This window comes from Phocoena phocoena, chromosome 5, assembly GCF_963924675.1.
Source record: "Phocoena phocoena chromosome 5, mPhoPho1.1, whole genome shotgun sequence".
NCBI lineage: Eukaryota > Metazoa > Chordata > Mammalia > Artiodactyla > Phocoenidae > Phocoena > Phocoena phocoena.
This window is the reverse complement of record NC_089223.1, coordinates 338,263-474,394: the sequence shown is the minus strand read 5'-3', so window position 1 is coordinate 474,394 and position 136,132 is coordinate 338,263. Positions and strand designations below refer to the sequence as shown.

Genomic DNA, 136,132 nt, shown 5'->3' with positions numbered 1-136,132 from the left:
CAAAGTCACAGATCTAACCTCATGTCTGTTGAAAGTGTGTGTTCTTGGCTCCAGTGTAACTGCTCACAGTTGTTTCAAGGCAGGTCTTTCTGAGTGTTGTTTGCTGATGGTGACGGGGCCGAGTGATGCCTCCATCCTACCAGCACCACCGTCTGTCCCTACGATTGTGAAAACCTTTCCCAGCACAGCAGAGGATAACATCGAGGCTGTGCCGGGTGTGAACAGGCAGACACCTCCCCAGCTCACCTGTATTCTCGTCTCACCTGCCCAGGACAGAAGTACGGGGTGCGGGTGATGACATGAATATAAACACAAGTGCACACATCCCCACATCACAGGCGACATGGAACCAGAGCCTTCGTCTGCCTGCATAGAAAGCACCTTCAAGGCTGGGGGGTGGGCAGACTCCTCACGAGCCCCACCTGTTGCAGTGGAACGTTCTTGCCACGAGCATGTGCGCTGCAGTCAGCTGACATTCTGAAAGTAAATACAGCAAGTCCCCTACATACGAACCTTCCAGCTGTGAACTTTCAAAGATGCAAACGTGCGTTTGCACGTCCAGTCACGTAAGTTAGTTCACGTGTCTGGCGTACACTGTCACGTGCGTGCAGCTTTTGTGTACTTTACTGTACAGGACTGTATAGGGCACAGTAATACAGTGTCTTTATTTCAAGCCCAGGATGTCTGGAAGCAAGCATAAAAACAGTGGCACACAGCCGATTGTGTTAGTTGGGTACGTAGGCTAACCTTGTTGGACTTACGGACGAATTGGACTTACGAACACGCTCTCGGAATGGAAATTGTTCATATGTAGGGGAGTTACTGTAATGCAAAACTATTGCAGTTTCCCTGTTGGTGGGAATGTGAACTGATGCAGCCACTGTGGAGAACAGTACGGAGGTGCCTTAAACTAAACACAGAACTACCATATGACCCAGCAATCCCACTACTGGGCATAGACCCTGAGAAAACTGTAATTCAAAAAGAGTCATGTTCCAAAATGTTCATTGCAGCCCTATTTACAGTAGCCAGGACCTGGAAGCAACCTAAGTGTCCATCGGCAGAGGAATGGATAAAGAAGATGTGGCACATGTATACAATGGAATATCACTCAGCCATAAAAAGAAATGAAATTGAGTTATTTGTAGTGAGGTGGATGGACCTAGAGTCTGTCATACAGAGTGAGGTTAAGTCAGAAAGAGAAAAACAAATACCGTATGCTAACACATACATATGGAATCTTTAAAAAAAGGTTCTCAAGAACCTAGGGGCAGGACAGGAATAAAGATGAAGACGTAGAGAAGGGACTTGAGGACACGGGGAGGGGGAAGGGTAAGCTGGGACGAAGTGAGGGAGTGGCATGGACATATATACACTACCAAACGTAAAATAGACAGCTAGTGGGAAGCAGCCGCATAGCACGGGGAGATCAGCTCAGTGCTCTGTGACCACCTAGAGGGGTGGGATAGGGAGGGTGGGAGCGAGACCCAAGAGGGAGGAGATATGGGGATATATGTACACGTATAACTGATTCACTTTGTTATACAGAAGCAACTAACACAACAACATAAATCAATTATACTCCAGGGAAGATGTTAAAAAGAAAAGGACTATAGGCTACACATGACTTTGAAGATGGAAACAGCTGTAATATCTTTCTATCTAAACATTGGGAGCATCTGCTTTTAACCATAATTGTTGTGATTCTTCTAACAAAAAAAATAACTTGTACGAGTCATCCCTACTTGACAATGTGGGCTAATCTATAACAGTCATTGCTAGCAAGTATTGAGCTCACCATGGAGCAGACACATTACCTCATTTAATTCACGGACAGCTTTATGAGAAGCCATTGTACTTGATCCGAAGGAGAATCCGAGGGACATTTTCTGGCTACACAGCCAGTCAACGGCACAGCCAGGCCATTGCAAACACTGTGCGCGTTCTACTCTGCTAGGCTGCCTTCTCTCAATAAACTTACTTTGTCTCCTAGAAGAGATTATTTTCTTGATATTTGCTCAAACTGACTGACAAAGTATAACCCACTTGATGAACCGTAATAACTGCAAGTAGGAGAACCACAAAATGTAAGAGAAAGAAATTCTGTTAAAACAAACAGAAAAATAAGGGCAACTTTGCATATGATCCACTCCTGGGCATATACCTGGACAAAGCTATAATTCAAAAAAGATACGTGCACCCCCCTATGTTCATAGCAGCACTGTTCACAATAGCCAAGACATGGAAACACCCTAAATGTCCATCAACAGACGAATAGATAAAAAAGATGTGGTACATATATACAGTGGAATACTACTCGGCCATAAAAAAGAACAAAATAATGCCGTTGGCAGCCACATGGATGCAGCTAGAGATTATCATACTAAGCGAAATCAGTCAGAAAGAGAAAGACAAATACCATAGGATACCTACCGCTTATGTGTGGAATCTAAAATATGACACAAATGAACTTATCTACGAAACAGAAACAGACTCACAGACATAGAGGACAGACTTGTGGCTGCCAAGGGGGCGGGGGGGAGGGAGGGGTGGATTGGGAGTTTGGGATTAACAGATGCAGACTATTGTATATAGGATGGATAAATAACAAGTTCCTACAGACTATTGTACATAGGAAAGATAAATAACAAGTTCCTACTGTAGAGCACAGGGAACTATATTCAATATCCTGTAATCAACCATCATGGAAAAGAAAAAAATATATCATTTATCTTGATAAAAAAGAAAAATAATGGCAACTTTAAACTTTTTTTAAACTCAAATTATCATTTAGACTTGAGCGAGTCGTGGCTTATTTTAAGCAAAAGTTTTCAGTCACCTCAAGCTAAAAAGGCCATTGTAAAAGAGCCATGGGCCTGCACACCATAGCTGCTGGCACCAGCCAAGGGCAGACCTCACGTCACAGAAGGGAAAGAACCACTGCTGTCTCCTCAACTGACAGATCAATTCGGCACATAACAGCAACTCTGCAAACACGCTTTTGCACCCACAGACTCCAGCTGTCTTTATTTTTATTTTCTTTTAATATTTATTTATTTGGTTGCACCGGGTCTTAGTTGCTGCAGGTGGGCTCCTTAGTTGCAGCTCGCCAGCTCTTTAGTTGTGGCATGCAAACTCTGAGTTGCGGCATGCATGTGGGATCTAGTTCCCTGACCAGGGATCAAACCCCTGCATTGGGAGCGTGGACCCCCACTGCCCCACCAGGTAAGTCCCCCCAGCTGTCTTTAGCCACCTGCTTTGGTAAGTCGTCTGAGAAGCACGTTTGTCCCGGTGAAAGCTGGTTTCAGCTTGTGTGCAGTGAATGCTCAGAATTGTTACGGAAGGGGAGCAAAGAGTGTTCCTCGACCCTTTGAGGGTCCCTGGCTGTGTCTGAAAATCAAACTGCCGTATTCACAGGAGAAAAGTATACGAATGCTGCTGAACTTGTACATGTACACGGGAGCCTTCATAAGGGAACGAAGCTCTGAAAGGACCAGAGCAGGAAGCTTTTATATTTTTTAGACCAAGGAACAATAAGTTTGTGAAGAATTGACAAGACAAAGGGGTTTGAGGTAGTAAATAGTGAAGAAGTAACTTGGGATATAAGGGCGAGTGGAGTAGGTTTTGTTTGCAGATTTTTCCGGTGACTTCTCTGGGCTTCTAAGAGTGAAAGGAGGATTTATTTCCTGCCTTTAGGCAGAAAGTGGGGAACTTCTCCTGCATTTATTGCTTCTTAATTGCCTTCACCTCCATATCACTTTTATGTCAAGGAAGCATATTTGGGGTGATATATTCTGGCGTTTCTTTCATTACTGGTCACTTTGGTTGTCCTTTGTATCTATTATTTAACTTGGTATCACACAAACACACACACACACACACACACACACCAATCTCATTCACTTAACAATTCTTTTGAAAATCCCATGTTTTCTTCAGGAGAGAGGTTATATCGAATTAAAGGACCTCCAGGAAAGAATAGGTATTTGGATTTTTCTTTATTCAGACAAAAATGTACACATTGTAAGACAATATTGATACAAAAAGAGCACCGCGTCAAAAATGAAAGTCACCAGGTTCCACCTCCCAGAAATGACTGATCATTAACTAGAGTCAAATACTCCCCGAATTTTCCCATGTCTAGAAAAACAATTATTTTAAATATTATAAACTTTGTCCAATCTTTCTTTACCTATGTTGAAAAATGTAAGTATGTTACACAAGTTTTCAACCCCAGCAAAGACCCTCTCACCTCCTGAGAGCCGTAAGCAAACCAGTGTCTGTTGATTAACAGGTTGACTTCACTTTCCTGATAAAACGTCCCCTAAAGACATTCATCCCCAAAGAAGCCCTCTCCAACATGGCTGCTTCTTCTCTCCACAACCCCCCAGGCCTTGTACCATGGGGAGCGATAGAAACTCTACTCCCTTTTTTTAAATTTAATTTTTATTTTATATTGGGATATCGTTGATTTACAATGTTGTGTTAGTTTCAGGTGTACAGCAAAGTGATTCAGTTATACATATATCCACTCTCTTTTAGGTTCTTTTCCCATATAGGTCATTACAGAGTACTAAATAGAGTTCCCTGTGCTCTACAGCAGGTCCGTGTTGGTTATCTATTTTAAATATAGAAGTGTGCATACGTCCATCCCAATCTCCCAGTGTATCCCCCTCAACCTTTCCCCTTTGGTAGCCGCAGTTTTGTTTTCTATGTCCGTGAATCTGTTTCAGTTTCGTAAATAAGTTCATTTGTATCATTTTTTTAGATTCTACATTCAAGTGACATCAGATTATATTTGTCTTCCTCTGTCTGACTTACTTTGCTTAGTATGACACTCTCTAGGTCCACCTATGTTGCTGCAAATGGCAGAAGTTCGCTCTTTTTTATGGCTGTGTACTCACTTCTTATTCTTGTTTTCAGGCTCTTCTTTCTTTCTTTCTCTCTAAAAACTGCATCACTCCTCACGGTTGCTGGGATGGACAGAATCCTGCCTTGTCCTCTCACGTGTCCAAGAGATTCTACCTACCTGCTTATTGGTTTTTTCTTCAGAGGTTCTCCTTTGTTTATTCTTGGAACTTTCAGTACACGTCTAGACGGTCCTATGAGCAGCCTGGACTTTCAGTTCCGCCAGTCACTTCCGCCGTCACCACCTGCATCGGCACCACCAACGCTGCAGCCATTAAACACACATTATTGACGCTTGGAATGTGCTTGGTCCAAATAGAGATGTGAGTGTAAAATACACGCCAGATTTTGAAGACCAAGCGCTAAAAGCAGAATGGGGACATGTCTCCTTAATAATTCTTATATTGATTACAAGTCCAAGTAATATTTTTAAATTATTTTGTTACAAAAGAGCCATGATTAAAATTAATTTCACCTGTTTCTCCTTTTTTACGTCTACAGGAAAATTTGAAATTACAAATGTGTCTTGTCCTAGCGCCATGCTACTGGGTTCACTTTAGAGTCATAACCATGAACCTCAGGTGGGCTCTTCACATTATTTTCATCTTCTCCTCTCTCTCCTACCCCTAGAACACAAAGGATAAAGCAGAAGGAGCAGATCCAGTATGGAGTCAGAGTTGTTCTTCCCTGTTACACAGTGACTTCCCCATTTGTCACCTTCATCGCAGTGTTTCCGCAGACTGAGGACCCTTGATTTCTCCTGCCAGGTTTTACTTCTTTTATGCCCCTAGCACACTTCCTTGTCTAACGCGTTAGGTAACTTACTCACTGATTAGGTTTACTGTCACTTGCTGCTAAACTAGCAGCTCTACAAGATTAGTCATCTCAAAAAAAAAAAAAAAAAAAAAAGATTAGTCATCTCTGTTCTGCTCATGGATGCATCCCACAGAGCTGGGAGCAGAACCTGGGCCACATCAGGTGTCCTGTCTTTGTTGAATGAAAACAACTATCCCTGGGAATTTAACGCAAAGCCCAAGCACAGTGTAAAAATACTTCTCATTGTTCTTGACGGACTGAAAGCATTACAGAGATTCTGGCCTTTTGCTGTGACATAGATGTCATGAGGTATTTCTCTCCATCTTCTACGTCTTTCCTGGCATTCATCTGGATTGTCACATTTGTTTGGCTATAGAGCCGCAGAAGAGTTTCATATCGTGTATAAACTCACTGTTCACTTTTGAAAACTAGGCTTTATCGTCCGGCTTAGTTGCCAGGGAACCTCACAACTTTTTTACAAATCCTCAGTTAAAATCCGTCTGATTTCTCTTCAGTGTGTGGGGGGGGTTTAGGACTTCGAGAACAAGTTACCACGGGTGTGGTGGCTTAAAACAACAGAAACTTATTCTCTCACAGTTTTACCAAAATTCTAAGCCAAGGTGCTGCCAGGGCCAGGCTCCCACCAAGGCTCCAAGGAGGAATTCTTCCTGCCTCTTCCAGCTTCTGGGGGCTCCTGGAGACCCTTGGCTGATGGCAGCCATACTCCAATCGCTCCCTCTGTCTTCACACAGCCTCCTCCCTGTGTGTCCCTAGGTCCCAAACCCAGATGGTTTCGTCCTGAGAGTCTTAACAGATCACATCTATCCATACAAAGATTCTACCTCCAAATAAGGTCACATTGATGTTCCGGGTGGACGTGCATTTTTTTTTTAACCCCACTGTAGTGTGTGAAATTCACATGAGAAAAAACTAAATCGTTTCTATTATATCATGCCCGATGCTCTACACCTCGTGAATGTTCAGTTTTTAAAATTTGCCGTCTTTTGTTTTGCTCTCTTTTTGGAAGATGCACTAAGCGCACAGCTTATAACCCTTCTTTAGAATAGTTCCCAAAGGTATGAAGATTATGGGAAATCAATATTTTTGTTCTCAGTCGTTGGAAGGTAGGTACGTTTCTCCCAAATGTTCTACTGCGCAAAGAGATAAGAGATCAGAGTTGAGAAAAGAGACAGGAACATGAATTGCCAGTACAATGTTTGGATAATTTGACGCTCTCCGGGTAACCTTGACCCAAGTGACACGTGATTTTGCAACCTCCTGGACCTGCAGGTTAAGCATTAGTGGAGCCCGTCCCTACCTTGACCAATTTCAGGAACAGTTGCAATGCCGGGAAGAAAGCCCCAGAGGTGCTTATACAGAGGCTGTTTCCCTGGTGGCGTCGCAGCAGCTGAGTGACAAACAAACCTCCCACAGACTGGGCCAATGGCAGGTGTGGCAGAGCTGAAGGGAGAAACTCACCAGCAGTCCCCCCAGCCTTTCATTTTCAGAAGGTTGAACACACCAGCCAGGGATGGGCTTTTTGAACATATAAATAATTAGGATATATCCGAGGTGCATTTAATATGTGATTGTTGATGATGGTATTACGGATCTGTAACATTTTCCTGTGTGCATTACTCCTATGTGCATTACAAAACAGTTGCTTCCTATTTTTAAAAATCGAAGGATGGGCATTTCATTTAATCAGTGCACAAAAATGCAAATCAGAAGAATTCTGTTTGGATAACAAGTTCAACATCTTATTAAATATCATAAAATAGGGGCTTCCCTGGTGACGCAGTGGTTGGGAGTCCGCCTGCCGATGCAGGGGGCGCAGGTTCGTGCCCGGGTCCGGGAGGATCCCACATGCCGTGGAGCGGCTGGGCCCGTGAGCTATGGCCGCTGAGCCTGCGCGTCCAGAGCCTGTGCTCCGTGGTGGGAGAGGCCGAAACGGTGAGAGGCCCGCGTACCGCAAAAAAAAAAAAAAAAATAGAATGAAGAAACAGAGAGTCTGTGACTTGATTTTGTGTTGATCCAAGAAGTTTTGTTTCTAGTATATCTGCTAGAAAAGAATAAAATAAATATAGCAGAGGAAACTGAGTTATTTAAAAGGAACACCCAAAAGTTAGCATGTCTATATGTCGCCTTACCACTCTCTTTATAACCACCCAAGTAACCGAGAGCCAAAACATCATGAACTCTATCTCCTTTCTACAGCTAAGTATTTTGGTGCTTTAAATTGATTGATCTGAGTACAAAACATCACAAGTTTGTATTCTTAAATTAACGATGTTTTTCGTCTAAAATATATTTTTGAGTTACTAATTTTAATAGATAACTATTGAAAATGAGACAGTAGTAAATACAGTAAATTTATTTCCATTAGTTCTTCCGGAAAAGGTGCCATTTTAAACAATTTTTTAAAAATAGCAACTATGGAAATAGGTTTTAATGTACAGAATAATAAAGCAATTCTTTAATTTTTTTAAAAATAAGGGAGATCAGAAGTTAAAGCTCTACTTTAGAGAAGAATGCCAACAAAATATAGAAACATAGAAAGAGAATATCATCATTTTGTAAACACCATAGCAATAATTAATTAAGACGAGACTCACTGATTCATACTAAAATCACTAGGTGAAAGACCGGGGTCGAGATAGGCTAATCTCCCACAGATTACTTATTAATTACAAAGGGAAAAGGTACGTTTACAAAGGAGAAATCTGACTGACACACCTTAGCCGAGAGATCAAGCTTATTGTCACCAATAGGAGGAGAGACTGAGGTCATGTGCTCTTCGATGCGATGATTTGTGAAGGACACTCATCTCCGTGTGGTTCCAATGACCCTAAATACCAGACCTGAGCCTAATGATGAAGAAGAAACTGTACAACCCCAAACTGAGAGGCATTCTGCAAAACATCTGACATGGATTCTTCAAAATTAGCAACGTAATGAGAAGACAGAAGAAAAACCCAGGAAGCAAAAAATAAATTAATGGGTAGGGAACTGTTCCGGATTAAAAGTGAATAAACAGAAATGACAAGGAAATAAAACCCATAATCCTTGATGGGATGTTGAATTGGGAAATTAAACATTATAACGTTTGATTGGGGAAGAATTTAGAAATGCTCAGTATGAGATGTGTACTAAATAAGAGTGCTGGATCAAAGTGAAGTTTCCTGAATGTGATTTTTGTATCTTATTTACACAGGAGGATGTCCCTTTTCTTAAGCAAGAAGAGGAAGTTTCACTTAACGAGGAAGATAAAGCAAATGTGGGAAAATGTTTAAAATTAATGAATTACAGTAAAGAGTACATAGGTATTCACTGCACAGTTTTTGCAACTTTGCTGGAAGTTTGCATTTTTCAAAATAAAAGGTTGGAAAACTTGCAGTCGTTTTCTCATATCACGATGGCATGTGTGTAACGAAAGCAGTGCAAAGCTAGGGCAAACTTTTTATTTATTCAACATATTTCCCGACGGCTTCCTACCTACCAGATGGGTAGATCCACAGCACATACAATGGAGCAGCCAAAGAGCCCGGATCTTGTGGGATTTACACTCTTCCTCTTCGGGTCTGAGCTTTCTCCACTGTTGAATGAGTGAGGGTGGCAGTGACTTAGAGGGTTGGCCTTGGTGGCAACATAGGGTCCCTTTCTGCACGAAACGCTATCGTTTTAGGTCTGTGAATTTATTTGCTTTGAATAGATATGATAGAGTGGCTAATTTCTTCCATTTAGTATTTTATAGAAAATATTGTAATGAATAGAAAAACACTAACCCACAATGCTTACATACAGGGCATAAAGAAAATAGCGGTTCTGGTTTTTGTCTTAATACAAACCCACAGCAAGGCAGCATTAAAGCATTTATTAAGAACATGCTAAGCTGTGAGTTTGCTTTGTTTTTCCCTTCCAAGATTATTAAGAAAAATATCTACTTCCAATACAAGAAAAGGTATTCTTTACACTGTCTTCCTTTGCAGACCCTGTAGTCTTATCAAAGCTGTCTAAATCCAAAAGAGAAATTGCATCACTATTAATGGTTATGCGTTGCCCCAAAGAGATAGTAAAATACAAGTTTTAATTCAAAGCTAAATTTAAAAGTAGTAGCTAAAGATAACTTTTATGTACCTTTAGCTGTATGCCTATTCAATCGGATCAAAAATTTTATTAAAAACACATAAGATTTTTTGAAAAACACCATAAAAATGTGTCTGTATAACTGGTGGTGGGCCAGAACATACTTCTCTAGACACTGCATGAAATTCTTTTTTTTTTTTTGCGGTACGCAGGCCTCTCACTGTTGTGGCCTCTCCCGTTGCGGAGCACAGGCTCCGGACGCGCAGGCTCAGCGGCCATGGCTCACGGGCCCAGCAGCTCCGCGGCATGTGGGATCTTCCCGGACCGGGGCACGAACCCACGTCCCCTGCATCGGCAGGCGGACTCTCAACCACTGCGCCACCAGGGAAGCGCTTATTTCACGTTTCGCAGTCTTCCGTGGTGATGAGTGGTTATCTGCTGCTGATGCTACTTGTGCAAGCGTGGTAGATAACACTAATTCAGAACCTCTAGATTCTCCCTGGGTTTGGCTTTGTCATTGAATTCCCCATTCTTTTGTTTGTGAGCATGGTGATGGGAGAAAGCTGAGGATGGATCTTTGGCCAAAGGCATCGGCTCTGCAAACCAAGGGCATGAGCGGGGGAAGCAGGAGGAAGGAAAGTGGGAGGGTCTGTGTTTTTATTGAGCTACTTAGAGAGTTAATAACAAAGAAGCAAGCAGAGGTCGCTGCGGGGGAAGGATGCTGGGCTTTGGTTTCAGACAGGGGCGATGCAGGCAAACGCTGGGGTAGGGGCGGCATTTCCTTGCCAGGCAAAGAGGGAGTTCAAATTTACTACAAGTCGCCACAGGAGAGGGAGGTGACGGTGAAATACTTTTTAAACGAGCGGAGAGGAAGAAAAGGCAACAATGTTCACCCTAAAGTCGAAGAGACATCGATGAGGCGGTGTCAGAGCCCTGCAAGCGAGCGCAACCAAAATTACCTATTTTATTTTTACTTTTACTGTTCAAAACCATTCTATTAAAGTATAGTTGGTTTACAGTGTTGTGGGAAATCATCATTTTTAAATGTCACAGAAGAGAGGAACACGTGAGCAAATAAAAATAAGAGGCTTTTTAAAATTGTATTCTTTATCAAGTAAAGGATAGGCAGGACGGGAGAGACCTTGCTGGCCTTCTTTCCTTTCTGTGTTTCACTCTCTTTTTTCCCTTTGCCCTGAGGCCCTATGCGGAAGCAACTAAAGGTTGTGAGCTAGAAAGAAGAGGAAGTGAAACTGAAAGGAACGTCAAGAAAATTTCTGGTTGTGCCTGAGCCTTGGTTAAATCACGGTGCAGGTAAAATATGGCTTTGTAGGGCCTCTTTCTCTCTCTCGAGTTTCCTTCCAGCGCTTTCCCCCCAGGGCACCCATGTCCCCCTGCCCAGGTGCATTATTGGCCCCCCGCAGGCAGTCTGTTCCCAAACTGAAATCAGTCAAAGACTCTGCGCCTGGAAGTCCAGTGACTGACTGACAGGACACTGACATGTAACCTCCAGGAATGCTGTGGAAAGATGCTAAGAAGAAGAAAGGAAGGGCGGCTGGCAAGAGCAGTAAGGGCGATGAGGTAAGTCAGGAGCGCCTGGATTTTAACAGACTGAACCTGAAGCTGTGATTAACCCCAGGGAGATCTCTCAAAGGGAGAAATGCATACGTCGTCGTAAGATTGACCCTCTCCCTGAAATCTTTAATTGGCTGCTTGGGGAAGTCTCCCTAGGACTTTCGTTTACATCTCTTGAAATTTCTTAGTTTGTTTCCATATAAGACTAGTTTCAACTTAGAGTCCTGAGTTTCCAAGAAAATACTTGTGACTCGTGCATGTTAATGGTTAGAGGTTATATACTTGTAAAATGTTACCGTGGCGCTCCTAAAAGGCTCTGAGATACACGCAATTCCTCAGTTCTGTCAGGAGATGGTGCCATTTATACGCAACAATGCATATTCTCCAGTTTATGATTTAATATAATCAGTTCTAATAATTTCTCAAAAGTGTTCATATGAACCAATAATTAGGCTTCGTGCTTTACTGAATTTGAATGCTTTCAGCAATCATTTCTTCTCGAGGAAATATTCTCTGTTGCTTCATTTTATCATTTTCTTTGATCACTATTTCTGTTTAAAACAGTTTCATCTGTGATTTAGAAAGAAACTTCAACAAGGAAGAGACGTCTTTGTCCCCACAGATTTCACTCCAGCTGCATTTGGATTCAAAGTGAGGTGAAGAGAGGTAGAGTTAAAAACTAAGGAGACGATCTCCGGTGACTCTTGAGATTCAATTAGCCTGGTCAATTAGAGGTGATTCTAAAACCACAAGTATTCGTAGAGGTTGTCCCTCTAATTCTGAGAAAATGGTTGCCTTAATTATGTTTTCTGGCTTCACTCTACCATAGCTTCTCCCAAGTCCATAAATGCCCATAGCTGGTTCCGCCGGCGTTTTTGGTTTGCAGATTATGTGCTTTATGGGGCAAAACATAGCGACACAAACATTGAAACTGCCGCACGTTTCACAGCCTCGACTGCTGTATTTTATACCAAGGCCACAACATGAGTGGCTGTTGGTGAAAATTGGTTAGACCTCAAGGACTCCTGCTTGCTGACATTGGGGATGGAGCAGACTGAGAAAGCAGAAACCCAGGCTGAGAAAGGTGTAAAATCCTCAGAACAGTTACAATTTTCATCTCTAAAAGCGAGAAATTAGCAAAGGACACGGGGGTTATATTTTTCATTGGGGAAATTTGACCTCCAATATTCCTTGGATGTAAGTCATACAGCTTCTGCTACTTAGGAAAAAGTCATTCATATGAGGAAGTCGAATATATGTAGCTTCAAAATATTCCTATATGCTAGAACCTGTTTTTTGTTTTATTTTGTTCGGTTTGGTTTGGTCTGATTCCTATTTATCACGTGCCCACAATTTTTATTTTAAAATACAGCAAGACTTGTTCGATGTTCCTCAGAATGCTTCTGTAAAGATCAGTATTCAATGCAAGGGCCACTTGTAATAATTCCATAAGAAGTATTATTGGGAAAGTAAGAAGTTTCCTGCTTTGTAGGCTGCTAGGCTCTTTATTAAACCAGTTCTAATCTTCCTCACAGTAATACATCCCCTTGTTTCTTCACCATTCATCTAAAACAAGACTTTTGAAAACTCATTTGAAACCCTAGCAAAAGATAGAGAACACTCCAGGAAAGCCAACACAGTTGTCAAAGGGTAGATTTGTATTAAACGAACTGATTTTTGTGTGTTTGTTTTTTTGCGGTACGCGGGCCTCTCACTGTCGTGGTCTCTCCCGTTGCGGAGCACAGGCTCCGGACGCGCAGGCTCAGCGGCCATGGCTCACGGGCCCAGCCGCTCCGCGGCATGTGGGATCTTCCCGGACCGGGGCACGAACCCGTGTCCCCTGCATCGGCAGGCGGACTCTCAACCACTGCGCCACCAGGAAAGCCCAAGAATTTCTTATTTCTAACAAAGATCTGGATCCAGTGACTCCATGAATTCAAGGGTAACGCCTTTGTTTTATATTGTCTCCTCTGATGTATTTATACTAAAATGTAAATGAAATATAAATACCACTTGTTAAGGGGGCAGTGATTGAACTTGTTAACCACTGTTTTAAACATTGAAAGTGAAATGATAAAATTTTAAAAAGCTCTGTCCTCCCCACCGTGAAGTAACCCTCTTGTCTGCGTATCCTGTGCTAATCTTCATTTCAGACCACACTGAAGTTAGGGGATTATGTACGATGGGAACACATAATTCCAGCTGCCCTGTTCCCTGTGAAGAAACAGAATACCCTGCTGCCATTTCCCATTCTGCTTTTCCGAGTCAAAAAGCTTTGAAACATCTTTCCAAGAAGTTGAATCAAAGCCAGCAATATATCAGGTAATCGTTTTAGTCTTGTAAATTATTTGCAATTAGCATACATATTTTCTTTACTTTCAGAGGCTCAGGAAATGAAATTCTGATCAGTCACAGGAAGCCACAGCTTACAGCAATGAATGGTCAGCGAAAGCTTAGAATTTGAAACACAGAAAAGATCGTGTCTTTCAATCCTTTAATTTAATTTAGTGAAAAGTAAAATGAGGTCTGTCTGAGTAATTTGCTTATGACCTTGCATTTTTGGCCCAACTGGGGAACAATGCTGACTAATATCACTTAGTGTGAAAGCGTGAAGTTCCTTACCTGTATATTGTACAGTCTGAGTCTTCTAATAGCTGTATTAGGGGGAATACAAATTAGTCTCATTTTACAGATGAGGGAACTGAAGTTACGGCATTTCAAGTAACTGTCCTGTGAAGGTCCTTAGTGGTGCACAAAGCATTTATGCCCCAAACCTATGCCTCTGGTCTCCATATATTTCCACAGAGACATATCACTACAGTTTTGATGGACTGGAGATTATACTAGGTCTCTTTCTGCTACATCACACTACCCGTCGGGACTTACAAATCAAACTTCGTAAAAAGCTCTTTTTTAAAAAATCAGGGAGCAAATGTAGCATTTCTCTTTGTATCTTATTTATACTTTTAAGCTGAGGGCCTGAAATAACAACATAGTACATTTGGTGTTTGTACTTATACGTATTATAATAAAGTAAATTCACTAAATAAAAGCTGATTTACTTCTGGACAGCCAAGTATCTAACTTTGAAAGAATGTTTTGATTCCAGTTTTAAACTGGTGTTTATTTTAATGAAACAAACAAACAAAAAACATGCTCCCTGTGTAAATGCCTAGACAATAAAGCGATCTTTCAAATCAGGAAGAAAACGTCTTTTCTTTAAGACAGGGTGGATAGGATAGCACTTCAAACGCTTGGCAGATAAACGATGGAAAGCTGGAAGATTTGCAGCTATATCTCTGTGAGCACTTCTGTCTCCAATCTAGATGTCTCTGTATTTCATTTTAATATGGGAAACTGATGTACTTATAGTGTTATTCCTATTATACTTAAATGTGCCTGAGAAGAGCACTTCGTGTGACATTTTGGCTGGAAGGGATCTTCTAGGTTTCCTATTTGGCCTGCAGAGAATGTAGGCACCATTTTGGAGACATACCGGTGAACCAGAAAAGAAACCCCTTGTTATACGAGGCAACCTTAGCGAACACGGCTGGGTTTTTTCTCCTAAACCTTGTATTATTGTAAGTAGGTATGCGATCAACCTTATCGTGTAACTGACACATAGGGACCTTGCACGCTTGTGACCAGCAGAGGCCAGTATCAGGAAGGTTAAGGCAAGGGCCTGAACAAGTACAGCTGGACTCAGGGGCGCCCAAATCCTAGACAGAGCCGGGGTTAGGATCACACATATAATTAAAAAACCGGTTTGTGCACAGGGACCAGAAATCAGAGTAGTAAATCAGAAAACGCACATATAGTTTGTCAGGAAAGCAGATACAGGATCTCAGCATCAGTAGGATTGAAAACACCCCTAATTTAATTACAAAGCCTGTATGTTTCTTCTTGGGGCACAAACCAGCCCCAGACTATGAGCAGTACAGAGCCCCACGTGGCAATTGCCGGACTCTATTACGAAGCTGGTAAGAAGCTTAGCCTGACTGAAGCAGGCGATGGGGAAGTGAATCGTGGCTGCGTTTAGTCCAATTTCATTAGCAAAACAAGATTTTCTGTTTTAATTGAACAAATTTTCAAGTAAAACGTGTATAAAGTGGTTTGCTTTATGCAAAACAAATCTATTCCCCTTAATCCAGCACTCAGACCCAAGCACGTGAAAGCATCTTTTCAGTGTTTAGTAAATGCAATAAACACTCTGTTTTTTCTTTGATCTTCTTAGCCTCATTAAAATCCAGATTTTATTTCATAATTGCGCCTCTCCTGACATAAACAAATATTCCTGGGCTTAAGTCCTGAATGATGTCGCCATCACCGTGAGGTGTAGATTCAACGAGACCCAAATTAGTGGGCAAGTCACACACCGCAGAGAAGCTGAGTAAACCTCGGGACATTTTTGTAGGGGACGAATTTATCTTCTCGCAAAAACACAAATGGATAATGCTGGGAATGGCTATGAGTTTTGTGCTTGGGAAATTACACAGTGTTATCGGTTTACATGCAAATTACGAGCACAGTGGAGCACAGAAAGATTGCAATATTACTAAAATTTCTGGACTTCCAAAATAACTTTATTACTTCCTTCACTTTGGCAACCGGTTCATTGTTTGCAAATATTACAATACCCCCCTGATTAGCTATTTAAACACAGTACATTCTCCTGTTACCCAGGGTTAAACCAATGGAAATTAATTAAACATATTAATGATATATTTTGAATTAATTATATTTGGGAATCTTGATTTCTAAACAGTAAACCATAAAGAGAGTGATTTACAGCCATGCTTCTTAGATATACTAAAGATATCACATGATTCCGGGAAACATTGCTAATGGGATCTATTTATTTTTTAACTTTTTATTCTATATTGGACTATATAGTTGATTTACAATGCTGTGTTAGTTCCACGTGTACAGCAAAGTGATTCAATTATACATATATCTATTCTTTTTCAAATTCTTTTCCCATTTAGTTATTACACAATAGGATATATTCTTAATGAAATTATTGCTGTGTCTCAAAACCATCAAGTTTCCACCTCAGCTTATAAAACAGGTTAATGTGCACTTATCTATTCATTCCTGGCTTTCAGTTTTGACTTGTTCCCTTACTTGTCCGTTTCACAAATAGGTCATGAGTGCCTAGTGTGTGTCAGGATTCCAGGGTGCCCTAAAAACTAGAGATACCTCCGTGCACAAAAGACAGAAGCCTGCCTTGCTGCACTCACTCCCCGTGGAGTGAAGATGGACAGTAAATCCGTGAGGGCGTGTCAGTTGTGCTGAGTGCCGGAGAGGAAAGGGGCAGAAAAAGAGGCTGGAGGAGCCAGGTAGGGTCAGAGGGAGGGTTGCTCTCAGCCTGAAGGTTTGTGATCAAGTAAGATCTTCCTGTGAAGGTGACAGCTGAGCAGACCCAAGCCAGTGGGTCTCAGACTTTTCAGTGTGGAGGTCCCTTTGCATTCTCATAAATCACTGAGGGGTCCAACGAGCTTTTCTTCATGTGGGTTTTAAGTAACAATATTTGCCATATTACAAAAGTAAGGTGTGAATTTTTTATTTTTTGATTCATTTAAAACAATAATGAACGTGCTATACGGTGAGGTAAAGAAAAGTTTTTTTAATAAACAGTGACTATTTTCCAAAAAAAAAAAATTTAGGAAGAGGAGTGGTGTTATTTTAGGATGTTGTAGGTTTCTTTGGTGTCTGGCTTAAGAGAGGAGAGCTGGACTCTCATTTTTGCATTTAGTCTGTTGGTTTATGTCATTTGGTTGGAGAACACAAAGAAAACCTTGCGTCGAACAGAAGCACTGCCCGAAAAGAGGCATATTTTAATAGTCTTTATGGGTAATTGTGACACTTTTCTTTGATTACACATCAAAACTCAACAAGAGTAGCTTCTCGCGTGTTAACTGTACTACATGTCTGTGGTTGCCCCACAGGACTGGGGTCAACTCTCCACTGAACATTTGGTGAGGCTGCTGGGGTTTACACTGCCACACGTGCATCAAGAGGGTATGAAAAATGTACTTACTGCTCACGTAATGACACTTTCTGGGAAGAGTAGTGCAAGCTCCCAGGCAGAACCTCTCCTGGTTGGAGAGAACGAGGAAAGGCAGCTGGCTTTACCTGTCCTTGTGGTTTTGAGGTAGGACGTGCACGAGCGATCCCAGATGAGGGTCAGAGTCTGTGTGCTTGAACTTTCCCAGGTGCCGAAGCAGGAAGCGCATGGCCTTCTCATCAGCTGAGCTCTCTGGGGACAAGAAAAGGGCAGGCTGACATTTGGAAGCTGTGAGCACTGAAATGTCAAAACGTCTCAGTGAACTTTTCGTACTCAATTGTGTTGATATTCATTGATATCGCACTTTGGATCTCTTTCTCATGCATGATTTGGACATGAGAAGAATTCTCTGGGCTATGCAGATTTTCCAAATATTGATCCACTCTATTATATAATGCACATTTCAATTTAATACCGTTACTTATCCTGCCACAAATGTCTTTAAAAGTTGAGCTGTCAAGCTCATCATAGCAGACATAAATTTTCCAAGGTTCTCACTTTAGCGTAAAAGTTAAGCTTGAAATTTATGTTGACTGCCAGTCTCATCTGTTATTTTTTTGGTGCAACAGCTCGTTTTGTTCATTATGAACAAACGTCCATTTTGTTCATCATGAAAATGTCCCCCAAATTTCATAGTCTGAAGGACCGTAGCTCGTCAGTCGCTCCTTCAAGTGAAAACGATGTACCGCTTCGAAAGTGGCTACTGCAGCTTTCTGGAAATACAATCGTAGTGGAAATGTCAAATAACACGTTAGTACTTTATGAAAATAATTTTGACTCTGTGAACCTCCCTAAAAGATAACGGGGACCCCTAGGGGTCTGCAACCACACTTTGAAAACTGCTGACCTAAAGGCAATGTAAGAGTTGGCCTCGATATTCATGGGGAAAGGACGTTTCAGGAGGGAAAACCACACGCAGAGGAAGGGCCTAGGCCAACAGCACGCCTCGTGTGTGGGTAGAATAGCTTGGAACTGGATGTGTCAACAGGCAGAGTAGGTGATGGCCAAGGATGGCCCGGGCGTGGGTCGCTGGCAGACAGAAATCTCTCAGGGCCACAGAGGGTTTTCCTTGGCGTATTCTGGGACGTCTCTGGGGAGTTTGGAGCAGGGGAGTGATTGATCTGCAAGTTGCACAAGTATTATGTTGGTTCTTGTGTGAAGAGCAAAGAGTGAGTATCTATTGAGATGGAGTACGCCAAAGTCAGAAGCAGAAGGACCAACCAGAAAGCGACTGGAAAAATCCAGGTGAGTGATGATGACAGCTTAGGCACAGGTGGTAGCAGTGAGTGGGTGAGAGGTTGGAATCTGGGCATATTTGAAGATAAAACAAATATTTATTGATGAACTGGCTGTGCAGTGTTATTGCATTAAAATGGGGAAATATCAAGAGTTTGGCTTGGAATATTTGAAATACCTATCGAACAGCCAAGCAGAAATACCAAGAGGTAATTCAATGTACTAATGAAGTTCAAGGTGGAATCTGAGCTGGAGATGGTGAGGGTTCACAAGTTATTTAAAAATATTGTTTAGCTACTCTGGTCACATATAACGACTTGCAGAATATATATTAAGAAAGCAGAGTCTCTGCCCTAATATATTAAGAATGTCAGGTAAATGACTACCATTCATTAAACACCCAGTATATGCAGGGTCTGTGCCAGTTCTGTCCATACGTAGTTTAATTGCTTCTTGCCAGTCTAAAAGCCCAGCCACAGACGGAGCGCCGAGACTCAGGAAAACGGTGCGCCTCCTCCGGGACCCCGTAGGTCACACGGGACGGGACCAAGACTTGAAGTAAAATTAGACTCACACTCAATGTTTGTAAATAATATACTCAGTGGAGATTTACATCTAATGTCTTTTTCCAGTTTCTCAGCAATAGAGCATAGAAAAAGTACTGGGTCACGGGGAAAATTCTTTTCCCTAAATAGCAACAAGATGAGAATGCCTTCCAAGCAAAGCCATTGTGATTAGTACTGAAAACAGTGGCGTGTCTAATTCAACACTAAACAGCATCTGAACCAAAAATACATATTACCTTTGTCAACTAGGAATTAAACGCAGGCCTGAGGATCTTCAGCTCAATTCACTCTGTTGGGATTCCCAGGGACAATCTTGTGAACATTGAAATAAACCGCAGTGACTTAAACTATAAAATAACCCAGCAGCAAAAAGCAGTGAGTGTGTCTGAGTTACTTGGTAAGTGTTTTTTCGTGTTCCTCAATTTAGAAAAAATTACGTCAGTGTTTCTTTCCTTTCGCATTTAAGGTTTAGCCTATCAGTGGAGGAAAGGGATCCACAGGGCTTGTCATTCGCCTGCCGCGTAAATCTGACATCTTTCCAGCCCCGTGAGTCGCCTGCAGCAGACTCACAGGGGTGCTCACGAGTAAAGGCCGGGGCTCATCATGTCCTAGTCACACTCAGCATCTCCTTCCCCTCAGACGTGCCCCAACCCACGTCGGGGCCGAATGTCAGCGACGAAGACGTCTGCACAGAACTCCAGGCAGATTGGGCTGCAAAGAGCCCGAACAAACCTGAACTTATTGGTAAGTGCTGAGCACCCTACGTTCCTTCCGTCCTTGGCTGATGTAATTGCTGACTTCCTGGATCTCACCGCCTACTCGAGGAGGTCGTGGAGGAGACAGAAGAGGGCATCGGGGTCAGGCAGAGTGAGCGCAGTCAGGCCCTGGCAGCTGAGCCCCTGAACGGGGAGGAAACACACAAATTCCTCAGCGCTCACAAAACAGCATCGTCCTAGGCACGGCCCAGGCAAGGAGCAAAAGATTAATAACGCACCTATTTAAGAAGGCAGTGCTACAGCAGTGAAATCCATAAAGACAAACGAAGGTGGTGGGTACACGGGGCTGGGGGAGGGGCGAAGAGCTAGTGCTTCACGGGGACGGAGTTTCCGCTGGGGAAGATGAGAAGGTTCTGGAGACAATGGTGGCGACGGTTTTACAACAATGGCTCTGTGCTTCATGCCTCAGAGCTGTACACTTAAGACTGGTCCACATGGCAACTTTTATGTTATACCCATGTTACCACAAAAAAGCACGAACAATAAGGACACATAGATGTTTAGAATTTCTTAAAAAGAAGGCAGTACTGCGTTAATATATTGTCGTATAACGAAATACTGCAAAAAGAAATCGTTTGGACACTTGAGGTCACAATGGCTTGGAAATTTGTTTCTGGAAAGTATCATTATCCAGTAATGCCGCCCTAATGTCCAATTTCTGTTCTCCATTCAGCACTCAGAACTGAAGTTGTACTCGTCTAGGCGGTTTCATGAATTTGCTGAGATTTAACATCCTCCAAAGTCTTCGAGTTATATTTCTGGAAATGGATTTTATGTTTGCCTTTTCTCTCTTTCTTCTGAGAGAATATTACGACATATTAGTTGCTGTTGCATTACTTATACCAAACAATATGATACCATTAACTCTTATTCATATATCAGTTACTATTAACTAATTAGCTTCAAATAATTTAAAAATTAGTAACGTTTAACTTGCTTTTCATGAAAGAACATGATTTATTCACTTTCTTTATTGGTTTTATACCAGCAGATCTTGGACGTCTGCTGGGCCTATTTTGTGGGCCAGCGTGATTACGATTACAGAAATCACTGAGTATCTATTCGCCAGTTTCTACTGGGTATGCATTTTGTTCTTGCTGGAGATCCCTGAAATGAGCCGGGGGGCTGCTGCACCTCAGATTCATCTAGGGAACAAAACCAGCGCACAGGAATGCTGATGTCCACTTAGGACAAAATCTTCTGCTGTTCTTTTCATGATACCTTCAGATTGACTCGGGACTAACTCACTGCTTTGTGACTTTATGTTATAGTTCTGGGGGTTCTGTAAAATCCATTGTAGATGCTATCTCTTTATACATATCTTCATCTCTGTCTGTGTCTGTATTCAAGTATATATATTAATTTATATATAAAAAAAGAAACAGGCACTGCCTTGTTTTTGGGGGGTTTCTTTTCCACCGTGGAATTCCCTGCACCTAGAACAGTAGCGATTACGTAGAAAGCATTTTGGAAATATTTTTTAATGAATGAAAGCTTGAGTAATGGAAAAAGACATACTTTAGGGCTAACTGTATAAATCAGACCTGATAAATAAACTATATTTGAGGAAAGAAGATACTTGTTTATTCAGGAAATAATACATATAATCTGTTCTTTATAAAATTCTGAATTTTTTCATTTTCAGGAAAATTCAACATGATTTATTCTCTTTTATCCGGAGAGTTCAATTTTATAACTAACTTTTGGAGGGGTAGGATCTCTATTTCCTACACAGGTGGAGACTTACAATAAATCTGTTTGAAAGTAAAGTTAGATTTGTAGTATGTTGGGAGAACACAGTGTTTACCATTTCCTCCAATACCTCCACATACTTCTTTAATCTAAGGAGGAAATTCAAGACTTGCAGTGTTCTCATTGCCCCTCGGGTGATCAGTCTACTTCCAGCCTTCTTCTCTTGTGAGCCTGTTACTAAATGTGCCATCGAAGCAGCACGTGGTAACAGGCAGGCCAGGAGAGAGAGCGACCACGTGGCTGAAAAGTGCCATCGCCTGCCTGTGAATCTTGCTTTCTTCTTTTCTTTGAGTAAAAGATCAAGCGCAGATAATGGGAGGGTAAACACCACGGGATGGAGAAGACTCTTCCGGACGAGCGTTCATCTTCAGTTGGTTGCCATGTTCAGCATTCACACAGTTCCCCAGAGTTTCAGATGTATGGGTGCTACTTCTTTTAGGATTGACAAAGGTAGGAACACAGAGAGTCCGTGCTTTAAAAGTCAAAATTGCAGCTCTGTCACCTGCAGAAAAATGGACTAGTCCTCCCGAAGCATTTGATATACTGTAGGGACAAGCAAGCCTAGGTTGGCAACATGACAGCCAGTGATGGGTCACCCTGGAGTGATACAACGCGGAAGCAAGGGATGGTGGTTGCCGATGAAGGCTTGGGCCCCTGATACAGACCTCCTCTTGAGGAGGGATGAGGCCACATAGGAACCTGAAGCTGTGGCAGGCGGTATCCTAAAGCCGAAAGGACAAGGCTGCCGCCGTGGACGCGCTAGAATGAAACTGCGGATCGGGGAGAAAGAAGGAAACAGACATCTCGTGATGCATTTATGATACGAGATAGAGGGCGGGCCATTATTGGCTTATGGCTTAAATAAGTCGGTTTCACCTTTGACTCCACTTTCATTTGAAAACCTCTAGAACTGCCCAGTTTCCACCCACAGTGACTATTTTCATTTAACTAAAGCGTACGTCGTTTTGGAAGTATCGTCAAATGGATGTAGGCAGACTAGAGTCTCTGGCAGAGACCTAATACTGCATCTCGGCATAAAATACTGGAAATTTAGGACCGTCTCTCACCAGATGCAGCAACCAGCTAGAACTCTTTCAGGAGTCAATGGTTTGTGTGTCACCAGCCTTTGGTGAAGACAGATCCTGAAACTGAGATATCACATCACTCTAAGCCCCCCAGTGACTGCATGGTCACGGGGACTTTTCAACAACGAGTAGCTCAGCAGCAATCACTGGTGCAGTGGAAACGGTGCTCGTGGGAGCACATTTGACGGCGGCTCTGGAGGGGTTGGAGGAGAAGAACATTGTGCCCTAGAGCAGGTTGTAGCTGTCCGTTTAAAGCCAGTGACAAAATCCCCCAGCGGCCAGCCCCTACTAAATAGCCTACACGTCAGGATCCCCTCTCTGCTGCAGGAAAGGGGCTGCCTGAGGCACTGGTGGAAGACCCCTGACTGAAAGGTGTAGGTCAGTCTGGAAACCAGCCACCCTTCCCCCTTAGATGTAAAGCTGGTTGCAGAAGGGCAAGGGTAAGTCCACACAATAGGCAAAAGAGAACTCACCCAGAGAGTGAGGCTTCGGATTCCCACCCCCGGACTAATGCTTGGATACTTACAGACTAACGTATGGCCAATCAAACGGGCCCCCAGTAACTGAACGATTAGGAATATCTCTCCACGGGGAAGGCAATTTTAGAAATCTGTGTTGGAACTCTGAAGGAGAATCAGAGTGGGTTACCGGATGCCCTCCTGAAGACCCTGCCGCTGACTCAAAGGAACCTGGAATGCGAAGGCTGAGGCGCGCTGATTCTGGCCCCAGAGCTGGCTACTCGGTAGATGAGTGTAAGTGAGCACAGAGGTGTCCACGCCTCGTAATGATGGGTGGAGAGATGGCGTGTTGCTTTCCCATGCGGTCAGGCACAGCTGTGAATGCTGAGAGAAAAAGGACTGCCTTACAAGGCTCTGGGTAAGGTGCTTAAGAACAAGGGTTGGCAGGTAGGTTGTTAGAACCCTTGCCAGTAACCCCAGTGGCTTCAAAGTGGTTCTGACTGGAATAGGCATGATTTCTACCCTGGGCTTGATTACCCTTTGGCTGAATCCAGTCCCTTTAAGGGCTTGAAGCAACAGATTGTGTTTCTTTGATTCTACCAACTACATTTCATGGACCAAGGTGACAGGTCACTGCTGTCAATGTACCAGAATGGGGAGCAGTTCAATGTTGTCTGGTCTTAGTATGTCTCCTACCACCTTCGAGCTGGACTCAAAAGGCTTTTCCTAAAAGATGGAGGGACTGTGGTCGAGTCATGAAGAGTTGATCTGACTCTATGAGGAATGGTAGAGGAGGAACATCTTTGAAAAGGGTCCTTTCCAAAGAAAGGGGATGGGGATGAGAGGGAGGCTGGAGGACGCTGCAATCACGCAATAACTTCCTCATCCCTAAACCACGTTTCTTGTTTTCCTGGATCTAGTTGTCCCAGGTCGAGCGTTACACCTGTGTGTCCCGAAGAAGGAGAGAATCACCATGTGAACGGTTGACACCACGATGTCAATTCGTCTGAAAGTGTAAATATTCCTAGGGGAACAGATGTGCTGACTGAGGTTGCACATGACGTGGCTGACCTAGGACTGCCCGGAAGAGCTGGCCTCCGCCCATGGCCACGATGGTCCCGGAGCCTTTGCCTTTGGAAGGTGCTTCCTCTCGGGAATGGATGATAGGGGACATGCCAGGAAGGTGATTTCTGCTGCTTGTCTGTTAGTGGGTAGGACGGCTGAATCTGAAAGGCCAAGTCTGAGTTGAGACCGGCGAACAGTGGACAGGGAGAGGCTGGGGAAGGTGGGAAGGAGCACATGTTACAGGTAACTTCGGGAGAGGATGCGGTCGTGCTTTTCCTGAGAGAGGGCTTCGCCATGAGAGATTTCATCCTCTCAACTCTCTCAGGGGTGGCTGCAGCTCATGACCCGTGCCGAGAAGACCCCTGGATTTGCTTTTCCTCCAAGATGGAAACGGGACCTGAAGCCAAACTACAAAGTTAACCCAAATAACTGCTTGAGGTCATTGCAGAAAAGGTATCAATCAGCATCCCTTGATGACCTGCCTGAACGAGGAGCAGGTTGAAACCATCGCTGGGTTTTGTTTCTCAAGCGATGCCCATCATATTCATACTTTTGTATGCCCATATGTTACTGAGGAGTCCCCCAAAGAATCTTCAGAAAGAGGCACACCCCAAAGCTGAATATTTGAACTCATGACCTCTGGGGGACACTATTCATGAACGTGCATAAAATATGACAAGTACACAGTGGCTACCGCACTTAGGCTTAAGTAGTATTGGTCTCAACGTCCTGAGAGAGTCGGTACCTGGGAAACGGGACTTGGGGCATTGAACCAAGTGGTCCTGGCATTGTTGGAGGCTGCCCGGAAGGGTAATGTGTAGACACGATGAACTATTGTATTTGCAAACTGATGGGGCATCAGACTCGCCAACCATTCCAGAAAAGCGTTTATATCTTCCATCAGGGCGGATTTACTAATATCTTGATTGTAATAAAATCTATTGTGTTAAAAGTGCAATGGCATAAAAAGAAAGGAGCTATCAAGCCATGAAGAAGACATGGCAGGACCTTAAATGCATGCCGCTAAGGGAAAGAAGGCAGTCTGAAAAGACAGCGTATTGTATGATTCTAACTATGTGGGATTCTGGAAAAAGGCCAAACTACAGAAACAGAAGGAAGAAAAATCAATGGTTTACAGGACTCAGGGAAGGGAGGGATAAGCAGGTAATGCACAGGAGATTTGGGGGGCAGTGAAGGTTTTCTGCATGACGCTGTAGTGGTGGACACATGCTATTAGACATTTGTCAAAATCCATAGAGTGTATGAAACAGAGAGTGAGCCCTAATGTAAACTATGGACTTTAGCTAATTATAATATATCAATACTGGGACATCAGTTGTAACACGTGCGTATTAACACAAAACATCAATAATAGGGGAATCTAGGGGGTGGTGGGGTAAGGGGTATATGGGAATTCTGTAGTTTCCACTCAGTTTTTCTGTCAACCTAAAACTGCTCGAAAAACTAAAGTGTATTAATTCTTCTTGTTTAAAGGGCAGTGGTGAGGGCCGATGAAGCCTCAGAACAGAGGGATGCATTTGTAGGAACACTATATACAGGCGGAAATGTGACAATGTGTTTCTGGTGAATAAGAACACTTATGTATCATTCCTCTTTTCTGGCCAGAGCGCCACGAATTAACAAAGAACTTTCCCCACGGGACAGTGAATGGGTCGGGAGGTAGAATGTCGGTGCTTCAAAATAATCCCTGGAATCCCGTGTCACTGCAAATTTGTTTCTTAAAGGTGAGGGTATGGGATGCTGGGCCTGAAGTTTAGTGACCACTGGCCTCCGGTGAGTCCTGTGCTAACCGGCAGTGCATTTCAGATAGAAAGAGATCTTTGGGGGAAAGTTTGAGAAGTAATATTAACTGACATGTGTTATGTAAAGCGTATTTTTAAGCTCTCCACAGCAGCTGTATGTCATAATAAAAGATTCACAGTTTTACTTATAAACCTAAATGTAAATGAAACTTGAGTAAACGATAATCTCAGGATAAAGGTATGTTTTCAGGGGTTAGCCTAAAACTCCCCAGTGATGTCATAACTCATGAGATTGATTGGCCAGAGGAAAAAGTAAATTTAAGTTTGGAAAAGTAACATATGGAGTTGAATTCCTCCATCAAACTCTACTAAAAGGTGCGAAAAAGAATGGATCAAGGAGGGAATTGAGTCATCCCAGTGGTTAAGGATTATCAGAAAACCTGTGAGACTTGTCATCGTCAGCATGTTTCGGAGAGGAAATTCCCGCCCTTCGCTGGAAGCTACAAGTCCTGATTGCCGTCGGTGTTTCAGTGGGTCTGTCTCTATGGGTCAAATATTGTAGAAATTGCTGCAGTGAGAACTAGAGGCGGTACCTGGGGAGACGGGGCTGAGGATGAACTCTTGCTTCTGTGGCCTCTCCTCCAACCGCAAGGAGGAATGACCTTGAAACTCAGGGAGTCTATGGAAGTAAACCTGGCTCAGATCCAAGATAACTGAGCATTCGGCCGAGGACTGTGGGTCATGGGAAGCACCTGCGGCTGCATTTGGGGTTCATTGAGCTGTGCGGGACCCAAGCGCTGCCACACACCCTGAGAAACCCTCACGACCGGTGACGAGTAGAAGCTGGAGGAGCCGCAGGGCTGAGGGCGCAGCGCCGGCTTGCACGACGGTGCGTGCCGAGTGCACAGTGTCGGGGGCACACTGCAGACTCTTCCTGCCGTCACGAGACCTCTTCAATGCTGTGAGCATGAGCTCGGTTAAAATTCATTGCACCAGGGCTTCCCTGGTGGTGCAGTGGTTGGGGGTCCGCCTGCCGATGCAGGGGACGCGGGTTCGTGCCCCGGTCCGGGAAGATCCCACATGCCGCGGAGCGGCTGGGCCCGTGAGCCATGGCCGCTGGGCCTGCGCGTCTGGAACCTGTGCTCCGCAACGGGAGAGGCCACAACAGTGAGAGGCCTGCGCACCGCGATGAAGAGGGGCCCCCGCTCACTGCAACTAGAGAAAGCCCATGCACAGAAACGAAGACCCAACACAGCCAAAGAGAAAGAAAGAAAGAAACCTCTAAGTTTAAAAAAAAAAAATTCAATACATCTTGAGCCTCCCTCCCACCCTCCCTATCCCACCCCTCCAGGAGGTCACAAAGCACCGAGCTGAGCTCCCTGTGGCTGCTTCCCACTAGCTGTTTTACATTTAGTGGTGCATATATGAGGAGATATGGGGACATATGTATATGCAGAGTTGATTCACTTTCTTATACAGCAGAAACTAACACACCATTGTAAAGCAATTATACTCCAATAAAGATGTTTAAAAAAAAATCAATACAAAATGGAAACCAAGCTTGAGGATTCCCAGAGCAGACAAAACCGCTGAAGCCACTGAGAAGCTCCCGGTTCTCGAGCTGTTTTGTGCCCACTAAACTCTTACTAAGTACTGTTTATTGAGCTGGTGGTGTTAATTTTGCTGTTTCTGGATTGTTGACCATGCTCGGTTCCTGCAGAGCGTGTGTTCCACCTCCAATCACAAAATCCTGTCCTTTCTCCTTGGACACGTTCTCTCCTTTCTCATTTTCTCTCATGCTCCATGCCTTAAGGCAGGCTTTCATTCCTGAAACTGGACAATAACTAGTCTCCCAGAATTCAATACCTCCTGTCAACAATATAGTACATGAGAATGTGTCTTAGGTATTATGTTTCTCTTATCGTGGCATTCTCTCATCCCAAATGATTTTACAGTTTCCAATTTCCCATCGCCCCTTGCAAGCTGTCCATCTTACGTAGTCAGCATCGTTTTTGACTTCCTTCTGGTCACGCTAATCCAGGGCAGCTCTTTCTCTGTCCCACAAAGTCACCAGGATGATTTGTTCCTCAGTAACTCTCCTCATCTTCTCCTCTTTTTCAGCAATATCCTTCCTTTTCATGGAAGTTCTGAAATCTTCCGCACTCTTCAAGGTTCTTCCTTCTCTGTTTACGTTCTCCCAGATTCTTCAATCTCTACTTAGTTCCTTTTTGTCTCAATACTGTATGACATTTAATCAGCACTCATTTTAAATTACTTAAAGGTTATAATAAATCGGTAGTTAAATAAGATAGTTGAACACTTTATATAGAAATTAACAGAAAATGAGATATATGCAATTGACACTTTTATGATTATTAAATATAATGAAAAATTTAAGAAAATAATAAAATAAACAGCCATATGCCTACCCTTCATATGTAACTAACATTATAGTTTGCCCTGTGTCCCTCAGATTTTACATGGATTGAGTCAGTGCTATATATGTCAGTCTAAAACCTAGTTTTTTTATTTTACACGTTTACCGTGTATTCACGTTAACACATGAAGATCTAGTTTATTTGTTGCACAAAATTACATCAATAAATAGACCATGATTTATTTACTGACTTTTCCCCAACTAATTCATATTTACGTAATTTCAGTATTTTACTATAGCAAAGATCTTGCAATGGAACTGAACATTTCCTTTGGGTTATGTTATTAGAAGCGAAATCGCTGGGATTTTCTGGAACGTGCTTTTCCACCTTGACTGTCTACTGCCATGTCAGTCTCTGACTTTGCTGTCTTAAATCACACAGACTGTGTTTCCCATCAGATTACAATGTGAGCCTTTGAAGTGTCTTTTTTGTCCAATCTGATATGTATGCATCTTATTTTTGCTGTAAATATTCAGTAGACATTAAGAGGCAGGATGGAAGTTGAGATTCTCTAGAGAACAAGAAATTACCGAAAAGTAAGGAGCTACTGCAGCAGAACCATGACCAGGATACCTATGGAATAGGTTACCTCCAGGTACCTATTAATTAATTGGATTTCATTTTAGATCTGTTACTCAGACTCTCCAGATTTTTCCCTTTTATCCCCAAGTAGCTGATTCATTTGTAATTATCTCTATTGGAATTACTCCATAAGGAAGAGTTGTCCTATCTCCCTCTTTTATTTATTTTTTTCAGTCACTTATTTAAATCAGCATGGATTCAGAAAGTTTTTTTTTTAAATACTTTGGTTACAATCCAATATTATCATTATTTATTTTATTGCTCAAATAAGATTGATAATAAGAAACATTGAAGAAGTCAGGTCCCTCCTCCTTTTCTTGGAAACTGATATAACACCAGAAAAATGAATAAAGAGTTTATATTTCACTGTCACAGAGATATCTGTTTTTAGTCATCAACATTAGAACAAATAGAAGAATGGAAATGGCTTACATCCAGGTACAACAGAAGATGGGAAATAAAGGAAATGTCTTGTATATTTCTGAGAGACCTTGTTTGAAGCCTTAGAAAAGAAAGTCAAAAACGTTCCCTTGGTCACAGCAGCCCTCACAGATAAACAGAAAATGCTAGTGATGGGGCAGGTGCAGGACGGTGAGGTTGCCACCCTCTGGAGGACTTCCGCTACATCCAAGGAGCCAGCAGTCTGCACTCTGAGCAGGTGCCTTCATGGAAGGACTCAGCCAATGATGTTCTTCTTCTACTCCCCCTCCAGCCCAGCAGAGCCCCCTCTCGAATTAGTCGGTCTCACAGCCTGAAAACTCTATGGCCAATCTGGTCTTCAGACACAATGGGGCCAGTTACTAACAGGACATCTCTCCTAGTGCACACCATATGGGTTCTCTTGTTGTATCCTGTGATTGCTGCCTTGTGTCCCTCTCTAGACCTGCATTGGTCCCTTGCCTGTGCCTCAGGCCTCCAAATCCTATTCTTAGTGTTAGTCATCAGATGCGGGACCAAAACCACCTGTCATACCTCCTTCACGCTCTTTGTCCACCTGTCCAACTAGAACTTTATTACCTGACCAACCATCTTCTGAGGTTTAGACACACACTGGAAGTTCATCACTTGCCGCTGCTCTGCTCAGCTGTACCGAGAGACCTCAGAGAACACTGGATGGAAGCACGGGCTCTGGATCTGGTTACCGTGTATAATTACTGGTTCTTCACTCACTCTTGTCTGACCTTAGGTGAGGAACCCAAACTTTCTGTGCCCCAGTTTCCTTCTAAGTAAAATGGAGGTGATAATAAGGATATTGACTCAATGGCTTGCTACAAGGATTCAACACACACAAGATGTTCCAAACAATGTTGGGGACAAGGGCATTCTGTAGTGACTGTAGTATTGCCCCCTGATTGCCACCTGGTGGTGTAGGCTTTGTCCTAAGCTTCAGGGACAGCAGGGGATCTGATCACCCCTTAGCTTGTTCTTGTCTTCGAAGTTCAATTAGTAGTTTCAATACAGACAACACTTAAAGAAATGCACATTTTAAAAAGGAGTTTGTAACTTTTATTACAGTGTTAACACTATTTTTACAAGAACTCTTTTTAAAAGGGATTTACCTGTTGAGGAATGCAAAGAGCTGTATTTAAAGAGTTATGAATCTCAAAAATACATATATCAGGAGCAACTTTTTGGTAAAATCACATAGAAGAGACTGTGGTCAGTGTGGTAGGGACATTTGCTCCCACTAAAGTCTGAAGAGTCCCTAAAGTTCTGGGACATTTTGTTGAGCACAAGCAAAGTAAAAACTGTTTGTGCATATACATGTGCAAAACTTCTAGCAGCTGCCTTTTGCATGATTAATTTTTAGTTAATACCTGGGTAATATTCCTGTCAAGTGCAAAAATAGCAGGTTGGGTCGACAGGGAAAGAACAATCTTTAATAGGAATACAAATGAACAAGACAATGGAGTGTGGGTGGTACCTGAGTGATGAACTAAATCTTTATAAAGAGTCTTAGCTTTGTCAAAAGATAACAGTGCTTCATAATTGCTTCTTATGCAAAAACATTGCAAAAGAATCGTCACGTGAAAATGGAAGGTCCTTTATCATCTGAAAACGCTAAGTTGCTAAATGTCAGCAACTTATAAAAAGGTCCAATTTCTTTTTCCTTAAATATTTTTCTAAAAATCTCAGATAGAACTCATTTTTCTTTATTACACTTATCACCATTTCTACTGCATCATAGTACCTAGAGTGTTTACGTTCAAAAGAAATGCTCTATTCAAAACTGCATATGATAAATGAAAAAGTACAAACATGCATATACTTTTTTCTTTACTTAATGACCACTTTCAACTATTCATCTACTTTTCTTGTTTTGTTTTTATAAATAACAAGGTATGACTCAGTGGACTGACAAGGAGCAAACAATCAAGTATCTAAAAGGACTATTTGCTTTTCATAGAAGATCTGAGCACATGCAATAACACCCTGTGCATCTGAGCTGAGCTGTTCAGTGATGACCACCAGCTTCACATGATCTGTGAGCACTTGAATAGTGGCTGGGTTAAATTAATTAACAGGAGGCTGTTAGACAGAGGTGGCTCTAACGCCCTGGCGGCGGACATGAACAATCCAAAACCCGAGCCGGTAAGTGTAACAAGGTTATAAAATTGAAACCTAAGAGCAACTAGTCAGTCAGTCAACAAAGCTTTAAACTATAGCAAATCAGGAATTCCATTACTCTGCTCCTGCCTTTTCTCCATGAAAGTGAAACCAAGAAGGACCCTGCAAGGCCCTCCAAGGTATAGGCCCTTTCCATGTTCCCTGTTTCCTGTTTGTTGGAAATAGGGTTTCTAAGCCTCCTGGACCTTCCCTGAGTACCAAACAGTTGCTAATCAGGGAAGTGAGGGAATGCAGAAACAAGGGAGGAGCAGTTAAGAAACAATGGTGCATTCATAGCAGCACTATTTACAATGGCCAAGACATGGAAACAACCTAACTGTCCATTGACAGGTGAATGGGTAAAGAAGATGTGGTACATATATACAATGGAATACTACTCAGCCATAAACAAGAATGAAATAATACCATTTGCAGCAACACAGATGGACCTAGAGATTATCATACTAAGTGAAGTAAGTCAGACAGAGAAAGACAAATATCACATGATATCACTTATATGTGGAATCTAAAAAAATGTTACAAATGAACCCATCTATGAAACAAAATCAAGGACATAGAGAATAGACTGGTGGTTGCCAAGGGGGAGGAAGATGGGGGAGGGATGGATTGGGAGTTTGGGATTAGCAGATGCAGACTAGTATATATAGAATGGATAAACAACAAGGCCCTACTACATAGCACAGGGAACTATTTTATTGTAATCATGGGTATATAAAAATTATGCGGAAGGGGCTTCCCTGGTGGTGCAGTGGTTGAGAATCCGCCTGCCAATGCAGGGGACATGGGTTCGATCCCTGGTCCGGGAAGATCCCACATGCCGTGGAGCAGCTAAGCCCGTGCGCCACAACTACTGAGCCCGCGTGCCACAACTACTGAAGCCCGCGCGCCTAGAGCCTGTGCTCTGCAACAAGGGAAGCCACTGTAATGAGAAGCCCACACACTGCAACGGAGAGCAGCCCCTGCTCACTGCAGCTAAAGAAAGCCCGTGCGCAGCAACGAAGACCCAACACGGCCAAAAATAAATAAATTAAATAAATAATTAAAAAAAAAAATTATGCGGAAGTGTATTCATGTCATGCAGAAAGCCACAAAAAGGAAAGTATTTATGGATTTTTATTTATTTATTTTTTGCAGTACGCGGGCCTCTCACTGTTGTGGCCTCTCCCGTTGCAGAGCACAGGCTCCGGACGCGCAGGCTCAGCGGCCATGGCTCACGGGCCCAGTCGCTCCGCGGCATGTGGGATCTTCCCGGACCGGGGCACGAACCCACGTCCCCTGCATCGGCAGGTGGACTCTCAACCACTGCACCACCAGGGAAGCCCCTAAATTTATTTTTTAAGTTGGTAAAACCATTTTTTCTCAGCTTTACTGAGGTATCAATGACATAAAAACTGCATATGTTTAAGGTGTACCTTGTGATGTTTTGATATTTGTATACATTGTGAAATGATCACCACGATCAAGCTAATTAACATAATACATAGTCACCGTGTGTGTGTGTGTGTGTGTGTGTGTGTGTATGTGTGGTGAGAACACTTCAGATCTACCCTCTTAGCAAATTTCTCGTGTACAAATGATAGGAATCAAATAGAGTTACACAGGGAGTTTTAGAAATCCCACCAGGGGATTATAGAGAGGGAAATTTGGGAGACCACTGTGAGCCCATGACCGTTCAGGAAAGCTATCAGAACATTGTGGAAGGAAGCAGGCTTGCTTAACTATAAATTCATAAATAAAAGCACGAGATATGCCCCCGGCCACTGAGCGAAAAAATGAGGCCTGCATCCTGCTGGTCGAGTCCAGCAAGATAATGATCCTTAGGACCAAGGATAGGAATATAAGGGAAAGGTGACATTCCGAAGTAGGAGACCCTCATTAGACGAAACCTGAGATGACTTGACATGTTTCAGTCTCTGTCACCACCCTTCTGCTGGTTTGAATGAGCACTATGTCTGTCCTAGTTTGACCTCATAGGGTCAACCAGTCTCCCGCCCAATACGAAGGAGGATCTAGTGATGGCAACTCCAGGAACAAGAAAGAAGACGGTCTTTTCCCCTCCCCACTTCCCTTTGGTTATAAGAATGTAGCCCGCTTGATTCTCAGGGCAGAGCCCCCTCGCCTGCCCGCTTGTATCCCTCACAAGCATCCTCTTGCCTATCTCTTTGCCTCTCGCTGAATTCCTCCTGCACTGAGACACAAAGAACCCGAGGCTCAGGAAGTCCTGACACCAGGAGAGTGATCCTCATTAAAAGCCCGTGGGTTCGAGTCCCAACCTGGGGCGCACGGTGTCACAATGCGTCACGAGCCAGAGGCACCCTGCTGTCCACTAGGTCTCCAGAGCTTAGTCATCTCGAAACTGAAAGCTTGTACACATGGACCAACAATCCCCACTTCTTCCAACTCCCATCCCCTGGAACCACCCTTCTAGTCTGCTTCTATGAGTTCGCCCTTCTTAGATTCCACACATAAGCGAGATCATGCCGTATTTCTCTTTCTGTGTCTGGCTTGATCTCACTTAACATAATGTCCTCAAGGTTCATCCATGTTGTTGCAAACGGCAGGATTTCCTTCTTTTTAAAAACTGGACAATATTCTACCGTATATATGGACCACATTTTCTTTATCCATGTACCCACTGATGGATATTTAAGTGGTTTCCATCTCTGTGCTACAGATTTCTTTTTTCAACAGGAAATATTTTGCAAGTTAATACAAAATGGGCAATACATTTTACTGGTAATAAGTTTTTAAAAAACTATATGTACCACTCACTGACACTTCCTGTCTTTAATTTTTAAGAGGTTATCTTCTACTCAAAAAGATTACTGCTTGAAACGGAGGTACATTTTCTCCCCTTATTTTTAGAGAATCAAAAGCCCAGCTCTTTACTAAAGAATTTGAACTTAACATCATTAGGGAAATATTATAGGGCCAGTTTTTAATGCTTTATTTAATACTTGTATACACTAATATGACCTAGTCATTCTGATTTTTAGCTTGGAGTCAAAATTCTTCAGCAGGTGTTTGCCGGAGAGTTGTTTATTTCTTAGAAATTAGCTTTAAAATCACCCAGTTCATCTGCTCATCGTTACTTGACTTAAAAAGAGTTAAGACTGGATTGTCTTTCTAAGAATTCCCCAGAGGGCCAGGCCAAAGTCACAGCATCCCTGCCCTGAAATTTTCACCACAGAAACGTTGGAATTTTGGAGCAAGAATTAACTGTAGACACCATCTTGTCCAGCTCCTTTCACAGATTAGGAATCTAAGATGCCAAGACCACAGGGTTGGCCTTGCCAGAACTGGACTCAGGTTCTTGACTCTCCGGACTGTGGTTTTTGCTTTTGTTTGGTTTTTTACATCTACCCTATACTATTTCCTCTCTCCAATATGGTAGAAGCAAGAGAGAATCATTTAAATGCATTTGTTAACGCAAAATAAGGGGTTTTCCAATTTTCTCCTTGTCAATAAACAATACTTTTATTTGTATTTGATAGATTTTAACATGGGCTACATGCAACTCAGCTTGCCTATAATGATTCTGGACGAAATTATAGCTTCTAGTACAAATGGCCTGTTGACACGTTTACACACCTTCCTACAGAATCAGCAGGAAAAATGTGGGTGAAATTTCTGAACATGGTGCATGGGAGTAGATTGCCCGCTACACAAACGGTCAGAATGGCGTAAAAATAATTACTTTCATGACGTTCCTTTGACCGTAGGGGACAGTGGGAGGGATGAACTCCAGATTGCACGCAGGGAGCAGCCTTCGGTCCGGAGCCGAGACACGCCAGCGGCGCTTCCTACTACGAGAGCCCCGTGTCCTTCCCCTCCCCGCTCCGCCCGCACCCCCTTCGATTCTGCACTGCCCCCTCTCCTGCCCCCTAGCGGTCCTAACAGCCGGCAGCGAGGCTGCAAAGAGAAACCTACTTAATGGTGAGCAGAGACGTGACTCTTTTCTTCCCCTGTAAGAATATGCACCCATTTACAGTGTGGGGTGTTTTCCCCACCACAGAGCAACTCTCAGGACTCCGGCCGGGTGTCCTCCAATGCAGCTCAGTTCTGACACCATCTACGCCAATATCGCCTCTGATTCCTCAAGTTCAGGGCTCAGCCCTACAATACGCACCCACTTGGAGACCAAAGCAAGGCCAGGTGGTCACCCGCGCTTGCGACCAACCGGCTGCAGACCCAAGGTTCCCTGCTAGAAACACAAACCGAGGGACCCATTTTACTTACTAGCTGCCTTGTAATTACGAGAGGATGTGACTCAGAACAGCCAGATGGGAGACACGCAGAGCTTCAGGCCCACCCCTGCCTCGCCCCGTGTCCACCAACCCGGAAGCTCTTCGACCTTTGGGCTTTTCTGGAGGCGTCATCACACAGGCCCACTTGATGAGATCACTGGCTGCTGGCAAGCATTTAACCTCCAGGCCCTCTCCCTTCCCAGGAGACGCGGGTCAGGGTGGGACTAAAAGTTCCCACCCTCTGAACTCCAGGTCGGTTCACCTGGCAACAAGCTCCCCGCAACCCAGTGCAGGCCCCGAGTCACGTCGCTAACATGATGAAAGACACCTTTGTCATTTTCATCACTTAGGAAATTCCTGGAGTTGTAGGAGCTCCGAGCCAGAAGGGGACGGGGGCTAAGACCAAACGTATACACCTCTTATCACAAACCACAACGTCACACCTTCCATGACGAAGAGGCAGAACATGTCATCTGGTGAGTCAATCAAGATTTAAGTAAAATGAGATAACGAACTGGTTCTGAAATATATTTGTGCGTGGGTATAAACTGCTATTCTTCTGTAAAATTTAAAAACATGTACATATTACCCTCAAATCAAGCTGAGAAACTCTTACCTTTCCGTAACATTCGGTTCTATTGGTGCTACCCAGAAGGGCTGAACAGATGGGACCCAGAGGCACTGAGAGCAGGCTTCTCCAAGGGGCGCATTAATTTACCTTCAAACAAAACCATCACAAAACCCAGCTGGTCTCCCGCCGCCTTCTTCCCACCCCACTTCCGTCCTCTTGTTTCTCACGCTCTGAGTATTCTTTCTGTGTCTTGAACATGTTTCATCGCTACGAATATCAGACGGTTTGGCTATTTGTACGTGTCTTTCACCCCTAAAATGCCGGGAGCTCGTCAGTGTCACCTCACACGTATCTGTGCATATATCCCCCCGACCCCTGCCAAGGCTGGTCTTGCCGCTGTCATTGGAGAAAAATACCATCTGGGAATGGGCGTGATGAAGAGGGACCATTCAGCTTTATCCTAACAGCAGGGAATCAAAATGAAAGCCTGTAACAGGCAAAGTGACAAGATGTATTCCAAAAATGGCACTAGTCAATCAAATGACCGACAAGACTATTCATTTCATTTTTATTGAATTAAAAACTGTCTAGAGACAAGTGGAAAAAATAACTTATTGCAGGATCTCTTACACATGAACACGGAACACTTTACACAAATATCAATGTGCTGATAGGAAATGCTAAATTTAAAGACAAACATTTTTACACAAAACTAACTGTACTATATTTTATAAAGATAGATGTTAATAAATTATCAGAGATACTGAAGGATGACAGGCTAACGAGTCCAACAGGAATGCGTTCTATGTTGGAATTAAAGTAGGTCTTCTGAACACGATGCCCTGGGTATAGTCACATTCTTGTAAGCTAAGAAAAAGGAGCTAATTTCTGGGAATAAAGGGCCAGCAGGGGCTCTGACGAACAGGAACACCCCAGCCATGCTTCCAGCTTTTTCCTTGGATGTGGTCAGAGCCCCTAATGTTTACCCCAAACTAACGCAATAGCTCATTGTGAAACAGTGCCGCTTTAACAGCTGCATGGGAGTAGTGAGACTTACAATTACACAAGGGGCACAATGCAAACGACAGCATTTTAGAGGAATTATAATTGCCACGTGATCTGAATGAATAACCCAATAGTTTAATGACAGAAATGTGCGTTCTCTATTTCTGAAGGAAAGTTAGCATAATTCAAAACGGTGAGTATTTTCTTAGCACGATATATTAATTCTTATTTGGGGAGTCTGAAAGTAAATTGCATTTTTTCCCTAAAATTCTGAATTCACTCCTTTAGAAAATGATTTCTATAATGATATACACCAACATGACAAAACTTTTTTATATGTTATAGTCATTAAAATATACATATACATATAGAGAGAGAGAGCACTGAACAGATTTGGAAAACCATGGGGGGTGTGTGTATATAGATAGAGATATAGATATAGACACATGGCCAGATACTGTTCTGTTTCATTTAATTAAATTCAACAAATATTTATTGGGTGTCTACTACTTGCAAGTCACCATGTTAGGTGATGCTTGTAGTAGATTTTAAGACATGTGAAGCTCACATCACCCACACGAAGCCAAACTTCAGATAATATACTAAACCTTGAAAATACTCACAAGCAGAGCTAAAGCTGAATAATGAATAAGGAAAGAGATAACCAGGAGAAAGGCTTGGGGAAATGGAAAAGGACCAAGGGAATGACTGCTCCCAGGCTTGGCAGGAGTCAGGGGAAGACTGGACCTCACCCCATCCTCTTCACCTCAAGGTCCAAGATTCAGTTGTCATCCTGCTTTGTTTCCTTTACAAAGTGGAAAAAATAGGGTATTAATTTTCAGTGATAATAAAGCTTGTAGGACTCCCAAAAGATTTTCGTCCTCTTTTGAAATAAAATTTGATCTGCATTCGTATCTACAGTTTTTCTCAGTCATTCCCAGCATCACGCTGGATGAGACGGAAGCACCCAAGTCAAATGAGCGATGCTGGCGGGAAGCTAATTTATCAGAACATCGGGAAGCAAGCTAGCACCAGAGATGAAAACAGTGAAGAGAAGATGAAGAGAAGTATTTTAGAACGTGGCATTCCATTCCTTTTAGAACTTCTACTCTAAACGTATTTATAACGAATGTGTACATCCAGGAAAAGACATATAGTCAAGGAGTCTCCCCCCGCCTAAAGAACCAGCGCATCAGCGGGGAACAAAGCATCAGACTTGTTCCTGATGCAACCCACTGGGAGGGGGCAAGGCTGGCAGGACCTCGGTGTCACGAGCCACCCTGGGTCACAGGACCACCGAGCGAACCCCAGAGTTCTGAGGCCCCCGAGGTGACAGCGTGGCCCTTACAAGGAGCCGGAGCGTCATGGTTAGGAAACCTCCCGTGAAGGCGGCCCTGTCTTGGCCCTGGTGGTGCCCTCACAACAGCTGAGGGCGCTGGGGAGGGCCCGGGGGCGCCCCTCACCGCCCACTCCCCAGCTGGGTCTGAGCCAGATTGTGGAGGAACAACCAAAACCAGGTCTCCTCTGTCTACTGCTTCAGTTTTAATCTCATTAGAGGACAACATCAGCCACCGTAAAGTCCCCGTTAAGAAGTCTGTATTGCTCTAACCGGCTCACTAACGGTTCAGTATCTCTGCTGCTCCACTGAAGAGTTCGCGTAAGCAAGAATTCTTTGCAAATGAAACGTGTTTTCAGTGATTATGATTTAGCTCCCATGTTTATAGTCTGTCTTAAAAAAGGAATTACACTCTGATGAGTCATACCTCTGTTCCCGTAATTTTTCTGGATAGAAACCAAACTTGCATTGGCTCTTTTTTGCCCTTCATGGACACTGGGCCTCTGTGCTCCAAATGGAATTGTGGGTCTGAATTTTCTGGTGTCATGAGACATCTAAAGGGGACAGGGAACAGGGAGAGAAGTGTGGAGTATGGCTGCACAGAGAAAATGACACACACCAAAGCTATTTAAAGGTACCTTGAGGTTTTAGTAACAATGATCATGGGAGAAACTCCCAAGATGGTGAAGAATCACTTAAATTGGAAATGACACCATCTTCTCAAATAAATAATAAATAATCTTAAGAGCAGAGGTGATAAATGTTAAAGGTAATAAAAGCACCCAGGGAATTAAAACACATGTAAAGAGACATTTTTCAAATCAGTAAATACCTAGATGTGTCTCTTACCTGTATGTATATTCAGACACATTTATTTTTCCTTTTTGTCCAGTGGTTTCTGTTCGGCTTGTGAGGTTGACAGTATTTCCAAAAAGACAATAGCGAGGCATCCTCTGTCCTATGACACCGGTGACTACCTCCCCTGTGTGAACCCCTATTGTTATCTGCAGAAATCAAAGCTCTGCCTTAATAAATTCAATACTATGAATGATTGCTTACTCTATATTAAAGAATAATGCAGTCATCATATAAAAATCGTAAGAATTCTCTAGAACTCCAAGCATATTACAGACAAAAACCCTCACAGAAATCTTTCAAGAGAAACATTCTTTTTGTCAAGTTTGAAGCTTTCAAAGATGTGAATCTGGCAACTTACATGAGACACAGGAAAAAGATTTTAAAAAATAAACCCGAAGGGACAGGGGTTTTTAATTCATCCTCATGACTTTCAGTACATGGAATAAAGAAGATTTCACACAGGTGGACAGGTTTCCCATTTCTATGGAAGAATGTAATACAATGGGTTCAATACAATATGAGTCTTTGTTTATACAGATGGCCAAAAGGCACAAGAAAAGATGCTCAACATCGCTAATTACTAGAGAAATGCAACTCAAGATTGCAACGAGGTATCACCTCACTCCAGTCAGAACAGCCATCATTAAAAAGTCTACAAATAACAAATGCTGGAGAGGGTGTGAAGAAAAGGGAACCCTCCTGCACTGGTGGTGGGAATGTAAACGGGTGCAGCCACCATGGAGAACAGTACGGAGGTTCCTTAAAAAAACTAAAAGTAGAGCTGTCATATCCAGCAACCCCACTCCTGGGCATATACCTGGAGAAAACTATAATTTGAAAAGATACATGCACCCCAGTGTTCACTGCAGCACTATTCACAATAGCCAAGACATGGAAGCAACCTAAGTGTCCACTGAAGGATGGATAAAGAAGATATGAAAAAAAAAAAAAGAAAAAAAAGAAAAAAAAAAAAAAAAAGAAGATATGGTGCATATATGCAATGGAATATTACTCAGCCATAAAAAAGAATGAAATAATGCCATCTGCAGCAACATGGATGAACCCAGACATTATCATACTCAGTGAAGGAAGTCAGACAAAGACAGATATCATGTGATATCACCTATATGTGGAATCTAAAATACGACACAGATGAACATATCTACAAAACACAAACAGATTCACAGACACAGAGAACAGATATATGGTTACCAAAGAGAAAAGGGAGAGGGAGGATAAATCAGGAGGAGTTTGGGATTAACATACACACACAACTCTATATAAAATAAATAACCAACAAGGATCTATAGTATGGCACAGGGAACTATATTCAATATCCTGTATTAAACCATAATGGAAAAGAACATGAAAAAGAATACACGTTATATATGTGTAACTGAACCACTTTTCTGTACAGTAGAAACACAACATTGTAAATTATACTTCAATTAAAAACACATTAAAAATCTTAGTCTTTGTTGTCAGGATGTTATTCCTTGTACATAATTAATGATTAGCTGGTCAAGAATATGAATCAGTTGTCTAAAAGGTCTATTACTACCATTATAATATCTGTTTTATCTACTAACCTGAACAGATTCGCCATCTACCTGGACCTGGCCGGCAATTTCCATCATGTCCAAAGCCAGGTGGCAAATGGAACGTGCATGGTGGATGCAGGGCTCTGGTAAGCCACTCACCGTCATGTACTTATCGCCGACCGTTTCCACCTGGCAGGGCACAGATGGGTCAGTACAAACACGACTGTTTCACTTGCTACCCTTACACAAAACATGTTCTTCCAATTGCTATCAATAACTTTCAACTTTCCTCCCCTGAATCTCTTAAAATTCTGATACCTTCAACTCCAACGAGAAGGAACGTCATTATTTGAAATGTACACATCTGGCACTTGGAGTCTGATTACAGGCATTATTTTTCCTCTAGTTAAGTCCCGGTTTCTCAGCTCAGATATGCTTACTACCCAGTAGAACAATTTACTACCCTGTTTCCCCTTAAAACGCTGATGGTTGGATGGGCCAAAGCTCCACTGCCCCCAGTTCAGTGATTTACCCTGGTCATTAACCACTGATTTGTATGATGTGCTCACCAAGTGTTACACTGTTCCTCGGAAAAAGACTAAAAAATAAATAGTCCTTGTGGCACTTCCATGACTCCAGATGCCTGGGGGTGGTTTAGTTCACATTCTTGCCCTTACGAAGCAATATTCCACTGACTTCATTTTTCCAATATTATATTTGTTACTGACTGAAACCAAGGGCAGAAATGCCTTATAAACCTTTCCCTTCAAGCTGATGTTATCTAGAAGCAGGTCTGAGTCCCCTTCTATGCTCCATGGCTTCTTTACTGTGCAAATCACTTTTACCTTTCAGTAAAAATGTCGCTTGCAGACCAATGACACGAATGCCATGTTTATATTACGTGTGATAAACCACCTGCACGGATTTAACATTTTATTTTAACTAGGGAATCGTCTGTTCCATTCATTTGGGTTACAAGGAAGAGAATGTTTTAGAACGAGAGGTAATTATTTAAGAAAATGGTAAATAATGAAGGCATGAGAGCTGCCCGTACCAAGCGTGCAGGGCTACAGTCAGGGAATGGTGACTGCAGTGCCTCTGGAAGCCACGGCTTGAAAATTCAGAATCATGAATGGCACTGCATTAGGACAGGACCTGGACTTGCCTTATAAACAAATGGATTTTTCCGGGAATCTGTCAGAGTGTCGAATCTGGTATACAGGTCGTTGAGGAGGTTGACAATCTTCATGGCCCCTTCCCCAGACGCATGCTTGCTGCAGAAGGCGTTGAAGCCCACGATGCCGCTGAAGAGGATGGTCACGTTGTCGTACCTCTTCGCGGGCACCGGACGCTTGTGCCTCAGCTCGTTGGCCACGGACGGAGGAAGGACAGAGTACAGCAACCTGCCCAGAGGGGTGAGGACAAAGCCACAGTGAGAGATGCTGAGAGCAGCTTCAGTGCCTCTCCGGCCCACTTCGTAGACTTCAATGCCATGTGCGCTGTGCAGGCTTGGGTTCTGACAGGACACCCGCTATTAGCCATCTTTGTAAGTCAAGTCGAGAAAATATAAATAATTGGTTTGTTTTAATCCCATAGAACATCCCCAAATCCAAACCAATTCAAAGCAAATCAAAATAAGCCAAACAAAACAGACAGACAAAACAGAGGACTGACACCGGGAAGTCGAAGTTGTCTTGCGTGGTCTTGTGTGTCGACGCTCCTGCTGGGATATTCACAGGATGAAAGAAGCCATTCAAGCACTCAGCACTGTTTGGATCCCACAAAACCAGGGATACGTTCACCTCTCAGGGATAAGCCATCTGCCTCAACGTTTGTCATCTGACGTGAAAAGCAGATTTCCCCAACAAGGACCTACTGTACAGCTCAGGGAACTCTACTCAATATCCTGTAAAAACCTCTAACAAAAAAGAATCTGAAAAAGAATATGTATATATAACGGATTCACTTTGCTGTGCACCTGAAACTAACACAACATTATAAATCAACTATACTTCAATGAAAGAAAGAAAGGAAGGAAGGAAGGAAGGGCAGATTTTTCTGTTTCATTCCTGCCTCACTCCTTCATGGAAGAAACGGATAAAGCAGGTAGAAATTGGCCTAGGCAAGAAAAGATCCTACTTCCGTTGACAATTCTGAGACCACGCTGACGGGACCAGGGGCCCTGGGGAGCAGGGAGAGTGGTGAGCACACGGGAGGGGGGAGAGCTGAGCAGAGAGGCGGAAGCACGCAGACCTGCGGTTCCTTGACGTGATGGTGCACGGGAGGAGCCACCACCTCCGAGCCGCTTCCTCCCCAAGCCAGACGGCACCGGGGCCAAGGTTAAGGCGCAGAGGTGTCATTTTTTCGCTGCCTTTAGTGGAATTTATTCAGTGTTTCACTTTTCACTTTCAAACAGAGAACATTTTATACAACATTTTAAAGCTGTATTTGAATATTAAATGTGACCAGTACAACTACTTCATTTCAACAAAAATTCCTAGTAAATGTTTATAATTAAATCACCTTGAAAACCAAACACCAACGAAGATGGAAACCTTGGTGGTTTTCTAATATAACAGCCAGAGCAGGGTCCGAGTAACTCAGACTTACAAATGCAGGTGACTGTGAGCCTTGGTGCTAAGTGCTATCTCACAAGCTCCATAAAATGTGTTACTTTTCATGGTGGAAGCTGTACCACAGATGATAAATACACATTTTGAGTTGTTTCTCGAGCAGCAGGAGGAATTTGACTGGCCCACCTCATCCCACATACTTTTGGAAATTTGCCAAATACCTGGAACGCTTAAGGGGTTCCCTTCAGGGCCGTGAGGAAAGTAAAGTGGTGTCGAAGAAACTAGTTTTCAGCTTCATTATACAAAGTAGGAGAAGGGCAGGAAGAAGCTAGGGATGACGACAGACATTTACGTGGATTCTCTGTCCATCTAAGCTGCCAATAAACAGTTAATTGATGTGTTTACCTGTGGGCACAGCATCCAACCATAGGCAACACACACACACATCAATGCAAGAAAAGGACAGGAAGTGGTGCTGTTACCAACCCTATGGTGTCAAGTAGAGTGACACAGTTCTTACACGAAGGAAGATGAGGTCAATTCTCCAAGACAGCTTCCTATTATACAAACGTTAAAAATGAACACGCAAGACCACCGGAAAAATTCTCTTACGAAAGTCAGTGATTGCATGCTTTTAATTGATTTTAATTAATATACTCAAGCAAGGCCAAGCAGTATGCACGATGTGTATTTGTTTAAATGAATTACTTGAAAACGAAACATTATCTTCATAATTTAATCCACCATTCATAGAAAAATAACAGTTTTGTGTTTTGATACCTTTGTTCATGTATCAAATTACAGATGCAACTGCTGTCATCACAGATGACACTACAGTCTGTCAGACTCACACCTGCCGAACTCAAAAATAATTTGGAGTCCAAGAACAGAAGGCTTTTAAAATATAATGGCCAAATCTAAGTTCAGTGTTCTGTGTCCCCCAGCACCTGGGCAGCCCTGGCACCTAGAGGAGGCTCGGTACACCTCTTGTGTGAAGAAGCCGATGAACGGGTAGCTGGACTTGAAATATGCACTTGAATTCTTCTTCTAATGATTTCCAGAGACGTGCTTTAGCGTACATTCTTCCAGCGCGGTTTGTAAAATCACTATCAGGACTGACTGATTTCTGTGTGCATAACTTCTGTTGAAGTGATGTGTTAGAGTTTTACCTAGGACTCCAGACCTACGGCAGGTCCCGCGCCTCGGAGTCTTGTTATAGGGAAGAACCTCTGTGTTCTATGACAAGCTAATCGCTAACGGCGTGTTGCTTATCAGATTAAATTGTACACGATGGCCCATCTCTGGGAACCCTGCTCCCCAGGTCATGAGCCTTAAGCTAAATACCTTTGTTTAGCTCCCAGGAAACAGCCTAACCAGGTTCACCCAGACGCTGCCAGGAACCAGGATGTGCTTAGCTTTAGCCCCGCCCCTTTGGCGGGTCCCACCCGCCTTTGGCTTTAGCCCCGCCCCTTTGGCTGGTCCCACCCCCTTCGGCTGGTCCTGCCCCTTTTAGTACAAAAGGAGCGCGAGAATTCTAACTAAGGCCAGATGGTCGTTTGGGACACGAGCCCGCCATCTTCTGGGTCTGCCGTCTTTCCGACTACGATCGCTGTTCCTTGCCCCAGCAACCTGTGTCTGGATTTACGGGCCTGCTGCGCAGCGAGCAGCCTGACGGTCAGTCTTAACTACGGCAGGGCCACCGGCTACCACGCAGGCCAGCCCTGCCAGCCCTGCCCGCCCTCTTTAAGCACAGGGCACGTGCTTACGTGTCTGTCTTCTTCTTTTCATCCTCCAGGGCACGCAGTGTGAGCTGCAGCCTGTCCGTGAGGATTTCCAGCTCCTGGGTCAGCTTGTACTCCTCTCGGAACTGCTCCCCCAGCAGCACGAGGTCCCGCGTGGCGTCGTGCAGGGGGATGTCGCTCAGGTACAGCCCTCGCCGGGTCAGGTCGTCCAGGTTCATGACACTGTCACAGGGAGAAGGAGGCACTGTCAGTCCCCAGGGTCCCCACGGTAACACTGCCCTGGCTCCTGTCCAGGAGTCTAATCCCGCCGCCTGCCATTCAGCAGGTCAGGCGGAAGAAAATTTGGAGAAAAGCGAGAGGAATGTGCTTCATTCTTCTCAATATTTAAACATGTCAAAAGAGCAGTGAACTTGACATGCAGTTTTGCCAAATGGCACTTTCTAACGCCATCAGCCTAAATTAAAAGATAATGTGAAAAACTGCCCTACGAAACCCGCTCGGGTTTTGAACACAAGTCTGTTACTTATTATTGCCACAGTTTTCCCTCATTATGAAGAGATGAAGAAAAAGTTATCTTTCCTCTCTTTAACAAGGATAACAGTGTTTCTTCTGAGAAGCTAGTTCATTGTTGCCTTAGGGGTTCTATGACGTAACCAGGTATCTTCTCTTTCACAGACAATGATGAAAGGTTTACAACCTGATTTATGACCCATCTTCAACATGACTTCTCTGTACTCATGACTTTCTAACATGCACTTTCTATTCTACTCTTATTTCTGGCTCTAATTTCTTCTACTACTCTTATTTTCTTTGACAAATTTTCTCATTTATTTGAAACAGTATTTGCTCTTGCTGAATTCGATGCATCTTCGTAACTTAAGTCATTCTTAGAACAACGTGATATTTACTGATTCGGTGAAGATCTACCAGTAAAAAGTTGACTTTTAAAAAAATTTAGTATTTGGTTAAAATGTCTGAAGGGTACATTCTTGGTTTGAATTCTTTAAATGCAAAGTAATTATTTCTAGTTGTGCATAATAATTTCTCTAAAATGACATAACTGTGTTGAGACTTTACTAAAGAAATTGGGATTAATAAAATGTTTCCCTGCGATATATTCTCAGCAGAAATGTCCATAAATCAAAGCAAAAATTAGCATGCTAATAAAGAAAAATAAAATGATCAGTTTACTATTGACACACACCCTTCAGGAAAGAGGCCAGATCATCCACCAAATGGTTTACAAGACCTGCCAGTGAGCAGAGGAAAAATGACTATAACTGTAAAATGAAAATGAAGGGTTAAAATGCTCATACTGAGTGAGAAAACTTAATTTATGTCTCATTGTTCTCAAAACATATTTATTATTATTTTAATGAGCTATTTTTTTCCCTGTTTTTTTCTTAACATCTTTATGGGAATATAATTGTTTTACAATGGTGTGTTAGTTTCTGCTGTATAACAAAGGGAATCAGTTATATGTATACTTATATCCCCATATCCCCTCCCTCTTACATCTCCCTCCCACCCTCTCTACCCCACCCCTCTATGTAGACCTCTAGGTGGTCACAAAGCACCGAGCTGATCTCCCTGTGCTATGTGGCTGCTTCCCACTAGCTATCTATTTTACATTTGGTAGTGTATGTATGTCCGTGCCACTCTCTCACTTCGTCCCAGCTTACCTTCCCCCTCCCTGTGTCCTCAAGTCCATTCTCTACATCTGCGTCTTTATTCCTGTCCTGCCCCTGGGTTCTTCAGAACCATTTTGTTTTTTTTTTAGATTCCATATATATGTGTTTTCATACGGTATTTGTTTTTCTCTTTCTGACTTCACTCTGTATGACAGACTCTAGGTCCATCCACCTCAATAACTCAATTTCATTTATTTTTATGGCTGAGTAATATTCCATTGTATGTACGTGCCACATCTTCTTTATCCATCTGTTTGTTGATGGACATTTAAGTTGCTTCAATGTCCTGGCTATTGTAAATAGAGCTGCAATGAACACTGTTGTACATGACTCTTGGAATTATGGTTTTCTCAGGGTATATGCCCAGCAGTGGAATTGCTGGGTCATATGGTAGTTCTATTTTTAGTTTCTTAAGGAACCTCAATACTGTTCTCCATAGTGGCTGTATCAATTTACACTCCCACTAACAGTGCAGGAGGGTTCCCTTTTCTCCACACCCTCTCCAGCATTTGTTTGTACATTTTTTGATGATGGCCATTCTGACTGGTGTGAGGTTATATACCTCATTGTAGTTTTGATTTGCATTTCTCTAATGATTAGTGATGTTGAGCATCCTCTCATGTGTTTGTTGGCGATCTGTATCTTCTTTGGAGAAATGTCTATTTAGGTCTCTGCCCATTTTTGGATCGGGTTGTTTGTTTTTTTGATATTGAGCTGCATGAGCTGCTTGTAAATTTTGGAGGTTAATCCCTTGTCAGTTGCTTCATTTGCAAATATTTTCTCCCATTCTGAGGGGCTGTCTTCTAGTCTTGTTTATGGTTTCCTTTGCTATGCAAATGCTTTTAAGTTTCATTAGGTCCCATTTGTTTATTTTTGTCTCCATTTCCATTTCTCTAGGATCAAAAAGGATCTTGCTGTGATTTATGTCATAGAGTGTTCTGCATATGTTTTCCTCTCAGAGTTTTATACTGTCTGGTCCTACATTTAGGTCTCTAATCCATTTGGAGTTTACTTTTGTGTATGGTGTTAGGAAGTGTTCTCATTTCATTCTTTTATATGTAGCTGTCCAGGTTTCCCAGCACCACTTATTGAAGAGGCTATTTTTTCTCCACTGTATACTCCTGCCCCCTTTATCAATGATAAGGTGACCATATGTGCGTGGGTTTATCTCTGGGCTTTCTATCTTGTTCCATTGATCTATATTTCTGTTTTTGTGCCAGTAACTGTTTTCCTCTTGGGGTTATTTATTTTGTAAGTAAAACTGCTTTCAGTTGATCTCATTTCGTGTGAGTACTGGTTTCTCTATACACATGAGCAGGTCCCATACGACAACGGGTGAGTGTGTCACTATGTAGCCAATTTCTACATATGGTGATTAGCAAGTAGACTCTAAATTTCCTGCTTCTATTTCCAAAGAAACCTTTCTCTCCATGAGTAGAAACTGTCCTTATTGAGAAGCTGTCATTCTACTGATGCTCAACTTGGAAAGAGGCAGAAGGAAGAACACTTATTTATAGCAGTTGAAGATATATAGTTAGATCAATGGAGTTTATTAATAAAAAATATAAAGAGTTTATATTCCCTAATTTTGTCTCTTTTATTTTCGTAATATATATTCTCAGGGGAAAAACCTATCATTAGTCTTATAGAGTCTTTAATACCATATTAATAATTTCCAAGGAAGGTGTTACAAAATTCATTTGATTTTTCAGAAATTTTAAGACAGTATCTTTAAATGAAAAGTGATCAATTGGACTTTAAACTCCAATTTTTAATCAACAGCCCACCAAAACATCCTTTCTTGAGTGTTACTAAATAATGTGCATACATTTTGCCTGCACAAAGTTATAAATACACAAAATATCACCTAACAACAAGTTCTATAGTTATCTATGTCTCCTGCTCTCAAGTAAATTTATATATGTGTTTCTTTCTGAATTCCCACGCATCTTCTAGTAGAATGCTTGTCGCGATGGGAAAATACCAACCTACAGTTTTACTTCCCTCTAATGTTTATTATATCTATTTTTAAAATTAATTAATTTATTTATTTGTTTTTGGCTGCGTTGGGTCTTCGTTGCTGTGCGTGGGCTTTCTCTAGTTGTGGCGAGCAGGGGCTGCTCTTCGTTGCAGTGCGCGGGCTTCTCATTGCGGTGGCTTCTCTTGTTGTGGAGCATGGGCTCTAGGCGCGTGGACTTCAGTAGTTGTGGCACGTGGGCTCAGTAGCTGTGGCTCACAGGCTCTAGAGCACAGGCTCAGCAGTAGTGGCTCACGCGCTTAGCTGCTCTGCGGCATGTGGGATCTTCCCGGACCAGGGCTCGAACCCATGTCCCCTGCATTGGCAGGCAGATTCTTAACCACTGCGCCACCAGGGAAGTCCTGATGTTTATTATAAATAACGTTATTTACATAAATGTCAACTTAAAACTATATTTTGAATAGTATATCTCAGTTAAAGTAGTGAAATAGTTTTAATATAAAATAGCTTACATCCAGAAATCATTAGAAAAGTAATTTCTTGGTGCCAAATATAACCATGTATTTCTGCCATCGCATTACATGCTTTATAGGTTTGCTTATGGACATATGATGTGTCTTTGGAAGGTACAAAGCTACAGAGTTAGCTACCTTCAGATTAGGTATCCCCTGATCTAATGGCATAAACACTCAGCAAATTGACTAAGATACGGCAAACAAAACAGAAGACATGACTGCTTCCGAATTTATTGCAAATGTTCAATGAAGTTATCCTTGTTATAGAGAGGCGTATAAGAAGAGTTGTGAAGTCTAAGCATACTTTGTAGAAACAACTGAATAGAAAGATATTAGACTCCTTCATTAGCGTCAGATGGGTACTTCTATCTATTATAATTCACCTCGAAGTGATTACCTTGGTGAGCACAGGAAAAGTATGCTGTCTGCTTCAGGTAAGTAGATCATCTGGCCCTTGAGCCGTAAGCAGCTGATCTCAGTGCCCGTCAGTTCATCCTCACACTCTGATTTCTCTACATCCAACAACCCTTCCTGGAAAAGGCAAGACACAACCGTCCACTCATGCCTTTGTCTCTACCTAACGACTCAGCCGAGAAGGACACGGAGACCTCATTCCCACCAAACCGTAAGGGAGGACATCGGCCCAGGTAGAACAGGAGAGGCGTTTCACCAGAGTCCGCCAGGTAACAAGCAGACAGCCTTACATCACTGCAGAAAAGCCAACTGACTGTTTCCTTCGAACCCAGAAAGACAGTAGCTGTGCTGTTTTCACATCTTTATGGAAAGCTGCAGTGAGTCTTATTTCTGATTTTCCACCATGGCCACAGCACGTAATCCCAGGCTCTAGCAAAGACCAGACCCAGTGTCCCCGTGCCCACCCCTACATGCACAGAGCAGCTGGAAGCAGCTGCTTCCAAATACAGGATGTAGGTACGGGGAAGACCTTTGTAGGTGGAGGGTGGAAGGGAGGATGAGCTTTGTCCTCTGGAACACTCTGGCTACACCAGCCCCAAGAACAGAAACTACGAGATCTGGGTACCACTAACTATGAACTGGATGAAAATGTTATCACTTGTATTTCCCCACAAAAATGCCCTGAAGAATAACAGACAATCTAGGGAACAACAAACCAGCGGCTTTGGGTGAAGTTTAAAAAATCTTTATTAGTTCCCCAGATTTCTAAAATAGGAGTCTGTAGCTGTATATTGAGTAAAAGGTGTTGGTTTCATGGTGTGCACCCGGGCAGCCTGGGCGAGGCCTTCTCCAAACTCTCACGCATTTATTCTAACCAGAGGAGAGGGTCCCACTTCCCTACGGGCAACCCCCAAATCAGCACCGTTGCCTTTGAAATGGGACTCCCTTTGGGCTCTGGTGTTTCTCTCTCTACACCTTCTGCATCTCACAGAATGTTTTTACAGCTAATTATCCCTGTGGAACACTTCTAATCTGTAACAGACCTTACTTCCTCACATGTACTGAAATAATATCTCAATTACCTTGCTTCTCAATACGAAGACCGTATTGATGTGTGAGAGGATCCCATGGAAACTGATGTCAATATGAGGACGGACCAGGGAGAAGACAGACAGGAGGCTGCAGGTCCCAGGCTGGAGCTAAAATGCAGATGAAAAGAAAAGGATACTTAGTCAATAATTCTTATGACCTGATAGTAGTTATTAGATCAGACCAGCTCAACAGCACTTAAACATAGAAAATCGTAATTATTTTGTAGGAAAGTGACCTCAACTGTGGACTCACACCATCATCTAAGCAGCTTGGCAACTAAAGGAACATCCAGTAGTTGCCTGAACGTGAAACCTAACGTGCAATCAGGGGATGAATATTCAAATATAAGCTAATCTAAACAAGAGGAGAATTTTTGAAGAAAAAAGAATGGAACTTAGCTTTTAAATTGTAGCATGAGGTGTTAGATGTCCGCGGCCTAAAATGAAATTTAAATAGCAAAACCACCCATGACACTCATAATTTATCGGGAGACGGCTAATTACCAATAAAAGGGAAAGTGGGTGACTGCTTACACTAAGTGTAGCCTCACAGTACAACAAGGGGAAAGCAGGCCAAGTGGGACGTGACACGGTCAAGGTCATCAATGGAGGAGAGGCAGAGGCAGCGTAACAGCCCGGTCCACACATGGTTCTGCCTCCAGATTTACGGGTTCATGCCAGATCCCATGGGAGTTCATCCTGAATTAAGAGTCCTTAATTACAGGCAAAAAGTATCTCTAGACACATGTCATGTGCAATTCCAAAAGTCAGAAACGGAGAGAAAAGAAAAAGTAGGAAGAGAGGACTTGACAACAGGTCTGAATAAGAAGATAATATAACAATAATAATAATACAAGTCAAACGTACATTCCTGGCATCACCCAACTGCTGTCCTTTGATGCTTTTTCTACTAAACCCCACGGTAACCTCTATCGCTTTCCTCTTTGGTGTATTTTAAATTCCTTCCTTTTCCCTGCAAATGTCAGTGGTTGATTTTGAAAGTTATTTTCAGACAGTAGATATTCAGTGACTGTTTGCTCCATGTTGAATAAATTAAGTGAAAACTGATTGTTACTGGAAAGTTACTCACTTCCTCATTAAAACAAGTACACTATTCCCACAGAATTCTCCCACTGCCCTTGTGATTAAAACCGAAAAAAATAAGTAGCTGTCCTAGGCAAAGCTGCAGTATGCTGAAACATACTTAGTGTGTAGTTACGGAACTTCTGTGACGTACAGTGTGCTCCACGTTACCTGATACATAAGCAAAGGGTTAAAGGTACGAATGGTCACCTGTAACGACAGTGTCTTTGTGGCCTTTTGTCTCAGGCCCCAAGGGAGTGTGATGTACTCTTACCTGGGGAAGGACTCTGTAGATGGCATTGCCACACTGAGTGACCACGAGATCCCGGTTGAATATGATGTGAAAGGGAAAAGCTTTGCAGAAGGTATATGGGCTGATGCGTGATTCCTGGGTACCATTTTCTTCAAATCTGTCAAGATCTTCATAAAAATCCTCTTCTTTTGACTCTTTCTCTTCAATCAAAAATTGAGTGTGATCACATTCTTCGTTTCTTTGCTGAATAACCTGGATGCCAAAAGGGGAAACGGTGTTAACTGTCTGCATTTAGTTACAATACCTAAGAAACTGCTGATGAGAACTTCACTGAGCAGGCCAATTTTAAAAATTCAATATATGCAAACACTATACACGCCTAACATAGAAAACTACTGCTGGACATTGATTTATGAAATCTGAAGACTGACTAAGTAAATTCACAGAAAGATAGCACATCTGGTACGAGTACCCTAGTGGTCCATGCAGCCTCTTTGGTAGAATTTGGGGGAAAGCACCCCCTTGTCCTGGTGGGCTCAGCACCCCTCAGCCAGGCACACGTACAGCAGACGCCCTACACATCATACAGAGTGGTATGTTTAATATGATCAAAAATGACACGCACAAACAGGGAAATGAAACGACAGAAATACGTATTTAATATGCCATGTCATTTTTTTAATCCATCAATCTGCAAGTATATAAAAATTACAGTACCAAATGAGGTAGGATACAGAAGAAGAGTCATTTCACATGCCACTAATGGGGGTATTTTGACTAATCTTTCTGAAGAACAGATCGACAAAATGCATAAAAATCCCCCCTCCCCAAATTACCTTTTTTGATTTAATTCCAAATCTAGGACTTTATTCTATGGGAGTAATCATGATCACGAGCGAAGCTCTCTAAAGAATAACTACGTTTCTAAATATTATTCACAGGCAAACAAATGATTAAGCTTTAAAAAAGATTTTTCCTTTCGAGTTTAAGAAACTTCAACCAACACATCCTCTTATAAAGGGAAAAAAACATATCTCAAATTGCGGCCAGATCAAAATGGGAAACAGCTGAATGAATATTTCTTCAGTTGCAGCTAAATGAAGGCAAAACATTGCTCTTTTTCACTTTTTTCCTTAGTTCACTGCAGCCAACTCTGACACTTAAGAACAAATCTCAATCAATATGGACGTTATTGTATATGTTTTCCCAAATGTAGTTTCACGGTGAGATCAGGATATTACTACTAAACCTGTCACACTAACCTACTACACTGCTGAAAGATTAGCATTCTTATTTATGATTGGAAAATTCTGCCCCATGAAGATTAATTTCCCTAAAGTCTCATAAAGAAAACAAAACAAAATTTGGATGTTCTGCTGTGTTTCCATTTCAGCTAGAAGAACTGACTTATATGCAACCTAAATTTACTAATGAATTCCTCAATTATACCCTTTTGCCTTGGTTAAATCAGTGAAATGAACAGCTTTTCTGATCATGTTTTTAACCTCTCCTTCGTATATCACCTTCATGACATGGTCTAATATTCCTGAAGTAGTTAAATTGTCTGGTAGCTCTGGACCTATTAAACTTAGGGATTCAACATAAGAATACCTCAGGAAATTAAAACAGTGCCTTTGAAAAACATTAAATATACCAAATATAATTACCAAATGCAAATATTTCAGACATCTATATTGGAATACTTGAATAAATGAAGGTCACAAGACAACCCACACTGTGTAAGTGGGATGTATAAAGTGAACCCCATAATTATACAGAGCGCTACTGCTGTCAACCTCCCATACCAAAGGCTCTAATAACCATGGCAACTGCGGTTTCCAAGGGTGCCCAGTTTATGCTGCTTTCCTGAAGTTTCTATGCCCTTACTTCTTGCTCAGCATGGCTACGTAATGAACAAACCAAGAGCAGACCCAGTGTTTACAATCCCCGTGATACAGGCTCATGTACTATAAGTGAAGTGTTAGTTCGGTGTCAGGATCCAGAGCTGGAAATGAAAGGCGTATACAATTTTAATTGAATTCCAGTGAGATTCCTAATCACGGGTGAATTTCAATCCTTGACCCAAGTTTTTAAATGTCTCTGGATCTGATAATGTTACGCTATCCATACTCCCACTTTCTAGTTGTAGAGAAACTAAGGATGCACCTGGGGATCACGTAAAAAATGACACCAACTCTAGAAAGTAAAAACACCCGTGAAATCTCATGTGACATTACTAGATTAAATATACCGCATACTTTTCTAAATTAATCAATTTAAATGTTACAATTTCTATTTGTGTAATACTGTACTTAAAGTGTGGGCTTCCCACACATGTTAGAATGTAACTATAGATCTAAGAAAGCACTGCCTATTAGATTTTCCATAAAGAAAGCAAACCGAAATAGGGTACCCTCGGCCCACTTTTCTCAAACCTAGGGCCACTGAAGAATGTCTCTTGGGGCTGAGCACACAAAACACAGCTCCCTGGGAGCGACTCTGGATTAGACATAAGGAAAAATGATGGCTCCCTGGGAGCGACTCTGGAATAGAAATAAGGAAAAATGATGGCTCCCTTCATTGCACAGCTATTGTATCAATACCTTGAAATGATCACTCAAAACTGACAGTGTGAATTATCAACAGCAACACATTTTTTAAAGTCTGAGACCAGTTTCTTTTACCAAGTGATCTAATTTAAAAAAAAAAAAAAAAAAAAGCAAAGGTTTTAGCCCACAAAAATGAAATATTCAAACCACATTTCAGGGACAGACCAAAAAATACACACACACACACAAACCCAGTAAAATAATACTTCATCTCATATTATTTTAGAATATGTCCATGTTACAGGGTTTTTTTTTGTATTCTGAAGGCCACAGCTCAGCCAGACAAAGGTCCTCCTGCTTCCCAGCTAGTGTGAGCTCACAGGAAATGCAAATTAAATTTCCCGTTGCCTTGAGCAATATATATAATTAGAAAGAAAAATCTGTTCCCACAAGGAAAAACTACCCTGTGTATGCATTCCAAGCCAAATATAGAAGACTGCCAGTGTTACGGCTGGTACTACCCCTGCTGAGCGCCAGTAGCAGCGCTGACCAGGGGCACGTTCGGAGCACCTTTCTAACACCCCGCATGTCACGTGTGCCCAGAAGAGCCCCAGGTACTGACCATTACCTTCATGTCTATTTCAGTGTCGTGGATCTGCTGAGCTACCGTCTTAATGATCCCGATGACAATGTCCTGCAGGCCTTCCCTCTCTGAGTAGTAGTGCAGGATAAGCCCTTTGCCCTTCTCTGCATCAGTGCACCTAAAGGAAGGTGCCCGCATACCCGGGTAGATGGTAGCAAGGTGGTCGTGCAGGGCATCGAGGTTCTGCAAGGAAGAGGACAGAGTGATGAGTAGGTCCTGCTCCCATGCGGCAGCTGCCCTCGGGAGAGAAGGCTGAGGAAGCAGACTCAGGTCTGAGCTCAGGTGCCCACGGGCCATGCGAACTTGCACAGGGCACAGCCTTCCCTGCTGCATCCAGATGTCGGTAAGGCAAGAACCACGGAGAACTTGAAACTAAGGTGATGAAATTAAGAACATCTGTGTGAATGGATGAAGAAGATGTGGTGTACACACACACACACACACACACACACGTCACGTATATATATATGATGGAATACTACTCAGACATAAAAGAGCATGAAATAATGCCATTTGCAGCAACATGGATGGACCTAGAGATGATCACACAAAATGAAGTACATCAAAGACAAATACCATATGACATCACTTATATGTGGAATTTAAAATATGACACAAAAGAACGTATCTACGAAAGAGAAACAGGCTTACAGACAGAAAGAACAGACTTGTGGTTGCCAAGGCGGGGCGGGGGGGAATGCACTGGGAGTTCGGGGTCAGCAGATGCAAACTACTGTGTACAGGACAGATAAACAACAAGGTCCTACTGTAGAGCACAGGGAACTGTATTCAATATCCTGTAATAAACCATAGTGGAAAAGAATATGAGGACTTCCCTGGTGGTGCAGTGGTTAAGAATCCGCCTGCCACTGCAGGGGACACGGGTTGGAGCCCTGGTCCAGGAAGATCCCACATGCCACAGAGCAACTAGGCCCATGTGCCACAACTACTGAAGCCTGCGTGCCTAGAGCCCGTGCTCTGCAACAAGAGAAGCCACCGCAATGAGAAGCCCGTGCACCGCAACGAAGAGCAGCCCCCGCTCACCGCAACCAGAGAAAGCCCGCATGCAGCAATGAAGACCCAACGCAGCCAAAAATAAACAAAATTTAAATAAATAAATAATAAACCTTTGCATTAAAAAAGGAATATGAAAAAGAATGTGTATATATATGATAACTGAATCACTTTGCTGTACAGCAGAAATTTAATTTCCATAAATTAAATTTAAACTTAATTTAAATTTAATTTATTTCCATAAATTAAAAAAAAAGAAAAACATCTGTGACTGCTACCAGTGGAAATATTTTAAAGAAGGTAAACAAACAAGGGGGTGTAAAACGGATACCTGAAGCAGAAAAAAGAAACACAGTTATGAGCTAAGACAAAGGTATGCATATTTACAAGAGTTTGGGGCAGTTGTATATTTGTTATGATAACCAGCATGGAATGCCCAAAGTGATCACGTGTTACACTTTGTTTCCACTACAATCCTAAAACTTGACTATTAATTCAAAAACTACATCAGAGTTATAAGCATATGAAAATATAAGCATACTCTTTGTGAAATAATATTTTAGTAATTAAAATTTTTTTAGAAATTATATCAGTATAATTTCTTCACGTTCATTTATAGTCTCCAAGCAAGGTACAGCCTCATAGCTAACCTGTGAAATTGAACCTTTTGGAACTGAAGTCTTGGAAAACTAATAAATTTGCGAATAAATATTTTCTGTTCTGATAGCCTTGTGATTAATTTTTTTGATTCATTTAGAATGTACCAAATTCCCCACTTTCTTGTATTACTCTCTAATATTAAAAAAAAAAAAGTTTGTTTAAAGATCACCAGAAGAAATGGTACAAACTATACTCCTGACTGGGTGCAACATGGCTTTCCAACACTTAATTCATAATGCGTGTTGTGTGTGTGTGTGTGTGTGTTGCACAAATATAAGAACGCACACACATAGCAGAGCATGGTACAGGAGTTAAGAGCAAGGTGGCTTTAGAAGGAATAAAGACGGAGACGTAGAGAACGGACTTGAAGACACAGCGGGTATGGGGAAGCTTGGACCAAGTGAGAGAGAGGCATGGACATATATACACTACCAAATGTAAACTAGAAGCTAGTGGGAAGCAGCCTTACAGCACAGGGAGATCAGCTCGGTGCTTTGTGACCACCTAGAGGGGTGGGATTGGGAGGGTGGGAGGGAGGGAGATATGGGGATATACGTATACGTATAGCTGATTCGCTTTGTTATACAGCAGAAACTAACACACCATTGTAAAGCAGTTATACTCCAATAAAGATGTTTTTAAAAAACCCAAATATAAAATTAATCACTTATTATAAAAAAAAATCAAGCTGACTTTGGGAATTTGCTGGTGGTCCAGTGGTTAGTGGTTAGGACTCTGTGCTTTCACTGCTGAGGGTCCAGGTTAGATCCCTGGTTGGGGAACTAAGATCCCGCAAGCTGAATGGTGTGGCCAAAAAAAAAGAAAAATGAAAAAAAATTCAACTATTTAAAAAATAACTAAATAATAATAATAAAAATAATCAAGCAGACTTGGATTTAAATCATGACACTGTCATTTCATGATAATGTAGCCAACCTACCCAACCTTTCTAAGGCTTGATTTCTTCTGATAAAATGGAAATAACTAAAGTGATGTATACAAAGCATGAGCCCGCCCCAGATGTAGTAGGCAAAATAATGGTGTCCCCAAGATCCCAGACCTCGTCCCTTTGAACACGTTACCTCACGTGGCAAGAGAGATTTTGCAAATGGCACTAAGGTTATGGACCTTGCTTGGGAAGATTATGGTTGGGCCCCAGCCTAACCCCATGAGCGACTGAGTCCTTAGGTGCCAAGAACCTTTCCTGGTTGCAGGGAGGGATGTGGGAACTGAGGAGGAAACAGGGTCTGAGGAACAGGACACCGTATGCAGGGCCTAGGGAGAAAGCCCCCCCCCCACCGCCCCCTTATGGCCGGTAAGGAAACTGGTCCACAGCCCTACGTCTGGCCCCGGGGGCTGAATTCTGCCTACACCCGAACGAGCGAGGAAATCTTCCCCATCCCCCATCCCCGTCCGCAGCCCTGCTGGCCCCTGACCATGGTCCAGGGAGACCCCTATGGCCTCCCAACCTACGCAAATGCAGGATAATAATGTGTGTTGTTTTAAGCACTTAGGTTGTGGGCATTTGTCATGGTAGCAGTAAAACAGCTAATTCACCAAATAGGAACCTGTCAATAACTGGTGATTATTACTAAAGAGATTGGGAAAAGCAAAACGATCTCGGGATGCCCTGAGCCTCAAGGAGCACGTCTGAAAAGGAGGTGTGGAAAGGGGCCAAAACGGAAGGACGGTCCTCGTTCCAGATGTCTCAGAGAGGCCAGTTTAGGGAAACAAGGATCCAGTAAGACGTCAGTTAGGACGCGGCACGAGTATGGCAGGAGGTGGCTCCCTGAGGGCACGTGCGGCCCTGCGTCGCCAAACACTGATCCGTGCGCTGTCATTGCAGCGTATAAAGCATGTGCGCTGCGTGTGAGTCACGCAGGTTGTGCGCTGCAGCCGGGGGCGGGGGGCAGGGCCGGCCCAGGTCTGCACCACACGGGCCCGGACTGTAAGCGGTTCATGGTTTAGATCACAAACCAATGTGCAGAGTGGCTTTGGGTGCCTACGAGGGTGAGGGTTAGACTAAAGGACGGGGTCCAAGGACGCAGAGTGCAGGTAAGAGCTGAGGTCACGAAGGCTGACATTCTGATTGGGATACATGGCTCAAGTCCCCTCAACGGGTGGAGCTGGCTTCTTTTTGAAATGCCTTCAGGCCTAGGGCTAAAATTTGGTTTTCTGCCCCCCAGTTCCACCTGTTATAATCAAGTCAGGCCAGTTCTTAACTCAAATACCAATTGGTCCTGATTGCTCCACAGGCTGCCGTTGCCAGGTAAAAGGAACCCAACACGGCAGATGCTAAGGGCGGACAGTCTACAGAAACCTCGAGCAGCTGAAGGCCTGAGACGACTTCACTTGCTAAGTAACACGGAGGGTTTTCCTATGACGAGGTCTTCCCACGGGAATCCTTTCCTGGGAAGGGAGACACGAAAACTGCCCCTCATAACCCTGCCAGACCCCTTACACGTCTGCTGATGCTGCAAAAACGCTGTCACAGAAAAGCTGGTGAGAAAAAAGGCCATCAAGAGAGTTTCGTATGTGTTTCCCGCAAAGTCAAAATTCAGCCTGTTGCTGCTAACTTAAATTTCTGTCCTTGTTCCTAAAATAATTTCCCAACGTAGTCAGGCCCGGGCACTGTGCTGCGGCTCATTTTCAGGAAAATATTTAAAAATGAGCCAAACGGTAACTTGAAATATGTAGTTTATTTTTTTTCAATTTCTTTTCTATAAAATGTTCACATACAGTACATCTTAAGTCAATATGCCTAGATTACTTTCACACTCACCTGTTTTCATCTTGTGTCACATTATATGAGCACATTTCTACACGCAGGTAAGCAGATGGCAGGAGGCGGTACCGATGGTACCATTCACCTTCTCTGCATCACTGATGCTAAAGAAAGCGAGAGATGGGCCAGGAGTCACACAGGGACATGCACTGCTCCCTAAATGTGGGGACATTTTAATTTAAGTAATTCAATTAAATAATGCCATTTTAATTTAATATTTGCCTTAAAGGTATTGTTAATACTAAAGTATTAATAATAAAATGTTGCTTAAATTTATCAATTCAAAGCAAGTGGGAAATCAAGACACGAGGTCATGTCAATCTTTTAATAAGTCTCTGTGGTAACCAACTCTCCAGGGATTGACTGTTTTGTCGAGTTTGCTATTAATTAGACAACTAAAGTGCTTTCCTGGAGCATAAAAGATTTAACACTACTTAATGTAATATTGATTTTCTTTAGGTAGTATCTAACCATAAAAAGTACTCCTGGGATTTCTTTAGTTACAGTTTCCCTTACTGGGTCTTACTCTCTCAAAATTGAAGTGATTACCACTGCCTGTCTATTATGAGAAATGGAATTCATGATTATATATTAAATTATTTTCAACTGAGTACATCTGTACTGCTAAAAATGTACTTTCTTCACAGACTATAATTGTTTGCAGGAACCTCAAAGGCCACAACGAAGATACTCAAAATAGCCAAGAGAAAAACCTTGTCTGTCTACATTTTATAACACCATCTATACAAAGCTAATTATTCGTCCACATGGTTGTAGCAATATATTTTGGAAAATGAGTTTCAATTAAAACTGGTTTTGTTTTATTTCTAAATATACCCATGGAGGTGGCTACACAAAGAAAAGAGCTGAATGGCTAGTTACAAAGAAGTACACAAATAAGAGAAAGAAAAAAATATAAATGCATGTATTTCAGCACAAGTAGATTCCCAGGAAACAGTAAAGCAAACCTCAAATACGCTTTCATGTCATTCTCCTTAGCTTTATGATGCTAGGAAACAGGAAAGGAACAGAGAGCAGGTTCATTCATCTACTTTGCCTCAAGATGCAAAAGGTTGGTCTGAGGTTTCCATTTCATTTCTCTGAATGTCCTGGTATCATTTTACTGCTTTCTCTACAAGCAAGATGAATGTACTGTTTCTCAGGAATTCTGCTACTTCTAAGTCCTCCAGCCTTTATCATTTACAGAAGAAAAAACTAGTGCTGGCGTCCTGGGATTTAGTACACCCCACAGATTTAGGACCAAGAGAATTTATTAATCCTTTGAGAAATATTACTTTGAAGTTCCATATTTTTAAAGATCTTGGAATGCTTCAAATTAAATGCAAAATTTCTCTTTGTAATATGCATGGCACAAATAAGCTTATACATACTTACAGAGGCAAAGTTTTCCGGGAATTAACTACCTCATTCCCCTGTTTCCAGGGCATCTAATTAAAAATTCCTAAATGATGCACATAAATGGGTGTAGTAAGACCCTGCCTTGAAAGTGTTGAGAGAGAGAGAGAGAGAGAGAGAGAGATTTTTCAGCATTCAAGAATCCTTATTCTAGGGAGGTCCCTGGCGGGCTGGTAGTTAGGATTCCAGGCTTTCACTGCTGTGGCCTGGGTTCAATCCGTGGTCGGGGAGCTGAGACCCCGCAAACACAGAGCCAGAGTAGCATGGCCAAAAAAATCAATTAACTAAAAGAAAAAAAGAATCCTTATTCTAGGGGATGGGGAGAAGGGAGCTGTCTGTGTTACTTGAGAGCATTACTGCAGTCTAGAGCTGGAAAGAATCTTAAAACTCAGTCACTGCAAACCTCCCTGTTTTTAAGGAAAGAGGATGAGGGACAGCATTTCCTTTCTTTCTATTCCTCACACTTCTGAAAAGCAAGACCAATATTTACTTGTGAGAGTCGTGCAATTTGAAAAGCATTTTAAGTTTCAGAAGAAAGATGTTATGTTAGAATCTGAATGTGAAAAACGGAAATGTGCAAGACGCAGATGAAGTGGGAAAGTCACCCCTACATACCGGGAAGCGGTAGGTCCGGAAGTGGAAAAGTCACCCCTACATACCGGGAAGCGGCAGGTCCGGGCGTGAGTAGCACGAGCTCACAGCAAGTAAGGGGCAACGTTTAATGATACTTTTGTGCCTTTTCTACTTAAAGCTGCTCCTTGAGAAACAGCCTTCCAACCGAAAAGCTACAGGGAATCTTTTTTAAAAGAAATAATGTAAGGCCTTATTTAAAAAGAAATTGTACCAGAGTCACTAAAAATATTTAAATGGTGATATTTTTAAAACTACTTATAGTTATCGTTACCATCCTCTCAAGAGAAAATTTAATTTAAAAAAAAAAGGCAAAGTCATAGAATTACGTGTGTAAGCTATTTCACTTATTATAATACTGCCTTTAAATTCATGTTTAAAAAAATCTCGTTCATATACAACTTCTGACAATCAATACCTTGTAAAATTGTGAAAATATATACGAGTTATTCAAAGAAAAAATTCTTAGAATTCTAAAATATTATCTTCCTTCAAGAGTTCTAGCATGTCAACTTTAAAACTGCAGATGCCAACTAAGGGATGTCACTCCTCGCCTGGTTCTACAAGAATTTAGTCATTGAGCCCCTGCAGTTGCTGACCTTCAATACACCCAGGAGAGAATTCAGAGTGAAGATCAGGGATGAAAAAAATGTCAGAACAGGCTCTCAGGTAGTTAGGAAATTCTGAGGAGCCTGGATTCTTGCATCTTCCACCACTCAGAAGAGCACTAAAGCCATTAACTAAGATCCCTGCTCCTGGTGGCCAGCAGACGCCTGGTACCGAGACGTGCGCCTGACTACACATACCCCTTCACCAACACCACATACACACTGACCTGCCCCTTCCATCTGTGCCACGGTTTCTCAGAGTCACCCGAGAGGCTGTGTCCCTGGCTACAGTCCTCAGCAAGACACCAAATCAACTCAACTCATGGCTCTTACATTGTGCGTTTTTTTTTTTTTCAGGTAGACACAGGTTATAGAAATTGGTGCTTGGGACTTTGAGAAAAGCTCTTCTTGAAATTCAAAAGTTAAAAATAAAATGAACGGTGCATTTTTTTCTAAGAAACATTATAAATAATTTAGGGAAATATTAGAATTTCACAGCTGTTCAGGAAAAATCCCATTTCCCGAAATAACACTTTGCACAAACATGTAAGACTTTCAGATCAGCCATCAACCCCAGATGGCTCCTGGCGGGCTGGCCAAATTACAGTGTAGTCTTTTAGAAGCCAAACCCTGGAGCCGACACAGATTGAAGAAGATCCCGTTGCAGGCTGAACAAAGGCCCTGGCAGAAGACTCTTAGGTCTACGAACCGGGAAAGTAAGTGAAAACGCCACCAAACCCAAAGTAGTGGAAGAAGCCAGCGTTTCCAGTGAACAATGACAGAATATTTGTTTGTTTATTCCACTGAGATTCCTATGCATATTTAAGCAGGCTCATAATTTAAATCCTGACTGGTCTCTAAGACTGCAAATTGCTCCTTTATTTTTCAATAGTCAGCTTCCCACGCTCATTTAGGTTTCATTTTACCTCTGTAAAATTACTGGGGAAGTAAAAAATATATAACATAATAAATAACAAGACACCACCGGAAATGAATCAGTAGCCCTGCTGTGTGGACTGACTTGGGTTACAGACCCAGAGGTCGTATACCATCTCATCTCTTCAAACATGGACAACTCAAAGCTCTATTCATCCATCCGTAAATACAGGTACACATGTACACACACACACTAACACAGACACAAAACATAAAAGGAAAAACAACACACACAGTGCTGTCCCAATTATCCACCGCTGCATATCAAAGCACCCCAAACTTATTGGCTTAACATGCTAATATTATTTCTCATGGTTTTGTGGGCTGTCTGGACTCAGGTGGGAAGTCCTCGGGTTGGAGTGAGACAGAGGCTGGGACGGACTCATCGTAACAGCTGAGAGCGCAGCCAGCAGCGCTGTCCGAGGGCCTGCACAGGCCCCTCCTGTGGCTTGGGCGTCTCGTGTCACGGGCTGGGTTCCTACAGGGAACCTTCCAAGAGCAAATGCTCCCAGATACTCAGATGGGAGCTTCAAGAGTTCTTATGAACTAGCCTAGGAAGTAAGTATCAGAATGTTACTTCTGCCATATTCTACTGGCCAAATAATCACTAAAGCCAACCCAGACCCATGGGAAGGGGACTCCACCCTCTCATGGGGGAGAGGCACAACCACACTGCAGGAGAGCATGTGAGATGGGAGACAGTAGTGTGGCTAGCTGGGGAAGAGACAATCTGCAGCAACGCAACAGGGCATCAGAAAGTAAAGGGGAGCGTGGCTCAGGCTGGGAATACCATCGGACTGGACATTCCTTACCAGCTGTGTGTTTTATGGAGCTTTCAAATCCCATCTGTTCTCTGCATTCTTTTAATCAATACACTAGAAGCTTCCGATAGAAGTTTACTACAGCAGCAGCATGAAACCACACTTTATTCCTAAGTTGAGAATAAGGAAGTGGCAGAATAGAGAAAAGGTTCTTGCTGAAATATAGTCTTACCTTTAAGACAATAAATCCAGATAAAATGTGTAAAATCCAAAAATCTAAATCAAAATGTCTTCCTATTCTTGTTTATCTTTTTTTCTTCTCTACTTATTATTTTATTTTATTTTATTGGCCACACCACATGTGGGATCTTAGTTCCCTGACCAGGGATCGAACCCCCTGTACCCCCGGCATTGGGAGCACAAAGTCTTAACCACCGGACCGCCAGGGAAGTCCCTTGTTTAACTGTTTTTGATAAATCATGTTTTCGGTTGCTAAATCAGCAAAAGGATAATAATTAATTGCAAGGGCTATCTACTTTTATCAATAGTCCACAAACTGATGGTTTCATAGGACATTTAACAAAAATCAATTCCAAATTGTGTGATAAAAGTTTCCTCTAAAACCTGTATTTTATTACATTATCCATTTAAGATGTGTAGCTCTTTCTGTGAAAGTCTTGAGGTAGACTAAAAATAGGCATGATGTAAAAATTCTTAAAATGACTTTGAAAATGCAAGGGAGAGTGTGTAAGTAGAGCTGGGAATTTGCTATTGGCAGCCAAGCCCTTCAAAGGAGAACTGTCCACTATTCAGAGCCGGGGATTTGCTATGGCAGCCAAGCCCTTCAAAGGAGAACTGTCCACTATTCAAGCTGGTAAACTGTTAAAGTTCACTAATCAAAGGAAATGACAAAATCCACGAGAGAAACAAACATTTTTCCGGAACTAAACTACAGATACTATCTATACAGCATCTCCTTGAGTATAAAATGTGCATAAAGGAACAGAGGTATTATCTGGACAATACAGCCTGGGCCAAATAAAAAGTATACACAAAGAACTCAGAATTAACTAATTCTACCATTTGAAGACTCTTTATTGATTGCCTGTTATACGCTGTGCCTGGTACTCAGAAAACTTAAAAATTATTTCAAGAAAAGCAAAAATATGTATATTTAATAGGGAGTTGCTGTTAATAATGTATCCCACTGAGAGGCCGGGAGAGACACCCCCCAAGGAAGCCCTCCTCAGAAGGATGGGAGTGGATGAAGGAACCCAGCCTGACGCATGGCCAGTGGTCTACCGTGGTACAATCTCAGTAGCTATTTTCTTGTTGCCTGAGAGCCTCTGATGGAAATATTAGGACAAACATTTTAAAAGTTTCAATAAATACAAGTAATGTCACTTGTATGTTAATGAATAAACAGTAATATGCCACGCCCGCATGAAGAAGAAATTGGTCTAGACTATATTTCAATCTATAATCAATCTCTAAACAAAGTTATATAGCCTCACTCAAAATGGATTTTTATTATTCTTAAAAAAAAATTAATCTTGAGCTATTGGGGTATTTGCTTCCTATTTTTGTATAAACATCAAATATTCATTTTAAAAAATGTTCTTTCATTCCCAGATAAAGTCTGTGATGATACCATCATTAAGAGACTACACATGACCTCTGGCCTCATGGCATTTACATTCCAGCCCCAAACAGGAAATGATCTACGGTGCGAGACCTCCTATGGGTGAGGAAATAGATGTACTGTGAAAACATGAGAAATGTCAGTTCCCTGATTCAAACAGGGTAGAGCCAGGAGAGAGGAGGGGAGCCTTCCTGGAAGAAGTAATTTGACCAGCAGGATGAAGAGGACAGGTCCAGCTGAAAAGGAGCAGGAACAGTGTTGCAGACAAAGGGAAGAGCAGGTGCAAAAGCGCAGAGGACAGAGAGAGCAAGTTTAAAAAAAAAAAAAAAAAACAAAAAACGTTCTGGAAGAAGTCCTGTTTGGCTGGGCTGGGGGAGCGTAAGAGGAGAGATAGACAGGGATGTGAGTAGTTTCAATTATTTTAGTTGCTTTTTACATTTCCAGTGAGCAATTGGGAATCACTGAAGGGTTTAAGCAAGTAACTGATGGGAGGAGGTTTATGTGCATTTCAGAAAAGTCACTAGTTACAGAATGGAGAGGAGCTGGAGGGGTCATGCAGAGAGATGGGGAAACCGATCCGTCACTGTAGATAATGGCAGACTGTCCCACGGAAGGGTAGGGAAATGAAGAAAAGTGGTAGGATTCTGAAAATTCAGTACTTACGACGTAGAGTCTAAGGATTTAGTGACTGTGTAAAGTCAGGTGGTGAAGGACAAAAATAATCTTTTAACGATCCTTAGAATAAGGCCCAGTTTATCTAACTCTTTAAAGTCTACCATGAAGAACGTTTTATTATTTTATGTAATGAAAAACGTCAATTTTTAAATGCAAGCTAGGATCTTAAAACAATTTAAGAAAATCAGTTGCTTTATTTCATAGTCAGTCTTACAGAAAAATGGTCCATTTAATTTGTTTGTAATTAACCTACTCATAACACAAATATCTACTTTTAAGGAAAGCAGTATGTTAATGTAGCCAATTTGCCATTAAGATATTAATTTCAAAACCAGGAAAAAAAAACAATTCAATCAAAAATAGACAATACTGATGAAAACTTTACAGTACTCTAACTTTCCAGTTTCCTCATTGTTCACACTGGCACTGAAAGAAAAAAATAAAATAAAATCGTGTGTAGTTTAAAGGTATATTAACTAAAATGCCTATTGACTTTGAGGAAAACAGACTCAGGACTATTTAAAATAATGCTGCCCAGGGAAAGTAAAAGGCATTAACAGCCATTAAGGCAAGTCACAAATATTAGTCTTCAGGTCATGTTAAATTTTCTAGTGGCCATGTTTAAAAAAGGAAAAAGAGCTGCGTGAAATAAACGTCAATGATACATTTTTATATAACTCAGCATTTCCAGTATTTTACCATTTCACCATGTAATCAACATCAACTAGGTAGGAGCTATTTGCATTCTTTTCGAAGCCTGGTGTGTGTTTTACCCAGAGCACGTTTCACAGGCTGAGCGTTCACGTGGAGACCATCCTGCCGGGCAGGGCAGCTCTAGAACAGGAGAAACCTCCGGAGCTGCCCATCCTCTGCTGTCCCACTACACACCTAGCAGTCGGTCACAATGAGTAAAGGGTAAAAAAAAAAAAAAAAAAAAAAGTAAACCGTTTGTTGACACAGATGTGGCCACTGACAATGTTAAAATTAAGGGAGAGGAACTGCAACTGAAACTTAGCTGAGGTGACGGCAGTCAACAGAAGTATTAAAAATGGAAATGTATTCAAAACCCCCAAATGCCAAAATACCTGTACATCTCAAACTTTAATCCATGTAAAGTAATCCATTTAGATACAACCTGTTAAAGGTTCATTTAAGTATCTCCTGGCAGCTACTTCCTTTGGAAGTGGCAGCTTTTTTGGACACCAGTAGTTTCGTAAATCCATGGCAGGGACCACAAACCAGTTTCCGTCTTGATTTAAGGCTGTTTTTAGTTTATAAGAAAAATGTCACTATGTAAACCACCAACATTTTGATTAAACACTACAGTTCTTATTTTGGCTGTTAAATCAATAATGCAGCTGGACTGCAAGTGGTTTACATTCCCCCCAGACTGGGCTCCGGTTCAGCTAGTATTGCACTGACATCATTTTCCAGCAAGACCTGGCTGCTTTCAGCGGCCAGTTTAGAAATACCCTTTACAAACAACCACATAACATTCAATGTTAACACATTTCAAGAAGAGGGTCTCACAAATGCCTGCGCTTAAAATAGGACAGTCAGTCCCAAAATAGTCTCCCACCTAATGTGTCATTTGCTAGTATAATAATAAAAAAAAAAATAAGGTAATTTTAACCAGAAGACAAAGGCCTTTGACGTCATTATTTACCTTTGACTTCACCTGAGACTGCCTTTGGACGGTTTCCTATTTTCCTCTCCAGAGGAGATTCACTAATATGTAACCGGCAGCAATGATTCTCAAATCTGTTTCGGCGGCAGGTGCATTCTCCGAAGCAGCGAGCTTCAGGTAGAACATCACAGATACTGATACACTCTTTAATTACGCTATGCAAACTCGGAGTGCCTTGCAAGCAGAAAGTAAGCCCACGTTATGTACATAAAACCACAGCTCCTAGCACCAAGAACTCTTTTTAAAGAGGCAGCTGCAAAGATCACAACATGTTGAGTCTTTCAGAGACCACTACTTTACAACTTGAGTATTCAGCATCAGTACCAAAAATTAAAGAAAAAATATGAAGGAAAGATGCTAAAATGTATTCAAGACCATCCAATAACTATTATTTTACGGGAATTAGGGAAAATGTCACTATGATTCCATTTCAGCAGTTAGACACTCATCCAGCTGGCTGAATAAAAGGATTCTAGAGCCTACATTGGAAAATCAAAACCTCAGAACTTTTAGCTCCAGGACCTCAAACTGCTCACCTGCAGAAATTCTCTGACATTAGATCCCAGCACACGCAGGATTGTGTCATAACCAGATTCTTGACAAAAGACGAAAAACATCTTCCCAAACATTTGGAGGATTTCTCCAGCATTGAGATCTAGTTTGTAGATTTGAGAGGCAACAGAAAGAAAATATATTAGAGATGGAAAATTGTTAGTGGGAGGAATGAAGACAAGTGCATAATAAAAAATGTTAAATATCCTCAATTTCTGTGCAGAGTGAACAGATCACAGGAAAAACATCTGGCCAGGAAAATACAATGAAATCTGAGAAGACGGCGTATTGACGTGTTAACAGGGTAAGTTTGTACTTAAAGCAAAGCAGTTTCTCAGCTTGCGTGACAAAATTTTGAGCTTTTTTAAACTTATACTTAAGGTATAACCTACTTTTTCTAAAAACTACAGAAGGATCTTGAAAATCATCAAGAATGAACATGATAATATCGTGGTGCAAAATTATTTTTCCTTATATAAATATCCATATTTAGTAACTCGGTTGCATACAGTATGTACCCTAAGACCCTGTGTTTTTCTTAATATCCAATTATTAATATTTCCTAAAATTTAAAATTTTTTCTTAATATCAATTTTAGTCACTATTTTATCCAACACAGATATGCAACAATTTATTTCACCAATGCCTGCTTGTTCAAAATGTAGGCTTTTCCAATTTTTGATAATGTAAGTAACTCTGAAATGAAAACACCCATAAATCTTAATGTTAATAAATCTAATCATTTCTTTAAGAAAAATTGCTAAAGGATTTGAACGTTTTTTAAAAGATTTTGACTGATGATGCAAAATTATTCTCGGAAAAAACTCTTATCTTACCAACAGATTTTAAATGTGCACCATTTCCTCTTTAACTCTACCCTTGACTACACTAGATATTTTTTTTAATTGCCAAATTTGTATAAAAACGATTTCACATTTGTGTCAATTTTGATTACCAATAAGGCAAGGTATTTTTCTTATTATTATTAACAATTTACCATACTTTTTTTTTTGGTAATTCTTGTATCCTGCAAAAGGTATAGCACTTGCTCTTCTAGCTGTATTTGACAAAGACAAAACCCATCCATCTAGTCTATCCAACCTGTAGCCTAGCTGTAAATTAAGTGCCATGAGAATGCGAGACACTACTCTGAGAACATTTTTCCCATGAAGTTTTTTTTTTTGGACTTTGCCTTCCTTGCATGAGTTTTGCCTGATGCAGACCTCAGTTTCTTGTTTCTTTTACCAATACCTAACAAAACCTGTGATTACAAAAGAGATCTGGAGATATTTTCTTTATTCTACACTTTTGAAATTACTGTGCTGTTGACATGGCAACATTAAATTATTATCATGTTATTAACTTATTACATTAAGTATCAATACTTTTTTTCCTTCCTCAACACATGGCTTTTTGTGGGGAGGGGCAGAGAGCTCCTCTCTTCTCTAAAGAGTCTGTAAAAAGAGCAGTGGGACTCAGTGTGGCCTGAGGCTAACATTACACGTGACTGTGCCCCAGCGGGGCTGGGCAGCACGCGTCCTGAGCAGCTCACACCGCAACCTTGGGCCACGCATGCCTTTGGACGTCTACGGTGGCTTTAGCCAAAGAAGGAGAGTCACATGTAACTTACTGAGGACTTTGCTTGCGGCAGCAACCAGATCATATGTTTTAGAATCTTCGTATATTATTCGGACAAGAAACTGCCCTTCTTCATCTAACTGTGCCTCTCTTCTAGAAAACAAAAAGAAGACAGACAAATAAAAGAACAGCTACAATGATCATATAAGAAATGGCTGCATATCTGGAACAAAATTTACTTTTGGCAAATTTGGTTAAATCAGTGACAGGTACCTAAAAGTCTCGTGATTGCAAAGATCTTACTTCACATCCCCCTCCCCAAATTAAAAATGATATATTTAAGTATGTTTTAACAAGGTTAACATTTGTACAGTACTCTAATGCCCAATACCATACCTGATATTAAATATGCTCACGAAATAACTTTTGGTGAAATTAATAGGCAGCAAATATGTGTTGAGTCCCTCTATGTGCCAGGCACAGTTAGAGGCACTAGGGATACAGCCTTTAGTAGGAGAGAGTACCAACCTCTTGAAACAAATGTATTCTAGGAGGGGAGACAGAAGGGCATAAAACTAAGATAGAACTAAGATATACATACATACACACACACACACACACACACACACACACACATAATAATGGCAAGTAGTTTGGAGAAAAGTAAAGCTGGGCAAGGGGGTAAGGGACTCAAGTACGACAGCTGGGAGCATCACTGAGAAGCTGGCAATGGAGTCAAATGCGAAGCATCTCTGCAGGGAGCCCTGAGCAGCCTGGGAGCCCCGGACGGGGGAAGAGTAGGTGAGAGCGCTGGCAGGGGCAGCCCAGGGCCTTGGAGGAGGAGCAGAAGCTTCAGTGAGGGGACGGATCCTGGGGCTGCACTGAGCATGGATGGAAGGCATATAGGATGGAGCAAGGTCACAGCAAGGTGACAACAAGGTCAGAGCAAGGACAAAGACAGAAAGGTCATAGCAAGGTCACAGCAAGGACAGAGCAACATCAGAGCAAGGACAAGGAGAGGACACAGCAAAGGCATAGCAAGGTCATAGCAATGCCACAGCAAGGACAAAGCAAGGTCACAGCAAGGACAAAGAGAGGACACAGCAGGGACAGAGCAATGTCACAGCAAGGTCAGAGCAAAGACAGAGCAAGGCCACAGCAAAGCAAGGCCACAGCAAGGAGACCAGGTTAGAGGCCACCGGGACATTCAGGCGAGAAAGGCCCGTGACCTGAGTCGGGGTGAAAGCAGTGGAGGGAGGGAAGTGGCCCAGATCCCGGTGTACAAGAAGGTTCCACGTGGCTCGCTGATGAAACGGACGCAGGACGTGAGAGAAGGGAAGGACACAAGGATGACACTGAAGTTTTGGCCGGAGCAGCCGGAAGGATATTGCCACCAGAGGCTCAACTGGGACAGACGGCTGGCCGTGGACCAAGGGGTAAGGCCCGGAGCTCTGTATTAAACACGTGAAGTTTGAGGTGCCCGGTGGACAGGTAGCATCGTCCACCACATCCTCAGCGTGTTAAGTGCAGTAACTCAAAATACACGCAGGATTAGTGACAGGAAATCACAGTTGCCAGTTAAATAGCGGTCATGGTTATATATTCATTTTGATGGGATTTAGCTTGTTTTTCTCAAACTAGTGTCTAAACGGGAGGAGAAATCCATCGTTCAAAACACTGCCTGCCCTGGAAGAGCGCAGCCGAGGTCCCAGACACCCTGTCCACATGAGATGCACAAAAACGGGCGGCTCGGGGAGAACGTAACTGGGTGACGTTTCACCACATCGCGGGGGGGGGTCCTCCGCACCGCCTGGCAGCCTCCCGCCTTCTGCCCCTCGAAAGTGGGGCTGCCACAGCGGCCACCCGTGGCTGTGACACCAGTGTCTGCTCCAAATGGTAGCACAGCTTGGGTCCAGGGAGGATGGACATTTCTTCAAACACCCCGCGTTCTTCCGAGCAGTCCAATTATTTGCCTGCGGTTACGCGCAACAGTGCACGTGGGGGGGAAAGCATGATTTTGGTGGGCACGAAGACATGAATTTCAGAGCCCAGGATTTCCTAGTCGAATGAACCTGGACAAATCACATAAAGCATGTGAGCATTAAAACCCCTCTCTCTTGGCGGAAAGAAGGATTGAGAGTTTGGGGTTAGCAGATGTAAACTATTATATAGAGAATGAATAAACAACAAGGTCCTGCTGTAGAGCTCAGGGAACTATACTCAATATCCTGTGATCAACCGTAATGGAAAATAATAGGAAAAAGAATGTATGTATGTGTATAACTGAATCTCTTTGCTGTACAGCAGAAATTAACATTGTAAATCAACTATATATACTTCAATAATTTTTTTTTCTAAAACCCTCTCTTCTACAATGGGAGCAATAATATAACCCACCTTCCGCAGCTGTAGTGAGATGAAGAGTGCAAAAGCGTGTTAAGCCGCTGAAGCATTTTATGTATATAACTGATATACATAACTGATGACCGCAGTGCTTGCCATGTCTAAAATCAAAGAGCTACATACAAGCTGTGAAACTCTCCCTTTGGCTGAACATACGCTGCTGTTAAGTGAAAGGAACACATCTTCAAAACTGCAAGTCTTTTTAATACCAAAAGTCAGTGAAACATCCCCAAATTATGAAAACAGAATGTAAAAACAATTACTTATCTTTTGATAAACGCTATTGTGTAACTTACACATTCTAGTTTCTAACTGTATAAAAATATAAAGTATATGAAATGAAAAATTTAGAACAATCCTCCACTACCCTGAGACAACCACCGCTGGTATTACATTCAGGTTGCTTACGCTTGAAAATAATTGCGTATATAACACACACCAGATCATAATGCTTTAAAACCTCCTTTAGTGACTTAACTGTTTGATGGACGTCTTTTCATGACAATACATATACCTTTCTATACCTTGACTACATAAAATTGCATTCCTTAGGCACATTGAGGTTTTAGTAGATATTAAATTCCTTTTATTTTTTCACAAGTCCAAACAAAATGTTGTGATGAATATCTTTGTAGCATTATTTATACTTGTATGTAAAAATTCTAGATGTAGAATTAAATTAAATTCTAATTTATTCTAGAATAAATTCCTAGAAAAGAAATTACTGATTTGCAGGATATGGAGAGTCTAATTTTTCTCATTTTGTCACTGACATTTTATTATGAAACAGCATTGGTCTACAGATTGGAATTTTGAAGCCTCTGATTTAGGGCATTCTAATAAAATATAAATAAATTTTAATTAAATACATAATAAAGGACAAATTAACTCATGCTCTCACTATGCCCTATTCTTTTTCTTCCAACTGAGATAAATCAGATGACGTAAGTTTTTGTAATGAACTCAGTTTCTCAGAAACAGTCACCAGTTCATAACCGTTAAACAGAATACAAAGTTCTTCTGCACAAAATAGAGAAATGGCCATTTCCCTAGAAATCCCCTAACCATGAGTCAATGCATTCCCTCTTTTCTTTCTCTTGCTTTAATAAAACAAGCGCCCGTATCTTTTAAGCTTTACTTCCTGGAATAATCAGCCCAACATGCTCCCAGGAGGGAGGCTGAGATATAAATTAAACCGCAGTACATGAAAGGAAATAATCGTCTTCTCAAAAATCTCACACTGAATTCCAATAAATTATTCAAAATGATTAGAATTCCTTATTTACATTTGTCTTAGAAATCTTTGGGAACTCTGGGTCGCCCTTTGGGTCCTTTTCCCCCTGGGGGATGAGTCTTGCCACAAATAACTGAGCACCTATTATGCTCCAAGCCCTTTCTGAGCACTTTTAATATATGAATGAACGAAACAGATGAAGATTCCTTGCCTTCAAAGAGCTTTACATTTCAGCAGATGGAAACAAACAACAAGCATGTATCATTATATTCATGTATTATCATATTTATATATTATGTTTACATAATATATATGCACGTTTTATAATTTATTACGAGGTGATAAATGCTACAAAAGAAAGGAGATCAGGATAAACGGGTGAGGGGAGGGCAGCGGAGGAGGGGCAGTATGCAAGGTTAAGCAGTGACCACAAGAGGCTTCCTGAAGCTACCTCTCAGCAAAGGGTCCAGAGGCAACACTTTTACCTCTGGGACCTTGTCTCTCTGGACCCAACGCACGTCTTTCTGCAGCCCATTCTTCAGATTCTTCCCTTTTCAGGGTAAAAGCTAACTGGAGATACTGCAAACACTTACGGACAACTGGTCTGCTCCATTACGCTGAACAGGAGAATTTACAGAGCCAAAGCAGCCATACCCCAAGAATTAATTTCTGGCAATATGGCCATTGAAGCCAGTAGACATTCTGAGTGGGTGTCTCTCAATTCTCAACACTGCTTCTTCTAACTTTGAGGTAAACTTAGGTTCGTTCAGACTCTTTGTTGTCAAATGTTTCGGCCTCCAGAGAGCACAGTCGTGATAACAATAATCTCTCGGTTGTACCTGTTCTTTGAGGGAAGAAAATGTTTTTTCACCAGCTACCTGAAATCACAGAGGGTGACCAACAAATGAAAGAAAGGTTGGGAAGTAAGCTACTATTCAGATTACATAAACACCGTACGTAATTCAGGTAACATCACCTTATACTTCTCTATCCCTCATTTTGTCATCCCATAACTTTCAAGTTTTTTTTTTCCTCCTTAAAAGCAAAGTAAAGGATGACTCAAATATACGCATACAACATTTCTAACAATATTTGATTTCTTTTCTTGATATGTAGAATTCCTTTTGTGCTTAAATTATCCAAATTCAGCCATGCACACTGACCAAATTTTCTATAGACTCATTCATTACTCAGAGTATATTTTTGGGGTAGCAATTTTGTTTAGAATGTTGCATTACACAAGACAATTATATCATTCCCTGTTCTTTAAATTACATGCGGTTTACACGTGAGGAAAACACAGGCTTCTCTGAGAAACATGATTGAAAATTTTCCCCAAAATGAAACACTTTGGACATGTCTTTTTTTTTTCCCCAATAATTTTTAGCTGACAAAAAAGACCATAAGCAAGCCATAGGCAAACTGGATTAAAATGTATTCAACGCTGTTCGTCTATCAAATGGCAACCGATGAAACACTATCACCAAATATCTTGCTGTGTGTGTGATTACACTCTGTTGTTTCCCATTATGACTGTAACAATCCCCCGGATAAACCCAGACGACTACAGCCTCCCACTGTTTCCAAATAGCGTGACTGACCGTAGTCTGTGTTATCTTTCCCTGGACACTGAATAACCGTGTTTGGTGGTTAAGCATTAGATCTTTCTACTTGGCGCATCACCCCCTGAAAGAGGTCAGCAGACAATAATAAATATTTAGAGAAGGCTTAGTTTTAAGCTTGCCTAGGTGAGGTGGGGTGAGGTAAAAAGGCGCTTTCTTTGACCACCAAGTAAACCCAGATGGAAAGAAGCTCAAGTGCTTTCAACCCAGGTCACAGTCTCGCCTTGCACACGCCGGAGAGGAAGGACCCCACACGCATCGCCCCGAGGATGGGCGCGCTCGCCTCTCACAGGCAGAACCGCGCTGGTGGCAGAAGAATCTAGGGAGAAGGCCTCCCACATTCAATGTCCCGAACATCTAACTGACGGCAGTCAGTAGCTGAAGACGACGAAGGCGGGAGGACGAGGAAACGGCGAGTGGAAGAAGCGGGGACAGCGCGGGGAGAGGTTTCCACTCAGCATCCGAGCAGTTAAGCTGAAGTTGCACTTAGTGTGCCGCTTAGCTGATAGGATTTATTACCTCAGAGAGCCAAACCCAAACAGGCGCCAGCTCTCCCAAGAGCTTTGAAAACAAAGTTCTAACCTGCACCTGGAAACAAAACAAGAAATAACTCTATTCTATATATGTGTAGCCATACGAAGTATTTCAAAATTGAGTCTGTATACGTGAAAAAAATGTTCCCACCAGCAGTTCATTTCCTACTTACCTTCAGAGGTGGCTGTTCGTTGGAATTTGAACTGATCACTTATTTACACAAATTACCTGTCCCCAAAAGGGTCGCAGCTATTTTTATCACGGTGGGGGTTTTATGGTTTTGTTTTTTTAATCACTGGTGCCTAACCCAGATACCTGGATTAGAGCACGCACTCTGTGAATGTGTGCGTGTTCGTAAAGAACGACTCCATACCTAAGGAGATATTCCTTATCTTCAAAATGTGAACGTACAAAACTGAATTCATATTCTGACACCGAGCTCCTGCTGTTAGACACCCTTCCAGGAAGTTTAGGGTACTACAGAGACTGCTGGCTAGTAGGTAAAGAAGCTTCCCAGCGAGGTATGAAAACGGGAATTCTTAGATGGGACAGGCTGAACACAGGAGTCTCAAAATAAGGTCTGGTCTCAGGCAGAAAAGATCAACACACGTCAAACAATCGACCTGACCAACGACAGCTCCCAGGGGTGCATATTCCTGTAAAAACCATTATCCCAGCACATGCGGTATTAAAGACAGTAGGCAGATATCGTCCTGACGATAAATCCTAGGACGGTCCATTTTAGTGAGAGGTAAGAACGTTCAAGGCTGGGTTGTGTCCACCTGGTATTAAAATTAAAACCTCCCACCACAAAACAAGGCAATTACGATGCATGACACCTGAAAATTAAAATACCTCTCCATTTTCAACAGCACAGTCTGCCAATTCCCAAAGTCTGCATCCCCAGAGGAGAGACTAGTTTAGGGGGTTTGGAGGAGAGAGGCCCCCTGCTCGGACCCCCTTCCAGTGGTGAAGGTCAGTCCTCTCAAATCAGTGTCTTCACTCATCCAAGCCCTATAAACGGTGGCGGTCACATTCTCACAAGTGACACGGATTTAGACAAAGTGCCACTCTGGAGACATGATGGTATTTGTTTTCTGACTGTGTCCAGCTTGCCATGAGACAGCCTCATAAGTAAACTGCCCCAGTTCTGGAAGCACAATCGCAAACATTTCAAAGGAGCTCTCAGCAGCAGCTTCATCAAACAAATGAGTCCCTCAGCCCTGTGTGTCCTTTACCCTGAGCACAGCGGCCCAGAGCGCTTCCAAAACTACATAAACTGCTCAGAATTTCTGAGGCTCTGATTTTCTTTAGTAGAGGTCCTGTTCCTGAATAAAACCGCCTGTAAAAACGTAACAGCCACAAGCACCTGGCAAGCACGTGAAAACAAAAACAAAGACAGTGGTAGTAACACACATATATGTTGCCCATTTCCATGCTAAATTGTCTTTGGAAAATCGGAAAGGAGAAGCTCGTTAAGTCCTTGTCTGGGGAAAAGCACATAATATGATCATTACAAGCCTATCTGGGTCCAAGTCTCTGCTCTGATGATTAACAAATGAGTGGCCTGAGGCAGGCGTTTAAAGTCTTGAAGACTCAGTCCCCTTATTTATGAAATAAGAATAATGAACAAATCTATCTTCTATGGTGGATGTGAGGATTAGGTGAGGTAACAAGTACAAAGCTTTTAGGACCACTACTGCGGAACATATGGTAAGTGTCCAACACGTATGAGCTGTTACATTCAACACTGAAGGCCCTGGTAAGCATTCTCGTCTGGTTTTTAAATTTAATTTCAGCATCACAAACGTCTACTTACAGTCTATGATACTGACTTTAAACAGCACCTTTGAGACACTTGCTAAAGGATTCAATCTTGCGCTGAATCCAACCCAATAGTGTCTTGGGGTTTATGAAATCGGTAATCCAACAGCAGTGCTCTTAATCCTTTTATTATATCCATGTGTGAACGCTGACCCTCCCAAAGAGACGTTATAGTTTACTGCTACATCTTCCGCCTTTGTTAGTATCAGAAATGCCCATCTCAACGGAGCTTATATTTTACTAAACAGTAGTTGAAGATGTCACCATTCTGACATAATAAATCCTGGTTACAGAAAAAAAAATATTGTGATGAACATACACGTGCTCTATTCTCTGGAAATTAAAAAATGAAAGATAATTCATATATATATTATAGATCGATAGATACAGAGAGAAAGAAGGCTTCTGCTAGTTATAGATGCTAGACTTTAGTGAGATAAGACAGCTGTTCATCAAATGATACTACAAATAAGTAATTATAAACTTGTGCATGTTCTAGGAAGGAAAAGTACAGCTGTGGAGGAGAAAAGTCTTCCCTTAAGAAGTAAGATTTGTCTTGCCATCGCAAAGCTGGCAAGTATTTCCATTTGCAGGACAGAGTGGGGCATGCGGAGAGAGACCCTACTGAGCACAGGTGTCCTCCCTGCTGGACGGGAAAGGCCAGCCTGGCTGAGGAACTGACCCCCGGCCCACAAGGGTGCTGAGAGTAAGCGGGCCGTGTGGGCTGCAAGGTCCCACGTTTGGGTGATCTGAACACTGACCACAAAGACTTTCAATAGAGGAACAGATCATTCTGCAATTTACAAGTACATCTAATCCATACATCGCACACCTTAAACTTACACAATGTTATGGGCCAATTACATCTCAATAAAGCTGGAAAAAAAATTGAGGTAGAAAGGCCTTTCTTATTTCAAATGGGTACTGTAGCACTCATGTGAAATTAAAGAGGAAAGGACTTTGGAAATTTTAAACAGCTTTTATAATAAAAAGTACTGTTAATATTTTAAGACCTACTCGAGCAAGAATATAGGAAGGTATAGAAATTGAATTATATCGCCTCAGGAATAGGAAAATCTGATTAAAACATGGCGAAATGTGGTCCACTATTTGGTTTTAATTTGTTTTGACAAAATGATTGAGAGCATATGGAAGCAACCTAAGTGTCCATTAACAGAGGAATGGATAAAGAAGATACAGTAGATATACACAATGGAATATTACTCAGCCATGAAAAAGGACGGAATAATGCTATTTGCAACAACATGGATGGACCTGGCGGGTATTACGCTTAGTGAAATAATTCACTACAGAGAATGAAAGACAAATACTGTATGTTACCACTTATATATGGGATCTAAAAAATGAAACAAACTAATTACTGATTTTTTAAAAGAGCATATGCTGCATCTTCAAATAACAGCACACTTAGAGGGGTGTGGCATGTGGATTCAATGGATTACTCTTATGTAGGCGGAGCTGGGGAAGGGACGAGCTGAAAAGCTCTGGATCTAGAGTGAAAATCGTTAACAGCTACCATTTATGAAACAGTTATTTATCGAGAACTGTGTTCAGCGCTTTACAGGCATCATTCAACGTATGACAACCCCATGAAGCAGTTATCATCTGTCTCCTTACAGAGTTGAGTCTTGGAAAGTTTAGGCAACTGGGAAAGTCGCATAACCAGCTTACAGCCACGCATTTGCTTATATGAACTATAATGATTAATTCGTGATTAGCAAATTCAAGTAGATGCATTCATTTCAAAACTGGAAGATCAGGATATGCTATCCAACAGCCAAATGCTTCCACGTTTGACTTACAGGCAGAAAAATCAAACTATAATAAGATTAGAAATATCCTGATATCTCCAGACTCGATTTGAAAGCAAGGATTATGTCAAACATTGTTCCATCCTCACTGCCCGAACACTAGACCGTGCTCCTTAAAACCAAGCTTAACTAGACAATGAAAGCAGGTTTGAGTCACTGAATGAAAAAGCACACTGCCCTGCTACAGATAAACCTCACAACACATACCAAACACGTCTGTGTTCTTCACACAGGGAAGTAATCACCTTCCTGGCGGCCTTCTAAAGGACATACCCCAATATTTATCAACTAACAGTGTCATTACTCCACTTCCAAATCACACACCAAGATTCTGGACCCAGTAATTTGATGCAGTGTGAGTGCAGCCAGGGCCGACGGCAGGGGGACAGAGATGGTCATTAAATCAAGTATTTAGGTGCTTTTCTAACACGTATGTCCTGACTTGATGCTTTTCCTGAAATGGTGATTGGTATTTCTCATCCCTTAGGACCCATGGCTCCCAGAAAGGGCCACCTCAAAACTGAAAGGACGCCAACAAAACAAGATCTGAGGTAGATCCAGAGGTCTCTTTGACTTTTTTTACATATATTTATGGTCTAGATCAGAGGCGCAAACTACAGTCTCTGGGCCAAATCTCAACCAACACTGGTTTCTGCTCTTTGGGGATCTAAGAGTGGCTTTAACATTTTTAAAGTGGTTACACTTCAATGGTTACACAGGTACGCATGATATCATCAATATTGACTCGTGGCCTGCAGCACCTAAAACATTTACTATTCTGCCCTTTAAGGGAAAGTTTGCTGACCCTCAGTCTTGACAATTTTTCATTTTCTTACAAAGAGGAATTTAAAACTGTTGTGAAATGGTTATATTGTTGGTAACAGTGTAAGTGGATACGGAGTTTACAGTGAAGCATTTCTGGCTCTAACCCACTTAGAATTTTCTGTCTGGAATCTGTTACTTAGGATTTCACTTGTCCTTAAATGTTTGGCATACTTTCTGAAGGATGGATGGCCACTTCCTCCTAAACCAACAGTATTCTATGAAATTTTATAAACGTCAATTTAGACAGTTTCTCACAGAGCAGAACGGAAGCTCGAGGAGACTGGAATTTACTGAGACAAAAACGTTTTCTTTCATATATTCAGTTTCCATAAAAAGGTAAACCTGAAAGTATCTTGGACCAGTGACTGCAGCAACCCTCCCTGGAGCAGATGGTGAGGTCGGAGGAGGACTCAGCATCTCCAGGAAGCATTTTAAACTTAAACCCTGCCAACCTCTCCTGTCCCGCCCCCAGGCAGTGAGAATCTCTAAATACTCCTCCAGGGAGCACACGGTGATCCCTCAGGGGTCCTGACAGTGAGCTGTTCTGAGGTCCTCCATGCAGAGAGCTCAGCAAGGTTCTCTGGTCCAGATACTAAAGCATATCCAAGACAAGATGGGCTCCCCCAAGAGGGATGCTGAGACAAAAGAGGAGCCAACTTAACACCTGGATTGCCAACACTAGTATAACTAATGGCATTTCTCTTGCAGGGGCAAACGATCCTTGAGGTCATTTTGTAGGAAAAAGATCCATGATTTGCTTCACTTTACCAGAAAACAAAAAATGTTTTGTACGATTTAAATTATTAGCACTTAAACAGATGAAGGATACTGCTTGATGCTACTTAAAACTAAATTCATGAGTTAGATGATATTGATGTTTAATTCAAAATTAATACATTTTTTAAAGGAAAATGAAACAACATTCTTAGCGTGATTTGGTAGAGTTAAGTTCTCACATCGAGGGGATTTGTAAATTTTTAGATATTTTTTGACCTTCTCTGTGGAAAATACGGCCAACATAAACAAATCACTCGATACTTTAATTTTTAAATTTCCGACACATTTCCCTATGAGGTCTTATTTTCCATTTCTGTATTTGACAGTGATTGAAACTGATAATGGGTAAGACACACGTTCTAAATCCAATAAACATACATAAGACTGTTTCACCACAATAGCCATCCTGTGCTCTCAAAATTCTAAACATATTCATTGCCATCGCACATCCACCGGGAAATTTGGGGACTTCTAGCTTACGGATGAGACATTACCACGTGGGAGATATATATGGTGCTTTCATACCTTCACAAAGAAAGTGGCTTAAAAACAATCCTACACTGAGGTTACATCTGCTTAACATCTTCTCTTGATGCCTGCTTTCTCTATAACTCTGTCTACGAAGAAACATAAAAATTATGAAGGTATTGATAAGGTGGATAGAAAGTTCAAATCCCAAAGTAAGCTTTAGATGCCTGCTTTCTCTATAACTCTGTCTACGAAGAAACATAAAAATTATGAAGGTATTGATAAAGTGGAGAGAAAGTTCAAATCCCAAAGTAAGCTTTAGATGCCTGCTTTCTCTATAACTCTGTCTACGAAGAAACATAAAAATTATGAAGGTATTTATTAATAAGGTGGATAGAAAGTTCAAATCCCAAAGTAAGCTTTAGTGCCTAGATTCTCATTTGATTGAACCACATAACTCTCAAATCCCCACTTCTCTTTATAATAAGTAGATGTGCTCCGTGGGCAACATAAGTGGCTTATGGAACCTGAAACAATGCTCAAGGGTACAGACCCCAGGGGAGGAAAAGTTGCATTCTACTGCTTAATATTTAATCCTGGGCATTTCCTCGGAAACAGATCTGTAGAAAAAATCACTATCGCGGAACTGCATGGTAGAGCCTGTTGGCATTCACTGCCACTAACTGTAATATTAGGAGCAAACAGCATAAAGCATCACCTACTTGACGTAACAGAAGGAAATCCGTGAGCACAGGCAATGAGAGTGAGTAACAGTAAGGTGTTCTCTGCCCACAGGGGAAAACACCCTCTCTCCCTCTGGTTGCCTGTGGCAGTCGCACTGCTGTCCCAGGATGCAAATCCAGATAGTACTGAGTGTCGGTGTGGCGACTTGGCTGCGGTCATCCATACACGTCACACGCAAATTTCACCAGAGTGAGAGGGAGAAAAGGAGAGAGCGCTGCTGGGCTGCAACGCTCAGGGGTCCACAGGGACGATGCCCCGGTCGCTGCAGCAGGTCTAAACTCCCAGTGGCTGCGGTATTTCCGCGCACGTGCAGAGCACTGGGCTCACAGCTCTGGACAGAAACTAGGGTGCCCTCCTACCGCTGACAGCCTTCCCACAGCAGAAACCAGACGTAAAAGACGGGGGGGCGGGGACGGGAGGGGCGGGAGGTGGGAGAGGTGTCCCTTCGTTTCAGGGGGAAAAACGCGCTCGGCTCACAGCTGCTCAGAAGGGAGTGTCCGCAGCCCCGAAAAGCGTCCCTGCCGCGCGTGCCTGAGAGGTGTGCAAAGGGCCCGCGAGCCGGTCTCGGTCCGCTTGCGAGGCCCCGCCATCCCCAGGGCCCCTCCACTTGGGAGCCGCCGGGGCGCGGGCAGCGCGTTCCCACGCCCGCCGGGGCGGAGGCCGCGCGACCCCGGGCTCCTTCCCGCCCGCCCCTCCCGGCCGGCTCCGAGCGTGGGAGCGCGGCGGCCCCGGGCAGGAAGAGGGGCGGCGGGCGCGCACTTACTTGATGTCCTCCCACACCTCCGGGCCGTAGTTGCGGATCACCAGCAGCTCCAAAGCGTGATTCACGAACCCGTACTGCGGGGCCAAGGAGAGCCGAGCGTCAGGGACCGGCTGCGGGGCAAGGCGCCTGGGGGCCCGGCGGCCGGCGCCGCCGCCGCGCCCGCTACCCCGCCCCCAGCTTCTGCCTCCCCCGCGGACGCCCGGCCGGGGGGCGCGGGAGCGGGGGAGGGGCGGCCCCGGCGCCGGCCGCGCGCAGAGCCCTTCGGTCACCGTGCTCCCCACCCCCAGGCCGCCGAGAAGCGCTGGGCCTCCGGAGGGGACGCGAGGCCGCCCCCTCCCCGGCCGCCGGCCGCCTGAGACGGGCGCCCCCCCGCCTCGGCCGCGCGCCCCCTGCCCGAGCTCGGGAGGCCGCGCGCGGTGCGGACTCCGGGAAGCCGGGCACCGGTCGCCCCCGCCGCGACCCCGGCCGTTCCGGTCTGCCGGCTCCGGACGCCGGCGAGGCGCCAGGCCGCTCCGGGCCCCCGCGCGTCCGCGGCGCTCGGCCGGTCCCCTCGGCGGCCAGGCCCCACCGGCCGGCGGGACGCGCGGCCCGGGCGCCGAGAGCACTCACCATGGTGTCCGCGCCCGCTCGGCCGAGCGACCCAAGCGGCGGCGCCCGGCCCGGCGCGCCCCGACCCCCCCCCCCCCGCAGCGCCCGCGCGCCGAGCCCCCGGCTGCCGCCGCCCCCCGCCTCCCGACCAATCCGCGGCCGCGCAGCGCAGGGAATTCGGTGGCTGCGGTGCCGCCCCTCCCGCTGACGAGCTTTCGTTTGAGGCCGCGGCAGGGACGGCGGAGCAGCCGCAGCGGCTCCGCGCACCAATTCTGGGGCGGGGAGATGCAGCTGCTGGCGTCCTCCCACCAAACGTGTTCTTATGCAGAGGTCTGCCCCGGGGGGGAGCACCTACTAATAAGGAGGGGTGTGTGTGTGTGTGCGTGTGCGTGTGTGTGCAGACTAAGGAGGGTGTGCGTGTGTGCGCAGACTGAGGGTGGGCGTGTGCGTGTGTGTGTGTGTGTGTGTGTGTGTCTATCTTGCAGCGCACACGCCTTGCAAGGAGTACGCCCTCGTGGCCAGCATCCTCCAGTTTAGCGTAGTGCTGCAGATAAACGCTTCCTCTGTGGCTTGTGCCCTCAACATCGTTTACAGCAAACTGAAAGCTAGTAAGACTGCGCTCATCACGTGTCACTTTTCGTCAGTGAGACTAGTTGAGAGAGCTAAAATTTTCAGTAACATAGTTTGGATGAGCATCGTGTCAAACAGATCTGCCCGTTACTCAACTGCCCTGCCAGGTCTGGGGGGCGCTGGACTCCATCCGGGTGGGACACCTGACCCCGCACCACAGCCAGGAGCCACGACTCCAGGGAGTCCGCAGCTGGCCACAATTTGGCCTCTGTTGCACTTTCTCCGAGGGAACTGCTGAACTGGAAAAGGCTGACTGGAAAAGGCCGGGTACCAAACGAGCAGACTTTTAATTAATCTACTTCCGGTCTCCGTTCTACCAGGCACTTAGGTTAGATACTGCCCCGAGCTCCACCGCGGGGAGAAGATGACCGAGCAGGAACTGTCTGCTGGTTAACACTCTGTGCCCGAGATGCATGGACACGGTTGACTAGTGTTAGGTCAAGAGTGAGGAAGGAAAGGCAAGCCGTGCTTCCAGGCACCAGTCTCACTGGAGCCAAGAAGCCAGGATGAGATTCTATGAGGAGAAAAGAGAAAAATGTCAAAGCAATAAAAATTGTACTGGCTTCTGTACCCAGAGACGGATGTTGAAACGTAATTGACACAGAAATGCTATATAGCAGACAAATAAGACAACCTATAAAAGTACTAATTTCTATCACTAATGGTGGATTTTTTAAATGTTAGAGGCTTTCATACCTTATATAATTATTAAAATATTAAACTGTTATTTAATATTAACTACAAATTTTTAACCATTAAAATAGCAATCATAAAAAAGCTAGATACATAATGACACAGAAAGATGCATTTTTGAATAAACACGTGGCACATGTGTTCAATTTTTTTATATATAAAATCATTGTACAGAGTAAGATGCTATTTGGATAATAAGAACACGCACATTGCTATAAACATAACCTTCTGGGAAGATGCCTAGGAAAGCTTTGAGATGACTATTGTCTGTAATTTGAACCAGTGGCTGGAGGAACCAAGATTTTTACTTTTTGTATCATGACCTCTGTACCTTTTTATTTTTTTCTATGCAGATATTTTATTTAAAAAAATTTTTTTGAAGTATAGTTGATTTACAGTGTTCTGTTAGTTTCAGGTGTACAGCAAAGGGAATCAGTTATACGTATACATATATCCACTCTTTTTTAGATTCTGTTCCCATACAGGCCATTACAGGGTATTGAGTAGAGTTCCCTGTGCTATACAGTAGGTTCTTGTTAGTTATCTGTTTTATATATAGTAGTGTGTATATGTCAATCCTAATCTCCCAATTTATCCCTCCCCTTCCCTTACCCCCGGTACCCATAAGTTTATTTTCTACATCTGTAGCTCTCTTTCCGTTTCGTAGATAAGTTCATTTGTACCCATTTTCTATATTCCACATATAAGCGATATCATGTGATATTTGTCTTTCTCTGTCTGGCTTACTTCACTCAGTATGACAATCTCTAGGTCCATCCATGTTGCTGCAAATGGCATTATTTCGTTCTTTTTTATGGCTGGGTAATATTTAACTGTATATATGTACCACATCTTCTTTATCCATTCCTCTGCTGATGGACATTTAGGTTGCTTCCATGTCCTGGCTATGGTCAATAGTGCTGCAGTGAGCATTGGGGTGCATGTGTCTTTTTGAATTATGAGAAAAGACAGTCTCTTCAATAGTGGTGCTGGGAAAACTGGACAGCTAATGTAAAAGAATGAAATTAGAACACTCCCTAACACCATACACAAAAATAAACCCAAAATGGATTAACGACCTAAATGTAAGGCTAGATACCTTAAAACTGTTGAGGAAAACATAGGCAGAACACTCTCTGACATAAATCACAGCAACATCTTTTTTGATCCACCTCCTAGAGTAAAGAAAATTAAAACAAAAATAAACAAATGAGACCCAATTAAACTTAAAAACCTTTTGCAGAGCAAAAGAAGCCATAAACAAAACGAAAAGACAACTCTCAGAATTGGAGAAAATATTTGCAAACGTAGCAACCGACAAGGGATTAATCTCCAAAATATACAAACAGCTCATGCAGCTCAATACCAGAAAAACAAACAGCCCCATCAAAAAACGGGTGGAAGATCTAAATAGACATTTCACCAAAGAAGATGTACAGATGGACAACAGGCCCGTGAAAAGATGCTCAACATCACTAATTATTAGAGAAATGCAAATCAAAACTACAATGACATATCACCTCACACCAGTCAGAATGGCCGTCATCGAAGTATGCAGATGTAATATTTTTGTAACGCGTTAAAAAGCCCTGTTGTTATATCTCAACCTGTCTTCCTCTGAACAGCAGTTGTGTCGTGTCTCAGTCCAGAGCAGGCTGCAGTGTCCTGCACCTTAGACTCTGCAAGTAAAAGGGAGAGCACATTGCTCTGTCGTGGTGGAAAATGAGGAAAGTTCACCCGGAGAGAGATGGGAGAGGAAGTGAGGGATGAGCATTGCTGCCAACTGTTTTCCCTCTCTGAAGTTCACACTTCCGCCCACATGGACCTTTTTGTCCAACAGCCATTTGCATTTGTCAGTATATAATACTGTCTGCTTTTCTAATTATCTCATAGTCACCTGAGTGTAAAGGAAACTTTGCCGATGTTCCTTTGGCCCACGGATACTACAGAGGATGTGACATTTAGGGAGAGAAAGGAACCTGCCAGCCATGAGAGCCCCAAAGCGGGTCGCTAGGCTTCTGCCAGCACCCTACCCACTGTCGCCACTGCTGCCATAGGAGCGGAGCAACCAGGTCACAAGTAGATTGTGCTGTGTTCTCGGAAACAATGTTACTGGGCTCCCTTCTGGACGGCCAAACTGAGGAGAACCAGCTACAGAGGAAAAGGAGGTGCTTGGGGAACAGCTTAGCCTGCCCCCGCCCCCCGCCCCAGAGTCAACGCAAACTACTTGAAGATCAGTCTAATGCACGAAAAATAAATAAGTAAAAAGGCAGTACGTGGCCTTCCAAAATGTCAGCTGAAATGACTCACATTTTCAGCTGATAAAAATAAATGCGTTGGGTAAGTTAAATATTAAGAGTATTGTAAGCATTGTTCTCAAGGCTTTTCCAGTGATGGGAAGATAACGAACCTTAGGTTGGGGATAAAGAGGAAACCTCCGGGGGCTGTTTTCGGGTCTGTGCGTTGTTTTTCAATGCTTTGGTGTTTTTCCAGAGTTTTTCCTACCAGGGAGTTAGGGCTTCTATTTTCGGATCATGTCGTAGAGCATCGTGCGCTTTAATTTCAACGATTCCTTATACAATGTTTCGCTTGATACTCACATGCTTCTTTCATCTGGATGGCTCACAGCCCGATTATTTTTTTTTTTTTCCTCCGTAAAGCTTCTGCTGCTTAGTGCTGGGTAAGCACAGAGTAATCACCCCTCCTGTGATTTTCACTAATACAGCCACTTCAGTACTTCCAGCAGAGAATTCAGAATGCTTACGAGCAAAGAGAAAAGTAAGTTCTGGATGGCATGTTATGTGATGGGGTTCCGGACCAACAGAAGAGAGGAGATTCAATCATTCAGATTCCTAAAGAGGTGGCGTTCAGACTGCCTTTTAATTTGCAAATTAACTGTACGTTTAGTCACGTGAAAAGGGTATTATTGAATATTAAAAGAAGCACTTTCTGAAGTTACTCTTCTGTACCAAATTCCTTTCAATGTTTATAGTGCCATCAGAATTTATAAACAAACAAAAAAATGCAGTCACACACATATACATATATATGTTCATGTATATGTATATATATACGTGAGTATATATATACACATAAAATGCTCGAACTCTGTAAATAAATGGAAAGAGATTTAAAGAGAATTTAAAATGATGCTTCGTATTGATGTTGTAATAATTAGAAGCTTAAAGGTAAGTCAACTCATCACCTATATTTATACTGAAATATACGTAATTAAATAAAATATATTTTATTTCTGAGAAAAGCTTATGAAAACCAGATTCAGCTCTCATATGCTTCTACAGTCAAATTGATTAAAATAAAAACTCACTGAGCTTACCTTGGCCACAGTCCATACTTACAGAGTTTTTTAAATAAAAATAGATCTACCACGAACACGTCGAAGATTCATCTGCTTTGAGCTCGGAAAGTTATTTTAAAGGCCATTTAGTAAAAACCTTCTTTCTCTATATTGGGAAAGCTCTATGTACTTTGCTTTGTCAGGGAACAATGAAAATTTTAAATGTCAGCCATTTATTTAAGAAGTGATAATTAGCAAAGTAATGAATTATTGTCCTCAGAAGCCCTGGCGGATTTTAAGATTCCCATGAAGCCAGAGCTAAATATACTTTCCTCTTTTCTCATCCACTAGTGGTTGGAATCTAGCACTTAAGCTCTGTGTGTCTTTTTCAAAACGGTCCACAGCATTAAGAAGCCTCTAGATACCGCATTAAACTTTCTAGTCCGTGTTCAGTTACAACTGAGCATTACTGATACAAAAGGAAATAGGGGAGAATGAGAGCCACACATTCAACTGTTTGAATACCTTACTTTTTATCTTTTCTTAATTGAAAAAGAAAAGAACAAGGTCAGCTATGGGGACAAAATATAGTGTCGTAGTTAATTGCACAGATTCTTCAGACAGACTCCTTGTTCTCCACCACTTAGTAGAGGACTGACACGGAACAAGTCACTTTATTTTTTGAACCATCGTCTTCTCTCTTGTCAAATGGGGAACATAACAGATCAATACACTCCATTGTTGAGGAGATTAAAAATATTACCAGCCTCACAGATTTATTGTGAACAGCAAATGGCTTAATGCAAGTGTGATGCGTGAGCCGTGAAAGGCGGGTCTGAAGTGCTCAGAAGCTGTGCCGCCAGTGCTTTCGACCTTGGCTGTCGCTGGTGCTGCTGTTTCTAGAATCAGCCACGACTGTGGCGAAACTCATAGTGTCCACCTTATAGAAGTGTGATGTGTCCACTGGCACCAGATGCGCAGTGAAAAGAGCTGACCCCTGGCGGTTTGAGCATCCGGATCAGCACTGCTGGTTTCCTGCTTGGCGAGGTAGCCGGGGTCTGCAATCCCCCCTTTTATAACCATGACCAAAGTGCCTGGCCCACTTTCCTTGGCTAAGGTGCCAGGGGGATCAAAGGAGACCTGTGTGACAGCGTCTCACAAACTGTGAAGAGCTGCCCACTCTGTCCCTTACTGACTGGAGTTCGTAAGTGAGTGAGCCAAGGACTCAGGTCGGAAGCAGTGGGTGACAAGGGACAATCTGACGATCTCTCGGCTGCATCTACCTTTCATCTCCTGAATTCTGTTCTTTTCTCTTGTGTCAAAAATTAACTCCAAACCTAACTAAAAGATACAATAATATTATGAATTTTCTAACAAACATCAGTTAAAAATAGTGAAGAGGAAGCAAATTATCCATTAATCCATTCATATAGAGCACGAGCTTTTTTTCCGGAAGGGGTGCTTTATTAGCAACGTAAAAAAATTGAAAATTATCCTCTGCTGATGTGATAAAAACCTTCCTCAATTTCACTGACATTTGAAGCAAAATAACTGTGTTGAATGTACCCATTAGTATGTTTATCAAACATATGTATTTATTACAATGGCATTTAGAATGTATTTTGCAGGATCTTCCTTCACATGACAAAGAACATGAAACCTAAAAATGGGCAGAAGACCTAAATAGACATTTCTCCCAAGAAGATATACAGATAACCAACAAACATATGAAAGGATGCTCAACATCACTAATGATTAGAGAAATGCAAATCAAAACTACAGTGAGGTATATAACCTCACACCAGTCAGAATGGCCATCATCAAAAAATCTACAAACAATAAATGCTGGAGAGGGTGTGGAGAAAAGGGAACCCTCTTGCCCTGTTGGTTGGAATGTAAATTGATACCGCTGCTATGGAGAATAATATGGAGGTTCCTTAAAAAACTAAAAATAGAACTACCATACGACCCAGCAATCCCATTCCTGGGCATATACCCTGAGAAAACCATAATTCAAAAAGAGTCATGTACCACAATGTTCACTGCAGCCGTATTTACAATAGCCAGGACATGGAAGCAACCTAAGTGTCCATTGACAGACAAATGGATAAAGAAGATGTGGCACATATATACAATGGAATAGTACTCAGCCATAAAAAGAAACGAAATTGAGTTATTTATAGCGAGGTGGATGGACCTAGAGTCTCTCATACAGAGTGAAGTAAGTCAGAAAGAGAAAAACAAATACCATATGTTAACCCGTATAATGGAATCTAAGGAAAAAAAGAAAATGGTTCTGATGAACCTAGGGTCAGTTCAGGAATAAAGACACAGACATAAAGAATGGACTTGAGGACACGGGGAGGGGGAAGGGTAAGCTGGGACTAAGAGAGAGTGGAATGGACATCTATACACTACCAAACATAAAATAGATAGCTAGTGGGAAGCAGCCGCACAGCACAGGGAGATCAGCTCGGTGCTTTGTGACCACCTAGAGGGGTGGGATAGGGAGGGTGGGAGGGAGACACAAGAGGGAGGGGATATGGGGATGTAGGTATACATATAACTGATTCACTTTGTTATACAGCAGAAACTAACACAGCATTGTAAAGCAATTATACTCCAATAAAGATGTTAAAAACAAAAAAGAGTATTGATATGGAGAGAGTAACCAGGATTTTCTGAGCAGGTCTAGTGTCATCACAAAAGTCCGTGTAATAGAGAGTCAGGGGTGTCAAAGCCAGGGAGGATGTGCTGGTAGAAGCAGAGGTCAGAGGTGTGGATGGCACTGGAAGGTCTCCCGCTTGTTCCACATGTCCTGTCACTACGTGCATCTGTCTCTTTTCCCCTGTCGGCTGTGCTGTGACTCAGACGTACATCTCAGTGATGTACCTTGTATATGATGTAGGACACCCACCCTGGAATGGACAGCCGCAGCCTTCTCTGAAAGAAGGATGCTTCCCCAGGATTAACTGTCATGGAATTTGGTCTCTCCATCAGTCAGAGTTCTGTATTGCAAGCAACAGAATCTTTGGCTGACTTGAATGTAAAAGAAATTTAGGAATAATCAGAGTCATGAGGAAGACTATGAAAATAGTGGGGAAAACGTAAGTAATGTGTAATTCTACTCGTTTCCTCCTTGAAAGGTGACCCCAAAGAGTCAGTTGTGTTGCATGTATTACATAAGTATGTGGATTGGGGGGGGGGTGACTTTTTTATAAGGATATAGTGTTATTTAATAGTTTTTGGTTTGGGGAGTTCTTTGTGCTGGTAGGTGCATTACAGGGTCTGAAGTATTTTCCTGCCTGTCTTTTCACCATCAAAATCCTTGGTCTGTTTCCAAACACTGTTTTATCATTATTATTATTATCACATTTGAACATCAGGAATATGTAAAGGGAGATGGCTCATCCCGAGAGCTGAGACTGTGATCTGAGAAACAGCCAGCAGTGAAGCTCGAAGGCTGGGAAAAGAGAGGGTCAGCAGCAGATGAAAGTCTTCATCTTGGGGGCAGAGAAAAAACCCACAGGAAGTGAGTCACGTCTCCGGGATGAGCTTGGGAATACAAACCCAAAGCTGATTTATCACGGATTGCAGTGAAGATACTGATTGTACATTTGAGAACAAATGCAGGAAGAAACCCCTGTGGACCCCGTGGTTGGCATTTCTAGATCCTGGTTCTACTGTTTCATCTTTGGTCTGCGGCTTAGTGACCACCCCGTGGCACAGGTTCTTACTGACTGTCCTTTTGTCTTCCTGATGGTGTGTGGTCCAGCATGGACGGTCTATCTCTTCTGCTCTAGACTCAGGGTACTGGACCAGGCGGATCATCCCTCTAACCTGCTGAGCCGGGGAGAGAAGCCCAGAAAGCTTGAGGTCCCTCCACCTCCGTGACTGTGGCTATGACCCAGGAAGCAGGGAACTGCAGGTCGCAGTGCTTACATAGCAAAATCCACGTGGCTGGAGAGGTATTTGCGGTTAGCAGACCCTGCCATCGGTGGGTAAACACTGGCAGAGTTACCCAGCCCTTTGAGGAGGGCTGCGGGAGTCTCCTGGAATTGAAAGCTCTGATTAAAGAGATCTCTTGAGGCGTTTGGTTAAAATGCAGATTCTGGGGCCCCGACCCTGCCATTCTAATTGACGGGTCTGTGGTTATTTGTGCAAATCCGCAACTTTACCAAGCACCCCCTTCCTCCAGTGATTCTAAAGCAGGTGGTCCACATTTAGAGGTCCTCTGTCTGGTCCCCAGGATACGTCTCATGCTCAGTTCTCCTGGCTTCTCTCCCTTGATGCCAAGGTTGGAAGACGAACGGCAGGAACTCCCCCTGGAAAACTACAAGAGGTTCTCAAGCAGGGCGTATCGGCGACCAGAAAGTTGTGTGCAGACAACATCCAGCCCTGGCAGCAATAAGCTTCTGTTAGCATAGCAGTCGCTTGGCAGGCCCCTGCTCTTCGTGTGACACTCATCCTGGGAAGACACTTCCCTCAGCGTGCAGCGTCCACGGCCTCCTGACGCGGGAGGTGGGGGGGCATCCAACTCCCTCCGTGGAGGAACATGTGGGTTTTGCCGCGTTGCGATTCTCTCTCTCTGTCACCTACTCTGCGGGTTTCACTGCTCCTGGCAGCACTGACGACGGGCCTGGTCTGGCCCACATCACTCATCTCCTGGTTCTCTGGAAACTTCCAGTACCGTGTGGCACTTCTTCCTGGCGCCCCTTCCAGGGAGGCTGGCCACGCCCTAGGGTTCTAGCCAACGGAGGGGCATGTTCGCCTCCAGCCCTGGACATAACCCTCCACAGGGGCTTGCCCATTTTCTTTCCCATCTGCCCGACGGGGTGGGTGTCTGTGCCCGGGGGGACACTGCAGAGGAGAGCGCTTGGTCGGTCAAGCCCTGAATGGCTGGTTATGTGAGAAATAAACAGCTCCTGTGGGTGCCAGCCCTCGGGGGTCTGTTTGAGGATCCGCCTGTCTTAATGAACACGGCACCGGCTGGCAGCCTTGCAAAGGGAGGATTGATTACGCTAGGGATGCTGCAGCCTCCCCGGAGGCAGGAAGCTGAAGAAATGGTTTTCCCCAGGCTTTGTCTGTCCAGACTCGGGTGGGCCTGTGCCTGCCCTGACGTTAGGGATCCAGACTGCAGTCAGGATGGCTGCTCTTTCCGTACGCAGGAAGCACAGGTGTGAGCTGGGACTCTGGTCTCAGTCAGAGTCGTCAGGCAGAGGGCTTGGGATGCGTCACGGCGATCGAGCAGTGGACCCTCTAAGGACTGAACCCAGGGCTGTTAAATCCTGTACTATGGCCAGTTCCGGGATGCAAACCGACCACCACGGTGGCATCTGCAAAAGAGACACACACAGCTGCCTCCTGCCGGTACTAGGGCAGAACTGTGTTAAAGCGAACCTCACTGTACAGAACCTGTATTCTTGACAGCACACACAGTTCTCAAGACCATGAATCAGGTCCCATGTAGTCATGCCAAGGGGAGAAGTTTAAGGCAACCCTAGTATGAGCTATGGGAGTCGACAGAGGAGGGCTGTTGACATGGTGAACGGTCCTTTTTATCATAATTCTCACAGAGCAGGTTTTGCTCTACTAGGGAGGTATGCACGGACCATGGCTCTAAAGCCCACGGGGCTGCAGGGAATGGAATCTGATGGGGCAGTGTGGGCAGGTCTGTTACCCAGTCCAAGCTCCTACGGTTCACCGCTGGACAGGCCAACAAATCGAGAGCCGAACTGTTGGCACGGCACGAGGAATAACGCTGTTACCGGGAGGGCCAGCAGGCAGAGCAGATGGTGGGCTCGTCCCAAAGAACCATCTTCCCCAAGTTAGCATTCAGGCTTGTTTTACACTAAAAGCGGAGGGGGTGTGGCTAGTTGTTGCAAACTTCCTGGTGTCGGAATCCTTTGTTCTTATGCTCTGTTCTGCAACTTTTTATCTCCGTTTGAATGTAAAGTGTTACACCTTTAAAGGTCAGAGCCCTGAGAAGAGGCTACCTCGTATATTTCAGGCTGTAGGCAACATTCTTAACTTGTAGCAAAAGCAAAGGAATACACAGGTTACAGTAAAAGAAGCCGCTCCAAGGTGGAGTCTGTTCTTCCCTAGCACAAGTTTCAGACAACAGGGTGTGTTGGAGACTGCAGTGGGCTGCCGCAGCCTTACCAGCCCAAACGCGGCAGCTGCGATTCAGGGACAGATATTCCTTGATAGGACAGTGATGCCAAATGTACTGAGATTCCCGAGTGAGATCTGTGATCTAGGCTTCTGTGCAAAATGGTCTCATTTAAAAATGCTGGCACCCTATCCTAACCACATCCCACTTGCAAGCCAGCAAGTTAGCCTAACGCTGTTTCAAGGATCCTGGCAGAAGACACCACACTCCTAGAATGGTGGTAAGTACTGCATTCCTCACAGCCACGGCAGTAGCCAGAGAGGTCAGTTTCCCAAGTCCCAGTTCCCACAGGGAGACACAAAGAAGGCCAGAGGACAGCTGTGCGTGCAGTGGGCTTTCTTCCAGGATAGCAGCCCTGGGCTTAGGGAGTTGAATCCTACATACTGGATGGTAAGCATCCCTCCCTCTGCTCTAGAGGGAGATACTGTCTCCATTTCCAAGGCACTTGGCTATACACACACCCTTGGAAAGACAGTGTGGGCCAAAGGCAGTCAGAGCCTCTGGTCATAAGATGTGCACACGTATGAGGGGCCCGTGGAGAGTTGTCTCGCGATGAAATCTACCCCTAGTTCTACACCATCGTGGCATCTGGGGAAGTTTACCAATACAGCACTTGGATCAATCTGATTGAAAGATCTGCACCCAGATTTGTTCAATTTGCCTCATACAGCTTTTAATTCCAGGTACCGTCAACAGAACTCCAAGCAGCTATTAGGCCACCCTGCAGGGCTGACCCTAAGCACGCCCTGCCCCCGGATGCTCTGGACCCGGCCGGCGGAACAAGTCCCAGCGACCGCCAGGCCTGTCTTCCAAAGCCTGCGCTCGCCAGCCCGTCCTGCTAGTGATGGCTCAGACTCCACACTGACCGCAAGGGGAAAGTCCAGGGCAGCGTTATCCGTCATTCCTAAGGACCCTGACCACTGAGCTGAGCCTGAGTGGAACGCCTCCAGGACCTGGGTGGTGTCTCTGACATCAGCTAAGGCCGGGGAATATTTCATAGCAGCCGTCTCATCACAGGGGTAACAATCCGCAGTAGATGCATAAAGAATCCGTCAGTTGCCCTCCCTGAGTAGCCAAGGATGGCCTCACTCTGGAGAGATCCAGGTCCTCACGTCCAGGCCTCTTCATCAGTTCCTGGCGGTGCACCGAGCACTTGAAGATTTGGTATTTCCTCTTAATTCCTCCCTGCCCGGCAAGCCGGTGGGCGTGAGGGTTCCTGGTTTAGCTGGAATAAATGAGTCTAGTCTTTTCTGATGGAGGCCCTGCCTGAGGGCAGCTGGCCCTGCGTGCGTGCCCTACAGACCCACACCAGCAGCCGAAGACAGCCATTTGGCCCCGGAAAAGTCCAAGCAACAGCTACTGGAGTGGGTGGGGAAGACAGGTGTGTAGGAGCTGCAGAGCCGGAGCTACACCCTGCTGTGCCGATAGAATGCGTCAGGTTAAGGGGAACGGGAATTAAATCATGTTCAGAGTTGTCTGGGAGGAAGTGGCAGCCCCAGCAATCAATACAATTCAATGCATTTTAAACAGTTTGGGTAGCCACCCTGGGGCCTTTTCCTTTGTGAGAGAGGCTCCAGGGTTGACACGGATGATAAAGACCATGAATACCCTTCGCTCTGCCGCATCTGCCGTATCTCCTGGGGTCAAGGTGCTCCCCCCACAGGGGCCACTGACCGCCCACCGTGAATCTGTGGTCCTATTTCAGTAGCCATGACTTCAGCCTTTTCCCAGTTCTCCCAGACCACTCATCTGGAATAATCAGGTACAGGAAACACAAGGGCATTTTTTATAAAACCTGGAGACATGGGTTCTCTTCCCCGCTCGTGCCCGGGTGAGCCACTGTACGGGGACTCGACAGGACGAAGCTCAATCAGGAGCCCTTCATCCCTACCATCTGGAGCCAGGTCACTCCCGCAAGGGAGCCCAGGCGGATGAACCAGAATTAAGTCTGAATTTTCTAGGTCTTCTTGTGTCTGGGCTGCCAACCCAGAGGCTGTAGAGCTGTGCTGGCCTGGCTTCTGCTGGGAAACAGAGGGGAGCATCTTGTGCAGAAAAGCTCAGAGCAAAATCCAAAATTTTCAGATGAGGCCTCTTTCCCCCATTACCCTTTTTTGTTGGAGTGTAGTTACAATGCTGTGTTAGTTTCAAGTGTACAAAGTGATTCAGCCACACACACATACATATATATATACATTCTTTTTCAGACTCTTTTCCCTTATAGGTTATTACAAAATATGGAGTAGAGTTCCCTGTGCTATACAGTAGGTCCCTGTTGGTTGTCTGTCTATTTTATATATAGTAGCGTGTATATGTCAATCTCAAACTCCTAAGTTTGGTAAGTTTGTTTTCTATGTCTGTGGGTCTGTTTCTGTTCTGTAAGTAAGTTCATTTGTATCTTTTTTTAGATTCTGCATATAAGTGATATCATAAGACATTTGTCTTTCTCTGTCTGACTTCACCTAGTGTGATAACCTCTAGGTCCATCCATGTTACTGCAAATGGCATTATTTCGTTCTTTTTCGTGGCTGAGTAATATTCCATTGTATATATGTGCCACATCTTCTTTATCCATTCCTCTGCCGATGGACACTTAGGTGGCTTCCATGTCCTGGCTATCGTAAATAGTGCTGCAGTGAACACCGGGGTGCATGCGTCTTTTCGAATTATGGTTTTCTCCAGGTATGCGCCCAGGAGTGGGGTTGCTGGATCATGTGGTAGCTCTGCAGTTAGTGATCCTTTTCACCACCCAGGAAGCAGCCCTGGCTATCGTGAACAGTGCTGCAGTGAACACTGGGGTGCATGCATCTTTTCGAATTATGGATTTCTCCAGATATGCGCCCAGGAGTGGGGTTGCTGGGTCATGTGGTAGCTCTGCAGTTAGTGACCCTTTTCACCACCCAGGAAGCAGCCCTGGCTATCGTGAACAGTGCTGCAGTGAACGCCGGGGTGCATGCATCTTTTCGAATTATGGTTTTCTCCAGGTATAAGCCCAGGAGTGGACTGCTGGGTCGTGTGGCAGCTCTGCAGTTAGTTACCCTTTTCACCACCCAGGAAGCAGCCGAGGGGAGACGATTCCTTTCTTGACACAACTGCACTCAGTAATCGTGCTTCCTTATCAGTGTGTAAACCAGCAGGAGGTGATGGGGGTGGAGCCAAAAGAAATTTTAGTCAGTTTCTGAGAAGCCTGTTCCCGTGGTCAGCAGTCCCAGGCGCTGGTGGGTGTAGGAAACAAGGAAGGCCAGCTGAAGGACTTAACTGTCAGCACGTAGCTGGGTGGATTTTGCAATAAAAAGACACCATTGTTAGACTGTAAATGTTCCCCAAACCTGAAGACAATATTCAGTTTACTCTCAAGGGCCATAATAATGTGACATCAGTGAGTTGATCTGCCTGGAACTTAAGCACTGTGACCTGAAAAGTGTCAACACTGGTGGTGCAGCCGGTGGCTTCACGCGGGGTCGAAGTGTGACGTGGTCTGTCTGCAGGACTGGGGCGGGGGGGTGCTCCAAGCCATTTGGCCACTCTCACCAGGAGACACGTGGGGCCACTTTCGGCGGGAATCACAAGCCTGGAGGCAGGGGTAATCTCTGACTCCGAACCATGCTGGCACCTGGCCCGCGATGGCAACTGTGTTACGTTTGGTACAATGACGGATCCAGGCGGTGATGGCGGGAATGTGCGTGCGGCCTCACTCGGCCCCGGGAGTCCAGGCGGCATCCTCGGAGAACAGGCCCTCGTCAGAGGCACCTACCCGAGCGGTGCAAACAGCATCAGCAACTGTGACTTGTTTCCACCGTCAAGACCCCAAACACGGGAGCTTAGTCTGCTGGTGTGTAGTTTTTGAAGGAGCTAGAGTATTAGCAGCAACCCAAGGGTGAGTGGAAATACAGCAAGACCCTGGGTTTCAGCTCAGCTGAACCATCAGTGAACCAGGCCCAGACGTGTTGGAAACCCCTGTGAACCGAGGGCTCGGTTGAACCAGTAGCTTTGCTGTTAAGTGGCCGAGGGCGTGTAAAGCTGCCCCCAAGGTGACAGCTGCCACTTTTTCCTGTAAAGCTGAGAAGCCGAGGGGCCAGGCTAGTTGTGTTCCTGAACAAGCCATTTCCACTTACCAGGTGAGGCTGTGGGCCCTTCCCACCCTGTTACTTGCTGAGACCGAGTCAAGCTGCCCCAAATGGAAGCGGAGGCTGGAGAGCCCCACAGCCCTCCGGGTCAGGCGCTCGGCTTTAACAGAAGACTCACAGCAGCAGACCAGTAAGGCTGGGCAGTAGGGGCTGCAGGTCACCGTCCGGGTGACAGGTCTAACCCTCAAGGAGGACTCTCGCAGCGAAGGCTGACTCTCTGTCAGGGCTCTAATCACCAGAGTTATCAGACCGGAGACCTGCAGCCGCCGAGTCGTGGTGTGCACGGCGCATCGGGAGAAGCCCCTCGGGCGCTGAGGCCCAAGGAAGCAGGGGGCGGACAGGTCAACTCCAGATGGACATTCCGACAGGCGTGTAACCACAGTACAGTGAAGGAGCCTAAAAGGCCCCCCACGGGGCGCATTTGCGTCCTTTTTCCACTGTGATTCTTGCCTAAACCCCATTAACGTAATTCACATGCCCGTCCCACCAGGGAACCAGCTAGGAGGGCGACCTGTATACAGCACGGTCATAAAACCTCAATTCCCTTCACTCTCCCTTCCCCACCCCCCAATATCCAGACCCGTGATTCCACACACACACACACACCAGGGGCAGGGAGACATGGGCCTCACCCCTAACCGGCTCTCTCCTGAAAGAGAGGCGCCAGTAGGAATGGCCAGGGAATGCAGAGGGAGAGGGCCGCTCCAGCCCGCTAAGCAAGGAGCCTTCACTTGCAGTTTGGAGCCTGGCTCCACAGAGAGCCTCTGAAGTCTTGGGTCCAGCACCCTGGAGCACGAGGCCATGTCCTCGTGACCGACACCGTCAACCTCGGCCTGGGGACCCTGCTCTCAGCCAGCCCAGCAACGCTGAATCCAGCCTGGGCCGTGGGGCTCGCTCATTGCAGCTGATGAGGGGCTGGCTTGTACAGCAGTGACTTCTTTTTAAGGGGATCATCTTAATCTGGGGCACGAGTCGCCCTATTGCTAAGAAAATATCCGTAGATTCTTGCCCAGCTGATGTGCAAGGTCTTCCAGGGCTGTGGGTCTGACCTCAGTCATTTGTCTTTGTCAGTCTGTCTAGTCGCTTGAATCAGCATCGTAAGTCCAATTCAGGGCACGAAAGGTCCAGACACGGCCTGCCTGACTTTGCTAGGGTTGCCAGAACAGAGTACCCAGGTGCTGCCACTGCAGAAATTTACTGTCTCCCGACCCAGGAGACTAGAAGTCCAGGATCAAGGTGTCGGCAGGGTTGGCTCCTTCCGAGGGCTGTGAGAAATACCTGTCCTGGGCCTCTCACATAAATTCTGGTTGGTTCCGGCAATAATTGATATTCTGTGACCCGTGGAAACCTCAGCTAGATGTCTGCCTTCAGCGTCACGTGGGTTCTCCCTGGGTGGCTCTGCGTCCAAATATCCCCTTTTTCTAAGGACACCAGTCATATTGGATTAGGGGTCCGGTCTATACGCTCTGGGTGACCTCATCGCAACTAATTACGCCTGCTGTGACCCTATTCCCAAATAGGGAATGACACCGTCTATCTCCACTTTTGGGGGGACACGGTTCAACCCACAACAATGCCTTATCTGTGATTTCCACAGGAGTTTGTGTGTCTCCGGGAAATCCCCCCCAAAGAACCAAGCTCCCTTATGGCAGCCAGGACTACGGAAAAAGTCCAAGGCCTCTGACTGTCATCTCTGCAAAGATCTAAGGTTGGCGTGAACGTCTGCAGGAAGAGCTGAGCCTCAGACTCCCTCGTTGCCACCCTTTCCCCACAGGGCAGGTGGATCGTCTTCCTTTTCACTGAGTGTGAATGTCCCTCTCCATTACTGTTGTCTGAAGAGGGCTGGAACCTCGCTCTAGTCCAGGACTGTTCTTGGTACTGGTTATGACGATGACATACATCTGAGGCTGGCAACCTGACTGGGGAGAAAGGCTCTCATCCAGAGGGTGTCAGGAACAACACAGCCACCGTTGAGACAGCTGAATTTGAAACTCCCGCCGGGTGCGTGACGTGAAACTCCACCCCCAGTTCTTCCTCACTAGCAGACAATAAAACAGACAACCACTTACTACCCTGTGGAACGTGAAACTTGGTCACCATCTTTGCTACCGAATCCCGCGGACTCTTCCTTCAAATCCTGTCGATTGGCCCACAAGAGCCTTGTCCATCCTCTTCTACGAAGCCGTGTCTCCATCAGCATCCCATCCTTGCTGCCAAACCATCAAGAACTAGAAGAGTGAGATTTTACTCTATTTGTGAGGTAACAGGTTAAACTGCTGTAGTGTCGTGAATTCTGGCGGAAGACACGAGATCCCTGGGTCAGAGGCAGAAGACTTCACCACTCAAAACGACGTCTAGAGACACACGGAGAACCAGCTTCATCTTGCACTGGCTTCCTGGGCCCTCACTTCCGGAGGACAATGTGATCTCTGCATACACAGTGGGCTGCATTATAGGACAGAAGCCCTGAGCTTGGGAATGCAAATCTTGCATAACGGGTGGGAAATATGGCTGCGCTTTTGCTCTGCGGGAGGGCATTATCTCACTTGCTAAGGCTGCCTGCTGTACAGACGTTCTTGAAAAGATCGTGTAAAGCAAAGGCAGCCAGTCCTCCTGCTTCTCTACAAAATGCAAGGCAGTGATGGAAAAACGTCTCCTAGCAACCTGCGGCCAAAGCAAATGGACCCCAGAGCTCACGCTACTCACCGTTACACTTGGATAAGCTGAGCGCAGTTTTATTCTCAAATGTAGGTTTTCAAAAAATGTATGGCTTTGGTTTTATTTGTGATTTGAAAAACTTGAATATGAGTTTTGTTGGAAAAAGGAGTTTTACAGACTAAAGAAATGTATTTTGGTTATACCGGGACTGTATTCAAAGATCACTTTTTCAAAAGGGATTTTGGATACACTGACCTATACACAGCAAAGGCCTGAATTAAGAGTTTCTGGTCCTTCTTCCCCCCACTGTTGTGTTGGAGGTTTCCTCTGTCTGAAACGGCAAGACCCGCAACAGAACAAATGTATTAAATATTGTTTCTACTTGATTCGATGGTTCATTTTCTTTTTAAACAGAACTCATTTTAAATTTTGAGAAGATTTTTATTTAACACTTTTATTACAATATTTATATGGCAACAATATCTAACAAGCTTCTGAGACACAGGATACATTTTTGATAGACTTTGCGACTCTGCCAGAAGCAGATCTCAAAATAAACAGTGTTATTTAAAGCAACTGTGAAAGTAATCATAAAAGAAGTGTTGTTAGTATCAAGGTTTTCAACACGAGGTTCACCAGCTATCCTATTTCACGTAGAGGAAAAATGAAAAGAAGTACTCGAACTAGAAGAAAAAGTGGGATACCAAGAGCAGTGCACATTTACCAAAAACTTGAGAAAATGTACTGAGAGATATGTTAAATATTTGCTAAAAAGAAAACTTTAGTTGCTCATATGTGAAGCCCCATGAATCAATCATTCCATAGAATCAGGAGCAAAAGAACTTCTTCCCTTTCCTCCTCAAAAATCAAGGGGTCACATCTATGCCAAAACCCAGACTTCTAGTTCTTCGTTCTCTTCTCATTTCAAGTAGGATTTGCTGTTTCTTCCCTTCTAGATAATGTTATTAGCCTGAGGGTCTCTGCTACCTCCCTGCGGTGGCCTAGGAGTGCATTCCAGGGAATCCCCTAACCTCTGGAAATACACATCAGTCTTGGGGTGTAAGGGCATATGCACATTTTTAGAAGGGTGATGGCCTGTATCTCTTATCCAGTTCTCAAAGTGATTTGTGACTCAGTGAAGGTGGAGACCCACTGGCCTGTTGTAGCAGTTTCTAGAGTAAAATATAAAGAAGATTCACTGGGGTAAGTGAAGAAAATACTAGAATTTCAATGTTTATATTCATGCTTGCTTAAAAATAAGCTTATTACTATATTATTTCAGACTGAGAACAACATTATATATTTATTAATCATAGATATTAATAATACTTATATGATAAAGTTTATTTTTATATACTTACAATAGATTGTCAACGTTCTGAAGATTTTACTAATGGTGTGCAGAATCCAAACGTCTGGAGAACACTGCTCTAGATTACTATCAGGCTGTGTCGTTAAGATCTGGCAGGGCATCTTTAATTTACATGTGGGAGGAGGTGAAGGAACAGTACATTCTCAAAGACTAAAACGTTTTTATCCACTTCAATTTTCCGACGTACAATTTATCTGGGGAAGAAAGCAGCTCACTGTGATCGAACAGCCCTGGATGCCGCCTCGTGGGGCATCATTGTTTCCAAAGGCACCGAATTCTGTGAGCATTGTCACTCTAACTTTCCAAAAGGCTTCAGCTTTACCTTTTTATTCGGGCGTGTAATACGATGGATTGTCCGACTTCTGTAACAGCATTTTGTTTTGCTTTAATTTTCCCTGAGATGACCTCATAGCTCTTCCCTCAATACAGATGGGTTTGGCAACCTTTCAGACTAAACAAACATCTTAGCTGATACTGTATAAGATTTGGGCATTATGCAAACTCGTTTTCTGCCAAGTGATCTTCTTCACGATCTGTAAGGTTTAGTTGCAATTTAATATATTTTTTGTTATATACATGTTTGTTTTAGTTTTTAGATTCTGCATATACGTGATAGCACACAGAACTGGTCTTTCTCTGTCTGACTTATTTCACTAAGCCTGATACCCTCCAGATCCATCCACATTGTTGCAAATGGCAGAATGTCTCAACATTAAATACTTAAAAAAATTGAAAGGCAGCAAAACCTTATCGAAAATCTTCTGATCTCCAAAATATCTGAGCTTAAGTCCTAGATCTGCAAATTAAATTTTGTCCTGATCTCGATCCCTGTGTTTAAATCTTAGATATTAACATTTTCCTGAAACTAAGTTTATTACGATGAAAATGAATTTGCACTGATAGTAAAAGAAACCTAGCGTTTAGAATATCACATTTTTCCCCGTTTGGCTTAGTTTTAAAATTTGAAAGCTATGCGTTTATGAAACCTATGCTATCTTGGCTTTGCAGGCACTGAATACAGGAAGAACAGTTTTAGAGGTCAAAGTGTGTGGATTGTGTGAGTTGGTCAAAACAGATGCAGGTGTGACAGGTCAAGGGCAAGGCTGCTTCAGGAGAAATATAGGTGGCAATAAAGTGTAAAATGTTGCAGGTGGCTTAAAGTACGAACACCAAGTGAGTACACGTCACCAACACCATGAAAGAAGCATTAAAGGGAGCCACACTTCTGCAGTCTGGAAGCGAACAGGCAAAGAACAAAAGGAAACTAAAGGCAGCCAGGACTGCAGAGGGCTAATCCCTTCCAGAAGTTCTCGCCTCTCACGGTGGGAGGATTATTCTTCCCCTTCACAAGAGAACACAGATTTCCCAGGATTTGAGGAAGAATTCCAGCAGAGAATGTAGGTCGCAACACTGTCAACTCTGGTTTACATTTACCTCTTGGTGTTCTCTGCTGAGTAAAGCAAGCTGTCCCTGCGCTTTTAGCCTCTGTTTGGACAAGGGGATCGCACTTTCCTATCGTCTCTGCAGCAACCTGAGGTTTGGTTTTGCAGGACGTGTTACGTCCTCCATTACAGGCTTTGCAAACCCTCTGGCCCAAGCCCCTCCGCACCGCCCTCCCCCCGCCCGTGTGTCACACCGCATCCTTCACCCTGCAAACCGGCCTTCACTTCACTTGTTCCCACGCAGCCGGCTCCACGGGGAAACGCACCCAAGCCCACCAGCAGGCACGACAGCTCTTTATGCTCTGTGGTTCGGGGAAGGGCCGTGTCCTGTAGAGTCCCTTCCACTGAGGAATGACGACGTATCCAGGTAAAGCCCACCGTTTACAGCCACAAGCATCCAGCGGCTCATTGGGCGTGGCTTTCCAGCCTCACGCAGCCTTAGGCATCGCTGGGGCTTTGCTGGTGGCGCTCGCGGGGCGAGGGCGAGTCAGCCCCCAGCCACTCCCCACGTCACTGCGCCTTCCCTTGCTAGCCCACCGGCCCGGGCCAAGCAGCCTGCTCTGTGCCTCACCATGGCTGCCCCGGAGGGACTGGCAACGTCAGGGAGGAGGGATTTGGAGGACAGGCCAGTAGAACGCTGCAACAGCCCTTCCCACCCAAGGAGTCATGGAAACAACAGAACCTGAAGAGCAGCTCCTGGCGTTCTTGGGAGGAACCGGTGGCTTGGGACCCACATTATACACATTTTAGGACAGTTCACTTGGCAGTAAGATTCGGAACCCTTGGCTCCCAACCCTGTCACAGAGACCCTCTGTGTCCATCCTTTTCTGCATCCTCAACCCCACGCCAGCCTCAAGCCCCCGTCCGGGTCCCTCACTTTCCTTGCGAACATACCCTCGGGCTCCATCCCTGCCTACCCTCAGCGGTCTGGCCATGAATACGTCTCCCTCACCTCCACCCTCCAAAGTGGATCAGACAGAGATGGAAAAGGGATTCCTTAAAGTTTTCAGCATCCGAGTTGCAGATTTTGAGTGCATTCCATCATGGAGATGTTGTATGTCCATCTTGCTTAAGGGCTCTGAGGTATCCCATAGTTAACGAGCCTTTGCAGGCTGGTCTGGGGAATCTATCACAGATGACTTAATGTTTTTGAGAAAATACATTTTTGGTAACTTTTTATTTGGATCAAATATCAAACTTATGGAAAGGTTGTAGGAATAGTACAAGGAATTCCCATGGAGCTTCTACCCAGATTGTTCACATTTTCCTCCATTGGTTCTGTGTGTGTGTGTGTTTACACACACACACACACAGAAAATATTTTTTGAATTCTAATTAATTTACAACTTTTGGAACATAAATTATTAGCAAATTTGGGTCTGCTTAAATAGGTGATAAATAAGACACATTATTTTATGCTTTTTAATTTCCCTTAATTCCTAATATTTTCCCTGTAATAAGGGCTCATTTCCAGAAAGAAAAATGTATTTAAGTCTTTACTTTCCTTTTAAATACTTTTATTAACTTCATATAATTGTGAGACTATGTTTTCCCCAGGCCTGTGGTACTCTCCAATAGTAGGATTGGTATTTCATGAGCCCTGTTCAGTACCTCGAGACACCGGAGCCTCACTGAGTAAATAATAATTATTGTGATATGTATAGTAATACACCAGGGATGCTAGAGGCCAGCCAGTAATGGCCTTTATTCCCGAGGTCACCATTGACCGGCCTGGGGACTAGTGGAGAGAACTGTTAAAAATTCCAGCTGACGTACCCCTCAGATCCCCAAATAAGAAAGAGCTCAGTGTATCTATAGCTCTGCTGATACTGATTTAAACACTGTAATGTTCGGCTTTCTCTTGCTTTGAAGTTGCGTTCTTTTTAAAATCAGATCTTTATCTCCAACCAAACTCTACATGTTACTTAGTTCACCAGAGATCTTAGACTAACATTATTAAAAGTTTACTTTCCAGAAAAGTGTTTTGAAATTTCTACAATGAAATCACAGCATAATTTTCTTCATCAATATTAACATCCTCTTTAAAAATATCATTGAATTAATTTCGCTAGAATAAAAAATTCACAGATGTGTACTTAAGACAAAGAGTCCTGATGGTTCCAAGGACATATATACACACCAGAGTGTTGAACACAAACGCTTAAAAAGTAAGCTATCAGCCAAAAGAACAAGTCTTATTTCCCACTTCTGAACTCCAGATTTTCCTGATGGGACTCTACACGGCTCAGCCTGGCAACGGAGGGTGTCTGCTGAAATAGGTCCAGATTACGGCTGTACGCTATGATTCATTCCCTGAATGCTGCCTTTACTCCATGTTGCTTCTGGGTAAAGTAAATTAGAATAATATTATTGCATTTTAATGTAGGCTGTAACCCTCTTTTATCCTGAAGATTATGACACAAAAATGAATTAATAGAAATGAAATTGCTCTTATGAATTAAAATAGCCTTTCCCATATACAGACTTTTTAAAATGTCAGAAAAGGAAATATTTATTGTTACGACACATTACGTTGTGGAGAATATTTTTATAAAATCATCTTTGATATTTACAGAAGAACTACTTTAGATTCATACTGCATCTATCCCATAATGGCTTATTTTCTCTAAAGAAAAGAAAAAGAAAAAAGTGCAACAGAAGAAGCCTCAATCTGTTTTGTTATGTATGCTAACAGTTAAATGAGGAAATGTAACAAAATGCAGACTTGAAAGGTTCAAGGAGCTTAGGGTATCAAAGACTACGGTTTCTATTCAAAAAGCGTTTTTAAGGCAACCAACACTATGAGAAGCGCTTTGATAACCAGGGTGTTTGGCCAGGGCAGAAGGCAGGCGACTCCACCAGGCTGTACAGGTCACGACAATCGCCCGATATATGAACAAGGCGCTCAGTTCTGAGTATAGGTTATAAGCTATTCTTATATATCAGAAATACTCCCCCAAAGTCACTTTTTGAGGCTTCTTTCTTTCCTTCTTTCTTTCTCTCTCTCCTCTCTCTCTCTCTCTTTCTTTTACACTGAAGAGTTGAACATTGAGGTGAATACATTTTTGTCATGTTAAGTGGAAGGAAAAACAGGTGGTGACTTAGCTCCCAAAATGTTACCACCGCTCCTTAGCTCGCTGCCATCCCAGTGTGCTCTCAGAAGGTCCACACACGCTCCAAGGACTCAAACCCAGAGACTAACAATTGGGTGTATATTTGGCTAATCTATTCCCGATGCTTTGCCTAAAAAATTGGCATTGGCTTCCTCGACATCTTTCTTCTGGAACCATGGCTTTGAAGTTGTTCCTTGTTGATAAGCTTCCAGAAAATGACAGATTCCAGGAATGTCACTAGGAAAGTTTGGTGGGAGTTCCTCCCTTGATCGAGGTGTAAACACAAAACCAGGACAGTCTTTGAGTAATCTGGAAATATTGAAACACAAATATTAATCATAAAACTTAAGACTGACGTAACTGTCTAGTCAAGAAAAGGTGACATAACTAAAGGAACATTCCTGAGAATATTAATAAACCAACCATCTTCGGTGTCACTGACAGGAAAAATCCTAATGATGTTTATAAGCATCTTCACAGAAGAACGGCAGGGGGTCAATGCACAGTAACAGAAAGCCCTACCAAATAATGTAGTTCACTCATATTAGGAAAGGTAACTATCAAATAGTCTTGTAAAGGTATCATCTATAATCTATAGAACAGTGCAATACACAGCAGTGGCGAAAAAAAACCCAAACAATGCAAAAAATACATGAAAATAATGTTACAGAACTGGAAGAGTTGAAAGAGATAAGACATTGCCAATTCATTCATTTTCTAAATATTACTGAGAAGTAAGCTTGGGCAAGACCTTGTGAAAGAAAATCCTATATAAGATATATATCTACATATAAAATGTGAGAGTAACTTTGGGATCTCGCAATAGAATTTTTATGAATTCTAGGTTAGTAGGACTAAAGTGAGATTTAGTTGTATATATCCACACTCTACTTACTATCTGATATTTGCAATATATTTTCTTCTTAAATTCTTAAGAATTAAATTTCACCTTAAATTCAGATGTTCTACAGGCTTTTATTATTTGCTGCATTTGTCCATGATGATAAACTCATTTGAAACTCTAATCATTTTGATTAAGTTACTGTCTCCTCTTCCCACTTGCTTCCCTAGCTTTCTGTCAAATGCAAACTTAATAAGCATCTCTCTGATCTATTATTCAGGCCGTGGATGGAAACTGGCTGTAAACCAGTTTCTGCAGAAAATCTCTCCTCGTGTCTCCCCTTCCACTCCCCAGTCTGCAGTGAAAAGAGTGACAATGCTGCACGAGACGTGGGGACGCTGACGCCCCTCTGTGTGCTGAGGAAACCGCTGCACAGAGGTGCAGGTCTCAAGGATCACAGACCTCGAGTAGAATACATGGGAGTGTTCAATCAACTAATTTTTATCAGTGCACCAATAAACATGTAGTCTGCAAAATCATAAGACTAATGAAATGATGTTTTAGTCATGGATTTGTAAATATTTTGAGTACCTATTATTTTTAAGGCATAGTACTTGGTAATATATAATGAAAAATTACAGAATTCCACACAATTGAAAGTATAAGCTTCAAAGTCTGGTAGATGTAGGTCTGAATAACAGCAAAGCTGTCAGATTTCTAGCCTTTCAAATGGGGATTAAAATAATACATGTCTCTTAAGACAGTTGTGAAGATTAAATAGATTGAACAAGATTAATTAAGCATCAATTAGATATCACATAACACCCGTCATACTGGCAACAATCAGTCTGATAATATGAGTCACTGGGAAACAGAAACCTCCAGACACCGTGGATTCTATCGGTACATATTACCAATATATACCAATAGATTGGTGAAACCAATCTGGACAGCTAACTGATGCTTAGTAAAGCCGAAACTGGGTATAGCCCACGATCTGGGAATACCATTCGTAGGGATATTATCTAGACACATATGTTTAAGAATATTTATCAAATCACGTTGTGTAATAATGAAAAACTGGCAATCCTCTAATTACCCATGGATAGAAGACAGACTGGCTCGTTTATACTCTAGAATACATATTATGTCACCTGCGCATACGGGGACGTGCTAGATTTATCTCGTACCAGCTTGTGAGAAACAGCCGTTAAGCACTCTGGAATTCTGCAAGCCAGTTAAACCATCGGTAGCCTGAAACCTGCCACGGTGATAGTATTTACACCTGAAAAACTGGTAAAAGCTAGAAGTCAGGGAGTATCCGCTTCACTCCGCAGGCTGGTTTACCAGCACACCACCGCATTAGGAATACTGTAAATAAATGAACCAGATTTTTATGAACTGGATTTATATTTCATCAAGAAAAAAATCTCAAAAACATAGTATTGAGTGGATTGAAGGCAAGTTGTAAAAGGGAATAGGTGGAATCTATTTTCCTCCGGTTTTATTCTTCTATCTGGAGCATTCAGAAGTGGCTTTAAAAAAAAAAAAAAAAAAGAAGTGGCTTTAAAGCAAATCACTTAAATGTATGAAGAGCCTCGCTCCAGATCGCACATCTGGTAAGCCCTGTGCTGTAGGACATGTCTTCTGCCTACAAATCCCATGCTTTTTAAAGAGACTTACAGATGTTTTGTTCATTAAATCATCTTTTTAAAAAGATCCAAATCTGTAAGAAAAACAGGTTGGAAAAATAAAACCATTTAGAAGAAAGCTTGCGTAAGATCCAAGAATAGTAGTCCCAGGGCAGTCCCAGGGCAGATGCTCACATGTGGAGGGAGGTTTTCTTTATCCATCCTGACCGGACACGGTTTCCTGCGAGTGGCTGCATCAACTCTCCGAATTCGGCCATCGTCCCATAATCCCTTATTCTCCTTGTTCCCTGGTGGAATTCAAGTCCCGCTTCTGTGTCACTGGTCAACTTTCCCGCCCGCACGGGGCACCTGCCAGTTTTGTCTTTAATGATCCTGCAACACTGCACGCAACCCTCCCTTTAATCCACTGACCCCAAACTCAAACGATATTGAACCTAGTGTCTGCGTTCTCTGCACTTCAGTAAAAACAAACAAAAATGCGGGAAACTGTCCCCTAGAAGAAAACTCCTCGTGACATTTCAAAGAAAGGAATGTCTAATTGCCATTACATTCTAAATTACTGGTCAGAATCTGAAAGTGGAAGTTTGAAGGAAATGGATAGTTTTGGTTGTGGGTATGCAGTCTGTGTCCTAAAGTTACATGTGCTTCATAAATATATCAAGGAAGTTAACACTTCGTAATATCATTGTATTGGGAAATGCCATCCCTGAATTCAGGGTACTATCAATAAAGCTCTGCAAAGAAATAATTACCTTTCATATTTGTATAACTTATAGAATCTCCACTTGTCCTGAACTTAAGAAACACAGGATGAGCTGAGATGAGCACCTGAGGGTGTGCCCAGGGCGGGTGAGGAACGTGTCTGTGAAGACGCGGCCTCTGACTTAAGGTCTGATGTGCGAAGGAGGAAAGCAGGGGATGACCCGGGAGAGAAACGCGAAGCAAGCATCCTCCATTCAGGAATCGGTTTGGCGAGTGTGATGCATAAAAACGAGGCCGGGTTGCAGGAGATCCATGAAATAAGGCGGGAGTGGAAGAAACCTTGGTCGTAGGGTCTGGCGGGACTCTGGTCAGAGGGAACACGTGAGTCCGTGGTTGCACGTCTAATTTTGTTCTGGCTTGTGAGGCCGGGGGACGGATCTGGCCCGTGCTTCACGAAGAGAACATGGGCACCACGTGGAGGGGAGCCTGGGTGTGAGTAGCGCCCCGTGCAGTACACTCACCTGTGGTGGGGGCGGGGCGCGCACGGGGAAGGCGAGGGCGTGCCAGGGTGCTGGTGCCAGGAGCCAGGGGCACGGCGGCCCTCTACCGCCCAGTCAGGAGACTGATGGAGCTCGGCCGGTGGGAAGTGGGTGTCTTCGGGGAGGGGGGGGGGCGGAAATCAGCTGTTCTAATAGGATCGCACTGCCTGTAACGGGCCAGTTAGTCACCCGAGCAGAAATACAGGTCAGAGCTTACGAGTGGAGATTCTCAGTGGAGAATCATGGGTCGGGCTGGAGATCAAAGTTCCCATGAGGCTAACGCGCAGTTCAAAAAAAAAAAGTTAAAGTGAGGATGATCCAAGTTATGGCTTTTCTCTTCCTTTAAGATGATCTAAGCGAGAACAAGTTATGAAGAATGAAACAAACCAACAGACAAAAATGACGACTGCGTATGAATGAAAATAGACTTCAGGCACTGAACGGGATCCATACCTGTAGGTGGTAGGGCTGACGTTGATTTTCCGGGGGACACTGCAGGACTCGAACTTGTTAGCCAAGGTGACATTATTTCCAAAAAGGCAGTAACGGGGCATCTTAACTCCGACAACTCCGGCAAAAACCGACCCGGAATGCAGTCCAATGCGCATCTGAAAGCAAGAGCAAAGCAACGTTCCGGTCATGGGTGAACACTGCTGCTAGTCGGCGCCGGCTGCGTGCCTGTCGAAACCACCGGGCTCCTGGCTCTGCCCACACGCCCTCCTTCCTCCAAGCCTGCAGCCCATCCCCTCTCCTCGCCACCTCCTCAGCCCCGCCTCTTCACGCTGCTCACAGAGCATCCTTTATCTCAACTGTCCTCCGCATCTGAATCGAAGCCCCCCACGAACGGACCACAGTCACCATGGTGACCAAAGTGCCCGTGGACTGTTGACGTGAACCTGCTCTGTCCGTCGGTTAGAGAGACCTGACTTCCGGCGCCCAAAAGTTGTTTCCCAACACGGTCAGAGGGGTCCAAGAAGCCAGTGCTCAGGGTGCAGAGGGCGGGTTTTAGGTGTTTTGCTTTAAAAGGGCCTTTGTGCCAAACACTACCTCACTACTCAAATGACCGGGTGCAGAAAGAGAATTGTAATATTTAGGCAGAAAATGACGGAAGAAGCGGAAAGCTGGCATTGCTGACGCCTGCGTCACAGTGACTACACACACGTCAGTCAAAAACATCTGGACCCGAGGAAAACCAGAGAGTCCTGCCGCATCAGGATAGGCTGAGGTAAACATTGAGGCACCCTGAAAGCTATCAATGATCTGGAGAGCAGTTAAGACAGCGTTTTAAAGTGGGATCTTCCGGAAGCTCCAAATACTGGCCAATCTCAGAGGAGGTACAGATTTTAAATTACCGCTGCAACGAAGCAAGTTAAAGGGGGGATATTTCAAATGACAGTCAGATACCATGCACGTTACTTTCAGTTCTGTGTTTAGCTGACCATTTGAAACAAGTTTTATTAGATGTGCGTATTGTACACAGAGGTCAAGTACTCAGTGACTCAGATGTCCTTTAGAATCCAGAAGACTCCAGATCTCCCTAGTTTTACAGCTAATTTCAGATCTCTTCTAGAAACTTCTGAGAATCGTTGGCTTATAACATGTCAAATCATGAATTCTGCAAAATTTTCAAACAAAAGCCCTACATCATGAATCAGGAAATTTGTATTAGAAACCAAAATGGTGCTGATAGCTGGTGCTCTGACCTACAATATTATATTAGTTTCAGGCGTACAACACAGTTATTTCATATTTTATAGATTACACTCCCCGCAGAGTTGCCATAAAATAACTGTACTTGCTGTGCGGTCCATGACATCCTCGTAACTTACTTATCTCACACCCAGTTGTCTGTACATCTAACCCTCATTCCCACCCTCATATTCCCACATATAGAATATGGTTCTATATGTAAACACTATGACAGTGAACAATGTAGACACAGAAAATAAGGTGACAGAAGGCTATCTTCTGCTTCTAAGTATCAGGCAGAATTTTGGAAGTTTTTACTGACTTTGGGCACTCTTCTGGTTAAATCAGTCTCTCTCTTTGTACCTAGTCACTCTAGCTTTTCTTTTTTTTTAACATCTTTATTGGGGTATAATTGCTTTTCAATGGTGTGTTAGTTTCTGCTTTACAACAAAGTGAATCAGCCATACATATACACATGTTCCCATATCTCCTCCCTCTTGCGTCTCCCTCCCTCCTACCCTCCCCATCCCACCCCTCGAGGCAGTCACAAAGCACTGAGCTGATCTCTCTGTGCTATGTGGCTGCTTCCCACTAGCTATCTACCTTACGTTTGGTGGTTATATATGTCCATGCCTCTCTGTCGCTCTGTCACAGCTTTTAATACGACAAGTTAACCATGGCGTTTTACTGTTTCTATTGCATAATTAATATGGAAATGCGTAAACATTTCCTCTTCGTAAACGTCCAAACAACGCAGACAAAGCCAGTGTCTCTGCTTCCTCCCCTGCCCCCCAACTCCCCTCCCCCAGCCCTGAATCTCACTCTCAACCCCAAAGCTTCCTTATACGGGGACTTTTCAAATTTACAAGCACAATAATGGTCCAAAGTTTAACAGGCCCGTCAGGCCCCCAGTGGAAACCTGCTGGGGAGTCTCCCCTTTGGGGTCACTTTTGATGTAGCCCCTCTGCACTCAGGTTCTGGGGCTGGGAGGGAGGCTCCCAGAGCCTGTGTAAGAGTTCACTCTGCACCTTCTGACTCAGCCTGGCCCTGGTCTCCATCATGAGATAGCGTCCACCCACCCACCGTCTTCCAAGTCTCAGTGGGTGGAAGTTAGTGAGGAAGTCGGTAGGAATAAGTGCATAGATGGTTTGTACATACGACACGCTGGAGAAAACATAGAGTTTGAAAAGAAAAAAAGGAAATATTTCCTATTCTTTCACTGTGATTCCATGCCGTGGGGCAGGAGGGTAAGAAACACATGACTCCAAATCTGGATCCGCGAGAGACTCGACTACTCTTGTCTAGCAGTGAATTGTGGATGCCTTTTCATAATGTTGTTATACAGATTTTAAATAAGATGATGTTTCAGTCACAATCTGCTCCCTGTGATACACGTTAGTGCTTCTCTCTCTACTAAAACTACTCTGCACTTCTGCGTCTGTGATATTTCATGAGTAGCCCCTAAGGCTGTCAGGTATTTCCTAGGACTGCAGGCCAATACAAGGAAAAAGGTGGTTTAACATCTGACTTTACAGCTCAGTAAAGCTAAACTATTATCACCCAGGTAATTATCTTTGAAACTAGCTATAAATAATTCTTGCAATTGCGAAACTCTAAAAGTGTATTTCTACAAATATCAAAAACCCCCCATGCCACTAACCCCCCTGCCCCAAACATACACAACTTATTACAAAATCCATTTATGTGGAGATCACTGGTTTTATTATTAATCGGGATATTTTAAGCATTTACTTTGATGCTATGAGTTTCCTCACCAAAAAAAGACAAAACAACAACAACAAAACACAAAAAAACACATAATTCTCTTCTAAAAAAGTATAGAAATTAAGCATCTGGAAAAGTCAGATACTGTGAAACTTTTAAAGCACAGTGGAAAATTATGTCGCGCTCTTCCTATTGAAACCTGGGGTCTCAGTCTTCTCCCCTGTGGGCAGGCTTAGGGTTGCTGTGACCATTAGGACAAAATGGATGTGTCACAGAGTATCTCCTCAGGCCAGGGCATAAAGGCCATGCAGTGGATGCAGACCTGTTCACCGGGACGTGGCCCCTACGTGAGAAGTGGGACGGCCCTGAGGCTGCCTCAGCAGAGCGTGACAGGTGAGCACCTGGACTGATATTCCCAGCTGGGCCCCGCCCTCCGCCAGCCCCACCCAGGGAACCAGGCCGGTGAGTGAAGCTCTGGTTCAAGTGGTGTAATCCCAGCTACCTGACGTGCCCTCGACCGCTGAGGTGCCAGATGCTGTGAGAAATGACGAGGTACCCTGCTTTGCCTCATCCGAATTCCGACGCACAGAATCAGTGCAAAATCAAAGCTCTGTGGCTTTACGCCACTAATTTTAGGGAAGTGTGTCTCACATCGGTATATAACTGGGATGAGAGTTGACTTAGAAGATAGCTGTGAAGGCTTACACCTACGGCTTCTGTTAACAGGGAAGAGAGCCCTGGCTAAACGTCCAATTTTTTTCCTCCTTCTCTCTATATTTTATATCATGCCACATAGGATTCCATATTACTTCAAAGACCCATTTCTGAAGGTCATCAACTGAGACTGTTCTATGGCACATCCACTTCAAGTGGGACAAATAAGGATATTCCACTCATGTTTTATCTATTAAATCAATGGTTAGCATGTTAATCTTATTTTCTCATCTGCTATAAGACATTATTATTCTGGGATATGGCTCGTCTAGAAATTTTGGAATTTTATGTGTCCTGGAAAATATTGGTGGGTTAGCAGCCCACTTCGTTCTCGTGTAAGTCCTCCCCTGCAGGGCTCAAAAAACTAAACATTCCATTTTCCAAAGTCCCTTGAAGGTTCTAGATGTACTTAGGTGTGGTGAATCGGAAGCCCTTGCCTGAGCTCTGGAAACCTGCATTTCTGCCTGCACTCCCGGTGTGAGCACGGCTGCGGAAGCCTTTGTGTTCTCTGTCCCCTGCTTAGCAGGGAGCCCAGTTGCCAGTCATTCATTTTGGAAGAGTCGTGATGCGGTATTTTCACGTTGCTGATGCAATTACAGTAGCTGCAACTTTCTTCTACAGCCAGCAGTGGACACAGCTGCTTTCCGAGCACAGTGGTTCCCTGCCTGGCTGTGGCTGTGTGGTTCTGGAACCAGCTTCCAGGTCACGGAGGAAGCTGTGGTTCTGAAGTGTGGGTTTGGGAACCATTTTTTCAAAGCTCAAGCCATGGATGGCGTCTTTGGTCTCTAAGTGATCCGTAAGCCATTTAACACCGCGTAGTAAAGCAAGCTGGAGATTTGCTCTCTGCCACTAAACCCTGAGGGATGCACCATTCTGTTGGGATCTAACTAATCAGCATTTACTGTCCTGACATCTCCTGGCCAGGACGTGATACGCCTCACCTTGATGGGCTCTCCGTGGGGAGACACCACTTCATCAGAGAGCTCCATCATCTTCAGGGCCATCAGTGCGATCCGAACAGCGTGGGTGTCACTCTCTTTGTGCAGGCCCCCAGCCACACAGTATGCATCGCCGATGGTCTCCACCTACACACAAGGGATTTTCCACGTTACAAACAGAAGCTGAGGAAGCATCACAGTGCATATCATAGAGCAGAAATGAAGAATCATGCAGAAGACACCTCAGCGCTCAGGGCCAGTGGAACATCAGAGCAAATCACAGACGCTTGGAAAAGGCTTTCCTCCCCAGGAAACGCACAAGGTGAGCGGCAGTGCCGCGCCGTGGACACAGTTTCGGGAGGGGCTTCTACTCCCAGGATCGCCACTGACTCACCTCCTTTCCCCACCACGTAAAAGGGCTTTGTAGAAGCAAATGACGTACTTTGGGTTTATACTAAACTGTTTAAGATATTGGGTGATTTTATACACTCTCAGCATAAAATACAGCGTTCTGAACAAAGTCACTACTGAATCAAGGCCTTATGAATTTATTAAGGATGTGCCTGGTTAAAACTGTCATTTTAGCTTTTCAAAAGGACATTTGGGGTTGTCATAGCAACGCTAATCACGAAGTGTAGAAACCAAGATGTCAAGCCCAGAGGCAGACAGTGGTGACGGGAAGCTATTGGAAATCAGGCTCTTCTGTAAATTTCATGTACATTACTATCATTGTCACGACTGCTGTTGCTAGGAGTGATTTTTATCTGTGGGTGACCCTGAGCACAGAAAGCTAATGGTTACTTTGAATCCACAAATAAGCCACCAATTTGTAATAGGTACATTTTTCTCCTCTAAATATTAATTGTAACTTAGCAGATCATATCACTGTTCTGATCCAGAGCTTCCAATCTAGGGGGACGGAGACGAGAGAGGAGAAGAGAAAAAGGACAAATTTCAGTGACTCCCTATTTCATGCAGAATAAATGCTGGGGCCCTTAACATGCCCCCCAAGTTCTTGCCCTGCCTTTCCGCTGCCCCCAATCCATCTCCTAACTCTCCCTCTTGCACACTGTGTTCCAAGCCAGCGGCCACCTGTTTCCCCTCAAACATACCAAACACTTGCTACTCCTCGGTCTGGTACAGTCTTCCTGCAGGTGGCCACCTGGCGTGTCCCTGGTCTCCTCGGGCCCTGCTGACACCCACCTGGCGAGGAAGGCCGATCCCGCCCACGGCCCGTACCTGCTCCATTTCCTACCAGGAGAGCACACCAACGGGGATGCTGTTGGAGTTACGCCCATTTGTTGGCTTTTCTCCCAGTGGGACCCAAGCTCTCGGAGTCTGTCTCATCAACTCCTCCATCACTGGGGCCCAGGCTGTTCACCAAGGACACAGCCCGGTGGCCGGGCATCCCGAGAGCATCTCCTCAGCGCTACAGGCAGAGAAGCGCTCAGGCTAACGGCTAACCTGTCACAGGGCTCAGGAAGTGTTACTAAGTAGGAGAAGGGCACCCTCGCCCCTACTGGGTGTTGGGTGCTGTCCTCTGTGCTGCTGCAGCCCCTGCAGAGGTGAGTGGTATCGCGTCCCCAGTGTCACAGGGAATCTGCCCTGTGCGTCTCTGTGTGTCCCTCCTCTGCCCGCCCCCTGCCGTGGACTCTTTTCACAGGAAGTGTACCCCCTCCCACACTGGCCAACGCTGGAGGACCAGTAAGGATGTGCCGAAACAACAGACAAATACACACTCAAATAAGCAGAAAATGACCAAGAGATTGAAAGACAGAAAGGAAATGTAACTGAATGAAGTCCTGGTCCAGCTGGGTCCTGGAATAAACAAGCCTGACTGTTCCTTGGAAGCCACCACGGCCACAGGTCAGCCCCTGATGAACTCTTTCTCTATCTTAAGGTTATTCCGAGGTGAGGACTCTCCCCCGTTTGTTCACAGCATCTCCAGGTGTTTCCACGCGGAGTCGGCATGAAGAGCGGGTGAAACGAGGATGCAGGCTCTCTGGCTGGGGCTGCGGCTGGGCCCCCAGGGGTCTCTGCGCCCGCACCCTCATCGTGAGGTAGAGGATTCTGACCACTGGAGAGAATGACCCATATTTTAACGTTTCAACAGGGCGAACCGTGCAGCAGCGGGCAGCTTCGGCGAGCAGCCACAGCAGTTTGCAGAAGACAGGGAGACCTCCCAGTTCTGAGAGGAGATATTCTCAAGGCATAAACTGTCTACAAATAAATACAGTGAATTCCACAAGAGGCCATGACGCTTAACCTAAGTGAAGCCAATTATTTTATCTGTAATTATGCATGGACCTCTTTTTTCCTAAGGGAATCATAGCTCTGTCTGGAATTTCCTGTTACAAATTTTTTAAAAGGAAAGTTTTACTTCGAGCATCTAGATTGGAACAAAGGAGGGGCTTACAGACTCCCATAAATCATTTTTGTTTCCTCTTTAATCATTTATTTATCTTCATGTTGCATTAAGCTCTGAAATGCCAGAATTTTATGTGGCAAATTAAGAGATGACTCAAGCCTCATAAATGAGAAGCATGCTTTATTCCTTATGCCAGTATTTAGGACAACGTAAAATATTTTAAATCAGCAAGGAAATATGTTTTACTTCTAAAGAAATAAGCTGAACACAAAGTGTCTTCATTGGTTCTCTTATTAACAAAAGTTACATTTTAAAAATAGCTTATTATGTTTCAGGGACAATCTCCGTGCATCCTCAGAGCCTAGAATGATGGCTGCTACCCTGTAGGCGCTCAGTGCCTGCTGGCTGATGAATGACAGATTATTTTTTTTACCGTAATCTTTGTAACAGTCGTGTTCACGAAGATTACGGGACATAATGCATGTTATTCATGCATATAAACTCTGTGGGTGGGTAATTATATCCTCTGTTTCAGAAATGAGAAAGGTTATTTAACTTTCTCTGCTTACAAAGCCAATAAGGCAGTAAAAGAGACTGGAAGACACAGCCCTCCTTCTGCCCTTGGCCTGGGTACAGTAACCCCGTAAGCCAATGGCTTGGGTTTCTCTTCCCCGGCTGTGAAAGGGATCCCGTCACCCTGTACTGAATGAATCCATTCGAAGACAATTCGTGCAGTCCTCGTGCTTCTCTCCTTCTGCAGAGAGAAAGGATACGTCCTCCCTGTGCAAGGTTGACCTTGAAACATCTCACCTTAACAGTTCATCTCGGGTCTCACAGTCGAGGCTCACGCTCACCGTCTTTTTTTTTTTTTTTTTTTTTTTTTTTTTTTTTTTTTTTGCGGTACGCGGGCCTCTCACTGTTGTGGCCTCTCCCGTTGCGGAGCACAGGCTCCGGACGCGCAGGCTCAGCGGCCATGGCTCACGGGCCCAGCCGCTCCGCGGCATGTGGGATCTTCCCGGACCGGGGCACGAACCCGCGTCCCCTGCATCGGCAGGCGGACTCCCAACCACTGCGCCACCAGGGAAGCCCAGGCTCACTGTCCTTTAAACTTCCCCTCTCTGAGGGTCCGAGGCCCGCCCCCTCGCTCTGTCACCCTTGCACTCTGTGCTTGTTCTTTGGCACAAGCTCGTCCTTTCTGGAATGCGCGGCTTCGGAGCCCTTTCGGGCCGGAGGCCACGCGCACGGCCGAGGCACGCCGCCTGCTCCCGGGCTGGGGCCCCTGGCCTCGCCCTGCCCCCCGCAGGCCCCTACCTTGTAGACGTCCAGCTCCCCGCACTGCCGGTCGAAGCGGGTGTAGAGTGCGTTGAGCATGGTGATGACCTGCAGCGGGGAGCACTGAGAGCAGATGGCCGTGAAGCCCACGATGTCCGAGAAGAGCATGGTGACGTCGCCGAACCGCTTGGCCTGCACGGCTCGGCCCTGCCACAGCTGCTGCGCCACCTCGCAGGGGAAGATGGAGCACAGGAGGTCCACCGTCTTCCGCTTCTCCTCCTCCAGGGCCTGGTGGGCCTGCTCCAGCGTGGCCTTGAGCTTGCCCAGCCTCTTCTTCAGGCCGTCCTGCGCCCTGGCCTGCTCTCCGATCAGGACCACGTCCCGCAGTGCGTTGTGGATGGGGATGTCCGAGAGGTAGAGCCCCCGGCCCGTGAAGTCCTCCAGTCTGTCCACGCAGGGCGAGCCCAGGAACAGGATGGCGCTGGACTCCACCATGTAGATCATCTGGCCTTTGAGGTCCATCACCTGCGTAGGAAGAAGCACCAACCGTTGTGGCTTATTCAAGTTCCCAACACCTTTTTGAGACAAAAGGTGAGGCGGGTACAGGGATAATCCCCGTGGTTTTTGTGGCTGTACCGTGAGGCTTGCGGACCTCAGTGCCCTGACCAGGGATCGAACCTGTGCCCCCTGAGGTGGAAGCGTGGAGTCTTAACCCCTGGACCGCCAGGGAGGTCCCTCCTTTTATTTTTAGACTTGATTTTTTTCTACTGGTCAACAAAAACAATATGCTTTCTTATCGTTGCAATTTACTGTGAATTCTAAAATGCATGCAGACATTTGGAGAATACACTGCAGTACAGGCTACACAGAAATCATGATTTTCAATCAACAGAGCCCCAAATTCTTGCTTCAGGGCTTTCTCACTCTGTGGCACGCTGATGCTTCTGCTATTGCATTCTGTGGACAGCAGCAGAAAGGATGGCACGAGGAGCCCTGAGCGAGGGGGGCTTCGTGTGTTTGTCCTGGATGACAGGGTTACTGGTGTGAATGAGACAAACGTGTACATGTGTGTTCACGGCAGTAAAGTGGAAGGCAGCCCAGGTGTCCTTCAATAGTGAACGGTTAAACGGAAAACCACACGATGGGATACGACACGGCCTTTGAAAACGTGGAACAGACGGGTATCTAATGACATGGCAGGAGGCCCACAGGTATCGTTTAGTGATTAAAAAAAAAAATTGTAAATGGTATATTTTGTTTTAAACAAAAATGTGTAGCATTAATGTTTTTGAGTTTGCAATGAACATCTTTAAGTACTACCTAGTTTTTAAACACTTAGCTATTACTACTTTTATGATAAAAAGTAATAAAGCTGTTTTCATTTGGGGGGGACAGACAGCATGTCTGCTGGTTTACACGTGTCCAGAAGTTAGATGCGTCATAAGCCTTTCTTTGAGCTCGCTTGTACTATCGGCTGTGATTTCCCAAACATTTTTCTAAATCATTACCGTGGTTCTCTATTATGAGAGCAGAACATTTTCCCCCACATTCTCTAACAGTTAATCAAACAAGTTATTGATTTTTTCCATGTCTATTAAATATTGAAAAAATCCATTTAGTTGTCTCCTGTAAGAAACAAGTTGTTTCTTTGTTGTAGAATCCCTCTTATCATTCCAAATCAAGTCAGCTGTTTCATGACTGAAACCATACTTTTACATCAATATTTTTCTGATTCAGTTATAAAATACTCCCTAAAGATTGTAAAAGGTAGACTGCATTCAACAAATATCTGTGCAGTGATGGCTTAAGTAAGGCAAACGAATGCACAAAGAATCTTGTCTTAAATTTATTCCACCCTTCGAAGTGTTTTAGAATTGTCTCAAACAGAAATGCTGTATTAAAACATCTCAAGTAATGCGTATGTTTTCACCTTTTTTATTTCTAGTCTTTAAATATGAAACAACGGATTCCACATTCACAACAGTGTAACGTTCTTCTTACCCTGGAAGATTTCTTCACGGCGTTGTCCCACCTCCTCACGCGGACCACAAACTGCATGTTCAACATGGTCATGATTCCGCTGAAGGTCTGGCTGATCTTTGGAGTGAGAATCTCGAAGTACTCGTCAAAGTGAGGCTTCCCTTGCACGTCTCTCCTGCTCATCAGCCTCCTGATGCCGTTGCCCAACTGCAGGATGGTCATGTCTCTGTCCAGCATGAAATGGAAGGGGAAGGTCTTGCAGAAGAGCGAGGTGGGGATCACCAGCGAGGACGGGGGCTTCCCCGGGGGTGGGGACGGCCGGGGGGTCTTGACGTGGACGGAGTAGAGCAGGCAGGGCTGGTCCATGAACTCGCTGCAGTGCTGGTGGAAGCAGGGGGGCGTCGAGGACACCTCCACTTCGGTCTCATACAAGATGCGAGCAGCTGCCTTAACGATGCCGGGGAGAATCAGGGAAGTGATCCTCTTGGGGAAGAAATAGTAAACATTTAAGAAATCGGGATCTTTATCCAGGCATAGGATGGACGCGTCCTCAAACCTGCCCTTCTTCTCTGCTTCCTGGCAGTGGCTGCTTTGTCTCAGAAGGGTGCTGAAGCTATTTAAAAAGTCTTTCAGGGTTCCTCCGACCACACCTAGGATGTATTCATCTTCTTCGTAGCATATTTTAAAAAGCTCCTCACCGAGGGATTCTCTGATGATCTCCACTGGGACTCCTGAAAGCATATAACACATTTTCTGCCGTATCAAGTGCGCCATCTCAGCAGAGATGTGCTGTTACTGGTTTTAATATTGTTCTATCTGACGAGTTAGTTTGCTTTATATCGGCTAATAAGATTTCCAACCAAAATTAACTGCCCGTGTTTAAATTATCTACAGTTTCTAAAATTTGGATAACTCCTAATATGAAGCCCAAGTCAGTTAATTATGAAAAAATGATCAACTGAGTGTGATATATGACTTTTTATCTCCCTGAAGCTTAACTATAAAAGATCAGCTGGAATCACAGGACCAAGTCCATTTCAGAAAAAGCTCTCCCACCTTGTTAACAACGGAAACAGTGGTACATGTTGCTGAAGGGGTCCCGGCCCCCTTGGAGTGTGAGCATCAGATACAGGAATTAATCTAAATCACTGGTGGTGAAACTCAGTTTTGTCATTTTTCCCTAGAGATGATAGGAAGTAATTTTTTTCCGAGTAAAAGAGCATTCTTGTTTGCTGTTACCTGACTGAATAGGCGTTTGGAATATATTACCTACTTTCCACAGCGTCTCCCTCTAGTGTCCTTTGTTCTCTACACTCTATGTACCACATTCTTGTTTGCTGTTACCTGACTGAATAGCTGTTTGGAATATATTATCTACTTTCCACAGCGTCTCCCTCTAGTGTCCTTTGTTCTCTACACTCTGTGTACCACACTCTCCTCATCTGTGACTTAGGGAAACCCGAGTGCCCTGTCCACAGCACCGCCATGGCAGGGCTGGTGGGCACGTTAGGATCGCGCCTGACCCAGAGGAAGGGCTCAGTACAAGTCAGCCATCGCCACTGTCACCATCACCATCATCAAGTTCTTCATATCTTGTACTTTGACAAACATCTAACCTGTTGGTTCATGTACTCAAACTTTGGAAAGGACAGTATGACAAAGTCACTCATCTGCTTGTTTCCTCCAAACTAGGATTAATATGAGAGCGCTGCCCACCTTTCTTCCCACGATTGCTTCCAACCTTTAAAAAAATTACTTCTTTTACTTTGCTGAGTAGAATTTTTCATGCATAAATGAGGAACACTTAAAGTTCAAGACCAAAGCCTGTGAATGCCTATGAGTCAGCCTCCCACGCAGCTTTATCTACTTCTCAGCAAATAAACATTGTAAGAAGAGGAAATGTTTGAGGTCAAACAAAGACGTATAGTATGAAAAAGAGTCATTCTTTGTGTTAACACAAAACATGATATTTAACGGATATCACACTGGAAGCTACCAACAAATAAATATGAATATTTTAAAGAAAATATTTGTTCTCCAGCTAAATATTTTCTAGGAATAGAAAATCTTTGTTTACAGGTAAAACATTAGTTCTACAAGCATAATTATTTCCTAATTGCATATACTTAATTCTATTACCTGCTGCAATCGCTTGGTCTGCCATTATTTTTTCAAAGTCTTCTCTTTCCAAAGATTTCCTGAAATTATTTCAATATCTTAAATTATAAACTGACATGTGAATGCTAAAATTTCAGATCATAACATACAGGAATGATGACAGAAAATAATTTAAATTACCTTTTAATTTATTACCCACTCCTGAGGCAAATCTTGACTGTCAAGTTTACAGGAAAGGAGCAGTGACATGTACAAACCCAAAACAATGTTGGAAAAACCCCGAATATACCTGATTTAGAGTGTTTCATCATTTCTTATAAAGTTTATTTACCTTTGAAGCTAACTTCATATTGGCTAATAGTATAGAGGCTGTACTGGCAGAAAACCAGTGGTATGAAATGGCCAGGAAAAGATGATAATAAGTCAGCATGGGGTTTTCTGATAACCCAACCAAGAAGAAAAATCTCTGTACTGAGGGATTTCATTTTTAAGTAAGTTCTTAATTATTTTCTAAAGCAAATACATAGTACATCCTGCTTTTGAGTTTTTGGTTCTATATATTTAACTCTCAGACATCATCACATTAAACTTTTATCCTTGATCTTACATAAAAATTAGTAACTAAAGAAACCTATTCCTTATTCAATTTCTGCACTGCTTTATGTAGCACAAAAGTTGATAATATAACAGCATACATTTTGACTGATAGAAGGTTTTTTTAATTTCAACTGGACAACTTGTCGATTCCTGTTTGCCTAATTGTTTTTTGATGATTTCTGACAGTGAAGACTGATTATGACCAAATTTGCCAAACTACTGAAGTGTATTAAAAGACACCCGAGTTCTACTTGTGGTTCAGCTTGCCATTAGACAAGCCAAGAGGAAACAGGCATGAATTTAAAATGTTAAAAAGATTTCAGTAAAGCTTGATACATGTAGAGAAGTTTCAAAAGGAAATATTTTTGAGAAGGAAATTGCTCTGTTGGCTACTTGATCGCATAAAGGTATACTGCTTATAATTATTTAAAATACTAGGTTACTAGAAATATATATTTCTGTATGTTCTTATCTAAATAGTTTGAATTACATCTAGTTTGAATCTAGAGACCCCCCAACCCTTTGTTATCTATTATGTTATGTTTTCAGTCTTTACATTTGCTACTTCTTCTCCCTTAAGCAACTTCTGGGTTTTTTTCTAAAGCTGAGCAAAGCTGCTCAGAGACCTCTTCTGCTAACCTCTGCTAACTCCCAGCAAAGCTTAGCTAATCCAAACAACACATAGTGCGATTCAAAATAAGCTCCCTGGGACTTCCCTGGTGGCACAGTGGTTAAGAATCCGCCTGCCAATGCAGGGGACATGGGTTCGAGCCCTGGTCTGGGAAGATCCCACATACCGCGGAGCAACTAAGCCTGTATGCCACAACGACTGAGCCTGTGCTCTAGAGCCCGCGAACCACAACTACTGAAGCCCGCGCGCCACAACTACTGAACCTGTGTGCCACAACTACTGAAGCCTGTGTGCCTAGAGCCCGTGCTCTGCAACAAGAGAATCCACCGCAATGAGAAGCCCGCGCACTGCAACGAAGAGTAGCCCCCGCTCGCTGCAACTAGAGAAAGTCCAAGCGCAGCAACGAAGACCCAATGCAGCCAAAATAAATAAATTTATTTTAAAAAACCCAAAAAACAAAATAAGCTCCCTCTCTTTACCCTCAAAAAAAAAAAAACGAGAAGGTGTAAGCCTGCATGGACAGCAAATGTGCATATATTGTACACAGAGACACACACACCAGCCACAAGTTCACACGTGATGCTGTGATGTGATCAAAAGGTCCTAGAAAAAGAAACACACCCAAAGCTCTCTGTGCAACCAACCTAAAGAGGTATCATAACGGGTTGTACTAAAACTCATTCAGTTAACAGAGGTGGCGGACGGGGCAGTTAAGGTACCCTCAGCTGGCAGCAAACTGACTGCAGTAGAAACAGCAGCTGACCTGCCAGAAGGATGGGGAGAAAGGCCCAATGTCCCGAAGAACTAAAGAAAGACAGCAGAGAGAAGCCATTTAGCATATCAGCAGGCAGTCTCATAAGAAAGAAGGTCCTTCATCTTATTTCAACAGTGGAATAGTGATGAGGACAATTTAAAAGGGTGAGCAACTCTAAGATGTCAGGGAAGTGGTAATAGATTTTTTTAAATTTCCAAATAAAATGATTTTTGTAAGTTTTGAGAATTTTTTTTTAAAGAGATACGTCTCTGGGAACACATCCTAACTGAATAACTGCATCTAGCTCAGGCACATTTCAGGACACAAGGCCCTGAGAATAAACTCTGAGTAAACTGTCTGACAAAGCCCTAGGCAGACAGACATAGGAGCACAGCTACAGGACTTGTTGGCTATCTTATCAGCCTGACTGAGAATTAAGGTCAGAGGCGTTCTGGAATGCTTTCCATATCGCTCTGTAAACACAGCTTCTGTCAGACACATAGATTCACACCCTCTCTTTCTGGACCTGTCTCTGACCCCTTCTTGGCTTTGCCTGCTGCCCACAGTGTGGGACCAGTTAGTCAGCAAGGGAAATTCAGCCCTGATAACCTGCAGAGCCGAGTATCCACTCCTGAGCAGCAGACAGATGAATGAGCTTGTCAAATATTCCCGACAGCGATACCGGTCTGCAAAACTTCCAAGTTCAATTCTGAAAATTTGAACTCAAGTGTTTATTGTATCATTTGCACATGAAATAATCCTTTGATTTCAGGAAAACCAAAACAAGGCCAAATCGAGTTGTCCACCGGCAGTAAATGAGCCGAGATGTATTTTTAAAATGAACTCTAAAAGTCAGGTTGTTTTTTTTTTATAAAAAATCACCTTATATATGAAACGGCTACAGAAAGCTTTCTTAAAGCAAATTTCAAAGACAGAGTAGAAGAACAAATACAAACGGAACTGGTATTCGCACACCAGTATAACCGAACCAGTTAGGAAAATACCGAAACATGTCCCTGAGTACTGCCCCAAAGCCCTGAGTGGTCCTCCTCTTGCCCCTGTATCCTTTCCCGTCCTCCTGATGCAGGAGCTGAAAGTTTAACCTGTGGTCGAGGCTATGGGGGAGGGACAGGCAGGCCCCAGCCTCTCGGCAGTGTTCTTCAAGCAAGGACTCTGCTCTGACCCATGCCTTACCTTTGTAGAACATTTCAGAATATCCCTTGCTAGGAAAGAACAGGCCTTCTGGGAGCTTATTAAAAGCAACAGCACAGGGCAACATGGTTAAAATCATGGGCTCTGAAAAACCCAGGCTTGAAACTCAGTTCTGCCTTTGCCTGAACAGCTCTACGAGCCCAGACATTTTACAGGAACCTGAGCTCAGTGATATATAAAATGTGAAAAATGAATACACTTGCTTTCATATGAGTGTTAGCCCAGTTCCCGGCACACCAAAATGATTCAAAACACACGCATACATCACTCAGTGCCGATTATTAGTAGCTGTGTCAGCGATTGCAACCGGAGATTCGTGCAACTAAACTGATTCAACTTACCTGCTTTCCTTTATTTTGTGTTTTGCCAGTGTTCTCTGAAGGGCAAGGTTCAGCCGCTCAAACTGAAAATTGAAAGGAAAAGTTTTAAACGTTCCCTTAAATAATCATATCCTTGAAGATACATACTTTACAGAAAATTGGTGCTGAAAGCTCCTTATGAAGAAGCAGAAACAGTTACTTTAATAAGTGCAGTGAATTGACACTGTGGAAAAGGGGATAGATTTTCTAGGGGCTTTTCACACTTGGGCAGAAGCAAAGCTCTCAGACTCACTTGAGTCTGGATGTGGGCTTTGCCCTTGGTGGGCGCTCACTGACAGCCACAGAGCTGGAATCAAACAGGAGACCTGGTTTGGTGAATTCAAGCCTTCGTGGAGGAATCGCGGGCACCCCTTCCTCGGGGGCCGGAAACCCCTTCAGTCTCAGGGGCGCTCAAGCCAAGAGACTCACACTCCTTCCACAGACCCACGCCAGCTACCCCGGTGACCGCCACCCTTCCCACAAACCCGCATTTCTGTCTCATGTACGGTTTACGTGTCCTGCTCTAGAAAACTCCCGAGTTTGTCTCTCCCCTTTCTTTTATCCCTTAAATCCAATCTGTCACCAAGGTCGGTTGATCACTGATTGAAACAAATCTCAGATTTCCCCGAACTTGCACTCATTTCCTTTCTTTGAACGAATAATCTTCACCAAATACTTGCAGTGTTCTTCTCTTCTATTGATTTCTGAGCATCTCATGAATCTTCCTAGATTGCAAAATAGTTGTACATAAGCCTGCATAGTTTTAAACACTGGCTTCAATACTATTAATCTCTCTTAACAGCTTGTTGATAAGTGGGAAGTAAAGCACTGGTAATTTCTTTGCATTCCGTAAAAAAATCATATGTATCTATGTGTGTATATAGCCACCAGTGCTTTGTGTAGTTTACGCAGAGGACAGTGGAGAATTCTCTGGCTATATCCCAAGTTGTGAAATTCCTTTTTCCTTGAGAACTATTTATATTTCTCTTGGAATTTCCACCGGTCAAGTGAGACAGTAAAGTTAAGCAAAATAGACCAAGCTTCTGTTTTAATAAAATGAGTTATGAAAATAAATTTTGGTGTTTTTTAAAAATTTATTTATTTATTTTTGGCTGCATTGGATCTTCATTGCTGCACGCCGGCTTTCTCTAGTTGCGGCGAGCGGGCTTCTCATCGCGGTGGCTTCTCTTGTTGCAGAGCACGGGCTCTAGGCGCGCAGGCTCAGTAGTTGTGACACGCGGGCTCAGTAGTTGTGGCTTGCGGGCTCTAGAGCGCAGGCTCAGTAGTTGTGGCGCACGGGCTTAGTTGCTCCGCGGCACGTGGGATCTTCCCAGACCAGGGCTCGAACCCATGTCCCCTGCATTAGCAGATGGATTCTTAACCACTGCGCAACCAGGGAAGCCCCAAAACTTTTGGTTTTTAAAGAGCATATAGAGCTTAGAAAAGAAATGTGAAATTTCTTGAAAGAAAATGCAAGGGCTGAAAAGAAAGGAGAACTTAGATTTACCACGTAGAACCATTTTTCTGACGGTTCCGGTAAGGAGAGAGAGGACACATCTGCCTCAGGAGGAAAGAAGGGCCGGAACAGTGGGCAGATTCCGACCAAGGGCCGGATGCCTGGCAGGTGGGGAACGGCTTTGGGAAGAGAAATGGGGGCCTGTTCCTCAGAGCCCTTGAATCGGGGAAGGAGGAAGGGAACATTAAACCCGAGACCGTAAACAAGGCAGATCAGCCGGGGGTGCTCAAGAATCTTCAGTTTCTCAAGGGCCTTTTTTTCTTCTCTCATATATTGCTTTTTACGTCCATAAGCTATATTTTTTTCAGTGAAACCCTTAAAGTTCGTGGATTTTTCATTTTCAGTAGCTCTTTCCAAATTAATTTCATAGAAGTTTGTAGCAACTGGCACTCTTATCAGTTATATATGCGACTGCCAGTTTCAGCTCCGCCCCATCCATCTTTCCCTAAAACCTATTCATACGGGAAGAGGGGTCAGCCGCGTAATGAGGGTCACTGCCTCTGCACGAGCCTGTCTTTCAGGCATTTGCTACCTGACATTTGTTTCTCATTTTCTGTCTTCTCCACTAGAATAGAGACTCCAAAATGGCAGGGAATACCTGTTTTGCTCACTACTGAATGCCCAGCACCTAGGTAGTACCCGACCACGGGAGACGCTCACTACGGTGACGGGATGAATGAATGAATGAATGAATGACCGTCACCCCCGTGCCCCCATCAGCTATCCAGTCTTGAAGGCTTGGTCTATAGCATTTCCGTCAGTGAGGAGATATAAGCCAGTACAGAGGCGTTGCTCTTTCAGCTTGTTCAAAAATGGATTTAGATTGTTTCCAATTTAAAATAGTTCGATTACATTTGTTTATATATGAATTGCTGCTCTGACCAGGAACTTCGCATGAGCAATGAGAAAAGAGAATCCATCCAATTCTGGCACCAAAGACTTTTTCCTTCCTCGCCCTGAGCGCTAGTTGAGACACCACCCTTCTCTCTCCTCCTCTTGACCTTTCGGTTAAAACACCAGGTACATGGTTTTATCCTTGCCAGTCTGTATTCTTCCTGGTTTTTCATTTCCTTCCCACTGCCACCAGGAACTTCTTTTTCTAGTCCTTTCCTCCTAGCATATATGCTGCCATTGTAAGAAAGGAGAAATGGTCCCTCTCTCATTGCTGGGATTGGTGGAGCAGGTGTCTTCCTGACTTTCCATGTTGAATCAGAACTTAGGCCCTGCTGTACAGCACAGGGAATTCTACTCAATACTCTGTAATGACCTATACGGGAAAAGAATCTGAAAAAGAATGGATATATGCATATGGATGACTGAATCACTGTGCTGTACACCTGAAACTAACACAACGTTGTAAATCAACTCTACTCCAATAAAATTTAAAAGAAAAAAGAATTTGTTTTTCTAAAGAAGAAAGTCCCAAAGTCCTAGCCAAGCTACAGCAGCATAAGTTGGTGATACTGTGGCTTACCAGGCTCTCCTGTCTACTTTCATCACCCACCACTGCACCTCTGGAAAATTGTTATAAATTCAAAACAAGACAAAACAAAAGCAACAAGCTTTTCAGACAAAACATGCATTGGTAAAGGCTGCTGGTGCATAGTTTCCTACCTTGGTGCTAGGGCTTCTACAATACAGCCTGAGCCTAGACCCTGAGATGACGCAGTTCACAAGAAATCCACGAACAGGACTCAACGTTCCTGAGACCTCAGGCCTCGTGACACAGAATCGATCACTGCAGGACAGCCCTCGAGGATACTCATGTATTAATACCTCAGGTACACCTGCTGTTTGATGCAACATTGTTGGGAACACTCTGAATGGAACTTCATTGGTCTGGTTTATGGATATGTTGCTATTTCAGTTGATTTTTAACTTTTCTACAGTTTTTTTTTTGGCCTGGAGGCTATATTAAGAAAGTTTATTTTTATGTTAGAGCAATGAAAAGTCATTGAAAGATTTTAAGTATGGCAGGAGCTGGGATGGGGTGTTTTCTACAGTTTTTAATGATTTTCTAGACCAAGGATACTTCCCTCATAAGGATGTTGTAAAACTGCTTCTCTTTTTTTCTTCTTGCAACCCAATATTTTGCAGAACATTTAGAGACTTCAGGAGTGCCCTCAGGCCCTCTTAATCTCACGAGGTCTTGGATTCGGGATGATATCCTTTATATAAGCATATCTGACTCAATTGATTCAAACTAATGAAAAGTTTGCATTAGATGAGCAAAAGGACTTCTGTAACCTACGATTCCACGACTCTGGAAAGCCATCTCCCACGCTAAATCTGCTAAGGATATACTTGTCCCCCCATAAAACGTAATTGGGGAGTTAAACCTGATTCTCGAAAGCAAGAACTAGGGTGCCATCAAATACTATTTGGAGTCTCTTCCTTTGGGTTACTGATAGAACTCAAACTGAACAGTAGGCTAAGCATTAAATCTGTCCCCTTAAAAAGAATCGGCTAAAAAAAAAGTCCTACTTAATCAAAGACACGTAGATGTTCGGACAGGGGATGAAGTAATCTACACGGCCCTGGGATGTTCCCCGTTTTAATGAAAATGGCCTCAGTTGTGGGAAAAGAGTCCTGGTCCTTGATGCCAAGGGTCAACCTCCTGCCTCTTGGAAGGCCTACGTCCTCGCCTTCCCTGCTACATGACAGCGCAGTCAAACCTTGATGATTATTCCTGTGAGCTCACGAACAAACAACACAGATCCTTCTAAGTAAAGAAAAGGAAAACAGGAACATATATGTTTGGTGTTCAGAATGTTTTGAAAAGAGGTTCCAACATGTGTATGACTTCTACTGTAGGAACTCAAAACTTATCAAACAGAATAATGACGCCAACATGGTAATGACAAGACCCAGGGAAAGCATGGAAGGTCTCCAGCTGTCCATCCTCACCATCTGTTCATCCCTGTGCATCACGCTCTGTCGTTGGAAATGAGAGTACCAACCGCTTCCCAGACTGTGATACCAGCCACCTGCCTGAGAAGGGCTACATCCCTCACCCCAGCCAAAGCTGGCTGGCTGGTGACTGGAGCAGGGAGAGAATAATTAAATATTTCCATCTCAAAGGCCACGAACCAAAGTACTACTGTGCTTTTTTATATTTGACATAAGTTCCCTCAACGTCCTGCTAATTCTAATTTATCCATCCTTCCAGACTTCCATTCAAGTCTCTTCTTTGTCACTCGAGTCCATATTGTTGACAGCAGTAATTGCTCTATCCTTCCAAAGCTGTGTGACTTTGGTCAAGTCACTTAGCCTCTCACTTAGCAAGTCACTTAGCCCACTTACTTCCCAAGAAGTAAAGTCCTTCTTGGGAGTGAAACAAGTTTCTCTCTGACGTCCCTTCCACTCCTAAAAGCCACCAGTCTGTGGTTCTTCAGTGCTCCACACAGGCACAGGGGTAGTGTGGAGTCAAATGAAACTCATCCGTGGATGATGAGAGCTGGAGGCTGATCACATCAATCCCCAGCCTCCCAGTTGATGCGAATTTATATAAACCGCGAACACTCACAGAGGGAGGAAGACGCACCATGAAGCCTTTCAGTAGCTCTTCCCTTTGACCCCAAGGGGCAATGAACCCTCCACATGCCCCATCCATTGCAAAGATACTTTACCTGATCTATGCTCTGTCCCCAGGTTCTTTTTCCCCCGTTTTATTGGGAACTAACTGACATACATCACTGTCTGAGCTTACAGGGCACAGCACGACGGCTTGATTTACATAGAGTGTGAATAATTACCACAATAGGCTCAGCTAACACCCGCCTTCTCCTGTAGATACAGTAAAAAGAACAGAAAGAAAAACAAAGTCTCCTTGTGATGAGAACTCACAGGATTCCCCTAATGACTTCCCTACACATCACACAGCAGGGCCAGGAGCTCACTTATCTTATAACTGCAGCCTGTACTTTCTATGAGTTGTTGCTGTTCTTAAGATTCCACATACAAGGGAGACCTTACAGCATCGGCCTTTCCAGAATTCCCTTAAGGGCTGCGCTCCACATCTCAAAACGGCATCAGGCCATGCAGCCCAGCCCACAGAGCTACATCAAGATGTGTCTGAGGGCTTCCCTGGTGGCGCAGTGGTTGGGAGTCCGCCTGCCGATGCAGGGGACGCGGGTTCGTGCCCCGGTCCGGGAGGATCCCACATGCCGCGGAGCGGCTGGGCCCGTGAGCCACGGCCGCTGAGCCTGCGCGTCCGGAGCCTGTGCTCCGCAACGGGAGAGGCCGCAACAGTGAGAGGCCCGCGTACCGCAAAAACAACAACAACAAAAAAAGATGTGTCTGAGCTGAGGGCAGGTGGGTGTCACGGGCAGGCCCGTGACCCTGACTCAAGGAAGCAGGCCAGGCCTGGCGTGAGTGGAGACTTCAGACTCTGAACCAGCAGGACGTGGCGGTCTTCCCAGCTCAGCAAGTTGCCAGGGAACAGGTGATGCTCTTAGGAAAATCCAGCAGGGAATAAGTTATTCTTCAAGGAATTCAGTTCTAAAAATATAGCTAACGGATCCATAAAAACTAGCGTGGCATCCATGAGTAGAAAATGGGTCCTTGTGGGTGGCGAGAGCTGTGGATCATCTCACCGAATGCCCGTGCAGACTCTAGGTGTGAGCATTTCCATTTTCAGGTACGGATGCTGAGGCCAAAGGGTGAAGCAGCGGCTCAAAGCCATAAAGCCTGTCAGAGTGCAGGATGCTTTGGAAAAGCACGCCAGATTTTAAACATTTTCAGATTAAACACAATTTAAGAAAATGACTGCCTTAAAAAAAATGTGTTTAAATGTTTCCAGAAAACAGTCTACATCGACTGTAGCCTTGAAAGTGAGAAAGCAAGCGTTCACATTTTCCTTAGGAAAACGTCCTTTTGCCATTTTCAAAATATCAGTAAAATCTCGAAAGGCCAGGGACTCACCTCCGGGAAAATCAGTTTGCAGATACTCTCGGCCAGAGTGTGCAGGTAGACGCGGCTGCGGCTACTCTTCCTCTGAGGAAGCCCTCCGGGCGGCTTCTTCGCGGGGTCGCCGGGACAGAGGCCCTGCCCTCCGGCCGGAGCTGCGGGCCCGCCCCCTGCCGCCTCGCCCGCGGGCTCTTTGGGGACAGGGCCCGGGCCCAGCAGCGAGAAGGGGCAGTCCCCCGTGATCTGCAGGTCTTTCAGCTTCGCGCAAAACATGGTGATCACCTCCTGGCGGCTGTTCTTACGGGGACCGACCCACAGAAGCCACTACGGGGCCAGGGACACTGGTGACGGGAGCATCCAGGGGCAGCAGAAGGTCAGAACAGAAAGAGGGGCGACTCTGGATTCCTACGGAAACAGAGGAAGGCAGGTGTGAGAAAGCAAAGAACATCCAGTGCTATGTCACTTTCCACTAAGAAAAATTCTGGTGCAAATGTCAATGAATGGACGGAACATCTGGTAAAGATCTTGATTTAATACAGATGCATCCTAGTATACTAGTACTTCCTTTTAGTATTTTAACATTGTTCAAACGGAATGCAATTTTCTCCAAAATGTCTTTAGCACAAACTACTGATTCTCATTTTTATAGCCCATTTGGTCCTGTGTGATTCCACAAGAGTGAAACACTAGGGTTTTATGGCAGACGCGGAGTCTCCATCTATGTCATGTCACTGCTGGTACTGCCACGTTCTCATTGTGCTGTCTCTTCTGAAAAATCAGAATCGCATGTCTAATGTCTCCTAAACATACCTAAAGAAAAAAATGTATATAATGAGGCCCAAGTATATGTGATTAGATCTGAAACACTGACTTTTACATGAAAAGAATTACATGAAAAAAATTAATTGAAATGATTACTGGCAAAGAAGATACTTGTCTCTATAAATAGTAAAATAACTTAAAAATGTCACCAAAATGAAAAACACGTAATAGTTTTTCAAAGAACTCCTGATTCCTAAGACCATGCCATTGGATTTGCCAGGGTCTCTGGATCCGAACCCAGACAACACCGGGGTAAACCAAGAAAGTCTCTCTTCCAAGGGGTCCCTGAGGTCACCCGCACGGCCCTTCTGGCCGACTTTCCTTCTTACTTCTGTTTTTGTTGATGTTCTGACTGAGTCTCCACACAATTCACAACCCACGTCTCATTAGTTACTTTTCAGTGGAACCGTGTGGTTGTAAATTCAGCTTATCGACAGTACAATGATCTTGGGCTTCCCTGGTGGCGCAGTGGTTAAGAATCCGCCTGCCGATGCAGGGGACACGGGTTCAAGCCCTGGTCCAGGAAGATCCCACATGCCGTGGAGCAACTAAGCCCGTGCGCCACAACTACTGAGCCTGCACTCTACAGCCCGCGAGCCACAGCTACTGAGCCCACGAGCCTCAACTAATGAGCTCGCATGCCACAACTACTGAGCCCGCACGCCTAGAGCCTGTGCTCTGCAACAAGAGAAGCCACCGCAATGAGAAGCCCATGCACCACAATGAAGAGCAGCTCCCACTCGCCGCGACTAGAGAAAGCCCGTGAGCAGCAACGAAGACCCAATGCAGCTAAAAATAAAAATAAAGAAAATAAATTTATTAAAAACAAAAACAGGGCTTCCCTGGT

The 136,132-nt window shown here is 43.8% G+C and overlaps 2 protein-coding genes across 5 annotated transcripts; both read right to left on the bottom strand.

The window, feature by feature from the left end:
- Positions 1 to 37,165: 37,165 nt before the first annotated feature.
- GUCY1B1 (guanylate cyclase 1 soluble subunit beta 1) lies at positions 37,166 to 84,554 on the bottom strand. 3 transcript variants are annotated; one of them, XM_065878336.1, is made up of 14 exons: positions 84,468 to 84,554; positions 83,859 to 83,932; positions 70,885 to 70,985; positions 69,239 to 69,357; positions 55,874 to 56,071; positions 52,718 to 52,948; positions 51,352 to 51,468; positions 50,253 to 50,386; positions 45,696 to 45,893; positions 42,522 to 42,759; positions 41,405 to 41,545; positions 39,807 to 39,961; positions 39,385 to 39,511; positions 37,166 to 38,426 (listed from the first exon to the last, which is right to left on the bottom strand). In XM_065878336.1, exons 1-14 carry the CDS (start codon positions 84,468 to 84,470, stop codon positions 38,403 to 38,405), a joined length of 1,860 nt encoding a protein of 619 aa, XP_065734408.1. In that variant the 5' UTR covers positions 84,471 to 84,554; the 3' UTR covers positions 37,166 to 38,402. The 3 variants fall into 3 exon arrangements, with proteins under 3 accessions (XP_065734408.1, XP_065734411.1, XP_065734410.1); XM_065878339.1 differs by lacking the exon at positions 84,468 to 84,554 and having other exon boundaries at positions 38,403 to 38,426; positions 42,522 to 42,660; positions 83,859 to 83,926; XM_065878338.1 differs by lacking the exons at positions 83,859 to 83,932; positions 84,468 to 84,554 and adding an exon at positions 72,918 to 72,934 and having other exon boundaries at positions 38,403 to 38,426.
- Positions 84,555 to 108,055: 23,501 nt separating this feature from the next.
- GUCY1A1 (guanylate cyclase 1 soluble subunit alpha 1) lies at positions 108,056 to 134,736 on the bottom strand. 2 transcript variants are annotated; one of them, XM_065877872.1, is made up of 8 exons: positions 134,479 to 134,736; positions 128,022 to 128,083; positions 124,508 to 124,566; positions 122,390 to 123,099; positions 120,428 to 120,913; positions 116,752 to 116,895; positions 112,136 to 112,290; positions 108,056 to 108,257 (listed from the first exon to the last, which is right to left on the bottom strand). In XM_065877872.1, exons 1-8 carry the CDS (start codon positions 134,734 to 134,736, stop codon positions 108,056 to 108,058), a joined length of 2,076 nt encoding a protein of 691 aa, XP_065733944.1. The 2 variants fall into 2 exon arrangements, with proteins under 2 accessions (XP_065733944.1, XP_065733945.1); XM_065877873.1 differs by having other exon boundaries at positions 122,390 to 122,592.
- Positions 134,737 to 136,132: the final 1,396 nt, after the last annotated feature.

What these genes read in the sequence shown, in the direction of transcription:
- GUCY1A1 (XM_065877872.1), bottom strand. Translation starts at nt 134,736, where the DNA reads ATGTTTTGCGCGAAGCTGAAAGACCTGCAGATCACGGGGGACTGCCCC. An exon ending in CCCACGGAGAGCCCATCAAG is followed by an intron (nt 112,291 to 116,751) that starts GTGAGGCGTATC and finishes TCTTGCTTTCAG; the next exon opens with ATGCGCATTGGACTGCATTC. An exon ending in GTCAGCCCTACCACCTACAG is followed by an intron (nt 108,258 to 112,135) that starts GTATGGATCCCG and finishes CAATATTTCCAG; the next exon opens with ATTACTCAAAGACTGTCCTG.
- GUCY1B1 (XM_065878336.1), bottom strand. An exon ending in TCTACAGAGTCCTTCCCCAG is followed by an intron (nt 51,469 to 52,717) that starts GTAAGAGTACAT and finishes TCTGCATTTTAG; the next exon opens with CTCCAGCCTGGGACCTGCAG. An exon ending in TAGATGGCGAATCTGTTCAG is followed by an intron (nt 39,962 to 41,404) that starts GTTAGTAGATAA and finishes TGATTTCTGCAG; the next exon opens with ATAACAATAGGGGTTCACAC.